Here is a 108525-nt window from a genome sequence, read left to right on the forward strand (position 1 = left end):
GCCGCCCGGAGACGCGGGGGCGCCGGACGGCCCCCGCCCCCGCCCCCGCCCCCGCCCCGCCCGCCCCGCGCCCGCCCGCGCCCGCCCGCGCCCGCGCCCCGAACTGCGGCCACGTCTGGCCGCGCTGCAGCCCGGAGCTCGCCGGGGCTCACCGCAGCCCGGCTCCGACCCCGCGAGCCGCCGGCCCGGGAGGCCCTGGGAGGGCCCCGGAGAGGGCCATGCGGGCGCCCGGCGGCGAGTGAGGCGGCCCGGCCCGGCCCGGCCGGGGCCCCGCGGGCCATGTACGGCGACGTGTTCAACGCCACGGCCGGCCCCGAGGCGGCGGGGGGCGGCGCGCCGGCGCCGGCGCTGGCGGCCACGGTCAAGGCGGAGGGCGCGCTGCCGCTGGAGCTGGCCACGGCGCGCGGCGTGCGGGACGGCGCGGCCGCGAAGCCCGACCTGCCCACCTACCTGCTGCTCTTCTTCCTGCTGCTGCTGTCCGTGGCGCTCGTCGTGCTCTTCATCGGCTGCCAGCTGCGCCACTCGGCCTTCGCCGCGCTGCCCCACGACCGATCGCTGCGCGACGCCCGCGCGCCCTGGAGGTCGCGGCCCGGGTAGCGGCGCGGAGAGCCCGGCGGCAGGCGCGGTGTCCCGGGGTCCGACCTGCCGCGGCGCCCCCGGGAGCCCGCGACCCGGACTAACCGCGGACGGCGGGCGGGCGGGGCGCGGGGCCCTCCGGGACGGGGGCCGGGGCCGGGGCCGGGACGCGGGAGCCCTCCCCGCCGCCGCCGCCGCCGCCGCCGCCGACCGCCCCGCTCCGCGCAAGGACGCGCCGGCCCCGCGCGCTCTTCCCGCCGCCGCTGCCGCCCCCCGCTCGCTCCGGCGCCGAGCACAGCCGCGCACCCCGCAGGAGCCCCAGCGCGGACTCAGCCGGACTTGCAAATGAGGCGCTTGGGCGGCTGCGTCCCCCGGGGGGTGGGGGGCGAGGGGATGCCGCGTTTCGGTCGGTCCCGCCGGGGTCCAAGAGCTCGGGGCCCTCGGCGGGCAGGGGCGGGGGGGCAGCGGGTCTAGGGGCGCAGGGCCGCACCGGCAGCACCCGGCGGCCTGGGTCCGCCCGCGCCCTGCATCTCCAGAGACAGCGTTTCTACAATAAAACCTCACTGAGTTAGACCCAGTGCCGAGAACGCTCTGGTCATTGGTTGTGGCACTTTGCAAGGGGGCTGAGGGCGGGGCGAGCAGGTGACACTCTAGTGCGATCTGCCTCCTACTTCGCCATGACCCGGGTCAGTTTTAATGATCCTTCCTCCTCTCCAGCTTTTCCCCGGCCTCACTTGGTTGTTCTAGGAAGCGTTTTCAGAGCCAGTCTCAAAAGGATCTGCTCCTTCATCAGCTTAAAAAAAAAAAACAACAACCTGGAAAGGCTCCACGGAGACCTTCCTACCCCGCAGTTCTTCCAGCTGGTTTTGTCCTTTGCTCTCAGAGACTCTAGGGCCTGAACCAAGAGCCCAGTCTCCAGCAGAGCCCTCCGGTGATGGAAGGGCCTGAGGGTCCAGCGATGGGATCAGCTGCTCAGCACTTCTTCCCAAAGTAGGCAGAGGCCAGCTCTGGAGAGCACTGGGGGAAGCAGTGAGTGAATAAAGTCAGCTACAAGGGGACGATGATAGAGAACCTGAGAGGGAATAAATAGATTTGTGATAACCTTGACCATTTTCAAAGTTAACCTCATTCTAGGAGTCTACTTTGTGGGGGATTTAAAATAGTTTCAGGAGCTCCGTGACTCAGTAGGGCACTAGAGCTTAGAGAATGTTTGACTAAAAAAAAGATTTGCCAGATTATCTCATTCAGTAGTGCAGAACCATTGGTGGGGTCAGTCAGGTTTTGAGAATCCGAAGAATGCTAGGATGTTGCATCAGGCAAAATGCAGACAGGCACACAGTCCTGCAAATCTGTTGTAAGGGATGCCTAAGGACCCAAGCTGAGCTGGGGGGAAAGATGTGCTAGGGCTGGCTGGTATCCGAGGCCAGGGCTCCCCACCACTGTTTGGCCTCTGCCAGTGAGCGCCCAACAGCCCCTCCTGGCTCCTATGCCAGGAAGCAAGACAGATGAACGGGAGGTAAGGTCCCACCCTGGGCTTGATCAACCAGGTCTCGGAAAGCTAATGCCAGTAGTGTTAATTCTGTGCTAATGGTGCTAATTCTACGAAGACCTCGCACAACATTTTAATAGGATCTTTGGAAGTGCAGTCAAATCTTTCCAGCTTATAGTAATGGTAGCCCAGCTAAGCTGCAGAAGAGATTAAATGGAATATGTGTAAGGAAATATGAGGACCCCGGCTGGTGTAAAGACACAGCACGCTGCTGATAAGGGAGACCCTGTTTTGGCCTTGATCTGGGGGCTGTGAGGAGTAAGAGACTCTAAGGACGCAGAGTACTCCTTCCTTGTCCACATCTCTCAGTGGGTGGATCTGAGGGCAGTATGCAAAGTAGAGCACAAGCTCTGGAGTCTGACCGGCCTTAAATCTCAGAGCCACTGCTCACTGGCTTTGGAAGTCTAGGCATGTTATTTATCTATTTCAGCCTGTTTCCTCATCTGGGAAGTGGGTGCTCCTTCACCCATCTCTACGGGGTTGAACGTGGAATGCGGTAATAAATGTAACAGGCCAGCTAGCTAGCACCCAGTTGTTAGCTCATACCCTCTCTGAGCCTTAGGGGAAGCAGTGCTGAAAGGTGAAGCTGACCCTAAAACAGAAATGTGCTGTCGCTAGGGCTCACTGGTCTACTGTGTCCACAAACCAAAAGCTGGTCCCTGCAGGGGCAATTATGACTGGCTTAGAGGTCACCTGAAGTTCCCGAGCCAGAATCGACTAAAGCCAGAGCGATCTGGGGGGCTCTTGGGATCCTTTGATACAATACTGGCCCTAGGCCTCAAGAGGTAGACACTGAAAAGTGCTAAGGTGGAGAAAGCGTGGAGGGCACCTGTGTGTCTGCAGGCTTGAGGTGGCTTTAGCCACCTAAGCCAAAGGCCTGGCCACTTCAAATACACAGATCTTTTTGAAATAAACTCTTAGGCCTATGCAGAGATGAAATCTAGGAACCAGGCCGGGTCCCTGAGCAGAACTAGACTGGGGCTCTCTGCTTTTGGCAGCACTGTAACCCCGAATACTTGCATTCCCTTCTCTATGCTAGTGTTGGACTCGTTGAGGAGTAACGGGCCTTTCTCAGAGGGGACTTAGCCCCAGATTCTCCCTGGGAAAGGATGGGTGGGGCTGAGTTCACGTCTACCATCTACTGATGGGCCGGGTAAGTGGACTACAATGTGGCAATGGACACGTAGATGGATGTCGGGGAGGTAGGTCCACACACATCCTTCTGCCCTTTGCTCTTCCAACAATCCCATGAAACCTTGGAACCACCTCTGGAGAGCTGGACAGGGCAGGCTAAACCTAAGAACAGGACCCGTGACACAGGCTTTGGGGCTGCTCTGCCATAACCAGCCACTGGGAGCAGGCAAGAGGGCCGAGCGCATGGTCCTGGCGGGGGCTGTGGGGGCCGTAGGGTGGAAATAAGGGAAGGTAGTTGCAGATGCCAGCAACCGGGGGAGAAGCTGCGGTGTATGGCTAAGGGCCTTAGACCTGCAGCTAGGTGGTCACCTGACCTGGGCCACCCATGCGAGGCCTCGATCGTGCTCCTGGATTTCTGGGTGCCTCTCTCTGCTCACCTGGAGAATGGAGATCATAACGGCACCTGGCTCGCAGGGTTTTCAGCACTGCGTGAGACACTGCTTGGCATGTGCTGAGCTCCTGTTTGACACGCACTGAGTGCTCCGAACGTGAGCTATCCCTGTTCTTTGCCGGATGATCTGGTTCAGAGGTGCTCGCCAGAGCGTCAGTGTAACGCTCTCCCGAGGTGACCCCAGCCCTTAAGCTGCCCCCTTTGCAGCAGGCTGCCCAGAGCCCTGGGGCTTTTCTCTCTGTGCACATTCTCCCCGAACTAGCTTATCCACTCTCATGGCTCCGGGGGACTTTTCAAATGACTCACTTTAGACCTCACCCCTTTTGACATCTCCATTTGGACAGCTCATAGGGAACCCCAGACTCTACACGTCTGAGCCTCATCGTCCTCCTGTAAACAGTACATCATCCTCCAGTCTCCTCCATCTCAGGAAATTGCACCGGCATCTGGTGGCCCAAAGTGGAAGCCGCGGAGATCATTCTTGCGCCCACGCTCTCCATCCTCCTACTTGCAATCCATCACCTTTCAGATACCACTCCACTCATCTCCAGCATTGCCGCCCGAATTCAAAGCCTCTCTCCAAGGCAACATCTGAGCCCCCTGCCTGCCTCCAGCCCCAGCTTATACTCCAGTGGCTTCTCCCTGCTCTTGGAATTTAAAACCAAGCCCTAATCTTGGCCTTCAAGACCTAGCACTATCTGGCCCCCACTAACCCCTCCAGCCTCATCTCCTCACACTTCCTTAGTATGTCCAGCTCCTGTCACTCTGGCCTTTCAAGCCCTGAGGTCTCCCTCTCCTCCCTCGGCTCGCTAGTGCCTTCTCCTCCTTCAGGTGTAACCAACAGCTCTCTTCTCCAGAAGGACTTGCCTGCATCCTCAGAGATCGGTCCTCTTCTATCAGAGCCCCGTCAGCTCCCTTATCATTAAATAACTGTGCGATTCGGAGCCGAATGCTGCTCTACCTACCACCACGCAAGTCGTATGAGGTCAGGGCCAACAGCCGCCCTGTTCGCTGCTGCTTTCTCAATGCCTAGCAGAGTATTCAACACAAAATAGACAGTGAGTCTTTGTTGGATGAAATATAGCGGAATGACAGAGCTAGAGGTTTAAGGTGAATTTGCCTGTAGGTTCTTCATCTGGACACTTTCCCTTTGATTCTCTGCCTTAAAGTAAACTGTATCAGATAAAATATTGAGTTGAACTCTCCTTATTGATTGGCCTTTCAAGTGGCCACTTTCCTGGAGGTGGGGATCCACAAAGTTGTTAGCAACCGACATTTCCTGTCTCCATCGATGTAGCGCCTCCGTTATTATTGTGTCTCCTGCGGAGACTAAAGAACATGCAATTTAACTTTGCACACTTAGCCATTTCTGCTTGAATCACTCTTTATCCTGCAGGGGAGCAGAGGTCTTTGTAGTATCATCCATGCTTTGTGGATTGTCTTGACTGAGAATCTGTTAAATCGCTGCTTCACACATTGACTTCCCCACCTCTTCCTGAACTTTGATCCAAGATTTCCTTCTCAATGAGCCCTCCCCTGGATCCTTGATCCAAAACGTCAACTATCTTCCTCCCCCAATCCTGGATGTTCTGAAGCTCCCTCTCCTACATTTTCTCCTTAGAACTTCCCACTACCCTATATATATATATATATTTAATTTTTATTTATTTATGATAGTCACAGAGAGAGAGAGGGAGAGAGGCAGAGACATAGGCAGAGGGAGAAGCTGGCTCCATGCACCGGGAGCCAGACGTGGGATTCAATCCTGGGTCTCCAGGATCACGCCCTGGGCCAAAGGCAGGCACTAAACCGCTGTGCCACCCAGGGATCCCATATTTTATTGTTCTTGTTTAGCGTCTCCATCAACCAGAATGAAGATCCTTGAAGGAAGGAACTTTTTGTTCAGTCTACCCTATGCCTGACATCTAGTATTACTTGAATGAATGAGCAAACCACCTGGGCACTGCTCCATACCAGAAAAACAATATTCAAAAATATAGGAGCAGAGTCTATTCCTTAAAGTCTTCTTCATTCTCCATTTCTGCTTCTCCTCCGTCTTCCAAACCGATCAGATAACCCTAACTAGACAGGGTTCAGAAACACTACACTGTTCCAGCTTTGCTGTCCACAAGGGCAGCTGACACCCCTACTTCAGCTCTACTACACCGCCTCGCACAAAGCTCGACCTGTAATAAGCACCCAGGGAAGAGCGATGTGAGAGGAAGTGAAGGAGCAAGCAGTATTTAGCCTGAACTGTCTTAACAAACACCACTTGCCACTTCCAACTTCCTTTTTTCACACGACCTTCCAGGAGCAGCACAGCTTTTCATCCTCATTCCTGGGCTTCCATGTCCATTTCAAAGTGACTGCCCAGGTTCCTGTCGCCACCGTATCTGCATTGTAGCATTGGGAAGGCGAAAGCAACCGGGAGGACATTCCTCTTTGGAGCATTACACCAAATGGCACATATTTCTGCTCCTCTCCTTCGCCACATGACCATTATCTAGCTGAAACGGAGTCTGGGAAGTGTGGCATGCGGCTGGACATAAGTGTCCTATAATTATGGAAGGGAAGAATGGGTCTTGGTCGACTTCCAGCAGTTTGTCAATTCATCATCTTCACCTTCACTGCTATCTCTAAGGAGGCTGAAGCCAATTCCGTAAAACTTAAAGAATTGTAGTTGAAGAGAAAGCAATCAGAGGATGTCTACTATGAATCTTAAATGTTGGGACAGCAATTCAAACTCCTCTGTGCTTTCTTTACCCCTATAATCCCACACACTCTTCAGCAAAATTAATCTTGTACTGGGAAGGACAAACATGGTCGCTATGCTCTCTCTCTCCAAGGTGTTACTTGGGGTGCCCTACCTGAATGTAATCAAAGGCTTGTCCCTCATGCACAACTGGGGATATTAGGATATCTAAAACCAGGGTGCTAAAATGAAACTACAGGGTTCTTCATACTGCAAGCTATAAAATAAAAAGTACTTTTTGGTTTATTTTTTCAGGTTAAATAAATCAAACTGTGCCCTTTGACTTTCTCCAGGAAAATATTAAACATCAAAAGGGTAAAGCTCCAACTTGACTGTTAATTTTGTAGGTTCTCTAACCAACAATTCCAGGAGCCTGATAACTTTGGGGACAAAGATCTAAAAGTTCAAGGAGAAAGATAGATGCTGCTCTTCTAATTCTTAGTTGAATCTCTTCTTCTCTGATGAGGCATGCAATAAAGAGATCTAATATTTAGAGTGCTGAACTATGAAGCATTCGGCTAAGAACCATTATGTTACATAATTCAAAAAATGAATTCTAGTATAAAATAAATTAGGGCAACCCCGGTGGTACAGCGGTTTGGCACCGCCTGTGGCCTGGGGTGTGATCCCGGAGACCCGGGATCGAGTCCCACGTCGGGCTCCCTGCGTGGAGCCTGCTTCTCCCTCTGTCTGTGTCTCTGCCTCTCTGTGTCTATGAATAAAGTCTTTGAAAAAAAAATTACCTCTGACTTCTGTCTTTCTGTTCATTCCACAAGTATTGGAGTGCTTATAATTTACCAAGAACTGCTCCAGCAGTGGGAATACGCTGGCCTCAGAGACTTTACCTCCCCATGACGTGAGACAGTCAGTAAAGAAATAACACCTATAGGGATCCCTGGGTGGTTCAGCGGTTTGGCACCTGCCTTCGGCCCAGGGCATGATCCTGGAGTCCCGGGATCGAGTCCCGCATTGGGATTCCAGCATGGAGCCTGCTTCTCCCTCTGCCTCTCTGTCTCTCATGAATAAATAATCGTAAAAACAAAAAAAAAAAAAAAAAGAAAGAAAAAAGAAAAAGAAAGACCTATAGTTTGTGAAATGGGGATACTTTCTCAATACCCAAGGTCTTATTTTGTTCTTCCTGAAAGCCTTCTCAGATTAATCCCAATTGGCTTTGTCACTTCAGCAATCTTTTTTTTTTTTTTTAATAGATTTTATTCATCTATTCATGGGAGAGAGAGAGGCAGAGACACAGGCAGAGGGAGAAGAAGGCTCCATGCAGGGAGCCCAACGCGGGACTCGATCCTGGGACTCCAGGATCACGCCCCGGGCCGAAGGCAGATGCCAAATGGCTGAGCCACCCAGGGATCCCCCACTTCAGCAATCTTATTAAAATATCTGGAAAGCTAGGCTTGATGCTGTACACTTCAGAAAGTCTGACATTCAACAAGAAAGGATATTGAAAAGAGGACAATGTTCTCTTGGGTATAGAAATCCAAGAAATACTTTGGAATCTATTTCTCTGAGTACTTTCAAAAAAGGAGCTATAGTTCCACTCCTACTAATCTAATCAGCTACATTTTTGTCAGAGAAAGGAAAGGACCAATGTAGAGCAACTGCCTCAACAGGTTAGAAGGGTACACACACTACACACATGACTGTTTAGTGGTTAGCTAGTGGTTGGGGGTTTTTAGTTTATCCTTTTCTGAACTGTTAAAATTTTCAGCATTTAGCTCAGATAAAAGTATATAAAATGAAAGAACAGGTGAGGCTTTTATCGGATAGGAAAGGGGTAACAGATTAAAACCAAAGTATAAAAGGATGCTTTCAAAATCCATCTTTGAACATCAAAACACTGCCCCCAGGAACTGCCTCTCACAGAAAATTTACAAATATCCACTTGATACGATATGGATAGTAAGAGTCTAAATGCCTCTTTCCCCATCCATTCCACATACTTTAAGACAGGGAATGCTGGAGCACCTGGGTGGCTCAGCAGATGAGCATCTGCCTCCGGCTCAGGTCATGATCCTGGGGTTCCAGATCATGTCCCACATCCAGCTCATGGGGAGCCTGCTTCTCCTTTCACCTATGTCTCTGCCTCTTTCTGGGTGAATCCCATGAATAAATAAAATCTTAAAAAAAGGGGGGGGGGAGTTAAGGAGACCAACAACTTTTCCCTAGAGTCTCAGCCTTTCTTTAAACTACAACCACAAAGTGATTTTGATCAAGAGAACACACAATCTTTTTTTTTATCAAGTCTTTATTAACAATAGGCTTACAAAGTCAACAAAAAAGTGATATTTAACATGTAAAATGAACTTTAGAACTTTAAAAAAAATGCTTCCTTCTTTAAACCGTTATTTACTACAGAGCTCCAAAGAAGTACTTTCTTAAAAGCTTGCCCTAGCCTGCTGACAGCCTTCTTATAAATATGTATAAAATCTGAGCTGCATCAAAACTGCTGTAATGTGGAAGAGCATTAGCTACTGAATCTGTTGTCTGAAGGAAAACTGAAGCAGATGTCACGGCTGATCCCTTCATCACCTAAACTGTTTGGACTACAGCAATCTGAAAACTAATCACCTTAAATCGGAGAGAAGCCAACACCTGTTTACTGAAATCTAGTGCCAGAACAAGTATTTTTTAAAATATACTTTTAAAACAGCCATTTAAGTAACTACTAAATACCTTACACTTAAAAAGGCGTAAGAAGGAACTGATTTGCAGGGATGGATTCTTTTGATGAAGCCTTGTCTCCAAAAAGAATAATAAGAGCTTTTATATTTGTTCTTTTGGGTTAAAATATTTAGTTTGGGTTTTTTTCCTTTTCAGGTGGGGAGCACAAAGACTTACACCATCCCTTCCTAATGAGAAGAAATTTGCATTTCTCCTATATACAACACAGCGGTGGTAAAAGTATGTACTTGTGGGGCTGATAAAACCCATCTGTGATTAAAAAAAAAATTTTTTTTGAAGGAGAAAATGAAGAAAGTTAAGAATGGATCTCCTGAAGTCAAGCAGTATCAGTAATAATTCCTCTCAAAGCAGCAGAAGAAATGCCAATAGACAATAAAAACAAGTTATATGCCAGGCACTGTTCTAGGTAGTTTTTTTGTAGGACTTTATTTAATCTTTCCCAAAATACTATGAAGCAGACTTCCACTCCAACTGGGGTACAGCGGGGTTAAGCAACTTGCTCAAGGGCACAGAGCTAGAAGAGCGATGAGGCGCAGGACTCCCGTGCAGCAGGCCGAATCCAGACGCATTTCTGCTAGGAGCTACTCTATCTCCTAATCATCCGGTTAACACCTCTCATCTACAGATGGGTAAGAGAGAAGGGACATCAGTGTTTAAAACAGCCCAGACTAGATCTAAATACTTTTTCAAAACACAACTAAATTCAACAAAGAAAAACACATCAACTCTCTTACAAACAAAATGGAAAAACACTGATCATTCTGAGCAAATCTCCTGCTGAGTGGAAAGGCATGGAATACCTATTTTCTACTGCTCGTGCACACGCAGATAACAGCCGGTTACAGCAACTGGTCGTCTCATCATTTTAGAACTCCACTCAGTGAAACATGTTAAGTCAAAAGAGAATACCAAAAAACAAAACAAAACAAACAAAAACAAAAACCCACACACATTAAGGTTTTGAGATTTATTAAAATAAAGTATTAGCAAACAATATGCAAAAACAAAGTTCTTAAGAGTTATGGCTTTGAAAAGCACAATATAGTAAAATCTAATACATTTTTATAAGTATCAAAAAGGCAACAGAATTGAAGCATGTTGCTAGAATTTCACTTTCTACAACATACACAGAAGCAGAACAAGTACAAAATAAGCAGATCTATAGCGCAGCCATTGGTTTGGTCTTTATCATCTGCATGTGAAATATCTTTTTAAGAGAAGATGGGTAGATACATACAAACATCCAGTTTTCATGATTACAATCCTATCCAATTTTAAAATAACTGATATTCAAAATGCAATTTTAACCCACCCAATTAAGAAGAAAATCACTTGCCCAACTATTATCTTCAAGAGTCCCTATACATAAAATACTTCATGAATCAAATCAAAGCAATGTCATCTCCAATGACATTAGAAGTGAAAATCTGATTCTAAAAAATTTCTTTTATAAGGAACTTAGGATTGTTTGGCTTCACTGTACTTTTATTATGATTAATACCAGCTAGTATCAAGAAGGCGCTACTTATTAGTGAGGGAAAAGAAAGTATCTGTACACAAAATTCTGAACTTTTTAGGAATAGTATCGTCAAATGGATACTTAAGGGACAATGGTTTATGGTAACTGTAAGAATTTTAAGAATTGAATTATTTGGACAAGAACCACACAGAACTTTTTCACTCTGCCATGAATAACAGAAGAATTCTGCTCTAAGACCCTATCTTTTCACCAAAACATCCCATCGCTTGTTTTACAGCAACTGCTACCAGTGAATATTTTATCATAAGCTCTTAAAAAAAAATTTTTTTTTTTTTGCTATGTAAAATCCCTCTGTTTTTTGTAAACCATCCAATTTCAGGTTAACACTTCAGTCATAATACAGTTGGCTTTTAGAAGGTAAGTTTCTACTATGAATAATCCAATATAACAAAAGCTTGGTAAATACTGTTACCTCTTTTCATTAGGAAATGCTAAACTGTAGTCCAGTGAATTCCAAAGAACTATCCACCAGGCACAACTGTTTATGCAGAAGAAATGCCTTGAATTGTCAGTTTCCATACATGCAACTTCTGTGAGAAGAAAAGCTCCCCCAAATCCCACCTTTTATCATATCATTATCATAGAGGAAAATGGCTGCTGCTCTGGAGGAAACAGGCTCCAAACCTGAGATCTGCCCCCTAAAGCTGCCCTAGTTAGTATCTCAAGAGCCCCTTCATAAACCAATGTTTAGGAAGACTCCCTGCCATTCAGATCACCAAACGTGCCTGAAACCACCATGATATCAACTATGTTAAAAGATCCTTGCTTATCTAGCTCCTGGGAATAATGAGGACACATTTTGTATTCCCATCTGAGTGAGTGAAGACTTAACTAAGAAGACAAAGACGGACTCTGATCCCTTTAAAAAGTTAACAGATCCAAAACTGAAGCCATCACTGGAAGTTGAATTCAAAATTATCAAAAGAATCTTTTTTTTTTCAGTAAGCATAGAAGATATTCATATATTTTAAGTGGGAAAGTGATAATAATCCAAAGTAATACTGAGCAAACAGCTATGAAGAGTATAAAGAAATAGATCGAAGCTGATGTATTAGATGCTCTTCTGTAACAGAAAGTGCTTAAAGAGGTACTATCAGACTTTCTGGAGGTTCTGTGCTACTGGTAGGGTTTCATTTTTCATATAAGCCTTCACTGTTTCCCACCGTTACCCTCAAGGGTTTTACGATGTGAGCCACAGGTCTCATATCTTGACAAGAGATTTCAGATCTGAACACTTATTATTTTACATCTTAAAAGCATATCTTACTCTCCAGTGTCACGGAAAGTATAAAGTAGCTACATCCTCTTTCAGTGCTATGAGGTATGTAGCTCACTGAACTACCCAGTAATCTTACTGTGGATTTCAACTCAGAAACCCAACCAATTCTATGACCACAGTTTCCTTATATAACAATAAAATGTGAAAAATGGCTTATATTCTGATGTATATAACTTGACATTTTGATTGATGTTTTCTTTAATCTCTAAAAAAAAACCGTTAGCTTCAGTAGATCAATAACATGCCCGCTAGTTTACATTCTGTAACTCAAGCCAAGCAATACCAAAAAGACCATAATACTTTATGAGACAGAGATGCTGATCAAACGCAATGCTTTTTTTTTTCTGATCATCTTTCTGTTGTGTTTACTCAGATTAAAGTAGACTCAATTTCTCTTTTTGCATTTACCAAATCGGTTGTCATTTTATTATTCCCAGACACTAGTCTTTTCAGCTCACATATATTAGTATGTTGTACAAGTTATAAAAGGTGATTGTTCCAGTGGTATTGGTATTTTCCATCAACTTTGACTATAAAATAGATTCTAGAGATTAAATAAAAATTTAAAACTGTCATTTTCTGAAAAGGTTTCCTTCAGAAGTGTCTTCTTTTCATTGGTCATAATTTTATTTAGTTTTTTAAATCTCACTGGTGATTTTTATCTCCCATCCATGGATTTGGGGCACCCTCAGGAATTACAGAAGCAGCCACATTGAATACAATTTTCATTTAAAATCCAGGGGTGTGGAGTTAATAACTTTTAGGAAGTATAACAGGCTTATACTTTTCCATGAAAGTCTTGACAGGAGCTTCGTACTGTCCTCCATGAGATAAAATGTCTTAAGGAAAACACAGAAAAGGCCAAACACATAAAACCCTGCCAGTTCTAAAGGTTGTAATGTAACTAAAAACAATTTTTAATTACCTCAATTGAAAACAACAATTCAATAGTTCCACCAGTTCAAATCCACTGATTTTGAATACATGTATGTCATTCAACATGGATGCTTTTTTTCCTACAAATTTGTTCCAAAGATTATGCCATAAGCCTGATAAATAAAAGAATAATGTAAATAGCGAGGTTCTAACACCAAGCAAATAATTCTCTTTTCATGTGGCTGACACAACTCTGGAAGATTAAGAATGCATGTCATGTAAAACTTCTGTCTGAAGCTCGGGTGATGGTCAGAAAGTATCTTTTTACCCAGAAAGGACCGTGAGCTGAAATACATATGGCACTTCACCTGAAAGAACTAAACCCCCGCAGTGGCTGCACTTCGTAAAAGTAATAAATAATGTCATGGAAAACAAAATGAAGTGCATTCTCCTTTCCTTAAAAAAAAAAAAAAAAAAAAAAAAAAAAGGCATTTAAAAAAAATTTTAAAAGCAGAAAGTCAAACCAAACTAACATTTTAAATAGAAGACTGGCTCCATATACTTTCGAAAGGCACCAGAAAATAGCTTTCCCTGGTAGGTAAATTAGGTCTTTTTTTTTTTTTTTTCCGAAACCATGTCTTTGTTCTCATGCCATAACAAATTTGACTGCTCTCAGGAAAAAGAGGTTAAAAGCCCTTGACCCAAAGCCTTCAAGCATGATTGACTGAATGGCTAGAGTTTTCACATCTTTCCTCTCTGAGGACTGTGTTCTGAGAGACTAGTGTCCACAGAGGTCCCCCAAAAATGGAAAACCAGCAGCATGTATGGTAACTGAGAGAATAGTCTGCATTCTTTGATACATGACTATATTAAAGTCAACTATTCTCAACAAACACTGCTTCTTCAAGGACGTACCAGACCAGCAGCCTCAACTTGGGGCTAGACTGAAGAGGCTTCGGGCTACAGTCCCTGGGTCCCTTCCTTACTCAGGGCAACTGATGGCAGTAAAAGCAATGGGATTAAGCACGGGACTCTCCAACAGGAGTAACACCCATAAGGCAGCAGAGAATTAAAAAGGCACCTTCAGGTGGAGCTATAGAGTAACAGTCTTATCATCTAGGTTGAAAATACAACAAAAGCTAGAGAAAGTGTAACTTCTACAACTGTCATCTATAAACCGCAGTGTCTGTTAATACAAAAGGGGTACCAAGGAAGTAAGGATGAGCATCCAAGTCTAAGTCACTTGAGTGTGTTTCACAAAAGGTTACACTAAAAACTGTCACCCATCAAAGTGCAAAATAAAAGATTAATGCATGTCAAAATTAGAGTTCTTGCAACAGTGGCCAAAAGCAGCAAAGCTGAACAAGGCCAGGCGTGCACTGTCACTAGCTATAAAAGTAGTATTTAGGACAGATTCTGAGTAAATGACATATAATGGAGATCTGTTGTTTACAATAATTCTTTTTTTAAAAAAAGGAAATGTTTTACAAAAGATATACCGAGTGAAGTCACAGGAGACTGACTGACAAACATTTAGGTGTATTAAATGCAAATTTTATGACATTGCCTAGAAAACTATGACTTTACTTTTACTGAACACTACTTGTTAGAGCAGTGCATAGTGTTCCTTCAAATAAAAGTTTTGTTTTGTTTTTTATAGTTTCTTTTCAGCCCCTACCATATGCTTTTACGAAACGATGAATTACACTTTCTTAACATTGGTAGGACAAAGAAACTGGTAAAAGTACAGCTTCTGCAGGATGAAGAGTAGAAGGGAAGACTTTTTACTGTATACCTTCTTAAACTATTATAATTTTTCATCATGTGATGTATTACTTTTTCAAAAAACTTGAACAAATAACAAGTTGGTTGGGACAAGGCAGCAAAACTGTGTCCCAGTTTAAGATCAATGTCAAACTTGTGAACTGGGGTACAATACTTACTTTGCATTTCTCACAACACTTTTGATAGTTAATCACATGAACACAAATAACAAACAAATGTAGATTCATCACAAAATACAAATGTATTGGTCACAATTATGTAGAAAAAAAATAAGCTGTAATATCTGTTTTCCACGTAAGCTCACAGTATCTGTACTGAAGGTTTCCCTAAAATTAAAACAAGTCCGCTAATAATATAATTGAAAAGACTACTTCTGCACTATGAGACGGAAGATATGGGGTTCAGAGGGGAGCCCATCTGAGTAAGGACTTTATCCAGCCACTGAAGAGGCCCATGAAGATGAATCTCAATCCAACAGGGGGTGCTGGTAACATCCTGCCGGTGATACTCGGCTCCCCAGCCCTACGAAAATGAAAAGATATCATAGCAAATCCCTCTTGAAACTGTCAACCAGCCTAAACCAATTTTAACTTACTAACAAATAGATACTTTAACAGTGGAGACCACAAAACCAATCTTAGAATTCACCATGGAATTAAAAGCAACAGAGTTGCAGTATCCAAAGAGATAGGATTCCCTTAACAGAAACCCTTGGAGCAAGAAATGTTTCAGAATTCTCTTTCTTTTTGAAGTTTAGAAAGTTAATACAGTACAAACAGCTCATAATTAAAACACTATCATTTCTGCAGTGAGATACATCCTCACTAAATGGAATCAGTAAAACACACCAACAGCCTCATGTAAGTTTACATCAGATTTTGTTATGAAAAAGTTTTAGGTTTTCAGGTTTGGCTTTTTTTTTTTTAACTATCAGATAAGACGCTGTAGATCTGATCAATGTATACAAGTGTAACTAAAGTAGCTGGGATGAATTAAGCTGGAACACTTTAGCCTTAAACTCTAAAGATTAAAACAGAATTTTTTTCACTTTTATTTTCCTAGATTCACCAAGGTCTCTGCTTTACAGCTTAGAATACTGCTGGTATAGGAAAATTAGGCTTGGGAGGGAGATGGGGAAGTAGAAATTAAATACATCACAGTTTTGTTTCGGGGGCACTTGGGTGGCACTGTTGGTTAAGAGTCCTGGGAGTGAGCCCTGAGTCCCTGCCTTGCATCCCGGCATAGTCAGGCTCCCTGCTCAGCAGGGAGTCTGCTTCTCCCTCTCCCTCTGCTCCTCCCCTCCCACACCCATGCATGCATGCACTCTATCAAATAAATAAATAAAATCTCTCTAAAAAAAAAAGTTATGTTTCTATGGAGGAGGAATGCCTTTGGGGCTAATAAACTGATGCACAGAACAGACTTACAGCAAAGCAGCAAGGCAACACTGAACTGTGGGTGTGAATACCAAAAAGAAAAATCCCGCTTGGCGCATTTCACAGTTGGTCTTGTTTGGCTAAATCCTTAAGGACCAATTGGATAGAGTACAGGATGCTTTTATGCATCACTAAAATTCTTTCCTAATTTTACTCATAAGCCATCACCCTTGGAAGGCCAGTAAAATAAGCCCAAGAGCAAATGATAAATTTGAAAAGTTCTTTCAACTTGGCAAATCCTTAATAACAGAGGTTAAGTGCAAGTAAGATAATTTTAGTCTTCTAAAGAATTTTTTAAGTCACTCCAGTGGGATCTAATAATAATTGAAACTGCTGAGGCTAAGGAACTTCAAAAGCAATTTTAGTATTAAATGCTTTCTAGCAATTCAGTCTTTAACTGAAACTCTTTATAAACTCAGCCCCTATTCAATATCAAAATCAGTATCGTGTGTTTTATAACACCTGGATTATAAAATTAAAACTTTGACCTATTGTGTGGCTTTGAAGCTATAAATTCAAGAATGTCATTTAAAAACCTATTAAATCAGGTCAAAAGTAAATACCGATTTTCATTTCAGGAAGACATTTTAAAATCATAACCTACAGAAATATACAAATTTACAGTGACTCAAATTAAGCTACAGGTTATAACCCACTCACCTTGACAAAACTCATTCGGATGGTACACATTTTGGTGAGCTCATACACTGCCTCAAAGCCATGGTTGACAGACTGAGCCAGAAGCTGAGCAAACTCTTGGTTGTTAAAAATTTTGAGGCTGCAACTGCTGGGAATCTTACAGACCGTGGTAGGATGAAAGCCATGATGAAAGTTGCAGTTCCTACTCTGAACAAATATGCTGCTGTCACTGAGGCACTCTGCATACACCTCTCCACCAACATAGTACAGATGAACACCTTAAAAAAACAAGCATTACAAGACTCACCTTAATAAAGGTGAAATAATAAAAATAATAAATTTTTTAATAAAAAAAAATAAGTTTCATTATGCAATGAAACCAAAGAGGTTGTAGAAGGTGCAACCAAGAATACCCACTAACCTATAGCAAAGGCCCAACAGTCTGTAGATATGAAGCTACCACTAGAGGGCCTTAGACTGCCGAAGATAATCAAGAGGTTAATGGCCTCCATCTACAGTGGTCCTTAAATAACTGAGACTTAAATTAAGCTTAAGGTTGGCAGCTTATTAGGTTTAGCAGTTCTTAGGTTCTCTTCTTTTCTTTTCTTTTGGTTCTTTTCTCTTTGCCAACAATCATTTATTATCTCTAGGAGCAAAAAGCAAAGGCAAAAAGACAAAGAAAGCGCAAATGAGGAGTCCTTTCAAAGGAACGCTTGGTGCTAAGTTAATTTATCACAGAGTCAATTGGCAAAGTGTTCTGCACTCTTTTAACTAATGGAGAGTACAGCAGCATTAAAAATTTGGCCCTAAGTCACATATGTAATTGCAGGTCACAGGAAGAGACTTTAATTTTTTTTAAGAAGAGACTTTAAACGGCAGATTTATTTTACTTCCCTTGAAAAGAATGGTTTTGGTATTTAAAAAAAATATATGTAAATAATATGTGAAGTTTCAATATTAAAACTTCAACATCTATAGCTAAAGTTATTTCCAACTTTTTACTTCCACAAAGAGTGTTAAAAAGGCCATCCTTGTATACACATACCTCATACACATGTGAATCACAGATTTGTATTAGGCTATGATACAAAAAACTGTTCTGGGACACCTGGGTGGCTCAGCAGTTGAGTTTCTGCCTTTGATTCAAGGCATGATCCTGGGGTTCCGGTATTGAGTCCTATTATTGGGCTCCCAGCACGGAGCCTGCTTCTCCCTGTCTAGGTCTCTGACTCTGTGTCTCTCGTAAATAAATAAGATCTTTAAAAAACCCAACAACTGTATGTTGTTGTTTCTAAGCAAATAAAATGACTCATGGAGGAAGGGATCCTAGAATTAGATACCGGGAAAAATGGGAAAACAAATTCTAGAATTTAAGAATTCACCTGGTAGATTTCTCTTAAATCATTCTAATGTAGTGGGAAAATCAATACATAGAAGTGAGGCATTACACCAAAAAAAAAAAAAAAAGAAAAAAAAAATCAATGCCAAGTTGGCAACAGAGTCAAAAAAAGAATGGAAACTTCCTTTCAACTTATTTTTGGCCATAGTATTTTGCTGAATCTCTTCTATAAGAAATCACATGACAATTATAATTATGGACCTTTTGTTCTAACTTGGACTAAGACTTTCTCAAGTGAAAGAAGTAGAACAGAGTGAGTGGCAAAAACTAAACTTACAAGACAGGCAATACACTCTACCTGGGAAAGGTTTCCTTTCTGACCACTTGCATGAGACTCTGATATTTCACTGAGGTGGGAAAAGTTACTTGTGTATTGTGGCAACTGTCTTGCTGGATGAAACATAAATAAAACCTGGTTACCTGAATTTAAAAGGCAGGAGGAGTGGTGGAGAGACTTGTCATTCAAACTGGATTTCTCACCTATAACCCAGCTCCTCCCCACATAATAGAAGTTCTTACAAGGCACCTCTTCTCAAAAAACCGTAATTAAAAAATTCTAATCCTACGCCAGCAATCATATATTCCACAAATATCTGTTGTGTACTTACTGTGAGCCAGGAACTATTCTAGCTGCTGAAAATAATGCTATGAACAAGGCAAATTTCTGTAAAGCTTGTATTCCAGTCAAGAAGGCACTCAAAAAATAAATACAGATATAGTATGATTTCAGATCCCAAAGAAAGAAAAACAAAGCAGGATAAGGAAAAGAGAACTGATGAGGTCTTGACCTAATACATTCTGTGGTATCTGCACCTTGAGAGCAGAGCTCATGCTTCAGGCTCACAGTACACTCTATGCCTTATACAGCACACGGTACAGAGCAAGCACAGCAAATGACTGATTTCAACTGAACGCAGGGCAATGACAAAATTACCTTTTCCAATATGTCGTCTAGTGTTCTCAATTGTTGAATTACGATTAACATTTGACAACAACCCCAAGCAGAATCTACTTTTATTATTTGAAGGGTCTGTGAATCCATCTACTAACACACTAGTAGAAGATGCATGAAAAGCCTCCCCAACACGATTGTTTAATTCATAGTAGACAATTGAACACCAATGTTTGGGCTCTTCATAGGCAACAGGCTGAACGTCTGTAAACAAACCAGATTAAAAAGCGATTAATGAGTAAATTAGAAACCCCTGATTCTTTATGTGTTTCCCTTTAAGCCAATCCAAGCACTCAATGAAAAATAGTTTCAGATATTTCACTTAAGTCTCACTGTCCTCCCTGGCTTGGAGTCTGTACTTAAAAAAAGAAATGGCCATGAAAATGATTTTAAAACTTTTCTAAATGCAAATATAAAGACAGGCAATATTACATTTATTTTACTTTTAAATTTTTATCATTTTAGTTGACATATAATACCATAATAGTTTCAGGTATACAACGTAGTGACCAGATACTCCTATACATTATGCACTGCTCACAATGGTAAGTCTAGTAACCATTTGCCACCATATAACACTGTAACAATATTATTATTCCGTATACTATACTTTTTTTCCCTATACTATACTTCTCATCTCCGTAACTTATTTTATAATTGGATTTCTGTACCCTTTAATCCTCTTTTCCTGTTTTATACACCACCCTCCTCTGGAAACCACCAGTTTGTTGTCTGTATTTATGAGTCTGTTTACAGTTTTTTTATTTGTTTATTTGCTGTGTTTTTTAGATTCCACATAGGTATGAAATCATATGGTATTTGTATTTCTCTGATTTATTTCACTTAGCATAACATCTTCTTGGTCCATTCATCTTGTTGCAAAATGGAAAGATCTCATCTTTATGGTTGAGGAATATTGCATATATATCTCCTTTATCCATTTATCTATTGATGGACACTGACATTGCTCCCATATCTCGACTACTGTAAATAATGCTACAATAAACACACATGTATCTTTTCAAATTAGTGTTTAAAAAAAATACTGTTTTCACTTTCTTTAGGTAAATACACAGTAATGGAATTACTGGATAATATGGTATTTCTATTTTTAATTTTCTGAGGAATCTGCACACTGTTTTCTACAGTGGCTGCACCAATATACACTCCCACAACCAGTACACAAGGATTCTCTTTTCTCCATATCCTTGTCAACACTTCTTATTTGTCTTTTCAATACTAGCCATTCAGACTGATGTGAGGTGGTATCTCACTGTGATTTGATTTGCATTTTCCTGATGATTAGTAATGTTGAGTATGTTTTCATGTGTCTGTTTACTATCTGTATGTCTTCTTTGGAAATATGTCTATTCAGGTTCTCTGCTCATTCTTCTAATTTAACTGTTTGGTTTAGGTTGTTTTTTTTTTTTTTTTTTTTTGTTTTTTTTTTGGTGTTGAGTTATGTGAGTTCTTTTTTATTTTGGATAATATCCTTTATCAGATATAACATTTACAAATATCTTCTCACATCCAGCAGACTACACCTTTTCTTTTGTTGATGGTTTCCTTAACTGTACACAGCTTTTTATTTTGGTGTGGTCCTAACAGTTATTTGCCTTTGTTTCCTTTTCCTGAGGAGACATATCCCATAAATATGTTGCTAAGGCCAATATCCAAGTGATCAGTGCCCTATGTTTTTTGAGAAGTTTTATGGTTTCAAGCCTCATGTTTAGGTCATCTATTTTGAGTTTACTTTGGTATATGGTGTAAGAAAATGGTCCAGTTTCATTTTGTCACATGCAGCTGCCCAGTTTTCCCAACACCATTTACTGAAGAGACAGTCTTTTCCCCATTGTATATTCTTTCCTCTTTTGTCACAGCTTAACTGATCATGTAAGTGTGAGCTTATTTCTGGGCTCTCTTTCTTGTTCAATTACTCTAAAGTTGATCCTGCAATTTTACTGATTTCATTTCTTAGTTCTAACAGTTTTTTGTTGTTGTTGAGTCTTCAGGATTTTCTATATTATATATATATATATATATATATATATATATATATATATATATATATATACCATGTAATCTGCAAATAATGATAGTTTTACTTCTTCCTTTCCAATTTGTGTGCCTTTTCTTTCTGTTTCTTGTCTGATTGCTGCAGCTAGGACCTCCAGTACTATGTTGAATACAAGTGGCAAGAGTGGACATCTTTATCTTGTTCCTGATCTTAAAGGAATAGTTTCAGCTTTTCACCATTGAGTATGATGTTAGTTGTGGGTTTGTCCTATGTGGTATCTCCTATATTGTTTCCTTTAAATCCACTTTGTTGAGCGTTTTTATATAAACAGATAATGATTTTTGTCAAATGCTTTTCTGTATCTATTGAGATGATTATATGGTTTTTATCCTTCGTGTTAGTAATGTAATATGTCGCAATGGTTGATTTACAGATCCTGAACCACCATTGCACTCGGGGAATAAATTCCACTTGATTGAGGTAAATGATCCTTTTAATGTACTGTTGAATTTGGTTTGTTGACATTTTGTTGAGGATTTGTGCATCTATAAGTTCATCAGCAATACTGGCCCATAGTTTTTTTTTTTTTTTTTTTGGTAATGTCTTTATCTGGTTTTGGTATAAGGGAAAGGCTGGCCTTGTAGAATTAATCTAGAAACTCTCTTTCCTCTTCTATTTTTGTAATAGTTAGAGAAAACATAGGTATTACCTTTCCTTTAAATGTTTGATAGAATTTACCTCTGAAGCCCATCTGAGCTTTTGTTTGTTGGGAGTTTTTAAATAAAAATTTTATTACTAGTAATCAATTTATTCAGATTTTCTAATTCCTCCTGATTCCGTTTTGGAAAATGGTAAGTTTCTAGGAATTTATCCATTTCTTCTAAGTTGTCCAATTTGTTTGACAGTATTTTTCATAGTAGTCTCTTATATTCCTTTGTATTTCTGTGGTTTCAGCTGTTACCTCTCTCATTTCTGATTTTATTTGGACCTTTTCTCTTTTTTTCTTGAGGAGTCTAAGGGTTTGACAATTTTGCTTATCTTTTCAAAGAAACAACTCTTGGTTCCATTGATCTTTTCTATTGTTTTTTAAGTCTCTATTTCATTTATTTTCACTCTGATCTTTATTATTTCCTTCTTCCTACTAGCTTTGAGCTTTGTTTGTTCTTTTACTAGAACCTTTAGGTGTAAGATTAGATTGTTAACTTCAGATTTTTCTTGTTTCTTGAGGTAGGCCGATACCACTATAAACTTCCCTCTTAGAACTGCTTTGGTTGGGCAGCCCGGGTGGCTCTAGCATTTAGCACGGCCTTCAGCCCAGGGCCTGATCCTGGAGTCCCGGGATAGAGTCCCACATCGGGCTTCCTGCATGGAGCCTGCTTCTCCCTTTGCCTGTGTCTCTGCCTCTCTCTCGCTCTCTCTGTGTCTCTCATGAATAAATAAATAAATAATAAAATCTTAAAAAAAAAAAAAGAAAGAAAGAACTGCTTTGGCTATGTCCCAAAGATCTTCAAAGGGTGTGTTTTACATTTTAAGTTGTTTTCCTAGCACAATCTATTCAAGGTTTAAATGTGTATGACAAACCTCTGTATAAGCAACCTGAAAGACTTAACTATACCAGTATTTGTAAAATTATTCTAAACAAAAATATGAACTAAAAAGGCAAGTGAGAGGGGATCCCTGGGTGGCGCAGCGGTTTGGCGCCTGCCTTTGGCTCAGGGCGCGATCCTGGAAACCCGGGATCGAATCCCATATCGGGCTCCCGGTGCATGGAGCCTGCTTATCCCTCTGCCTGTGTCTCTGCCTCTGTCTCTCTCTCTCTGTGACTATCATAAATAAATAAATTAAAAAAAATTAAAAAAAAAAAATAAAAAATAAAAAGGCAAGTGAGACTCTCAGCAAGCTAGGAATAGAGGATAATTCTAGAATTTGATAAAGAACATTTACAGGGAACTAATACCTAACTTCATACTTAATGGTGAGGAACTAGAAGATTTTCTGCCAAGGCCAGTAATTAGGTAAGGATGTTCTCACCACTCTTTTTTAACATTGTACTGGAAGTCCTAGCTAATGCAGTAACAGAAAGGGAAGTAAAAGGTACGCATGTTGGAAAGGAAGAAATTAACCCATCTTTGTTCACAAATGACATGACTGTCTATACAGAAAGCCTGAAAAAATTTATTAAAGAAAATCCTGGAACTAATTAAGCTGTTACAGTAAAGTTGAAAGATGCAAGGTTACCATGCAAAAATCAATCACTTTGCTATACACCAGCAATGAACACGTGGAATTTAAAATTAAAAATTTTATATTGTATTAGCCACTTATATTAGCATTCTGAAGAAGAAATACTTAGGTAAAAATCAAACAAAATAGGTATAAGGTCTATACAAAGATATACAGCCCTAAAGAGAGACATTCAAGAGGAACTAAATAAATGGAGAGATAGTCCGTGTTCATGGAAAGGAAGCCTCAATTCTGCCAGGAAGTCATTTCTTCCCAACATGTATCAATATAGTTATCAATGCAATCCTAATCAAATTCCTAGCAAAATCATCTTGTGGATATCAACAAAGCAATCCTTAAAGTTTCTTTGGGTCAGCAAAAGATTCCGAATAGCCAACATAATACTGAAGAAGAATAAAATCAGAAGAATGACAATATTCAACTTACCATAAAGCTACAGTTATCAAGGTAGCATGGTACAGGCAAAAAGAATACATATACAGATCAAAGGTACAGAAGAGAGAGCCCAGAAAAGACCCATATAAATACAGGTAACTGATTTCTGATGAAGGCACAAAGGCAATAAAGGAGAAAAGATAGTCTTCTCAACAAATTCTACAAGAACTGACATTCACATGCAAAAAAATTAATCAACACACGTTACACCCTTCGCAAAAACTACCTCAAAGTGAATCACAGACCTAAATGTAAAACACGAAACTGTAAGAGCTCTAGAAGATAACAGCACAAAATCTAGGTGACCCATGAATATGGTAATGAGTTTTTAGATACAATACCAAGGCATGAACCATGAAAGAACTGAGAAGCAAGACTTTACTAAAAATTAAAGACCTCCGCTCTGCAGAAGACACTATCAACAGAATGAGAAGATAAGCTACAGACTGGGAGAAAATATTTATATACACAAAAGACATATCTGGTAAAGGACTAGTTTCCAAAATATACAAAGAATTCTTAAAATTCAACAAAAAAAAAAAATAAGTAACCCAACTTAAAAAATGGGTCAAAGACATAACAAGCCACCTTATCAAAGAAGATATACACATAACAAGCATATAAAACCATGTTCCACATCATGTGTCATCAGTAAATGCAAGTTAAAATAGCAATAAAATACCACTATACATATGTAAGAATGGCCAAAATCCGTAAGAGTGACATCATCAAAAGCTGGTGAGGATGTGAAGCAATAGGAATTCTTGTTCATTGCTAGTGGGAAAGTAAAATGGTACAGCCACTTTGGAAGACAGTTTGGCACTTTCTTACAAAACTAAACATACTTGGGGTACCTGGGTGGCTCAGTGGTTGAACATCTGCCTTTGGCTCAGGTCATGATCCTGGGGTCCTGGGGATTGAGTCCCACATTGGGCTCCCCACAGGGAGCCTGCTTCTCCCTCTGCCTATGTCTCTGCCTCTCTCTGTTTCTCATGAATAAATTAATAAAATCTTTAAAAAAAAAAAAAAAACTAAATATACTCATACCATATAATCCACAAACATGCACCTCAGTATTTACCCAAAGGAGTGAGAAACTTATGTCCACACAAAAACCTACACACAGATGTTTACTGCAGCTTTATCCATGACTGCCAAAACTTGAAAGGAACTAAGATGTCCTTCTGCAAGTGAGTGGATAAATAAACTGTGGTGCATCCAGATGACGGAATATTATTCAGCTCTAAAAAGAAATGAGCTATCAAGGCAGGAAAAGGGATAAGGGAACTTAAAGGCATGTTACTAAGTGAAAGAAACCAATCTGACAAGGCTAAATACTGTATAATTCTAACTAGATAACATTCTGGAAAAGGCAAAACTATGGAGACAGTAAAAATTATCAGTGGCTGCAGATTAGAAGCAAGGGGTGAACAGGCAGTGCAAAGAGGATTTCGAGGGCAGTGAGATTATTCGGTATACCGCAGGTCTACCTCTGTGTGCTACCAGTACTATAATGGTACATACATGCATTATTCATTTGTCACAATCCACAGAATGTACAAGACTGAAAACGAACCCTAATGTAAACCATCGATTTGGGGTGATAATACTGTGTCAAGATAGGTATGACTATAATATATATAATATATGTACCACTCCAGTGAAGGGTTTTGGTAGCTGGCAAGGCTGTGTATATGCGGAGGCAGGGAATGTGTGGGAACTCTGTACTTTCCTCTCTTGTTTGCTGTGAATCTAAAACTCATATAAAAAATGAAGTCTGTTTTAAAAAGGAACGAAAGGAAAAGGAAAAAAACACAACTAAGCATGAACTTTCGGTAAAAGTTAGTATACATTCTAATGTTAAACGCCAGATGCGCCTATGGGAAAAGATTATACACAAAATAAATTACCAGCCAGACTTTTATTATTGTAAAAGTCAACAATTCATAATGGATGTAATAGACGGAAGGACACATATAAACTTTTCACCCAGGGCTGGTAGAGTATCTTGGGGCTGAAATCAGGAAGGAAAGTCATCAACTCTCAAATTTCCTTTCAAAAAAAAAGGCAGAGATTAAAAAATGTCCAAAAAACCCTCAAGAGTGGCTATGTGGCCTAGGTGGGCAGTACAAGGGAATCGGTTAACTTTTAAGACTCAGTTCTGATTATTCAATTGCAAAGAATTCAGATAAGGAGGAACAGAAAAAAATAAACCAATGTGGACCCAGAAAGAGAAGTACTAAGGGCTTGGAATTCTAAAAAGTTTATATAAAAGATGGAACAGGGAGGGGCCCACAATCAAAGACACATACAAATGAGTTGCAGGCAATTATAAGAATAGTGTCAGAAAAGCTAGAGCCAAGAATGAGCAGAAGCTTGTAGGAAAAAAGTGCTAAGCAAAACTAAAAAGGCTCAGAGAAAAGAAGAGAAAGAAGAACTCTGCTGCTGCTCAAAGCTAAGGACATACTGTCAAATGGCAATTTAGGGCGCTACAGTTTAACTCTGATGTCCTTTTGGTCACTTCTGTCAAAGAAAACAGGAAAAAAAAAAAGGATTGAAATGAGGGGAAACATTGGTGAAAAAAGACCAATGAGGGCAAGAAGACTTGAGTGCCAAGTCGCTGCAACAAATGATAGTGCAAGGAGTATCTAACATAAAACTCCACAAAGCTGCACTCCAATCTCTGGACAGCCAGGACAAAGAAGGAAAGGAAGATGACATGGGAGGTAAATCCAGTTCATAGTTTCAGAATGAGAATACCATTTACTGGTTATCACCTGATGCAGTATGCTGTGGCCATTACACATAGTGTCTAATCCAATAACCAGTAATTCCTATGTAAATATTCTGTTTAATGTACAAAGAGGGAAACAGAGCAGAGACATTTAAGAAGCTACATGAGGCTGCAAAAGCAAGTAAGGAGAGGTACAGGAATTCACATCCAGAAAATAATATCCTGAAACATTTGATTCTACACGAAGTTCGATTCTATGAGCTACAAGAAAATCAGTATGACAAAAGTCCTAGATAAATTCTAGACCTTGAAAAAGCAAAGACAGTATTCACACATTAACAAGACTACCAGGGAGGCCTGAAATTTAACTGTTCTTAGAAATGTGGGGCCCTTGGGAAAGCACAGCATGACATACACTCCTTCAATATCATCACAAACCCATACAAAGCACGCAAAAACATCATTCTTTTAAGAAACGTATAAAATGGCAGTACCATTACTTCTAAACTTGTTACAAACTAAGGAGCTTTAAAGTCTCAAAACAAAGTGACTTTAGAACAATAATGAGATTCCACTTAACATATAATAGGATGGCTATTATATTAAAACAAACAAACAGAAATTAACTGTTGGCAGGAATGTAAAGAAATCAGAACACTAAGACACTGCTCAGGGGAAATGTGTAAACAGTATAGCTGCTGTGGAAAAGAGTTTGGCAGTTCCTCAAAAAGTTAAACAGAATGACCATAAAATCCAACAGTTCTACTCATAGGCATAGGATACCAAATGAATTAAAAAGCTGAGAGCCCAAAAAATACCTGTACAACAATATTCATGGTGGCATTATTCACTATTCTACCAAAAGTTAGAAACAACCCAAATGTCCATCAACTGATAAATGGATTAACAAAATGTGATATATGCCTACAGGAGAACACATACAGTCTTGGAAAGAAATGAAATTCTGACACATGCTGTAGCATGGATAAACCTTAAAAATATTAAGCTAAGTGAAAAAGCTAGTCACAAAAGAACAAATATGATATAATTCCACTTAGATAAGGCAAATTCTTAGAGACGGAAAGGAGAATAATGGTTATCAAGGGGCTAAGGGGAGGGGGGGTTACTGTTTAATGGGTAGAGCTCTGTCTGAGATAATGAAAAGTTCTAGAAATAGAGAGTGGTGATGACTGCATGACACTGTGGATGTACTTAATGATACTAAGTTGTTCACTTTACCAACAGAGCCCCAAAGTATACAAAGCGAAAACCAACATGAATGAAAGTAGAAATAAATGATCTAGTAGTAATGGCTGGGGATGCCCCAACTTGCAATCTCATACCCTCAACAACTGACAGAACAATTAGAAAGAAAATAAGCAACAATATAGACTTGGACAACACTATCAACTAACCTGATCTAACTAAAATCCAGAGAACTTATGATACCTTACAGTACCAAAATATACATTTTTTTTTCAAGTGCACATGGACTAGTCTCTAAAACAGACCGATGCTCTGCCAGGGGTTAGAAACCCTTCCTGCCCACCAAACCCAGGAACATATAAAAAGGATTAAATACCATGACCAAGTGGATGCAAATATTTTATTTTATTTTAATTTTTAAAGATTATTTATTTATTTATTCATGAGAAACACAGAGAGAGAAAAAGAGGGAGACACAAGGGCAGAAAGAAAGGCAGGCTCCACGCAGGGAGCCCCACACGGGACTCAATCCCGGGTCTCCAGGATCACATCCTGGGCTGAAGGCGGCGCTAAACCGCTGAGCCACCTGGGCTGCCCATGGATGCAAATATTTTAAGTTTTGCAAGCCATGTGTTATTTTTGTCACAGATTCTTCTTCTCTAATAATCTAAAAGCCATTTCTAGATCACAAGCTGTACAAATATATGCATAAAACAATTCTCAATAAATAATTTTTAAAAGAATTGGAATCCTACAAAGTATGCTTTGCAATCTCATAGTGGAATTAGATTAGGAATCAACAGAAAAAACTGGGGAAATGCCAAAAAATGTGGAAATTGATTACTATGTTACTTAATAATCCAAGGGTCATAGTAAGAAATTACAAGGTAAATTTAAAAGTATTTTGAACTAAATATGTATGAGAACAAAACATACAAAAATTACGAGGCAATTAAAGGAATGGTCTTAAAGAAGAAGCAACTGAAACTAATAATCTAAGATTTCACCTTAAGAAACTATAAAAAAAGCAAACTAAACATGGAATAAGCAGAATAAAGAAAAAGCTAGAGAATGGATTTGGAAATCAATGAAAAATAGAAAAAGCTGGTTCTTTCAAAAGATCAACAAAACTAACAATCCTTTAGCTAAACCAACCAAGCAAAAAAGAATAAGACACATATTACCAAAACCAGGAATGAAGATATTATCACTAACCTCTACAGAAATATTATAAAATATACTATGAAAAACTTTATGCCAACAAGTTAGACAATTTAAACAAAATGGACAAATTCCTAGTAAGACACACATTACCAAAACTGACTCAAGAAAAAAAGAGACCCTGAACAGACTGATCCAATTAAGGAAATTGAATCAGTAATTAAAAATTTCCCCACAAAGTCTAAGCCCCAAATGACTTCATTGGTAAATTTTATCAAATATTTAAAGAAGAAATAATACAAATAAGCTCTTCCAAAAATAGGAGAGAACACTTCCCAACTTACTCCATGAGGTCATTATTACCCCGATACCAATGCTAAATAAAGACATCACAATAAAACTACCACTATCCCTCCCTCATGAATATACAAGCAAAAATATTCAGCAAAATATCAGTAAATCTAATCTAGAAATATATTAAAGGGCAGCCTGGGTAGCTCAGCTGTTTAGCGCCACCTTCAGCCCAGGGCCTGATCCTGGAGACCTGGGATCGAGTCCCAAGTCAGGCTCCCTGCATGGAGCCTGCTTCTCTCTCTGCCTGTGTGTGTCTCTTTCTCTTTCTCTCTCTGTGTCTCTCATGAATAAATAAAGAAAATAACTATCCCTATACATTAAAAAAAAAAAAAAAGAAAGAAATATATTAAAAAGGATTATATACCATGACCATTTGGGAATTATCCCAGGAATAAAAGCCTGCTTTCACATCAGAAAGTAAGTTCATGTAGCACACATTAACTAGAAAAAAGGGAAAATAACTCATCTAATCACCTCAACAGATACAGAAAAAGCTTCTGACAAAAGCAACATCCGTTCACGGTAAAAATTCTTAACAAACTAAGAATAGAAGAGAACTAATAGTTTATGGCTAGTGCTCTAGAAAAATGGTGAACAGAAGTAGTGAGACCAGGCTCTCTTGTTCCCCATTGTAGGGGGGAAAGTAATTCAGTCTTTTGCCATCAAGGATAATGAGAGCTACAGGCTTTTTGTATATGCCCTCTAATAATGAGAGAGAGAGAAAAATATTAAAGGCATCCAGATTGGATAGCAAAAAAAAAAAAATTTTTTTTAAAGCTGTTTAAAAAAAAAAGAGATTTTATTTATTTATTCATGAGAGGCACAGAGAGAGAGAGAGGCAGAGACACAGGCAGAGGGAGAAGCAGGCTCCATGCCGGGAGCCTGGTGCAGGACCCGATCCCAGAACCCCAGGATCATGTCCTGGGCAGAAGGCAGATGCCTAACCACTGAGCTAACCAGGCGTCCCAATTAAATGCTGTTTTTTATTGACATGTTCCTGTATTTAGGAAACCCTAAGGAATCCAGGTACCCACACACATACACACACACACACAAAAACCCTACTAGAACTAATAAATAAGTTCAGTAAGGTTACAGGTTACAAGATTAATATATGAAAATCACTTGTATTTCAATATATTTAGTTAAGTAGAAACCAAATTCTATTCACTTAGGAATACATCTATAAAGAGAAGCAAAAGTAAAAAATTTATACTAGGAAATGGAAGATCTAAATAAATGGAATGACATGCCACACCTGTGGACTGGAAGATGATGGGAAACCTCCCCAAGTGATTTATTTTTTTTTAAAGATTTATTTATTTATGATAGACAGAGAGAGAGAGAGAGAGAGAGAGAGAGAGAGAGAGAGAGAGGCAGAAACACAAGAGGAGGGAGAAGCAGGCTCCATGCCGGGAGCCTGACACGGGACTCGATCCCGGGACTCCAGGATCATGCCCTGGGCCAAAGGCAGGCACTAAACCGCTGAGCCACCCAGGGATCCCTCCCCAAGTGATTTAGAGATTCAATGTGATCTCTACCAAAATCCAAGGAGGGGATTTTGGGGAAGCAGAAATTAACAACTGGTACTAAAATGATACAGAAATGCAAATAATGCTCAAGTGCTGAACAATTCTGAAAAAGAATAAAGTTGAAGGAATCACACTTCTCGTTTTCAAAACTTAGTATGAAGCTTAACTATCTCAAGTACTATGAAGTATACACCTACAAATCAATGAACAAGTTAAGAGTCCTGTAATAAACTCTTAAATTTGTTCAATTGATTTCTGAAAAACATGCCAAGGCATTTCGATGGAGAAATGGTAGATACTTTTTTCAACAAAATAGTGCCAGGACCAAATGGGTATCTATATGCACAAAGATGAATTTACATTTTTTTTTTAATTTTTTATTTATTTATGATAGTCACACAGAGAGGGAGAGAGAGGCAGAGACAAAGGCAGAGGGAGAAGCAGGCTCCATGCACCGGGAGCCCGATGTGGGACCCGATCCCGGGTCTCCAGGATCGCGCCCTGGGCCAAAGGCAGGCACCAAACCGCTGCGCCACCCAGGGATCCCCTGAATTTACATTTTTAACATACAATACGCTTAACTCAAAAGGAATCACAGACCTAAATGTAAAAGCTAAGCCTATAGAATTTCTAGAAGATGACAAAATAGAAAATTTTCATGATTTTGGGAAAAACAAAGATTTCCCAGATTCAACACCAAAAGCAGGAACAAGGAAAGGAAAAACTGGTAACTAGACTCTGCCAAAATTAAAAACTTTCAGCTCTTTCTGTCATCTTGCAGCCTATGGAGGCCTGCTGGAAACAGGACTATTAAAACGACAAATGCATCTGGGAGGCTGTGGTCCAAGGCCATTTTTACTGGCTCTAAGTGAGGTCTATAGAACCATAAGGAGCACACAGCTCTTCTTAAAACTGAAGATATTTATGCTTGAAATGAAACTGAACTCCTATCTAGGCAAGAGATGTGCTTCTGTGTACAAAGCAAAGAACAACACAGTGACTCCTGGAGGCAAACTGAACAAAACCGGAGTTATCTGGGGAAAAGTAACTTGTGCTCATGAATGGAAACAGTAGCATGGTTTGTGTCAAATTCCAAAGTGAAGTTCCTGCTAAAGCCATTTGCCACAGAAGCCATGTTATTGTACTCCTCAACGATTTTAATTTACAGAAAAGAAAATAAAGGTGTAGAAAAAAAAAAACCTTTATGCTTCAAAATGCGAAAATAATGCAGATTGAGAGAGATCTGCAAATCATACATCTAGTAAAGGATTTCTATCCAAAATATATAAAGAACTCTTAACAGCTCAACAATAAAACAAATAGCCCAATTAAACAAATGGGCAAAAGATTTAAGTATTTCATGAAAAAAAGATACATGAATGGCTAATAAGTACATAAAAATGCTCAACATCATTACTAATTACAAAAATGCAAATTAAGACCACAATGAGACCCTTCATACCCACTAAAATGGGTACATTCAAAAAGACAGACAATAACAAGTATCAAAAGCATATGGAGAAACTGGAATGCTCATATGTTACTCATAAAAATATAAAACGGCACTGCTACTCTGAAGAAATTTGGCGGTTTTCCTTAAATAGTTAAATTCATATTGACTCAGAAATTCTATTCTTAGGAATTAATCCAAGAAAAATATAAATAAAGCCCACACAAAGAGTTATATGCAAATATTCCTAACAGTATTGGTCATACTAGCCAAAAATTAAAAATAATTCAAATGTCCACCAACTGGTGAATGGATAAAAAAATGTGGTACATCTCTACACAATGGCAAACTGTTCAGCAATAAAAAGGAAAAAACTACTGATACATGTTTCAACCTAAAAGAACCTTGAAAACATTATGCTAAGTGAAAGAAGTGAGATGCAAAAGATTACACATTATGCAATTCTACTTACATGACAATGTTTTAGAAAAGGTAAATCTATATACAGACAACAGATTAGAAGGTCTCTGGAGCAAGGACAGGAGCAGAGATATACTGCAAATACAGACAAGGTAGCTTTTAAAAGGATGAAAATGTTCTAAAACTAGATTGTGGTGACAGAGCAAAACTATACATTTACTAAAAATTACTGAATCATACACTTGCAATGGATAAATGTTATGGTTGTAAATTATACAATAAAGTTTTTTTTAATAAAGTTTTTAAAAAGTAGTAAGGAGTTAAAAATAAGCAAGGTAAGAGTAACAACAAATTATGATTAGTATTTCTCTTACCTCTGCTGGATATACTGGGCATAATCTGAGGAATCATATTATTGCTTGTATCCATTGGCTGGGAATTATCTTGACCCATTTGATCATCTGGTGGCATATAGGCAGGAGGAGGAGTATCAGCTAAAAAGAAAACAAAACAAGTCCCAAAAGAAGAGTTAGTATCTTCATCCTGCTTTAAAAAGCATTAAAAATTTCCTAAGATTATCAGCACAGTTTGCCAATGACCATTAGAGACAAAAACAATGTAGGATGCTATCTTAGGTCAAGAGAAAAGACAGCACACCCATTAGCCACTGAAAACCTTGCTAAAGGTCCACACGTATTCAGTCCAATCCAGGAAGATCAGTGCTAAAATTCACTGCAACTGAATTGAAGGTCAAGAATGTTGTCTTTATGTTAATTAGAATTACACGGTGGGATAAACTGCAACAACTACAAACCAATCCAAAGGACAAAAATTATTCTCATTTGAGGGTATCTCTACAGAGACACTTTTAAGTTATCAAGATCACATACTGTATGCTGTTAATTAATACTGAAAACCATACTCCTACTAAATGTACCAACACGAACAGCAGCTAGACATCTAATTCTTTTCAACATCCTAAAATGGCCGTCGTGCCCTACTAAATGACTAGCTAATTCTTAGGAAATCTGAATATTAACTAGAAAATCTCTTGAGTTGCAAAAGCTACAGCTAGGGGCGCCTGGGTGACTCTGTTAAGTGTCTGCCCTTGTCTCAGGTCAGGATCAAGCTCCTTGCTCAGTGGGGAGCCTGCTTCTCCCTCTACCTCTGCCTCTCCCCGTCCCATTTGCGCTGTCTCAAATAAATAAATAAAATCTTACCCCAAAAAACAAGAAACAAAAACTACAGGTATTACTTCTTTGTCTCAGTACTATAAATACTTAATATAATCTTTCACCCAAAGGTTTACGTATTTTGACACACAACCGTAACCAAAGTATGAAAGTATGAAAATTAGTTTTGGTACAGATACCTAACAGCAAGTTAAACAGTTGATACTTAATTCCTCTTGAAAAAATAAAAACTAAAAACTGCATCAACTGATGGAGTAAAGAAACCAGAAATAGTATACTTACACATGACTCCACATGCAACCGTAGACATTCAAATACTTCTTGACAGAGTGAAATAATGATGCGTCCATACATGACATGCCATTAATAAAATTTGGGAACTTTATAAAATCTGCTTATGAACTTTTTCTCCAGGCAAACCAGTTCATCAGTTACCCAATCAAAGATAACTGGGTTGCCTTTTAACTTTCCCAAGTCTATAATGATGTGACAAGTAGTAAAGTCAAAAAAGCAGACTTCAGAGTCAGAGAAACCTAGGTCAGAAACCTTAGGCAAGTTACTTAAAATCTTCAAGTGAATATCAATTTCTTTCTCCACCTGTATAATAGGAGCACTATCTATCTCACATGGTTATTCTGAAGATTAAATTTAATGCAATATCTTTCATCACAGTACTGGTTAGACAAAGGCACTCAACAAATGGTATTTCATATTATATAAATTATATGAAACTATGTAAGTCAAATAGGACTACCTTTTTTTTGGTAAAACTTTTATTTTTAATGCCTGATAATATGTAATTTAGTTGTTTGGGCAAATAAATGATCCAATGATATGTAAATAACACTACCAGTTTCCAGATTACCTACTACACATGGTAGTCATCAAACACAGAGCCTCTTTCTGTATTTAGGTTTTTGAAAACCTACTAGAACACTCTAAAAAAACAAAAAAGAACACTCTGCCCTTCATGCATATAGGACTCCCGATGAAACCTTTCAAGTTAGCACCATTTGGCTTTCCTCTTCAGTCATGGTGGCAAGTCACTCTGCACAGCTAGTTATAAACGTATATATGTATTTCTGAAGTTCATCCACTCATGTAACAAATATTTACTGAGGGTCTACTGTACACCAGTCTCTGATACAGAGACTGGGGATGTAGCAGTAAACAAGAGAGGCTAAAATTCCCCTTTCCATGGAGTTTATAGTCAAGGCAAGGAGAAAAGGGCAGAATATAAATAGACAGTCTGTTAGATTGTAACACACACTATGGAGAAAAACCAAGCAGTGAGAGAAAGAAGGTAGGATGAAACGAGAAACTGAAACTTTTTTCATTATTCTTAAAGGATCATCTCTCCAAAATTCTATTTTCTTTCTTTTTTTTTTTTAACAACATACAATTTATTTCAATCAAAAAAACCTAAAACCAGTTCACCCATTTCCCCTACCCCTTGTCTCTGGCAACTACCATCCTGTTCTCAATACCTAGGAACTTGGATTCCTTTTTTTTTTTTTCTTTTTAAGATTCCACATATAATAGAAGAATCATATGGTATTTGTCTTTCCCTGACTTACTTCATTTAGCATAATACCCTCAAGGTCCAGCTATGTTGTCACAAACGACAAGATCTCATTCTTTTTTATGGCTGAATATACCACAATTTCTTTATCCATTCATTCATTGATGAACCCTTAGGTTGTTTCCACATCTTGACTATTATAAATAATACTGCAACAAACCCAAGGGTGTAAACGTTTTGAAATTAGTGTTTTTGTTTTCTTCAGGTTAAGTACCAAGATATTACTGGATTATGTGGCACTTTTATCTTTAATTTTTTTTTTATCTTTAATTTTTTGAGGAAACTCCATACTGTTTTTCACAGTGGCTGTACCAATCTGCATTCCCACCAATAGTGCCTGTTTTCTCCACATCTTTGCCAACGTTTGTTATTTCTTGCCTTCCTGATAATAGCCCCTGTAACAGGTAAACCACTCATTGTGGTTTTGATTTGTATTTCCCTGGTGACTAATGATGTAGAGCACATTTTCATGTACCTGTTGGTCATGTGTATGTCTTCATGGGAAGAAGGGCTATTCAGGTCCTCTACCCATTTCTTAACTGGAATGTTTGTTTTTGTGCTATTGAGTTGAAGGACTTCCTTATACATTTCACATACTATCCTCTCATCAGACAGGATTTTTATATATTTTCTCCATTCAGTAGGTTGCCCTTTCATTTTATTAATGGTTTCCTTTGCTGTGCGTAAGCTTTTTGTTTGATGTAGTCCCATTTGTTTATTTTTTGCTTCTGTTGTTTTTTGCTTTTCTTATCAATTCAAAAACTCAGCACCAAGATCAATGTCAAAGAACTGCCTGCCTAGGTTTTCTTCTAGGAGTTTTATGGTTTTAGGTCACATGTTAAAGTATTTAAATAACTTTTAATTTTTTTTTTTTGCATACAGTATCAGACAGTGGTCCGGTTTCATTCTTTTGCATGTGGCTGTCCATTTTCCCAACATCATTTATTAGATAGACTGTCCTTTCCCCATTGTATATTCTCACCTCCTTTGTCATAAATTAACTGTCTAAGTGTGGGTTTATTTCTGGGCTCTGTCTTCTGCTCTATTGATCTATATGTCTATTTTAATGTTAATACTACACTGTTTTAATTATAGTTATCTTTAAAATTGTAAGTTAATTATATTTCAACTTTTAAAAATTTGTTTAAAAAATTACCATAGCTTTGTAATATAGTTTGAAATCAGGCAGTGTGATACCTCCAGATTGATTCTTCTTTCTCAAGATTGCTCTGGCTATTCTTGGATCTTTTAATGGTTGTATAAAAATTTTAGGACTGTTTTTTCTATTGCTAGGAAAAATAAAGCTACTTCCATTTTTAAAAAACATACAGTACATGGCAAAATAAAATCCAAAACTCTAGAAATCAAGTAATTACCAAAGAACACAGAGTCAAAAACAGCCACCTCTTAGCATATAACAATTCACCCAAACGACCAGCAGTATAAGGACAACTGCTGATTTTCAGGTGTCATTTTTTTTTTTTAATCAATAAAATAAATTCTTACCTGGGAGCTGAAATGGACTTCCTGGTCCAGAACTTGCTGGGGAATTGGGATATGTGCTGCTAGCAGGGGAAGGGGGATAAGGGCTATTTGGAGATAAGGGAAAAGGAGTGTTGTTGGGCTGGTGGAAGGAATCTGGAAACGTTGCATTCTGTGGCATGTGCGGCTCGTTGTGGCTCAGGTTTCTAAACTGAACCAAAAGGCTGTGTTGTGGATTGAATTCATTGTGACGAGGCACTAATACTGGAGGTAAGACTGAAAGAGAAAAACCAAAAGTCATCTGTCAGCAAAGACAAAAGCAAGTACCTCATGCAAATTAAAGGGTAGATGGAAAGGATTCAGTAAAACTGCAAACCCACTGAAACAATTTACTTTCAGGAAGAACTGCTTTGTAGAACCCTGAATGGGTATTTACATAATAACTATACCAAAAGCTAAGGATTTAAGCCTGTATAATGAGCTCAGGAAAAGAGAAAATCGAGAAAAGATACCATTCCTGTTCTATAGGAAAGAAGGCATATTTAAAAACAATCATATGTAGTGAGAGTTCAACAGAGGTGAGCATTTCCAGCTAGCAAGAATCACACAAAATGCTGTGGAAAAGGTAACATCCGATTACCATTAAAGAACAGGGAGTGCCAGGTGCAGGGATAGTAGAGAAGAAACTGGGGACACTCTAGGAGGAAGAGAAGAAAGCATAGTTGCTTGGACTGAGCACTGACCTAGGAGCTAAGATCAAAGTGTGATACTGAGGTCAGCTATAAAGATGCCTGAAGGCCTCTGTGTTTCTAATTTTGAACATTTCACCTTTCTTAGTTTGAGAGATTTCACATTTTATGTTCTTCATAAAGAAGAACAAGTTTTCTTGTTCAAGTTCAGTTTTCCCTAGTGAAAATAGTAACATTTCCTACATAGAAGTCTTCCATTCAAAATCAGTTTTAGGGCAGTCTGGGTGGCTCAGCAGTTTAGCGCCGCCTTCAGCCCAGGGTGTGGTCCTGGAGACCCGGGATCGAGTCCCACATCTGGCTCCCTGCATGGAGCCTGTTTCCCCCTCTGCCTGTGTCTCTGCCTCTCTCTCTCCCTGTGTCTCTCATGAATAAATAAATAAATAAAATCTTTAAAAAACAGTTTTATAAACATGATAATGAAAATGCATCCAACAAAGCCTAAATATTTTGAGATATATTTTTTTAAAAGGTTCTTATTCAACTATTCACGTTCTCTGAAGACCCAAATGACCCATCACAGAAATGTCGGACTACTTTTCCCTATAAAATCCAAACAAACCTGATTTCTTTAAACTCTTACTGTATCAGTTCATTTTTTTCAAAACTTTCCCCTATTTGTCAATTTAATTTTGCTTCCAAAAATCTCATTTTGACATCATTCAGCAGCAACTAAATCAAACTGTTTTTAAGCTAACTAGGTCATACTTCCCCTCCCAGAACTAGGGATATACCTGAGTAATGAGAGGCTCTGTAAAAGTCAGTATTCTTACTGGTTTTTGCCTCTTTCCTCTGTAGTGAATCTGTGTTGTAATTATGTGGTTAACATTTGATTACAATTGTTTCGTTCTACTGTATATTACTAACTGCTGTTCCCTTTACAGAATGATGGGACAGCTGCCATTAGAGAGTAGGACATTAGACAGCAAGAATTTCTATGTTTAGCTGGCTAGCAATCTGAAAGACTTAGTGAAATAACTACTGAGGAATTCAATCCAGTAAGGATTCCTTTACTTTTTAGAAGCAGAGCTAAAATCACTGACTTCCTCTATTGTTTATACTCACTTTAACAATATTTTCCTCCAAAATACAGTTTAAAAAGACATGCTGTAAGAGAGAGCAAATACAGCAATCTAAGGCTCCTCTCATACTGCTTCCAGAAACAACAAATTTAAACTCTTAGCCATCTCTTCGAACATTTACTTTGCGCAATGCTAAATAATATGCTTATGTTGTTGGTATTAATTTGCCAAGGTATCATTTGCCAATTTGCTATTGTGGTAAATGAAGTAATTTTTTCCTTATATCATTCTACCCCACTCCCATTCCCATTCCCCTCAATAAAGCTACATAAAAAATGTTGGCTAAATCAACAGCTGGTGTTTATTATATGTACAAATATTATTCATTCCTGAGCCAAATATGTACTATGATTATATTTTTTTGAACAGTGCTTTAAGTAAAGCTGATTATTGACTTGTTGCTTCATTTGCTTAATCTTAAGTACATACCACTAATATTTCTAGAAGTCTAAAAGATCTGTTAAGTTTCTATCAGTACTATTTTCCAGATGCCACAAATAAACAAATTATCTATTAACTCATTTTCTGACCTCTTCATCCTTCTATGATCTAGACTGGTACTCCTTAAGTCTCCTACGGATCTCAAGTCCTTAGACTTCTCCTGTTGAACCCCATTTCCTTGACCTAATGTGCTATTTCTTTTTTCTTTTTTTTTAATGTGCTATTTCTTAAGAAGGATAAAAGGAAGATAAATTTTTAGTCCTTGCGTATATGAAAATATCTTGTCTTTTGTTTGTCTGCAGACAGATTCCAGCATAAACAACTTTTTCTGAATTTTAGGGGTACTGCTTCATTGTCTTCTAGAATCCAGAACTGCTTTGAGAAAGCCAATGCTCTCACTTCCAGTCCTTTGTATATGTCCTGTTTTTTTTCTCTCTGGGAGCTTTCAGAATCTTTTTTTAACCGTGATATACTAAAATTTCATGCATAGGTCTTTTATCCCTAACAGCGCCATCACTGCTGTTCCCTTACCTAGTTTCCATACCTAATGTTATTTCCAGAGCTTTTTTTTTTTTTTTACCATACCAGGCTTATTATCTCCATGTGAAATCCAGCATGGTAGACATCCTCTGTGGCCACCATCATTCCCAACTCTTGATATTCACCCTTGCATAATCCTCATCCTTTATGTTATTATCTCTGATTTGCTACTAACCAAAAGAATATGGAAAAGTTGATAGGATGTATGTGATGACATGGTAAAAGAATATAATGAATGCCCTTCTGCCAAGACCCTCTCTCTTCTTACTGTCTTTAAAGAAGTAAGCCCGCCATGAATGTGAGCAACTATGAAAAAGGTGTCAAACAAATAAAAGCAGCCATTAGTCAACAACCATCAAGAAGAGTCCAACAGCCCACAAGGAACTGAACTCCATCAATAATCACATGAGGTGGGAAGCAGATCCTTCCTCAGCTGAACCTTATATGAGACCTAAGCCCTGACCAACATCTTAAATATAGCCTAGCAAAGGACTCAAGTTAAGCCATGTCTGGACTCCTGGCTCACAGAAACTGTGAGATAATAAATGTGTATTAAGCCACTTAGTTAACCTGTTATGCAACAAAAGATAGCTAATGAAAAAAACAAACAAAAAAAAGATAGATAATGCATCCAATTAGTATCTCCGCTTATACGATTCATTCATTAAAAAAATATATTTAGGGGGGCAGCCCCGGTGGCGCAGCAGTTTAGCACTGCCTGCAGCCCGGGGCCTGATCCTGGAGTTTTTCCAAAAAAGGCTCAACAACTGAGCACTTAGTATATATCAACCTGGGTGGCTCAGCGGTTGAGTGTCCACCTTTGGCTCAGGGTGTGATCCTGGAGTCCTGAGATCGAGTCCCACATCGGGCTCCCTGCATGGAGCCTGCTTCTCCCTCTGCCTGTGTCTCTGCCTCTCTCTCTCTCATGAATAAATAAATAAAATCTTTAAATATATATATATAGGGGATCCCTGGGTGGCTCAGCGGTTTGGCGCCTGCCTTTGGCCCAGGGCGCAATCCTGGAGTCCCGGGGTTGAGTCCTGCGTCGGGCTCCCGGCAGGGAGCCTGCTTCTCCCTTTGCCTGTGTCTCTGCCTCTCTCTCTCTCTATCATGAATAAATAAATAAATCTTAAAAAAAAAACAAAATTAAATAAAAATTAAAAAATATATTTACTGTGCACCATATACTAAGAGCCAGGTACTACTACTATTCTAGGCACTGGTGATGCAGTACAGAATGAGAGAGTAAGTTTCTGCTTATACCAATTAATAAATAAAATAAATATCTAACACATCATATCTAGCATCAAGTAGATGGGGGTATTTGAGCAAGGACTAAACGGAGTGAGAAAATATGCCATGACAAGATCAGGCAGGAGAGTAAGCAGAATTGAGAGAGAGAAAAAAAAAAAATCTAGATGCAGTAGTAGGGCAAGTCAATGGAAAAGAGGAAGTTTGAAGAGAGGTTATGTAGGGTCTTGTGGAGATCTAAGTGTGACAAATGTTTTGAGCAGGCACAGATGTGATTTGCTATATTCTTTTTTTTTTAGGCTTATTTATTTTGGACAGAGAGAATCTCAAGCAGACTCCCTGCTGAGCATGGAGCCCGATATGGGGGCTCAATTTCACAACCCCAAGACCATGACCTGAGCCGAAACCAAGCACCGGATGTTTAACCAACTAAGCCACCCAGGCGCACCCATGATTTGATATTCTCTAAAGACCACTCTGGCTGCTGTGCAGAAAACAGAATGGGTTGGCGGGAAAGAGAAGAGGCAGAGAGACCAATCAGGGCACTATTTAAGATGAAAGATGATGACGGTCTATACTAGAATAGTTGTGTTAGAGATGGTAAAAGAGGACATCAAGATACATTTTGAAGGTAGAGCAAGCAGCATTTGCTCATAGCTCAAATCAGGACTTCAAAGAGAGAAATAAAAGATGACTTCTAGGTAGCAATTACATGAATGCTGATGCCATTTACTTCAACAGGGAAAACTAGAGGAAAAAAGGACTGGGGGAGGAATCAAAAGTCCTACTTAGACATATTAAATCTGACATGTTTATGAGACATTCAAGTAGAGATGTCATGTGGGCAACTGAATCTGGGAATACAGAAGTCTAAAACTCAAAAGGGAAGTTCACTCTGGAGTTCAAAATGTGAGCACAAGCTTACAGTTTTAGGACATGTGACAGTATGAGCACCCAAGGAGGAAAACTATGGATGTAGAAAAGGTCTAGGGATGGAGTCATGTGAAAACAGAAAAATAAGCCAATAGAGGCTAAACAAAAACAGCCAGAGAAGAAGGAGAACCAGAAGAGTGTTGCGTTTCAGAAGCCAATAAAGAAAAAGTTGTGAGTAGGAGGGAAGGAGAGCAAGTGTCTCAAATGACATTGAGAAGGCAAGTAAGATGAGGGCTGAGAATGACCCCTCCTCTAGAAGGAGGCAGTCATCAGTGACCTTGACAAGTCAAATGCTAGGAGAGAGAAACCAAGTGGAAGGTGTCCAGAAAGAACAGGAGGAAAGTAACGTGAAGATAAAAACAATGGAGTCGAAACTAGAACTCTTTTTTAACTTGTTTTAGGACGGGCAGTAGCATGACATGCTCATGTGCTGACAGAAATAATCGAATAGAGAGGGAAAATGTAATACTGGGGAGAGCGGTGACACCTGTATGAACAGACTTCCTGAGTAGACAAAAAGGAGTGGGATGTAATACACACATGGAGCTTAGGTTTCAGACAAAAGACAGACACGTCATCCACAGGAAGGCAGAGCACATATATGATGGACTCCAACTCATGTACACATGACTGACTGTTTACATCAAACATGAATTAGAACTAACTACTTGGAAGCTATTGTATTTATATATAAAGAGTTAAACTCAAAATCCACTACTTCTTCCAAGATTAAAATCTTGAAGGAAACACAAGGCTAATACAGCCTTTTAATTACTAAGTCCACTGAAATGTAAATCAGAAGGAGACAAGTTTTTGTAATTCTTCTCAAGGTAAAACCTACCTGGACTCTCCACTCTCTTATAGTGGTATGGGTTGATACAAACTTCTTTCTGCTTAGATCCAAAAGGAAATTCACAAATATCCAATGGCTTGAGCTCATGATGACTCTGCAAATCAGGCCAGCGCCAAACACGACAATATATAACATGGGGTAAGCCTTTTCTGTGGGAAACCTGCAAGCGTCCATCTAAAGATCTGGGAATAGTGACACATTTGCTCGGCTGTCCTGGACTGCTCAAGGCTTTCTCCAGTTCTTCCATGGCACCCTTTTTCTTTTTGAGCTTTTTCACCAAAGCATCAACTGCCTTTTCCGCCCATTTCTCCTCTTCATCACCTTGCTTCCAGCCCAACAATCGCTTTACTGCTGGACTAGTAAAGGAAAACAAGCTGGCCATTGACGTCATTTGATATAACTCTTCAGAGACCTTCCTGCAACTCAAAGTCAGTCAGTGGCCACTCAAAGAACAGCTCACGGATGAAAAGTCACATACAGGTTCTAAGCAGAAGTTCCAATTAAAAAGGGAGAAGTGACATTTATCTTCATAAGTGCCATAAGATTCTTTCATTGGTTCAAGTCCTGAAAGAGAAAGAGGGAAAGGGGTAAGATCCCTTATGTCAAGGATTGTAATTAACATAGAGCTAAGTCAATCTAAATGAAAAGTATGTTATTTTTAAATAAGAGCAGAAAAACATTACAAAATAAAACAAAAAAAACCTAAGTCTAGAAAGAGAAATTTTCCCTAAAGTCCTGTGACCACTCACTTCCTTTCTTCATAATAGGAACAAGTATCTCACAGGCAATGCCAAACAATAACCAAAAGCAAAAACAGATTGCTCTACTTCCTATATACTATCCAAACAAATAAACCTCTAGACTTTCATTTCCTTTCCTTAGACCACAAAGCCCCCAAACGCCTTTCTAAGGTTTGATTCTGAAGTACTTCTCTTCACTAAAATCCATGTCACATGCCATGTCAATTTTAAACACAGTGTGTTCTAATGTCAACAAAAGTCTTCAGAAAATCTAACTCTTCCCTAAGGTCACTATCCTCCGTAAAGTGTTTCACAGACTTGTAATGTTTGGTCAAGAGCCATAGTACTATTGAAATCCCATTATTAGATGCAAATTTTATCAAATTTTATATTATTTTTTTCATAAGAGGTAACAAATCCTCAAATAAATTGTAACACACGTAATTGCCAGAAAAACGGAACTATCTATGTTTAAAACTAAGAATGCTGAATAGATTTAAAGAGAATAAATTCAAAGTTTAACCCAGAAAAGGAGTTTATAATTTTATAATTCTTATTGCCTATGCATGTTAAGTTAAGGAATCTTCTCTAGGCAGACCACCCCTCTGCACCGTTGCGAAACTCTTGGAGATGATAAGAGGGAATGATATGCAGTGGCACTGCACTGATAGGAGTGGGTACAATTCCGTGGTCACTACACAGCCAACGATAGACAATAAGCAGCTAGTGAAATATTTAGCAGGAGTAATGTTTGGGAAAAGGATGCCAGTAACAAAAGAGGTTTCCTTTCTTGTGTCTATTGCAAATAATGCTGCAGCTCTGCCTTTGACAAGTTCTAGCAAACTGTAGCATCAAAGACCATCTTCTCAGAAAAGAATGCATGTGTTCAGTTAAAACCCAGGTAAACATAAAATAAAACTGAGTTAAATTCAAGAAATAATAACTGATTGCAAAAAAAAAAATAACTGATTGCTTGTTATGTGCCATACACTGTGAACTGCCATGACAGTGCTTAAAGAAAAGTCACACCAAGTTATGTTTCATCTTAAGAGCCAATTGATTCATTCATTCAATATATATTTAACTGAGCTGTAGTAAGCGCCAAGCATTGTTCTAGATGCTGATCAACCAGCTGTCTATCCAGATTACTATGAACCATGGCTAGAACCTAGAACTATGGGGGCAAAGGTGCACAGAAGTAAAGGAATATTCCTCCTGTGTGGACGGACTTCCTCAATCCTACATGGGATAATTTCTGCCAGGTAGGCAAAATTAGCTACATTAAACTAAAGAAATTCAAGGAAAGACTGAAAGCTTGTAACAGGTCACAAACTATAAAATGTTATGTTATAAACAAACTTTAAGAAGGGCTGAACTCAGCTGTAGCTACATCAAGGGTATAGGATAAAAGCCATCTGGGCCAGCCAGTAAAGGTAACAAAGTAAACCAAAATATCCTCCACTGTCTAAGAGGAGAAATTTCAAAGGCATAGGGACACAAACAAACAAACAATAAAATGTGTGGATAGACATGAACACAGCCATTTCCTAAAATAGAAAGTAGACAGGTCTGGCTAATCCTTACTTAGTAACACTGGAACTGAACGAGGCCAGAGGGGGGTAGTGCAGATATGTGGGAGAGAGAATATATGAATAACAGGGAGATTAAGTTGAGGAAGGAGACATCATGAGGAGAGAAGCCTGAAGACCAAACACTAGACTGTAGTTAACTACTAGACAGTGTTTAATAAATGTTAATTACTAGTCTCACTACCACCATCATCAAGTACTAACCATATTATGTATTAATCAAAAAAAGGGAAAAATTATTTGTGCAAGTAAACAAACAAGGACTAGAAGGGATACCCTAAATTAACCATTGCAGTTACCTTTGGGAAGAGGCATGGAATAGGGAAATGGCAGGAGAAAGGGGTCCTTGTGCTTTCTTTTATATATTTCTGTATTGTTTTAACCTTTTCACAAAGGGAATCTACTAATGCATTACTTGCATAATACAAAATAAAAATAGTAAATCTAAAATTGTGATAAGTAAAACAGACTTACAAGTGCTGGTATGATACAGAGGCAAAACTAACGCATGCTATGTTAGAGGTCAGGATGGTGATTTCCCTTTGAAAGGAAGGATATTAACTAGAAGGAACCCTGAGTTTCTGCCATTCTGGCAAAGTTCTGCTTCTCCTATGGGTGATTATATGGGTGAGCCCAGTTTGTGAAAATTCAGATGGTGGGAAACCTAAGATGTATACACACTTCTGTACGATTTTTAAAAATTTTCTGGACATATAAAGAAGTATAGAATACTCAGTTTCCTTTCCCATTTTTCTACCCATTATCAATCAATTCCCCTTCTCACAGGTAATCTTTTGCAATTGTCTTTCATGTCCTTACAGAGAAATTTAACACAAATATATACGTAAAGATTTTTTTTTTTTTTTTTTACATAAACAGTAGTATTCTAGGGGCTCCTGGGTGACTCAGCAGTCGAGCCCCTGCCTTCAGCCCAGGGCGTGATCCTGGAGTCCCGGGATCGAGTCCCACATCGGGCTCCCTGCATGGAGCCTGCTTCTCCCTCTGCCTGTGTCTCTGCCTCTCTCTGTCTCTCTCATGAATAAATAAATAAAATCTTTAAAAATAAAGAAACAAACAGTGGTATTCTAAAAGAAAAAGGTATTCTAAAAAGAAAAAGGTAGAAACATATAAACAGTGTATCTTCAAGATCTTCCCATTCCAATATAGAAAGTGCTTCCATGGATTCTTTTCTACTGTACAGAATTCTAGTATAAAAGTAATCTTAAAAGTATGTCAAACTATGTCATTCCTCTGCTCAAAAGTTATTCAGTGGCTTCCCAATATACTCGGTATCCAAATTCCTTAACGTCACTTTATAGGGCCTATATGATCTGGTCTTTGGTCTCTCCTCCAAAGTCATTTTTGACCATTCTCCTACCTAACTTTGCACTTAACCAGTCTTGACTTCCTTCCATTTCTCAAGTGCTCCCAGGTCATTTCTACCCCAAGGCCTCTGCACTTGATGTTTCCTTCCCTGATTCTCTCTGATCTTATTTAACATGCTTACTCTTTCAATTAATTCAGCTGCTCAAATGTCACTTCTTGAAAAAGGACTTCCCTGGCCATTTTATCTAAAATAGCATACATCACCATCACACTCCCATCATCATTCTCTACTGCCTGATCCTGTTTACTTTTCTTTCATGGTATTTATCCTAACCTGATCAACCCATCAATGTTATTTACTTATTATATGTCTTCCTCAGTGAAACATTAGTAGGCAGGTAGCTTCATGTTCCTTATCCCTCATCAAATTCCCCTGGACTGAAAACAGTGCCTATTTATTAAGTGAGCAAGCAAGTAGTGAGCTGAAGAAAAACAAGCTAGAAAAATATACATTCCTTTTTATCAGAGCAACTGTATAAAAGTTAAAACAAAATCTTGTACTTACGGGTATGCACAGATTTGGTAAGAGAATAAAAGCATAAATAAAAATGATACACCAATCTCAGGACAATGAATACTAGTTGCCACTGCTAAAAGGAAAGAAGTATGAAGAATGGAAAAGCTTCAGCTGTGTTTCTTTTAAAACCAGATTTTAAAAAAATTTAGCAAGTCATTAGATATTATATTCTCTACTCTGTTAAAATATTTCATTACCCAAAATATTCACAATTTTTAATTTTTAAAAAGTATATGATGAAAACAGAGTATGATCAGATTCTGTCCTTTATAAGACCATGAACCAGGTATCACTGTTTCTAAGTCTACCAACTCTTCCATAAAAAAGGGATGATGGTTCCTAAGTGACTGAAATGTTGAAGTAATAAAATATTTTGGAACACCTGGGTGGCTCAATCGGTTAAGCAATCAACTCTTGGTTTTGGCTCAGGTCATGATCTTAGGATCATGGGACAGATCTCTGTGTTGGGGTCTGCGCTGAGCATGCAGCCTGCTTATTCTCTCTCCCTCTCCCTCTGCACCTCTCCCACTGCTTGCTTGCATGCGTGTGCACTCTCTCTAAAATAAATAAAACCTTTAAAAACAATAAAATATGCATGCACATGTGTACACACACATAATATATGCTTTATACACTAAAAAGTGTTTTTTTTTAAAGATTTTTATTTATTTATTAATGAGAAACAGAGAGAGAGAGGCAGAGACACAGGCAGAGGGAGAAGCAGGCTCCATGCAGGGAGCCCGACATGGGACTCGATCCTGAGTCTCTAGGATCACACCCTGGACTGAAGGCGGTGCTAAACCGCTGAGTCACCCGGGCTGCCCTAAAAAGTGCTATTTGAACATTAATTATGATCATTAATATTGAAGGGAAGAAGAAAAAAAAGAAAAAAATTTTTAAAAAATGAAGGGAAGAAGAATCAAGACTCAAAATATGGCTGGATTAGCACCTAGGTGGGTCAGTTAAACGTCCAATTCTGGACTTTGGCTCACATCCTGATCTCAGGGTTGTGGCATCAAGCCCTACACTGGGCTCTAGGCTGGCCTTGGAACCTACTTAAGATTCTCTCTCTCCTGGGGCAGCCCAGGTGGCTCAGCAGTTTAGCGCCACCCTCAGCCCAGGGCGTGATCCTGGAGACCCGGAATAGAGTCCCACATCAGGCTCCCTGCATGGAGCCTGCTTCTCCCTCTGCCTGGGTCTCTCTCCTCTCTGTGTATGTCTCTCATGAATAAATAAATTAAAAATCTTTAAAAATAAACTTTGAAAAAAAAAAAAAGATTATCTCCCCTACTCCCTCTACTTCCCACCAATCGCTCTCTTAAAAACAAAAACAAAACAAAACAAAAAGGCTGGATCTAGTACCAACCTAACATACCCATCACTATACCACTTATACACACTTTCTGGTCCAACCCAAATTCCTATACTTCTGCCCATCTGGGTCTTCCTAGAGAAATCTCAGTCATCCTTAAGGAAAAGCTCAAGGCCAATTCATTTGGTGAATAATTCCTTCACCACCCAACTCTAAAGAGGCTATGGTCATTGAGTATCATAAAAATTAATAAGACAGTGATAAGAACAGATCTTAACTTCCCAAAAGGAGTACAAAATCCTTCCAGGAGGAAGCCTTCAGCACCTGGCACCACTCCATGCATTCTACCACATACTAAAGGAATGTTTAATGAACAGCCATTGATTTTTCTATCAACTGTACCTTAAAATTAAAGATAACTTCAAATTTTAACCCAGGTGACTAAGATAATGATAACTCCATTAGCAGAATTAAGGTCACTCAGAAAGTAGTTTAGTCAGTAGGGAAAACGGTTAACTCTACTGGAAAAGGGTCATGACTGGAGACACAGGTATTTAGCAAGGAAAAAATGAGAAAGATTTAAGATTTCGCACAAAGAGCTGAAACAGTAATAAAAAATAGGTTTTCAGCAGAAAGAGAAGGGTGGTATGTTAACAGCTGTGCATTAGGGAACACTGGTAGGGAAAAGGAAGAAGTTACCAGTGAAGTATTGTTAAAAGGAGGAGTTTAGGATTAGATGCAATGGTACTGCAGAATTTCAAACACAAAATAAAGTTTAAAAATAATGTGAACAAAGAAAAGGCCAATGACTGGTTAATGAGGATGTCATTAGTCCAACTCCAAGAGACTGGTTTCAGAAAAAAGATTAGGTGTCAGATTCCAAAAACCTAAGAGTCAATATTAAATAGTAGTTAAATCTAGTACTGGGAAAGGAGTAGGGACAAACCACATACTCAACTTTTTAAATATTGAATGATTAGAAACTTTAGAAACCTCTCATGATACTCTCTCCAAAAGTATTTTACAACTTTGCAAACTAAGTTGTATGTGCAAGTAATCTGAGGACTCGTTATCTAAGTCTTACCTTACAAAGTTAAAAAAAGGAGCGAAATTCATTCCAAAAATTTACTGATGAACAAGCATTGATAGAGCATGTCACATAAGAAAATATCACAATGGCCATTAGATGGTAAAATGGCCTCAACATTAGTTATCAGAAAAAAAAATTTTTAAGAAACCAGTGAAATATCACGCCATATTATACATAAATCCCTATGACCCAGCAATTTCATCCCTAGGTATATATCCAACAAAAACAAATGCTATTGCTCCCAAAAGTCAAGTACATGTTCAAAGCAACTTTATTTTTACTAGCCCCAAATATCCACCAACGGTGGAGTGGGCCAATAAATCATAGCAACAAATGCAAATAGAATACTTCACAGCAATGACAAAGAACTAACATATGAAAAACATGGATGAATCACATAGACATGATATCACATAGATATAATGAAGAAGTCAGATATAAAAGATCACACATTATATTTCTTCTCAAAAACAGGCAAAACTAACCTATGTCATCAGAGATAAGAAGGTTACTAAGTGAGGGTAAGAGAGAGAGTTCTGGGGATAAAGAAATATTCTACAACTTGATTTGGATGATGATGACACAGATGCAAACATATGTAAAATTTCACTGAGCTATGCACATAAGATTTACCAAAAAAAGTATTTAAAAAAATTGTTAGTGAACTAATCACTTAGAAAACTGGTTCCCATTCACTACCATCTCCCTCACCATAACGGCTAATAAACCACCAGTGAAAGTGCAAAGTTTGCAAAATGTGAGATTTCAAAAAGTTTGTTAAAATAATGCCCAACAATGTAGGGCGTGGGATTTAATTTTACCCTACCAGCCCCACAACCAAGTAAATTAATGTTAACTGTTTCAGGAAGGCTGACAAAGGCCAGGAAACTCCTGAGCCAGAGACAAAGGACTTTTATCGCTCACGGCACAGCAAGCAGCATAAGCATCAGATGTGCTATTGCCTTTGCCTCCAAGAGACCCATGGGAGTAATGTAATATGGCCAAGAAGGACAGTACTCCTGCGGTGAGTGTGCACTGATGAGGAACAATTAGCCTGGGAAACTGACGATTTTAGTTACATCAAGCAAGCCTCTCTTTGTGGAAAGAGAATAGCTTCACTATCAAAGGATTAAAAATTGTAAATAAAATCAATGTGTATTTTGTTAATGGATATTTTCGTAAAAAAAATGTAAATGCAAAAAAAAATGTAAATGCTCTTTATGTAGCATAAATGACAAATATAAAGAATGCCCTATCACACTAATAAGTTATTGTGAGAAAAATTACACCGAATAGGATGCCTGGGTGGCCCAGGCGGCTGAGCATCTGGCTCTTGATTTTGGCTCAGGTCATAATCTTGAGGTCCTGAGATAGAGCCCCGCATCGGTCTGCACTGTGCATGGAGCCTGCCTGCTTTAGTATTCTCCTTCTGTCTTGCCACCCCCCTCCCCACCATGCTCTCTCTTAAAAAAATAATAATAATAATTTTTTTTTAAAGATTTTATTTATCCATCCATGAAAGACACACAGAGAGAGGCAGAGACACAGGCAGAGGGAGAAGCAGGCTCCATGCAAGGAGCAGTATGAAACTCAATCCCAGGACCCCGGGATCACGACCTGAGCTGAAGGCAGACAGATGCTCAACCACTGAGCCACCCAGAAGTCTCCACCAAAACAATTTTTTTAAATAAACCTATCCATCAAAATTGATTCATGCTTTATTCACTGTAAGAATACATGTTTACAGTTATAACCTAATATTTTTCTAAAATTTTAATCTTTGAAAATAAAGTCCCAATCAGACCTTTTATTCATAGTTCAGTTTAAGATACTGATCAAATTTTAAATAGTTTCATTGTAAATGCGCTTTTTAGAACCAATTATCATTATTTCAGGAAAACCTACACATAACATGAGATTTTCCTGATGACTTAGTTATCCTTATGAACCTCTCTGCTGCTGTACTGTGCTGGAAATTCTCTGTAAAAAGCACAGGACATGGGCTGCGTTGCTACTGACTAAACAGACAAAAGCACATGAATGATCTTAAAAAGTTACTTACAGAGATAGAATTTTGGACATTTGGCTTTCTTAAAAGACTGTAGCTATTTCAAGGATTCCAACAGCTTCCTTTCAAAATCAGCTCCTTTGATGATGATGATGATAATGACAGTAATAATAATAATAAACTACTACCATTTATTGAACACTATGTCAAGCACCGTTAAGGACTTACACTGAGAGACCAAAAATCATTAAAATCTCAAAAGAGTCATATCAGGTAAATTCCATTATTCTCATTTTACAGATGAGAGAACAGGCAAGGGGAAATTAAATATGTCTTATTTCTATAGATAAGAAATAGAGGCAGGAATTGAATCCTAGCAGTCCAGCTCCAGAACCCACACTCCTAAACATTGTACACAGTACCTCCTAGAAAGAAAGCTTCTCAACAAGGAATATCTTTCTCTTAAAGATCTTTTCTATTGTTCTCCATATTTTTTGTTTCAACAAAACATTCAAATCATTGTTATCAAAAGATTATAGTTTCAGAGACTAAGAATAATCCTGTCAATATGCTGATTTTCAAACTGCTTTTTTATACTACTCAACCTACTTATCAACTTCTTCATCTACTTTAACCCTCTCTTCTCTCAACTGAGCTAAGTCAATAGGTATGAAAGATTGTTTACTACTATCATAAAAAAATTTACATTTATTATGGTAGTCTTACTCCAAAGCCTTTCAACGTTCATTAGGACATTTTTGCCACACTAAACACTAGAACACAGTATGTGTGTGTATATGTGTATATGCCACACTAAACACTAGAACACAGTATGTGTGTATGTCTGTATACACATATATGTATACACCACACACAATTACACACGCTCAATTCTATTTCACTCATCCACTTCATAATATGTAATACTTAGATTTCTAAATAAAATTGTTATATTGGGATTAAAACTGTTTTATTATACCCATATGATCAATTTTCTCCTGTAAACTTTCCTGGAGAATATATCAGATTCAAAATAACACCTTGATCCACACTGAAGTAAGGGTATCATAGTGCATGGGACACAGCAATAGATTCATTTCACTATATTCACTTAAGTCCTTGGTCATGAAAGATTTTTCTCAATACGTCCACAAAAAGATAGATTAAAATACTATACTTTTTCTAGTTTGCGTGTATTAGCATGTTACGTGAACTCTAAGAAAACAAGCAATACCTCTGGAAAATCAGTGTATGATTAGGTTTTTTAAGGGACCAAAAGGTTTCATTTTGAATCTCTTATCGAAAAGTTGGTTCAATTTTCATACCCCTTTTGCCTTTTACTATATAAAACAGATTTAGAAACACTAAGACACCCATTCTCAGTTCAGTAAGCTGACTGTGTAACCATTCATAATTCTTTCCCATAGTATCTCTAAACTTATCCCAGTAATAGAAAAAAAGTCCCTAAAGGCTATATTTAGTAACTTTAGTCTTGAGAGGTTATATATTGCTGGGCAGTTTAATCTGGTCCTCTGTGCTCCCTTTCTACAATGCTTTCAGAAACTACTGAGGTACAAATATAACCAGTGCTAAACTTAAATCTCAGAGTCTTACTTATACAACACACATTTACTGAGTGCATCTAAAAAAAAGGGCAAACCACTAAGCCAGAAGCTAAAAGGCTAAAAGATCAATCAGTTTCAGGCCCAAACTAAAAGAATTACAAATTGGTAATTAAAATATGCCCGTATCAGGGCACCTAGGTGGCTCAGTGGTTGAGTGTGTCTGCCTTTGGCTCAGGGGGGATCCCGGGGTTCTGGGATCGAGTCCCCGCATCCGGCTCCCTATAGGGAGCCTGCTTCACCCTCTGCCTATGTCTCTGCCTCTCTGTATCTCATGAATAAATAAATAAAATCTTAAAAATAAATAAATAAAATATGCCCATACCTAGCTACAATACACAATGGAGAATGGCAGATGCCCTAAGGGTGTATAGAGCACTAAAAGAAATTCAGGGGGGAAAAATTTTTTTAATAAAAAGAAATTCAGGGAATGGCCCTTTTTGGAATGGGGGAAGTGGAAAGACACGAAGCATGAAGTAGCTTTATCATAGGCATAAAAGCAATTGTGGGTAAAAATCTACAAAATCTGACTTTTTTATCTATGATGAGTAAATACTAAATACAGTTTGCTAAAACATAGGTGGTAGAATTAAAGAAGTGGCTAGAAATATACAATAAAGTTAATCTGTAATATATGTGTTGGGGGATCACTCGGTGGCTCAGCGGTTTAGCACCTGCCTTCAGCCCAGGGCATGATCCTGGAGGCCTGGGATCGAATTCCACATCAGGCTCCCTGCATGGAGCCTGCTTCTCCCTCTGCCTGTGTCTCTGCCTCTGCACCTCTCTCCCTTTCTCTCTCTCTCATGAATATATAAAATCATTTTTAAAAAAATATATGTGTTGTAAAAACCAAATTTGAATTCTAATCAACTTGGGTTCAAATTCTGCATCTAACATTTACAACTAAACCTCTATTTTTTCTATTTTATTTAAGAAATACCAGTTCTGAGAATTAAATGAGATAAAAATTCAGTGCCTGGCATAGTGCATACTCAGTACTGTACTTACTATTGTTGTAATAATGATGAACACTTTGGTAACAGGCTGAGGATTTTAAAAATATAGCTGAGCTACTTTATTTCAACAAATATACAAAGCCATCTACTTAAAAGGTACCATTACTGTATTAACCTTGACGGAAGAACAAGATGCAAATTAAACTCTCACACAGTGCTTTCATAAGAAATTAAATTAAATTTTTCTTCACACTATCATCCTTCTGCCCTCAAGAATGTAAGTCTGAAGAGTACTCCAGTATTACTCCAGTACTGTCATACAAGCCACTGACACTCATCTGCGCAAGTTCTGAAACTGGTGTTTGCTTCATCTTCCCAAAGGGTGTTAAATGGAAGAAAAGACAACATAAACAGAAAAGCAAAGATTATGCCCACACAATGACAACTACACCACAAGTATCACCTGGCCAAAACCAACATGCAAATACCATCAAATGTTAAGACACATCCCAATTTCAGAGATGTATACTGGGTGAAAAAAAATGTAACTACACATTAGAAGAAATAATGCAGCTTTTTCTTTTTGTCCTCCCAATGTCTCTTCTCATGTTTCCCATCACTTCCCACCAGTATCTGTTGCTCTCCTTTCTCTTTTGTTCTCATTCCTTTGACTCTTCTTTCTTCATTCCTCATAGCTCTTCCCAGATTCCTTACTGCTTACCTCTGTGCTCTCCTCTAAGTAGAAAGGAAAATGCATTTGACAGCCCAGATATGTGAGATGGTACTCTACATGAAAACCTGGCTTCTGAGCAGATTCTATCCATGCCTCTGCCATCCTATCCTCATCCTAGGCTATTTAACCCAGTGAACCTACCCTAAAGTATACCACTGGGAAGAATACATATTTATTATTTTTTAAAGGTGATATATTTACTTCCTAAGAAAACAAGGACGCTTCAAGGAACTTAAATTTTGGCATTATTTTCTTTTGCAATAAACATCCCTACGAAGCAATTTCATTTATAACATATAACATTTATTTAACATTTTAGTATCTATTTACAAATATTAAAGCCTTATTTCAATAGCATAATCAGGGACAGAAGACAAATTCTGTTTTCTTTTTCTCTTACTTCAGCCATACTGAATCAACCTTTTACAATTCTAAGTGTCAAACTGAATCTTTTCCTTAAAAGCCAAGTCTTGCTACAGTAATGCACAGTGAGCTAACCAAGTTAATAAAACAAAAAACACAAACTAAATTGAAAGTGCCTAAGATACCTTTCAGGGAATGTCTATTTCTAGCTTTAAAACCAGAAAATCCCCCACCCAAATCTAAAATCCCATTAGGAAATATACCAGACAACCTGTGTAAGCTGAGCCAGTTAATTCTCATCAATATTACAGTTTGAGTGAATATAATTAAATCTAGTGATCAAACACTTTAAAACTAAGATCTTTTTAGAAGGATCATAAATAAAAATGATAGGAAGAGGAATTATCTCAATATAACTGGAAATGGGGGGCAGTGGTGAAAGGTAAAAAGATCATATACTTCTGAGTAAGACTGAAGAAAAAAATCACTGGGCTGCAAATGGCTAGTGAGAAAGTGGAAGGCTTAGCCAGTGTACAAAAAGCTCTGCCTAGCTCCAGGTCCCTCCCTCACCCCCAATCACACACACTGCACCAAAGTGAAGAAAAGCCTTAAGGATGAGATGTAGATAAATGCACATATTTGCACAAATTTTGGGAATAATTATCACAAGACCAAAATAGGAATATGACAATCTATAATTCTAATATAGTTGGTAATGAAGGACAAAAATAAGGAAAATCAAGTATCATTAAGCCAAATGAGACAGGAAGACGACAACTGCCCAGTTTGTGAAGCAAAAGGGAAAGGCACCACCACAGAATGGATACTAAACAGGGAAGAATGAATATGAGGCTAGAGTCAGGCTGTTGGAAAGAACCCTATGCACAGGGCTGAGTTCTAAGCAGAAAGAAATGTTCGAAAAGTTAAAAATGACCAAGAGACTTAATTAAGGGGGCAGAGAAGGTAGAGAGAAAATATGGTAGAAATTCAACTATGATAGAAAGATACTCCAGCTCAGGGATACACAGACCAGGACAGCAATGGCAGTAGATAGAGACAGAAAAGGAAGATGTGACAGGCATTACAAATAAACAAGAGGACTTGGTGACCACCTATAAAAGAAACAATGGCAAGCAAGAAAGGTGATGGTTTAAAAGCTATAGAGTAAAGAAATCCACTTACCTAAAAAGGGCAATTCTAGTTACAGCCAAGGCGAGGCAACAAAGTATTGGTGGAGGGCTGGCTCTAAGGGAGAAAGCACTGATGTACCTCCAAGCAGATGTGAAATTAGAGCTCAAGAGAGAAGGACTCTGTAGATTTGAAAGATCATATGAATAGAAGTGAGTTGTACCTATGAGAGTAGAGGTTTCATTTATTCACAATTTATTGGGTCTAATAAGCCAGGAACTGAGGTTGAAAAAACACTATCCATAATCTCAAAGATCTTAAAGAGTAATGGAAAAAAGAGAAGATGCTGTGAAGAACTTCCTAAGCTGGTTAGAATACCACTAAATTTCCTTCCAGATTTGTTTCCATAGGATAACCAACAAAGGGCATTAAAATACAGCAAAAAAAGGGGGCACCTGGGTGGCTTAGCCAGTTAAGCATCTGACTCTTGATTCTGGCTCAGGGCGGTGAATTCAAACTCTGTGTTGGGCTCCACGCTGGGCTTCAGATTCTCTCTCCCTCTGCACCACACTGTGCCCTGCCCCCACCCCACTCACACGTGTGCCCTCACTCTCTCATAATAAAAAAAAATAAAATAATTACATAAAATAAAAGAGTAAAATAGATGTACAGCAAGCACAGAAGGTCAGTATCGGAGCAGGCAGGAATGTGTGTTATTTCTTATATCAAAACCTGGAGGTACTTAAGAATGTAACTATGAACAGATTACCTGCTATCACCTTGGCCTTTTATAGTCTACCTCTGGTTTATGAAGATCCGACTATATAACCCTTCCATTAAACTGTTTTGTCATTTCTTGGAGAAATGACTTCCGAGTTAGAAAGAAAACAAGGATAACGATAAGATTAAGAAATTCCTGTGTGTTAAGTTCCCTGAAATTCTTCCATAAAACTGCACACTTGGGTAATAATGCAGAGTACTTCAGAAACACAAAGAAAAGCAGTGGTATCTCAGCTATAAATGAAAACATGGTAAATTTTAAAAACATCATGCATTACAAAAGAATCTAACACGTTACAAAACACACACACACATTAACTCTAGTTCAGCTCCAGCATCCCTTCTTCAGGGAAGCCTCCCTAGACCCTGCTGGGTAGGAGAAATTCCCCTATTATACATTCTCATGGCAAGCATCACATACCTCTACTTTGTAGCAATTAACATACCTGTGTTTTTATGTTTAATTGTCCACCCACAAAACTGTAAACCTGCAAGAATAAAAATGAGAGGAACCATAGCTATTTTCACTCATCACTGTAAGCTCCATGATACATATGCTCAAGAAATATTTGTTTTAATGAGTGAAATGTAATGTGCATAAAAAGCTACTGAAAGGACCTTAGCTAAAGGATTGGGGTATGTCTCACTTTCAGCTGCATACAATTCTGTATCTTTTAAAACAAACATACTTCATATACGGTCAGGGGAAAAAACAAATTTCAAACCAAAGTGCAGCTGCACTTCAGCCATATTAAAATCCATACTAAGGAGAGGATTTACATTTCAAGAGACTTTCATATTTCAAAAGAACTCTTTCCACTGTACCTGATATTACACAAATTTGGAGGCTTGAAATTTAAGAAAAATCAGTGAGAAACCAGGGGCAAATACCTTCTGCTCCCGATAAATATTATTAAGAATTAATCTTTCAAAAGCATTTATCTTCCTATACTGGAATGTCTTTTGTACCTCAGAGATTCTACAAATGCCATTCTCTGCCTGAATCACTTTCCTCAAGCCCCAACCCCTAATTTCCAAGCTCTCTTAGCATTTGGGCTTTGGCTTCAGCTATCATCCCAGAGACCCTCCCTGATCACCCCATAATCCTATATAAAGTAGGTTTCCCCAATCTCTAATCCAATACCATGTTCATTTCCTTCACTCTCTGAACCAACGTGTAATTACTAATGGACTTGATTTTTTTTCTCTCTCCCACTAGAATGTAATCTTTAAGAAAACTGTTAAATTTATTTAAGTAATTCATTCAAAAGTGTATTTTTTGAGGTAGTATTATGGGAATATACACATGAATATAAAGGGGACCAAAACCTTTGTCCTCATGTAGCATTATACTCCAGGGGAGGGAGACAGACAAAAGACAGTAATTAAGTGATCATTATAGTTTGTCAGGTGGAAAGTGCTATGGAGAAAAATTAAGCAGAGGAAGGTAAGAGAGATGTGATTTTAAAGAGAGTGGCTGAGCTGGGCCTCAAGTGAGTAGGCACCAACTGAGTCAAAACTTTAAGCAAATAGGTAGAAGCAAGCCAGGTAGATATCCCGGAAAATCACTGCAGGCAAAGGCAACAGGCAATGTAAAGGTCCCAGGGTGGGAGCATGTCTGGCATACCCTGGGAACTGCAAGACCAGTGTAACCTGAGAATAAAGTGAACAAGGAGGGGGAAATGAGAAATGGAGTTAAACAGGTAAGAGACCTGCAAATAAAGACACTGGCTTTAACTCTTAAGTCCAATGAGGGCACATTTGAGAGCTCTGAGTGGAGACATGACATTTTCTGACCAACATTATTAAAGAATTACTCTGGCTCATGTGTTGAGAATAAACAGCAAGGGTAAAAGTGGGAGACCCAGTTCGGAGTTGCAGTCAGCTAGGTAAGAGATGATAATGGCTTGGACCAGAGTGATAGCAGTTGGATGGTAAGTAGACAACTTCACATACGTATCAGGAACAGTAAGTTTCCTGATGGAAGAGATATGGGGACTGTGAGAAAGAGTCAACAATGATTCCAAGGTGTCAGTCCCAACTACGAGAACAGGATTTCCCATCAACTGATTTGGGGGGAAGGCTGATAGCAAAGCTAAACAAAGATCAGGACTTATATTTTACATACATTAAATGTATGAATGAAATGTGACTAAGCTTCACCAGGCTTCCATTTCAAATAAAATCATATTAATATCAAAAAACCCCAAAGATCCTGTTCTTACCTCAAGCTACTTGAAGTAGGATCTCTTGGCCAACTCCTAGAAAGGCATATGCAAGCCACCCTTCACTCTCATCCCCAGACAAACACACGCACACATGCACACAGCTCATGCCCAGACTTGACAAAACAATTCATAGAAACAGTTCCCTCACTTTCTGTTCCAAAATCTCTGTTTCAATCCAAAATAAAAGGCAAGCAACCAATCCAAAACAGAACATGCTAAGCACATCAACCCATGCAAACAAATGCCCACATGGATCACAACCCACTAAAACCTCAGCCAAACCTGTAGAAAAGAATTACAGATGGGGAAACAAATTTATCATAACCATCAACAAAATTCAGATTCATTAGGTTTGAGATTAGCGCTCTACTTCCCACCATTTTAACAAGAATCCCAGATCTGCAGCAGGTTTGAGAAGCAAGGCCCTTAGGATCACCTACAATGGAAGAAAGTATATGCAAGAGTAACTTTTTTGTGGTACATGCGGGTAAAGCTTTAAAAATATCTTACCCTATGGTTCTAATAGCAATAGTAGTCACCAAGTATCAGCACCACTAGTGTCAAACCAATCCCAGATCCAGATATACAATTACTACAACATACAAGCCATATATCTATGGCAGCAGCAAGGAAGAAAAACAAACCAAGTGTAAGTTTGCCTACAAGCTTTCCTAGATTCAGAAATCCTATTATTTATGGGAACATCTACAAGGAAGAGGGGATACAATCACGTGAGCACCAAAATAACTCTCCTAGAGAAACACTTAAATTACCACTTTTCTGAATTGTAGCTGTCAATTTCCAAAGATATCAAAAGTTTTCATAGTGGATTTCAAAGCCACACATGAGCTGAACTCATGTTCCCTGACACTTCTCACAGAATAATCTTATATAGTCTCTCTCTGTGCCCACACAAGTCTCTACCTTATCTCCCACATCCAGAGTTTTGTTTCCCAGTTTTTAATCACTCTTTAAACTTCACCTGCTCCTCTAAGTCCTCTAATTAAGCAGAGCCTGATCTAGATGTACACTCACCCCCACAGAGAGCCTACAAGATTTCCTATATTACTACCAGATGTGTTCAAGTATACTTGTCCAGGCATGTAGGCACAGGAATAGACACAGAGTTGGTCAATCATTATAGTGCTTTCCTTTAAATTATAAAATCATCAAGGGCAGATACCAAATCATTACATTATAAAATGTCTCAGAAGCACAAAGCACTAACCTATATCCACAATGCTTTAGGAAGATGCTCTCCAGACACCTCATATGCAACCCAGAGTTCAAGTCACATAGAAGAAGAGGGAACAAATATGACTCTGGGTACCTTCTGAGCTCCTGTCGTCATTCATTTAACTTATACTTTCAACCCCAAAGAGTTGGTCAGTGAGTTATGTAGGCACTCGCTTAACAAAGCACAGAAATGTGAATAAAGAGAAAGAAAACAGAAGACTAGCTTTGAAATATTTCAGCAATACCCCCTTTTTCCTGGGAACATACAAACCAGAATAACTAGATCTCAAGTTATACAACCTTCCAGATAGGATGCAAGGCAGATCCTAACACATCATGAAAACAGAACTGAACAAAACAAAACTTGTCTTTAAAGCACCAGCCATATTCTGAGCTCATAGTTAAATTTGAAAAGTGTAAGACACTTCTCAGGACTCCAGGGGCTATGCTCAGAGAAAGGTGGGATGGTGACACCAGTTTTTCTCTTACTGTTATTTTCAGCAATAACAAAATAACATCAAAGTAAACCAAAAGGAAAAATCTAGTTAGAATCTCACAGCACATCTAACCACTGTCAAATTTTCATGCAGTATACTAGTCTATAATTTGTATATATGTTACAGGCAAGACTAGCATACCAAAGAATTTAAGAGCAAAACCCTGTTTACAAAATGTACTTTAACAACTAGCTTCCAAACGTCAATTACAATTATAGGACGGTCCATAGAAAACTCTCTAATACAGAATTCTTTCACCTAAAATAATTATCACAACCAAGTTAGGAATATTACAATAAAAGCAGGAAGAAAAGTCACTGAAACCACCACTCTGCTATGATAGGGCCAAAAACTTCACCTAGCTGCCCAAACTAAAACAAAACATAACAAACCAAAAAACCAGGATCCCTGGGTGGCGCAGCGGTTTGGCGCCTGCCTTTGGCCCAGGGCGCGATCCTGGAGACCAGGGATCGAATCCCACGTCGGGCTCCCGGTGCATGGAGCCTGCTTCTCCCTCTGGCTGTGTCTCTGCCTCTCTCTCTCTCTCACTGTGTGCCTATCATAAATAAATAAAAAATTTAAAAAAAAAAAAAAAAAACCACCAAAACTAAAAAGCTAGGAACTAGATGGTTATTTATGAAAAACCTCTGTCATTATCCCATCTTCTCCAAGTTGTAAAACAATTAAAATGTTAGAACATGAAGGTGACATATGAAAATGGGAAATGTCCTAACAACAATCTAAATCTTAATAATTCTTTAAAAAGAATTGCAACTAAAATAAATAAATAAATAAATAAATAAATAAATAAATAATAAAAAGAATTGCAACTACTAAACAGATCTCTCAGACTCACAGTTCTAGACAACGGCAATAAACTAGATAATCTAGCATTAAAAATTTCAATTCTGCTAGCTTTGGAAGTATAAAAACAAGATGTGAGAAGACATGGATAGGCTTCCTGGGGTTGTGTATCTTTTTTTTTTTTTTTTTTTTTTTTTGGTGGAAAGCACCCTATCTCTGTGCAGCCTTCCTGGGTCCTACTCCTCCAGATTAACTCTCTTCTTCAAAACATTCCAACTGGGAGAGGAAATATTCCAACTGGGAGAGGTAAGAATCATCCCTCAGGCTATGACTGTCCTTTTTATATAAATTATAGGCAATTTTCTTCAATGTCCTTGACCTTATGAGTAGACTGTCAAACCCACTGGATGTAAGGTGCTGGTAACATCTAAAGAAATAAACTATTTTGTCTTCTTCTTTGTGATTAGGTTAGTAGGAAACACACACACACACAAAGAGAGAAGACAGGGAACACGGACCCTCCAGGAGCAAACAGGGAAGAATGATAAACCAAAGGAATAAAGGTGGCTATATCCTAAAGTATACTCAAGCAGGCTCTGAAATTCACCCAAATGTGTGGCTCATTGCCTAAACCAACATATACATCTGGTAATAATAAACACTGATAAGTCATAAACAAAAAGGGCTTTCTTAATTCAAAAACTCTACAAACGACTGGTAACGTTAAAATTTACACAAAACACTATCAAACAATAGGTGTGAGACGGATTTTAGATAGTATTAGTATTTCAATTCAAATTACTAAGAAATGAAAAACTGGTATTTTACTGCCTCGTCTTTAAAACACTAAGAAGCCAGTATCTTTGATTTGACCAAGTTACAAATCTGTTTTCAGTAGACAGAGAAAACATACTGCCTCTGTTTAACGCAAAGGACAAAAAAGATCATCACTGCAAATCATAATGTTTGGGTTCATGATGAAAACAGGAAACAGACTGGCTGCCCAGGTATAATTACGGTTATAGTGTAATGTGCCTTCAGGTTCAGCCAAGAATTAAAACCCAGTGAAGAGTAAGCAGAATTTACTTGCCTCTACCTTGCTGCAGAAGGCAACTTTTAATAATACTTCCAGCAACATGTTACATAACCAACAGTAAACAAGAATCTGATTCAAACCTCATTAGTAACAACATTCTGCCACAGTCTCCCACTGAAATTAATAGCTGACTTTGCCAGAGGGGAAAGAAATGCAACACTTACCAATCTACCCATTTCTGTGGCGCCTACCTAGGACAACCAGACAAGTGGATAATACCACCAAATTTGCACAGAATCTATGAAAAATATTTTATTCTTCTCTTTGCCTCAGTTCACTGCCAGCTTTCCTCCCTTTTACCAGACCGTATCATGTGGGTGCCTTTAAATCTAAGAGGAAAGCAAGTTGAAGAGGTACACCTAACTTTTGCTGCCTATGTTAGCTATTTCAGATATAAAATGGAAGGGTAAATGAGGTGGAAATTTTTTTAACAAAAGATAAACGGGGGGGATCCCTGGGTGGCTCAGCGATTTAGCGCCTGCCTTCGGCCCAGGGCGTGATCCTGGAGTCCCGGGATTGAGTCCCGCATCGGGCTCCCTGCATGGAGCCTGCTTCTCCCTCTGCTTCTCTCTGTCTCTCATAAATAGATGAATGAAATCTTAAAAAAAAAAAAAAAAAAAAAAGATACACAGTAACACTTATGCAATAAAAACAGCCACATGAAAAAGGCACACTTACTGAGGGATCCACAATATAGGCGGAAAGGAGGACTGCAATCATGCAATGGAAACAAAAGTTAAATTTTAAATATCTAAAACGTATTATGTACCGCCTTTGTGAAGGTTAAATTTTGTTAAAGTGTCTCTTATGTTATATATGTTTCGCATTCTTATAATCTCGGGCCTCTCCGCAGAGGGAAAAAAACAGCCACCAAAGAAAGAGTAGAGGAAAAAAACAGCTACCAAAAAAAGAGTAAAAGAAAAAAAGAATGTGTACACATATGTCAATAATCCCTTACAGACTGAATGTGGAACACACTAATTTCCTAACAGTACTCTGCTCAATACACATGAAACTGTCACACTGTGTCAAGGTATTGGTTTTCCTTTCAACGGCCACCAACCACCACGCTGACATCTAGCAGAAATTCTGAACTACTTTGCAATGTCACTAAATCTCCTAAGGTCCTGGAGCCTTACCGGGTTTCAAATTTAAAATCGAAAAAATTCACTCTGGGCAATTCGGGTCCTCGAGGGATATCGAACTACTCTAGTTTTTAAGAACTTAAATAATTCTTAAAACAGCCAGGTCCAGCACCCTCTCCCCTCCGCTTGCGAAGCCAAGCCACGACCTCCACCTATTCAGCCGCGGCTGCTAGATAAGGACACTTTTGGTAGGTGCTAGGCAACGCGCACGATGTGACAAACCCAACCAGACTTCAAAACTTTTTCCACAGAAAGATAAGGTAAACAAGATATACTTAGCACCACACCCACTGAAAGGCACAGGCAGCCAGGAATGTTTCTCCGCCCCCCCCCCCACCCCCACCCCTACCCCCCCTTCTAGACCTCCAGCTGGTCAGGAAACAATGTCTCTGCAATCAAGATAGTGATCTGGCCCAGGGTGTTCGGGCATTCCTCACCTCCAGGATGGCCTACAGCTCCAAGCTCCATCAAAACCAGAATTGGAACATTTTGTTAGGAATCGGGCACGCGTCCAAGATACCCGGACTATCCTCGCCCCAGTTCTTTTTTGCGACCAAAAATCTGCTTTTTTGGCTACTGAGCATGCTCCGATTTAAGACAGGCGCCACATGGGAGTTTTCAACGCTTAGGCTCCAAACTCCACGTAATAACAGCAGCTGAAAGGGGGAAGAGAGGGGAAGGGGGGGGGGGGAGACGGGAATATGAATGTGAGCTCTGATCCTCAAGTGAAAGACCCGGCGGAGACCGACTACGATGAAGGCAAGCGGGCGCCGCCTGGCACTGCTCCTTTTGCACCGATGCAGAAGTTCACACACGAGGGAGAAGAAGAAATGTTTGCAGGGGGGACACCGGCACGGCAAGCGGCAGAAACCAGGTCTAGCGAGCGGCTGAGCGCGGCGGCAGGTCCCCAGTGCGCGGAGCGTGATTCCCACCGATAAGCGCGATCCTCCTCTCTGAAACGCAAGGCGACGGCGAGTCACCGCGCCCGGGAAGACAGCTCCGCGGGCGCGGATCCGACGGCCCCAGCGAGCGCGGCGGCCTGCCGGCCCGGGGACGCCCAACCGCTCCCGCCGACGCCCCGCGCCGGCCCGGGGCTCCCCGCCCCCCGCAGGCCGCCGCGGCCCGGGGCTCCCCACCCCCACCTCCACCCCTCCCCCACCCCCTCCCTCTCCCCCTCCCCCTCCCTCCGCAGGCCGGGGCTCGGCCTACCTCCCCGCCCCGCAGGCCCCGGCGGTTTCCGTTCCGCCCGCGGCCCAACGCCCCCGCCTCGGCCCGACTCCAGCCACCGCGGCCTGATGGGCGAGCCGGGCCCCGGACGGAGCTGCGGCCCCCGGCCCCGCTCACCCGCCGGCTGGACGCGCTCCCCCGGCGCCGTCGCTGCGCTTCCCCTCCGCGCAACTTTATTAGCAGCTCGGCCGCGGGACACGCGCACGGCGCCCGCTCGCCCAGGACCCGGATGAGGGAGGGAAGGAGCCGGGAGGACGCCGCTGGGGCCCGCGCATGCGCGCCAGACGCCGACTGACCGCGGCGGCGCGGGAGGGGGCAGCCCCGGCGCTGGGCTCCGCTGCGGTCCGCGCGCGGCTCGAGCTGCGGCGGGCCCGCCCCGGGGGGGGGGGGGAGTCCTTCGCTCAGCCCCCGCCGCCGCCGCCGCCAGCGGTCCCCTGGCCACAGCAGCCCGAATACAACTAGTGCCCTCGGACTATTGCACATTTTCTCGGGCATGTAAAAACTGCAGAAAATTCTTTAGAGACAAGTTTGCCACATTTACTGATTTTCTTTTTAAAGATTTTATTTATTCACGGGAGAGAGAGAGAGAGAAGCAGAGACACAGGCAGAGGGAGAAGCAGGCTCCATGCAGGGAGCCCGATGCAAGACTCGATCTTGGGTCTCCAGGATCGCGCCCTGGGCCGAAGGCGGCGCTAAACCGCTGAGCCACCCGGGCATCCCCACTTACTCATTTTGTGACTCTATCAATCTATGTGAAGAGAATCCTCTTTCTGTGAAAACTGGCTTCAAAAGAAACCTGTGAGCAGCTGCTTACTAGATGCAACCCTAACCCCCCCTCCGTAGAAATCTTGGGGAGTCTGCAGTTCCCCACATTAGGACTGTCCGTGTATTGGAACGTCAACCCCAATAGTTGAAGATACGCTCGCCCTTCTGCACAGGTGAGGCCACTGCGGTGCCCAGAGGTTGGCATCCCTCCACTCTGCCTCCTGGGGCGAGAACCCTTTAAGGATCTTCCTTAGTGATTGGGGGGCTCTTCTCATTTGCTCTTTCCGTCAAAATTCCCCCAAAGCGTCAGAATTTCCCAGACTAGGATAGTGGCACCACCTGGGGAACCAGTTTAAAAAGTATGCGTGAAGAAAAGCTTTTCAATAATGTTCTTATTTTAAAAGTTCAATACTGGTTTTTCCAGTACTCCACCGTAGGTTTCCTTTTTTAAGTAGATTAATCTAGGTGAAAATAAAAATCGGAGTCATTTCCAGATCTTCTCCCTCATAGCTTAATCCAATCCGTCATGTACTCTTATGAACTCTACCTTCAAAATATATGCCAAATCTGATTTCTCACCGCTTCTATTATCACCTCGGTGGCCTGGGGCAGCATCCTCTCACACACATGGGCAGCTGCTATGTTGCTCAGGGCTCCAGCAGTGTGTTGCTACAGTGAAAAGACAAAGTAAATATTGCAGAAGTCTCTGCGTGAGGGGTGGCCATTGAATGGGACTGGGGCCTGGTGAGGAAGTGCAGTGGGCCAGGGTAGGGAACCAGACAGTGCCTATTCTGATCAAAGGGGCAGCTGCTCCTCCACTCTAGCCAACTGCCACCATGGGGAGATGCAATAAGAGCCAGTGCTGGCAGATCTTCTGATTTTTCAAAAACAGCTGGAAATCTGGATGTTAATGCAAAAAAAAAAAAAAATCTCACTTTTATATGTTTAGCCACTTCTTTCATTCTTTCTCACTTCTTCTCCCTTTCTCAGACATTCAGGAGGCCAATCCTATACAAGCCAAGCAAAACAAATCCGTGGTCCCGATTTAGCCTATTGACCATTGGTTTGCAGTCTCAGGTCTACATCTTAAACCTCTTTACTACATCATAAATTTTGTGAAAGTAAAGTCTGTGTACTTTAACTCTTTGTCACACTCACTGATTATTTGTTGGTAATTCAGAAGTTTCCAGTCCTTGGAAGGCACATATTTCTGGAGCCTGCATGGGTTTACAACTCCCAGAAGTGGCTATAACCCTGCCTTGGAGGGTGCCTTATTTTTTTTTCCAGAACTAATGTTTGCAGAGTTTTTGTTGAGCATTATAAGACATAACAATTTGGTTTAAATATTTTGTACACTAGAGCCATTCCTCACTTCAAACAGCTAGTAAAATCCGCCCCCAAATGTTTGCTATCTTGCAGTCACTGCATATTATGCAAGGAACAATTTGTGATTGCAGGATCCTATGAATGCTCACATTTGTAATCTTAAAGCCAACAGATTTGTTTCCTGAACTATGTGTTCACATACTGATCAAAGCAGCCAGAGACTCCAACCGCTCCAAGTTGCAATGTGGGCTCAGCTTAGGTCTGAAGTTGGAAGAGATGATAACATAGGAGGAGGAATAGAAACTTGAAGAGCACAAGAAATGCCTTCCAAAGGACGGAGAAATTACCCAGACTCCAAGAATATAGAAAATCAGAACACTAAACGTGCAGATAGTTGAAAAGATTATATCAGTGAATGAACAGGTGTGCTAGAGCCATAGGAATGGAGTAAGGAAGTTCCTGATTTTGACAAATAAATTCTAAAAACAAATGTAGAATGGGATGATCTGAACAGGTAGATATAGTCTTGGTGGAGCTTGAAAATAGATAAACTGATTTTTCAGTCTAGCATTCTTCCATGAGGTCAGATAAAACCAGCTTTTATTCAATCTTACTTTATTTGTAGAGAAACCTATTTCTGGGTAATTTAAGTCAGTGCTTCTCAACCAGTGTGACTGTGTCCTCCCCACTCCCACCCCCACCCAGGGAACATTTGGCAATATTTGAAAGAAAAAAAAAATCATGACTCACATCTAGGAGGGTGCTGCTACTAGCATCTACTGGGCAGAGGCCAGAGAAGCTGCTAAATACTCCACAATATACAGGACAGCCTCTTTCTACCAAGATTTATCCAGCCCCAAATGTCAATTGTGCTAAGGCTGAGAAACCCTGTCTTAAGTCCTAAATAGGGGATGCCTGGGTGGCTCAGTGGTTTAGTACCTGCCTTTGGCCTGGGGCGTGATCCAGGTCTCCCACATCTGGCTCCCTGCATGGAGTCTGCTTCTCCCTCTGCCTGTGTCTCTGCCTCTCTCTCTCTCTCTCTCTCTCTCTGTCTCTGGGTCTCTCATGAATAAATAAATAAAATCTTAAAAAAAAAAAAAAAGTCCCAAATAGGTTTTAATTGAGTTGCTGCTTAGGGGGAAAAAATGGGCCTTTTCTTTGAACTTTTCAAAAAATACATAAAAATAACAAATAAGCCTTAATGTTTAGCCCATAACGTACTCCCACCTTGAATTTTTCCAGAACTAAAAAGAAGGTAATTTGCAGGAAAGGTGGGACCATATATGGAACTTGAAAGACTGGAATAATTAACTCAGTCTTTCTATATTTACTTTTTAATTTTAAAACTTAGGGTAATCAAGGCAAATTGGTTTTGGCATCAGTATTCTTAATATGTCAATTCCATCCTTTGCTATAGCTCAGAAGATTCTCTCTTGAGAACCATTGTACACCCAGTAGAACTGGAAGAACATGATGATGTCTGGAGGAGCTACCCACTGTAGAAGGATCGGCAAATGATCACAGAGATCTGCAAATGGTCCTACCTAGTAGCCACCTCAGACTCCCACTTTGTCAGACAGTCGTGGCAAGTGGACACAAGAGGAAGAAATGTCTGAGCTTGAGTGACTCCTCTGGACAGGGTCCTGGAAACAATAAAGCTGCCTTTTCAAGTTCTAAACGTTCTGTGTATGTTCTTCAGTTGACAGACTAGCCCCACCTCCAATCTTTATATTGGAGTACAGGAGGCCAAGCTAAACAAAGAAAAGTGTGACAAGAGTGAGATCCCAAAGAAATGGTCTACAAAAATGCAAGAGGTGCCTGGGTGGCTCAGTCAGTCAAGTATGTGACTCTTGATTTCAGCTCAAGTCATGATCTCATGGGTTGTGGATTGAGCCCCATATGGGGCTCTGCACTCAACGTGGAGTCCCCTATCTCTCTCTCCCTACTCATACTCTCTCTCTCTCTCAAATAAATTAATTAAATCTTTTTTTTTTAAATCCAAGAGAAAATAAAATCATGCTAAAATTATCCAAAGAAACTTCATGTTGCTGTTGAACAGAATAAGCCACATGTTTCTGTGTGAACCAGAGAATACACTAACGTGATTTTATTCAACATTTGAAAGGGGTTTATTCCAGTAAAATTTGAGTGTTCTGGTGTGAAATGATCTCTTAATAGTCCACAGATCCTTTATTTTCATAACTCTAGATGTCGAGAATCTTAATGTATTGAGAAAAAAAAAAAAAGAAAAGGAAAATAAAAGAATGGAAGCCCAGGAATCTCCAGGCCATGGACCCCTTGAAGCTTCAGGGACAGATATGAGAGACTCTGTGATGGCCTCCCCCGCCCCCACCAGAATGAATATGCACTTTTTTGTATATATACCTTTGTACACATTCTCTGCAGAAAAAAAAAATCCATACCTTTCATCAGTGGCTCAAAGGCTTGCCTGACCCCCAAATGTTTGCAGATGCTTAAAGTAGTGGTGACTTACGGGTGGTGTAAATTTAATGTGTCCATTTTAAGTTCTCTTCTCTTTTTCAGAGCAACGTAATTGGGAGATTCCTCTCTAGGGAGGGCTGCTTGATGCAGAGTGTAGGAACCTGGCTTGCCTGTCTCCAGCCATCTGCTACATTAAAGAAGGCCTCCTATGGCTGGAATCCAAAACACAAAATTAAAAGGGTTGCTTGCACCCAGAGTCATAAAACAAAGAGGCTTTCTAAAGCAGGGCTTGGAGTGAACACTCATTTCTTCCTGACTTAAACAGCATCTGTTCCTCCTGACGGCAAACACCCTCCAAGTTAACTCAACTGAACTCCACAGTTCTATATTCTCAATTTTCATGCTCCGAGACATAGTCTCAGATGAGCCAAACCACATGTGCACTCTGCCACAAATCCAGAGCAGCAGGTGAAAATCTGGGAATGCTATGGAACTGGAGAAAGGGGAAGGAGACAGAAGTTCACATTCTCTAGAATGCCTTTTACGTGCAGAAAATCTTGGTCACCAGAACTCTGAAGCCAGTCTTCCTGTTGTGAATGTCAACTGTCTCCCTTGCTCCCTGTGTGACCTTGCACAAGTCCCCTCATCTGTAAAATGGGGATAACAGTAGTATCCAATTAATGGAATTACTGTAAGGCTTAAATAGAAACTTGATAGGCACACAGTAAATACAGTAGAAGGCATGTGTTTTCACCAATACACCAGCAGCCTCTAAAACAGTCTTAGCAAATTCATTTTTGTTATGTAAAATGTACATGCATTGGGGCACCTGAGTGGCTCAGTCAGTTAAGTGTCTGCCTTCGGCTCAGGTCAAGATCTCATGGGGTTGAGCCCCACATTGGGCTCCCTGCTCAGCAAGGAGTCTGCGTCTCTCTCTCTTTCTCTCTCACTCTCCCTCTCTCAAATAAATAAATAAAATCTAAAAAATAAAAATGGTGCATGCATTTTACCTAATATACCCTCTTCTCTTCTTACTTTAATAAGTGAGCTCAATCCCCCTCAAGCCTACAGTGCCATCTATTGCAAACAACTCCCAAATTTCCATTTCCATCTTGGACTTGGCTAACAAACTCCAAGTCCTTGAACTCCCCTCTCTTGTCTCTACTGGATTGTAGTAATTGTGGATTTTGTCTGCCTGCCATACTCCCTAAACCCCCTTTCTCCCGCTTCCTTTGTGGTACCGTTCCTGCTCAGTATTAGCAGACACCCCACCCCAGAGATGCGCACAACACCCAGGAAGGTTATTATAGTTTCCCACTAGCTAGGCCACTATGATTTGTTCATAGATGGGTATATGACCCAAAGAAAGTAACATGTATTATCTCTTACACTGATGTATGGATGTTGAAAGAGAGCGAAATCCTCATCCTTACTGTTGGTACTAAGCTAAGGATGAGTCTGAGGCTGCCACAGCCCATCTAGCCATCATGTAGAAGGAGTTTGCTTGGCCATGAAGCCAAGAGAGTAGACCACAGCTGGAGATACAGAGGAGACGCCATGACAAAAATCCTTTGATCTACCTGTACCTGTTTGCTGTCTTATTCCACTGAGACCTGGGACTGTTTGTTAGGCAGCAATGGCCAACTAAAACATTCTTCACTTACCCTTATCTCTTATCCTCAGTTATTTTTTCATTTATTCTCTTCCTCACTCAATAGTGTGACAAATATTTATGGAGCACCTACTATGTATTAAGCATACTTTGGGCATCAGGGAAAAGACATTAAGCAAAACAGATGAAAACCCGAGCTTTAATGGAATAAACAGGTATTTGTTTAAAGTATAAGAAAGAAAATCGAGTATGTCACCTGGTAATAACTACCTGGTAAAAAAATAAAATCATAAGTGGGAGGACAGAACAGGTTCCAGGAGGAGGAGGGATGATCACTGCTGTGTTGATCACATAGTCAGGGTTAAATAGGGTTGCCCTTCCACTTCCAGTCCAGTGTAAAGTCTTATCATTTCTACCTTCAAATCGTACCTAAAAACTCTCCATTTCTCTCCATGTCTAATATATATATTTTAAAAGATTTTATTTATTTATTCATGAGAGACACACAGAGAGAGGCAGAAGGAGAAGCAGGGAGCCCGATGTGGGACTAGATCCCAGGACTCCGGGATCTCGACCTGAGCTGAAAGCAGATCCCAACCACTGGGCCACCCAGGCATCTCAGAAACTCAGCTCTTAGATTTAACATGTGTCCATTTGCTTCTGCACTTAACTAATATTTATGTAGTACCTACTTTGTGCCTGACAGTGTGTTCAGTACTGGGCTACAAAGATGACTGCCTTGTTGAAGTTCACAGTCTCCTTGGGAGATGTTTGGGAGAAAAGATGCTTCTTTTCTGTCTTTAAAGATCCTTGAACACTTGATGGGAGAGTCAGAAACTAGAAAAGCAAAATCTGTCACTTCAAAGGTGTAAGCCCAAGGATTCTCAGGGGAGGACACTCTTCAGACCTTTGAGGAGTCCTTCGTTTTATAGAAAGCTCCCACACGTAATAGACCAATTATGCCAATGTCAAACAAAGATTATTTTCTGAAAAGGAGTATTTAGCACTAACATTTAAACTATTCAGTATACTCATTGGAAAGGCTGTCACAGGAAGAGCTATGTTCTTTCAGGCTGTATTTCCTGAGATGTTTCATTTCTAAGTATGAATTAAAAAATAGCTTACAGTTTTATAAAAATAAAGCATGTTTATTGGAAAAATTCAAATTATAGAGAAAAGTCCAAAAAAAGAATAAAAAATACTTGAAATCACACAAAGAAAAATAACCATGGTTAATAAGTTGATATAACATCTTGCCAGACAGCTTTCCATGTGTATAATAATAGCTATTATAGATCAAGTATGTACGTTATGCTAGGTACAGAGCAATATACTTTACATAATTCATTTAACACTACAGTAACCTCACAATGGAGTTCCCATTGCTAACTTTATGATCATCTTTTCTATAAATGGAGAAACTAAGGATGTAGGTGCTTGTATTTCTACAGACTGCTTGGGCTTGCAGTGCCCAGAAATGTTCCTAACATTCTAACTGCCTTTATTTAAGAAGCAGTGTTCACAACTGCTTTGCTGATCATGGAAGGATATCACAGAGCATGGTTAAAATATCCTGTACACTCAGCCCATCCCTCACATCATGCATTCCATAAAATCTTGCATTCTCTGCTCTCTACAACCCACTCTCTTCCGTCTTCTCCCACCACCCCCTATATGGCTCTTGTTACCCCTGTCAGTGAATTGGTCTTTTTGCTGTTCCTTCCCAACCTGCCATCACACTCCATCAATACGCCTCTGCTTTCACAGAACCTCTGTAGGAATGTCCCCTCCTGCAGCCTATCCCATCTTTCTTTCCCCAGTCTGCCCAGACTTCAAGGATCTTTCCTGGATGCATGGCATTGTGGAAGGAGCATAAGAAGGAAAAGAGAGGGGTGCCTGGGTGGCTTGGTCGGTTAAGTGTCTCACTTCAGCTTAGGTCATTATCCCGGGGTCCTGGGATCAAGCCACACGTCCCCTTCTCCCTCTCCCTCTGTCTGCCACTCACCTTGCTAGTGCTCTCTCTCTCTCTGACAAATAGATAAATAACATCTTTTAAAAAAGAAGATGGAGAAAAAGAGATATGCAATATAGAGATGGGGAGGGGGAGGGGTTTCACAGGCATTTTAGGGATAAGGAAGTAGAGGCTCAAGAGAAGTGAAATCAGTTCCTGAGAATATACAGACCATTGGTGATGGAACTAGAAGTGAAATCCAGTAAGTTTAGTGCCCAAACTCCTGCTCTAACTACTCTGCACATTGCCCTGAGACAATTCTCAACTCCAGTATCCCAACAAAACAGTTCTCGTGAATCCCATCACAACAGTCAGGGAACCACAACATTCAGCAAACTGAGCTGGAAAAACAATAGATTACTGAGTAGGGGAAGGAACAAGTGAATGAACGCGTCAAGGCACACAAGTGCCATTTCTAAAGCCGACGCGTGTGATTCGGAGATGGTGAAGTCACACAGAGCAAGCAGGCCATAAAACTTTGTATTTATTCTAACAGTCAGGTAAGGACCCTGAGCAAGCTCAAAAGGCCCTGAATGAATGGGGTTACTGTTCCAACATGTTTATCTTGAAGTGTAGTGAAACCTATTCATTCTATTTGTGTAATGACTAATGCCTCTGTGGATGTATCATTTACAATATGATGGCATTACTAATGTGCCACATTAAAGGTGATTTGAACTGATGAATCAAATCAGTTAAGTTCCTCTAAGTCAACTCTGGCTACCCAGGTCAGGCGGTGTGCTGTTTCCATTGGAGAGAGGCAGCCAAGGGTGCTGGCCTCATCTGTATTGCCTCTAGAAGCCTGTTTTCATAAGAGCGGTATCACACGATGCTCCAAAAACCAGAGTTCAAACATTTCAAACACGAAGTAAGAGGTCAACAGAGTCGCCTGCCCCAAATGTGTCCCAGCTGGAGTAGTAGGAGCCCCCCTGCCAGATCAAGCTGTCAGAAATGAGAATTTAGATGAGGTCTGAGCTCCAGCATGAGTTCTAGCTGTGATGTCTCTGAGGTCTTAGCAAAAACCACCCGGGGACTGCTACTGGTTTTCAGGACGACAGGAAAGCACCTCACATAGGTTAAGGTATTTATTTTACTTGCTTATGAATGCTGGCTGAGTTTCTGTTATCAGCCAGGCACCACAACGGTAAGGACATTTCATTTACTCATTTCTAGTTTGCATTCCTTATTTACCCTTGGAGGTGAGGGATACTCAAAGAGACAGATGTCCGTGGAAAAGAACACCCACCTCTCTCCTCGAAACTCTCTCCCCATCTCTTCTTGCAGTAGGGTCTCAATTCCGATCTCTGGCTTTCTGACCAAAGTCCGATTCATTTATTCACTCAGCGACCATTTGTTGAGTGCTTGCTCTGTGTCAGGTCTTGGGCTCCAGGCTGGGAATGCCTAACAATGCAAAACCAGGCAGGCACGCTGCTCACAGGGAGAGCAGTCAAGTCAGGAAGACAGACGTAAATTCTCCAGCTAGAATCGGCATACTTACAGTGATCCCCAAACGCCTGCTTTTTTTCTTTTGATCAGCACTGGCTGAGCTCCACTTTTTAAACTCCACAGCTTTTCCCCCTTCCTCTATTCATCTCATCCGCACATGGCTGGAAATTAGATTTGAGGTCTACAAGCAACCTCGAGGAAAGAGACCTACTCATGCCTCGCTTGCTTTCGTTGTTTTTGCAACATGGACAGAACCAAAAAACAGGGCAGACCCGGTGGCGCGGCGGTTTAGCGCCGCCTGCAGCCCGGGGTGTGATCCTGGAGACCCGGGATCGAGTCCCACATCGGGCTCGCTGCATGGAGCCTGCTTCTCCCTCTGCCGGTGTCTCTGCCTCTCTCTCTGTGTGTCTCTATGAATAAATAAATAAAATCTTAAAAAAAAAAAAAAGAACCAAAAAACAAATTGGAGGTAACCAAAGGCCCCCAGACACCCAAGCAGCCACACCTGCTTTGCCTCCCAAGGGAGTTAGCACCTGGGATGCCAGAAACTACCGCTGATTCACAGACAGGCCAGGTCTTCACTGAGCTGCCGGACTGAATGTAAAGGACCGAACAATTCTGGAGCTGCTAGGGTGCCAGGGACCATTTCGTCAGTAGGTTAATACCCCACAGCTACATGGCCCTATCAGGAAAACAGACACTAGACATAGGTCTTTGTACTGAATGGTTTCTAGCAGCTACCTTTAGAAACTCTTAGCAGCCTTAAGAGAAAATTTTTAAAAGTCAAATTTTTTTTTTCTGTACAACACATCATGAAAACAAACACAGTGACAAACCCATCCCTCATCCTCACACTTGGGTTATTCTTACTCCTTGAAATTGGAAGAAAGAGATGAACAGGAGCTATCGAGTGAGGAGGCAAGCATATCTGGCAAAAGAACGTGGTTTCGTTGGCTAGGAAGTCATGTTGGCCCCAGGGCTACCAAGACTGGGTTGTCCAATAGGCTTCCAGAACAATACTCTGAGTGCAATTAGGGATTCAGTCAGCCCTTGAGTGACCCTCCCCTTTTTTCACTTTTCCAGAATTTGTGCCGATTAGACTTCTCAAGAGACACTTTTGAGTTTGCCACCATCCAAAATGAATGCTACTGAAAAAAAAAAATGAATGCTACTGGACTTCAGTGTCCTCTTTTGGGTAATGGTGACCAGAGCTATAGGGTTGTGTCCTCTCAAACCACAAGGCACTGGTCAAAACCACTTCTCCAGGAATGAGGCCAGTTGGGTGGCATTCCCGAGAAGTTTACTGTGGACATAGTGGATACCCTGTGCTTTCTAGATTCCAGCACTCCAACCCAGCCCACAAAGTGACAGCCTGGGAATCTGCTCAGTACGGATAGTTTCCTCCATGCAAGGCATAAATTGATTTGTTTATCCATCCAAGAATTTGTCATACTTTTACTAATAGCTTACCCCTTGCAGGCTCTGTGACAGATGCCAGACACAACAGAGAGCTGACACAACAGGCCTAGTCCTTTGCCCACACAAATTATACAACCTCATAGGAAAGACAAGTATTAATCAAGCGACTGCACAGTATAAAAAGGAATATGAGTCAGAACCAGGGGGCAGGGAGACCTGCCCTGACAGAGGGGTTTGAGCTTCAACCTGAAGATGCACAGGAGTCCTTCAAGTGGAGGTGAAGTTTGGGTGGGGTGGAGGGTGAGGAAAGCCTTGAAGGCAAGCGGGAAGACCCCAGGGTGGGGAAACCAAGGAGTAAGCAAGCACAGAGGGGCCTGGAGAGAGGACAGGACAACCAAGGGCTTTGTAGGCCACTGCTAGTGTTTGGCATTATCCTAACTGTGCATCACATGTCAGAGCCGGGCCTCAGACTGTCGCTTTCCTGGTAAGGAGGAAGGCTGCTGGTAGCAGGGAAGAGAGAGGGGTACAGAGGAAGACGGGGTTACTCAAAGGACAAGCTCTCTGCCAGCATCTCAGGAGCCTACCACTCATCTCCCCTGTGATTTATATCCAAGGCCAGCCCAGGACCTTGCCGCTCCAGATCCATCTCACACCCCAGGTCTTGTACCACTTGCTTGTTGTACCGTGGCTCTATGACTATAGGGACCAGGTCACCCAGCTGCCTTTCTGCTGCTGGGGAGGGAAGAGCAGGAGTGAACCGGAAAGTTGGAGTAGCTGAGAAGGCATGTCTGGGGCAAACAGGCTCCATGGGGGACTGAGCCCCCATGTTACTTTCACCCTTCCAGGAGATGGGAAAAGACCCTTCCTCCTAGGGGAGAGCAGGGGGCATGCTTCCATGACTCCTAGATGACACAACATCCTGGATGGAGTGACTGTGGGAAGACTCATCACACCCAGACTTATTTCTGTGAGGTAGGGAAGCAGTAGGGACATGTCTGTCAAGTTCTTGGCTGTCATGCATGATACATAGTGGTCCATGGCAGATCCACAGTAAATGTTTGCTACCTAAATTCCAGTGCAAAACATACAAAAGCTAATTTTATTTTTTCCCTTATTACCTTGAGGGGGAAAATCTAGGACACCCCAAATTAATAGGAAAAACGATCCCATTTCCTGTCCTTTGAAGTGGGTAAGCATGTTATAAATGTTTTAAATGGGTGAAGAAGTCTTCAATCAAACCAGGGCTTCTGTAGACTTTGCTCTCATTATCTTATAAGACACTGATTTTGTTTAATTGTGGAGACTTCATTTATTTATGCCCAGGTCAGTGTTCCAGCAAAGGTTGGAGCCCAGACAAATTTTCACTCTAGAGACAGGTCTCCTGGCCTTCCTGTGCATGTGTGTTTATGTGTGTGTGTGTGCACGCACTTAGGGGTCCTCTCCTCTGCAGTGACCTAGGAAGGAAGGTCCTGCATCTGGCTGACCAGCCAGGAGTCAGCAGATTATTTCAAGGCCATGTGGTGAATTCGGTAGACTTTCCCTTATGAAAGCACTAGGAATAGTATTATGCTTACCTCCAGACCTGGAAAAATCTTGCTCAGGAGTCCTACTTTAAATGACAGTAGAGAGGAGGGGCCCACTGTACTGAGGCTATCCCTAAGAGAGAGAGAGAAAAAAAAAAAAAGATGGTCATTCGTTCACTCTTTCCCTGTAGTCAGGATCTAGGGACTGGACCCCAGATGAGGTTAGGTTTCCCTCACGCTCTCTGGTGTGGGGAAGTGGGATTTGGGTATCTCTTGCAGAAACCCAGATGACCCTGGCCTCATTCTCGTCTGATCATCTCAGAAGCCCTCCAAGGACAGGTGACACATAGTGGCCCAGTGCATCCATGAAAAAAGGTGACAGGAAACTTCCTGTGGGACTGGAAGGTGGAGCTCCCCAGAGGATGTTTGTTCCTTTGAAGTTGAACTCACTGTGAGGTGCTTTCTAGCTCCCACACCAGGCCTTCTGCCTTGTGCTTCTCCTTGGGCCACACAGCATCAAGATTCTAGTTCCAGAGAGTTCTTCAGATCCTAGCAGCACCTTTGCCTGCCCCAGGTGACCCTTCGGATCTTGTTCCGATTGGAGCTTAGCTACTGAGAAAGAGGTGAAGAGAAAGGAGGAAGATGTGGGTGGGTAGTGGAGAGCCTGGGGTCCTGAGAGGGCCCTTCCCTTTTGCCTCCATTACTCCCAGCCTCTGGCCTCGGAAGTCTGGTCAGGCGGACCTTCAAGTTTGATCTGGGACGGAGAAAATAAAATCGAGTAAGCACTGAGCCAGGAAGGGGTAAGGGGAGAGGAGGTAGGGGTTCATAAGACCAGAGTGTCAGGAGGAGTGTGTGCAGCACAGAGGAGGCTGGAGGTCGATAGGACTTCTGAGTGAGGAAAAGGAACCGAGTCTGCCAGGGAGAGAGTAGGGCTGGGTTCCCTGGCATGGAAAGAAATGTCTAGGCTGTGGGTTGGGAGCTCTTTGGGCCAGAGAGGGAAGCGGACCGGGAGTCCGTGCCTGCAGGTGATGGCCTGGGTTTCCTGAGGAAGGAAGAAGGCCCAGGAGTCCGGACGAGGAGCGCATGGTGTTGAACCAGACAGTCTGGCATTTTTGATTCCTGTCCAGTAAAAGAAAGACAAAGAATAAAACTATACAGTTGAGTGTTTGCTTTCATCATGCTCATTTCAGATCCTCTCCATCCTCATCATTTCTTGATTAGCAGGTAGTTGAGTCAATTTCGTCCTTTGCGACTCTCAGTAAAGGAATGAGCGGTCAGTAAACACAGGGATCCAGGCCTGTGAGGAATCCTTCGGTTTTGGTGAGTTCAACCTCCATCTGTTTCCCAGTAAGAGAGTTCAAGGCTCTGTGTGTGCGTGTGGAGAGAGGAGTGGTGGCTGCGGTCATGTCTATCTCTAGCTCCATGAAAACCATCGTTGCACCTGTCTCCTTCACTGGCCCCTTGTCATCCCTGTCCACTCTCTCCATGTCCTCCGCTGCCCCTCCAGCTCACAGCCATTCTCTGTGTGGAGGGTCCATGAAGGTGATTGCTCTCCACCCCCTCTACCCCTGTCCACATCTCACCTCTCAGATCTCAGCATTGTTCCCTCAGACAACCTTCCTCAAGCTCCCAGTCTAGAGTGGTTCCTTCATTCTAGGTTTTTGTGGAAACTTGCTTGATTTTTTGAGCACAATGTTCCTTTGTTATTATATACTAGGATGGTGATTATTTGATTGAAGGTCACCTCTCTCACTAGACTGTAATCTCTATGAAGTTAGACATGTCTGTTGATGTTTACCCCTGGAAGCTCACCAGCATCCACAGCAGGTGTCCCCCCACTTCTCTTCCTCCATAACTCCCACCCACTATTGATAGGGAAGTAAGCGCTCTGGAAACCCATAGAATGGGTCAGATGTCTTTTTCCATGGGGTGACTTTGCTAATAAAAGGGAGTTCACATGATTCCCCTGTAAACCTTCTAAATGGCAAAAAGGCTCAAAAGGGGGTTCTGGCCTTTGTGCATGAATAACATTAAAAGGGTAGAAGCTCTCAGATGAGGCAAAATTAAGGGGACCAAAGACTCCCCACTCCACATCTGCTTTTCAATAGGTCTGGTTGATTTTACCAAATCAGGAGAGGCATGTGTTCTGTTCCTCCAACCCAGGAAGCTGTGGTTCTAGAGCTGTCCACAGTGGCTTGCTGGGGAGGATTAGATCAGTGATTAGAATGAGCAGATCTTGAGAAGCTACACAGAGAGGCTGCCCAGCCACCTTGTGCCCAGGATGGACAGTCTCCTGTGTGTGGTCAGATTTTTCTTGTCTAGCTCACCTGGAACCAAAATTTTAAGAATGACAGGGTCATGAGGGAAAACATGAAGGTTTTTCTGGGCCTCTGGGAGGAAAGGGAGAGGGAAGACCTGCTGTGTGGAGTTCCCAGCCTGTGGGATGGATAGGGCCTAAGGAAACCCTTCTTCTGGGTCTGACTCAGACCTGGATCTGCTCCCAAGAGGGAACCAGCTCTGACCATAGTTTCTCTGTGTCCCAGCTCCACAGGAGCATCTGGGCAGCAAGACCACTGCTCCTCTGCTCTGAAGCCAGTTGGCATTTGCTGCCCTCAGTAGGGAAACAGATCCTTGAGTTGCCTGTGCTCCCGGTCCAACTTGACCGCTGCCTACCAAAGATCTCACAAAAGAGCCCAAATTGAACCACTTCTCTGGATCCTTGAAAGTGTTCTCCTACTTACTGAAATGCCCTGAAGGACAAGCATGTAGTTCAGCCCTTTAGGCTAAATTAACTTCATGTTTGTTTACATGCATTTTCTTAATCATCTTTACTGCCTTAAAAAAAAATGATTGTATTTATTTATTTGAGACAGAAAGAAAGAGAGAGAGCAAGTGAACCCAAGCAGGGGGGCGGGGCAGAGGGCGAGGGGGAAGGAGAAGCAGGCTCCCCACTGAGCAAGGAGTCCAAAGTGGGACTTGATCCCAGGACCCTGAGATCATGACCTGAGCCAAAGGCCGACGCTTAACCGACTGAACCACCTGGGTGCCCCTTTACTGCTTGCCTTTTTTTTTTTTTTTTTTTTTTTTTTTACAGACTTGATACACCTTCCTTGTGAAGAAGTCCAGCACTATAGAAATAAAAAATGTAGAAAGTGCAAGTCTCCTGTGTTATCCCCACCCCCACACTGACCCCCGACCCCAATCAAGGTAACAATTAGGTCAACAGTCCTGTCTCTTCATCTGGATCTTGTTTCTGTACACACGCTGATGAAAAGGATTTCACTACATTTAATATTTTGCAATCTGCCTTTTCTGTTTAAATATTTGGAAACTTTCCATGTCACTGTAGTCCCCTCAATATTTTAAACACTTCATATAAATGGAATTTTTATGGTCTCTCTCTTTTTTCCCTTGGGATTAGAGGCTTGGTGCAGTGAGCATCTTTGCATCTTTGTGCATTTAGACAGGCACCTGGGTACTGGCCTGTCACAGTAAATAGGTTTGTGCCTCTACCTCTGTGCATGCATGTTTTTGTGGGACAGATTTCTCGAAGTCAAAGCTGGGTGAAAGGGTAGTTTTGAGAAAGAGTGCCAAACTGTGCTCTAAAAAGATTGTGCCAATTTTTGCTCCTATTGGTAATGTGTGAGTCACTTGGTTGTGTGTTAACGCTGTCCTTTAAGGAAGAACGTACTAAGGCACGGCCACATGGATTGTGTTCCTGCACTTGCCATGGGATTCACGCTCAGTATCGTATGGGTGGCAACCACTCAACCTGCCATAAAATTCCACTTGAGGCAGCATGTGAGTAATAAGAAGGTGTAAGGAAACTTCTGAGAAGGTCTGAGATAGAAAGAGGCAGAAGGGGGGTGCAAAGATAGCTAGGGAGATGCCCATGTCTCCATTCTTATCCAAGAAGCCCATAATTTTTTCTTACAGGAAGCTCTGCAGCTCCCCCCACCCACAGACATACACAATCATGTTTCCCAGTTTCCTGTATCCTGGACTCCATCAATTGTCTAGTTAAATGGTACAAGGCTCACTGAAGATTTCATTACATCCCTGCCTGACTGGGCAGGTGGACAGGCATGCAATGAGCTCACAGTGCAGTGGGATTGTGAGGCTCTGGGAAGAAATGGCATTTCAACTGGTTGGATCTCAGCTGTGTTATGAATCATCTTGTCTTTCCAATTTCCCATTGCTCTGTCTACTCAGTCTGCTCCTCTTTGTATGATGCAGGGCTGCTGGGGGAGGAAGGGGCATTGGATCTTTGTGACCAGAAATGGTTGGAGAAAGAAGCAAAGTACAAGCCCAAATGGAATCTCTGGCCATAAGCTTGGATTAGTCACTACAAGACAAGGCAGCCCTGAAAACAACTCACCAGAAGTAATAGTTGACATTTATTCAGTGCTTACCATATACCCGCCATCATTCCAAATAGTGTCTAGTATTATATGTCATATATATCTTTCTCTCATCAATCTTATGATGCAAGTAATTATTTTTGGAGTCTAACCCGAATTAAGTAGGCAGCCTGACCCCTCAGCTTGATGCAGATCTTTTCTATCCACACATGTATGTGTCTTATTTTATAGAGCATTCCAGACCTATCTCATCTCATGTTCAGTATATGTGCTGCCAAAGCAAGTATCATCTGATATTCAAAAAAGCAGTGCTGAGAGGCTGGGGTTGGGGGGCAGTATTAATGTACTCATTTGACAGGTGGGAAAACTGAGGCCTGGAAATGTGCTTTGTGTCAGAGCCCACCCCCATGCTGGAATGTGAACCAAGTACCTTGATGTTACAATGTCTCACGAGACACCTCAGTTGAGCGTCTGTCCTTGGATTCCAGGTATTTCTTCAAAGCACAGGGTGTTCTCAGGGCTCAAAGCACTGGGCACTAAGCCAGCCCAGGTGGCTCCCAGCCAGGTGACAGGATCTGCAGACAAGCTCAGTTCCTGCCTGTAGCCTGGTATTCCTCGGGCAATTATTTTCAGAAGCCATTGACATCGTGGTTGGCTCGCGAGCCGGCTCTCACTTGCTGCCCAGGAATTGAACTGCTCATTGGCCCATGGGTTTATGAGTGTCAGCTGCTTTTTCTCATTACCACTTTCAATTAACTCATTGTTCTGAGTCCAAGCTAACGGCCCCCCTTGGGATTCATTTACATTAATGTTGGGGCCCTGGTTTCTTTCTTTTTTTTTTTTTTAGAAGAAAAATTCAGGTTTTGTGAAGTGAACAATTAGAAACATCAGGGGTAGAGGCCCTGGTTGTGGGTCTGGGACACAAGAGGCACACATTTCCCACAGTGGCACTGCCAGGCTGAGGTGCCCTGGTCACTTAGATGAGACAAATTGGACATATCTTTCAAGCCCAGGATCAGTCTTTCTTCTTGGAGGCAGGTGAGGCTTCAGGAGGAAGATGGAGGTGGGTGAGGAGTCAAAGGGCTATGGAGTTTGAGGAATGCACTCTTCCACCCTGTGAGGCGTTCACATCTTCCACTGCAGAAGAACATTGAAGAGAACAGAAGGTGATTAAACACCTACAACATGCAAAGTATGATTGCCTTCATTTCACATAATCCCCAAATGAGAACTGGTAACCTCCTTTTATAGGTAAAGAACCTAGGGTCCAGAGAGGGATGGTGACCTGACCAAAGCCATACATCTAGGAGTGGGAGAGCTGGGTTTATACCAGCAAACAGGGGCAAGTGTGGAGAAAGTGAGTGTGGGGGATGGGAGGGGTACAAGACTATGCAAATAAGTGATGTGTCTTTAAAATCCCTTTAAAAAAGTTTCCTGTGATGACCCACCTACTTTCCACTCGATTCTTTGGGAATCTCTTGGTCCTTATTGCCCTCCAGATAGACCAAGAGGGGTGACTGGAAAACCAGGGTCTTTTGGGGGTGTTTCCTCTTAAGTTTTTTTTTAAAAAGACTTCTGCTTCTCCTCCCCAGTGATTACTAGTCCCTGCTATCCAGGACTTGTAGATCAGAGTGGCCCGTAAGAAGGAGACCTAGCCCACCGTTCCGAGAGCAGAAAGATGGGAGGCAGAGCAAGTAGGCAGGCCATGTGAACACCTGGGACTGCCACCCTGCTTTCCCAGAACCATCTCAGGGGAGGTTGTAAGTACACCCGAGAGTGGGCCCCGGAGCTGGGAAGCCTCACTGTGCTATCAACCAAGGGAACCGGGATGAGTCCTTCCCATCTATGCAGAGCCTCAGTTTCTCCCCCTGGAAAGCTAAGGAACAGGATGACATGCCTTCTGAGGCGATCCCTAGTTCTGGAGTCCTCTGCTGCCCCTCGGAGAGGATCCAGGTCTCACTACTCCAAAAGCTGACAAAGCTGCCTTACCTATTATTTTTTCAGACCCAGTTTACTTTACTGGCAACAGACTTTGCATTTGGGCCCCTTTGTGTGTCCTTTTAAGTTGTGAGCTTGTTTATCTCTATCTTTGATTGAGGACACCTATTCTGAAGTTATGGGATCTGAATTTAGCAACAGAGCGGTGGATCCGAGAGCTGAACAGCTCCTGTCCCCACCCCCACCCGCTCCACTCACTGAGAGGGGATAGAAATCCCCGCACGTCTGCAGCAGTTTGCAGGCCACCTTTTGTTTCTCCTCTGGAGGGTGTTCATGTGTATGAGCTGGAGGAGATGGAGCGTGAAGAAGCTGAAAGATCTAAGGGAGAGGAAAGGCCGGAAGTTTACAGGGAAGATGGCTAAACCTTGCCAAGGGGGTGAAAAAGTCAGACATCTGGTTGCTGGTTGTGTTTCCTGCTGAAAATCAGGGCAAAAGGTCCCTTACAAGTTTGGATCTGGGTGGGAGGAGAAGAAAAGGAGTAGGAGGGTAGACGTGAGACAGAAATCCCGGAGCCGGGGGAGGGGGAAGAGGCACACAAAAACAACTGATCCTGTGTTCTTGCCGCTCGGATCTTCTTCCAAGAGTGGGAAGGAGATTTGGCAAAAGATTCAAAGCAATCCAGCTTCCTGGGAGTGAGCAGTATCTAAGAAGCCCTTACAGGTTCGCCCTTGGCTCAGCTACATGTTTTCAGGAAGAGCCGCACGACTGTGATCCAAAGTCCTGCCAGATAACAGAGGCTGGGAGGCAACCTGGAATTCTTCATTAACAGAGCAAATTAATGAGACGGAGAATAAACAGATACCCGGATGCTCTGTGTATGCCCTTGGCTGCAATCAGCCCTTATATTTAGACAGCACTTTGTACTTTGTATTTTTACAAGGGACAGTGGCCTACATCTGATTCCCATCATCCCATCCTGGTGAGCCATGAGGGGGTCAGGCCTGGGATATTAATCCCCGTTTCATAGAAGAAGAAATCAGATGAGAAAGGAGAGCTAATGTGACCCACACCACAAAGTCTCAGGAGGCCTTGATGAGACCCTTCAGGCCCAGATGTGTCCGTGTCCCCCCAACACCCTATGTCATGGGGCACCGTGAGGAAACCTCTGCTCTGCATGTGGGTACCTGTAGCTTTTTGTTCAAGGTGCTGCTTCTGGGCCATGGAGTGTAGAATGGGTTCTTGATAACTGAGAACTCCCAGAGCAGTTGGCAGTGAGTACTGGTCCAATGCCTCGTATGTCACAACCAACCAACCCAACTTTAAATTCAGTTTTCCTTCACACGAATTTCCATCGGTAGATCTTAATTGACATTAGCAATTGTTGAATCAATACTACACAACTCTTTCACCTTTCTAGATGTTTCAACATTTTTGTGATAGAGTATCAGGGAAAAGAGTTTTTATTTTATGTGTGACCCTTCAAATAAACGTGATGAGTTGGCCTGCTTGCCTTCCCTCCATCATTCCACAGATATTTAATGAGTACCACGCCAGTGTTGAGAATATCGCAGAGAACTGGGCAGGCACTGACTTTGACTTCATCGTGGGGAGGATTGACAATACACAAATTAACATGTTTGAGGGGCGCCTGGGTGGCTCAGTGGTTGAGCATCTGCCTTCAGCTCAGGGCGTGATCCCGGAGTCCTGGGATCCAGTCCTACATCAGGCTCCCTGCGAGAACCCTGCTCCTCCCTCTGCCTATGTCTCTGCCTCTCTCTCGATGTGTCTCTCATGAATAAATAAAATCTTTAGAAAAAGAAAAACATGCTTGAAAATATGAGGATATCTCTTCATACGTGCCTAGAAGGTAAGGAGGTACTATGGTAAAGAAAAATGAACAGGAGGATGTGTATTTAAGATGGGAAAGGAGAAAAAAAAAAAAAAAGATGGGAAAGGAGGCCGAAGACCAGGAGGGAGAGCAGGATGGGCAAAGGGAGGGCATAAAAGGGCCCCCAGATGGCCTGGGGCATGAAGGGCTGATGAACTTGAGAAGAAACCCAGTATTGGGGATCCCTGGGTGGCGCAGCGGTTTAGCGCCTGCCTTTGGCCCAGGGCGCGATCCTGGAGACCCTGGATCAAATCCCACGTCAGGCTCCCGGTGTATGGAGCCTGCTTCTCCCTCTGCCTATGTCTCTGCCTCTCTCTCTCTCACTGTGTGCCTATCATAAATAAATAAAACAAAAAAAAAAATTTAAAAAAAAAAAAAAAAAAGAAACCCAGTATGGCCTAAGCTTCTGGGGGAGCTTCAGAGGCAGCTGCTCATCCAAGAAGTCGATTCAGCAACATACTGGGGAGCATATTTTCACTGAGAACCTCAGTTTTCTCATTTGTAAAGTACAGGAAGTGAGACCAGCCTCAATGGGTGTTTGAGACAAAGATGAAAATTCTCAACCGAGACATACAAATGTGTCTTTAACACATTACCAGATCAGCTTAATCGTGATGTCTCACAGGTCTTCCTTGCTTTGACTTTCTCCCACCAGGGGAGTATTAAATGATCTGGAAACACACACTTAAGAGTTTGGGACTGCAAAAGGATGCTGCAGAGCTTTGGTCCAGCACCACTTCACCCTCCCATGTATCGTTCCAGTGCTAATGGCAGAGTCTAGCCTAAGTAATAGACAAGGATGGCCTTTGTATCTAAAAAAGAGATTCCTTCCTATTCTCTTATCCCTGCCACATATTTGAGAAACTTTTAAAACTTAGGGAACAGGTGGAAATAAATACAGACAACTCTTCAACTTACTGTCAAGCAGTATTTCTCAACTTTTGGCTATCTGGATGCCTCCTCTCTGTGGGGCCCCCACCACATCTTTGAGAATCACAGAATCTTGGGTGTTTGGTATTAAAATCTATGGGTGTTTTCTTAGAATTGTATTTTGTATCATCATGTTTTATAGTTTACAAAACCCTTTGATGAAACTTAATTGAAGGCCTGGCAACCTATCGTGTTCAATCGTACTACCACCCCGCTTGATTGTCATCATGGCACTTTCTGGGAGCACTATCATCTGATAGAGGATATTAGCTAGTGAGTGTATTTTCTCATCTCTTTTCCCACTTCTAGAAATGGGATATTCCCGCTTGAGGATACCTGTCTTTTTTTTTTTTTAATTTTTATTTATTTATGATAGTCACAGAGAGAGAGAAAGAGAGGCAGAGACACAGGCAGAGGGAGAAGCAGGCTCCATGCACCGGGAGCCCGACGTGGGATTCGATCCCGGGTCTCCAGGATCGTGCCCTAGGCCAAAGGCAGGCGCTAAACCGCTGCGCCACCCAGGGATCCCGAGGATACCTGTCTTGTTCACTGTTATGTGCAGAGCATCTAGAAATATGCCTGGCCCATAAGAAGCACTGAGTAAGTAGGAATCTGATAAATTAATTAATGGGTCTCATTTTACAGATGGGGCAACTGAAGCTTAGCAAGCCTCAGTGACTTTTCCAGGTTCATGCAGGTATTAAATGGTAGGGCCAGCACGAGAAATCAGATCTTTGGATTTCTTATCTGGGACTCTTTCTGAGATACCTTTCCCTCTTTCTATGGTATAACCATAAGCTCAGAAATATATGAAATATATATTTCTGACCTATCTGAGATCCTAAGAGCTGACTCTTATAATTAACTTGGTGTTTTGTTTCTTCAACGAAGGAGACTAGAAACTCCAACTGACATGGGAAGAAGCAGGAGGGAAGGCCAGCATCTGACATCAAGGGAGAGGTAGAAAGACTGAGGAGCAGGCTGGGAGCTCCAAGGCATTGGGGCCTGGGGTCATTTACCCTAAGGACAAAATGCACCAAAATGCACCACAAGTAGCTCTAGATGACAGCATCCTGGCATTACAGCATTTACTGACACTTTAGGGGAAATTCCAAGTCGGGAAGAGCATGCCATGAACTCTAACAGTGGTTACCTAGAGAATAGGAGCACACTGGGCAGACTTCCAGTTTTGACTTTTATAGACCCCTTCACTGTTTATGTTTGTTTAGCGAGGTGTATAAAGCATAACAAAAGCCCAGCAAAAGCAAAGAAATTCACTGTTCTTAGAATATTCTATTTAGTAAGCCTGGAGAATATGCACTTCAATGTAGAATGCTTCCATAAAAAATAATGAAAGTCTAAAGAAAAATAGTTAAGATACAAAGGACGGGATCATTTTCACTGGCAGGTCGAGTTGCCGCTATGAAGGAATAATGCTTAACAGACACTGAAAGCAGTAACATGACAGGTTCTATGCTGAGCATCTTGCTTACTCATCTCATGTAGCTCTTGTTACAACCCTCCTATTATCCCAAATTTATGGGAGAGTTGGGCTCATAAGATTAAGAAACTTAGACGCAGGCAAGCTACAGGGCGCAGACTCAGAGGCAGTCCCGTCTAACACCCAAGTTCAGGTTCTGAAGCCAGTGCCCTGAGCTGCCTGGTTTTTGGTGTGAATCCTGCACTAAGGGGGCTGTGGCAGATTAGAGGTTCATAGAAGTGTCTCCATTCTACAAATCAGCATGCCTTCAACAATTCTTTCCTGCTCCCTGCTGGTTACAGATGTTAATTAGCAAACCTCCTCTCTCCACCAGCCCCCCTCCTCTGCCCTAGACCTGAAGCTCTTAGCACCAGCTCACCCTGCCCAAGAACTCATGGGCCTACTCCTTGCAAACAAAGGGCCATAACCCTCTGTTCTTGATTTAATAATCCCTATGTGTCCTGTATCCTCGAAAAAGGTTGTTTATCTTGCTATCTCTTTGACATTTACAAAGGAGCATATGAAAGTGAAAAGATATTTTCCTTTGGATCCAAGAAAGGATTTGGACACTTGAGTTGTGAATTCCTCAAGGGCTCCAGTTTTGCTTTGTATCTTTATGGTGAAATGTGACATTTTGAAATATGGAGATGTTTGTTATGGGTAAAAGTTTTGCTTACTGAGGCAAAAAAAAAAAAAAAAAAAGAAGGTGAATTTTTAGTATTTTCTAATAAAAACACTTGCTTTGTATCTGAAATGTAGCCTTGCTCTGCTGGTGTCCTCTCAGAAGAGGTGCTGTAGTGCTGCCTGAGGCTCAGAAGATCAAAGTCCTAGTTCCTTCCTGGAGGAAGGGAGACAGGGAGAAAGAGATGAAGGGAAGGAGGGAGCATGGCCTCTGGATAATCCATCTGCATAGAAGAGAAGCCTGCAACTCATAGACCAGGGGCAGTATATAGCCAGTGCGGGCAGGTACCCGCCCCAACATGCAGGACCAGATGTTAAACCTCTCAACTTCATTGGCTTCCTGTATAAAATAAGCACAATTAGGGTGCCTGGATGGCTCGGTCCATCCATTAAGCATCTGCCTTTCGGGTCCTGGGATCCCAAAGCCTACTTTGCTTTTTTTAGCCTACTTCTCCACCCCCCCACACACTCATGCTCTCTCTCCTCTCTCTCTCTCTCTCTCTTACAAACACACACACACAAATAAAATCTTTAAAAAAGAAAACAAGCACAATTTAAAAACTCTGTCTCATAAGGTTATTGGGAGGATCAAATGAAATAAAAGATGTAAAAGCACTTAAACATTTCATAGCACAAAGTAAATTCTCCATAGAAACCTCGGTTATCACTGTAGTCTCAGCGAGGTGCCAAGTACTGAGTCAACAAATCACACAAATTGTCACAACATGGTTGAGATGAGTGCCCCAAAGCACAAGGTGAAATGGAAATGATAATGACAGGCCATAACCTAACTTGGGGGGACAAGTCAGGAAGAATTTGGATGGAGAAGAGGTGAAACTGAAACCTAAAGGCTAGGAGGAATCCTTCAAGTGGAATAAAGCCAGGGCTATTCCAATGGTGCTTTTCAAAACCAACTACAGTGTATATGGTAACTTTCAAAGACTACAAACGTGAAAAGCATTTATACCTTAGTACTGTTTTTATTTGCCTACCTTTGATTATTAATGATGTTGAATGTTTTCAAATATTTATTGGTCATTTGAGTCTTTTTTTTAATGACCTTTGCCTAAGTTTGTTATTGAAGGGGAACTGTATTTAAGATTTTATTTATTTATTTCAGACAAAGAGTGAGAGAGCAGGAGCGGCTGGGGGGAAGGGGTTGGGAGCAGAGGGAGAAGCAAACTCCCGCCGAGCAGGGAACCGGATGTGGGGCTTGATCCCAGGACTCTGGGATCAGGACCTGAGCTGAAGGCAGACACTTAATGAACCGAGCCACCTGGGTGCCCCTTTTTACTTGTTTTTAAAGGTTCTTTACATATTAAGTATATTAATATTTATCATAGACAGTTTTCCAAATCTGTAATTTATCCCAATTGTGTGATAATCTTCAAACTTCAAGTATATATGCAGGTGCATTAGTATTTTGAGAAATATATTTGCTGTTGTGTTCTTTGTCTGTTAAGAGTTCTTGCCCCCCCCCAACATCAGATACTCACCTATATTGTCTTCCTTTTTGATGGTTTTATTTTTGATTTATATACTCGTAAGATATTTTAAATTCCCTGCAATGTTTCAGTTATGTTTTATTGGTTCTACACCTACTCATTTTGATTCTTGTTAGAATTAATCTCTATTATTTATTCTTCATGTAGATCATTTCCTTTTTCATCATCTTTATTGCTTTTCCCATTTCCTCTGCATCTTGTAAAGACTGCTGAAGTTCAAACTCTGTGTTAGTGATTTAATTTTCTGTGCATTTAGTTCTTAAGAGCCTCCTATCCTGATAATTTTAATCTTACCACTAATACATGAGTTTCCTTGCCTTCTTGATATCTTTTTTCATCTTGTTTTTTTTTCTTCATCATTTTCTACTTGTATTAATGGAAGCTATATTTATCAAAGAGGCCCAAAAGTTTTTTAAACTCTTCTTCTGGATGCTGCCGTACATTATTTCCATCATTACATTCTTCCTGTAAGTTCGTGAGATGTTATCTCTACTCTGGTATTCTTCATGAGGGTTTGAGTTGTCCCTTGTCAGGTTCCTTCTTCTTGACTTGGTTCTGCACAAAGGGGGAACTAGCTACAAGGCAGTTGTGTGGGTGTTTTGCCTAACTCCACTTCTCGCGAATTCAGAAGTACAGCAGGTGGCTGTGACAGCTCATGACCCAATTCCCAACGTCCAATACGAGTAATTACTATGGTTTTCAGCAGAACCCTTTTTCAGTAAAAATCCTCACTTGGAATTCCAATATAAAAACTCTCAAATCGGGATCCCTGGGTGGCGCAGCGGTTTGGCGCCTGCCTTTGGCCCAGGGCGTGATCCTGGAGACCCAGGATCGAATCCCACGTCGGGCTCCCAGTGCATGGGGCCTGCTTCTCCCTCTGCCTGTGTCTCTGCCTCTCTCTCTCTCTCTGTGTGTGACTATCATAAATAAATAAAAATTAAAAGAAAACAAACAAAAACTCTCAAATCATAAAAAGCTTGACTGAAGCAAAGGATAAAGGCCCAGACTGCTATTCTGTCGAAGGTCTCCCTCAACCTCAGATGGATTTTCTCCTCCTTCCCAGGATCTGATGCATTGAATTGATGGAATAAACGAGAAACACAAACCCTCATCAGGTGCAATTTATAAAGATCTCTTCTCTCTTCCTTATTGTCCAAGGATTGACCTTGGGTCCTCAGCACTTTGAAACACTCCATTTCATCTATTTTTCTCTTGCCTACCCCCAAACTCCCTGCCTCCTCTGTTCTGTGATTCCAAGTCTTTTAATGGATATAGAACATGTGGTACTAGGGGCGGGTGGAAAATCCTCTGGCACCTCTAGCCCAAGAGGTTTAAGTGCTACCCTCCGGCCCTCCTTCATCCTTCCCTCTGGGCCCAGACCCCAGGAGAGGGGGAGGAGGCCACCTGGGCAGCATGCCCCTTCCCCACCCAGGGCTCAGGCGCAGGTGTGAGGGTCCCCTTTCTTTCCAGTTTGCTACAGCTTTGACCTTGCTTTAGGATATCTTACTCTGTTCCAGAGCCCAACAAAGTCGGCATTTAGCTAATGAGCACCATATTACTGAGAATGTAAAAGACCCCATTGTTTCCCCCTCCCCTTTATGGAGTGATGTGGCTTCCTGAGGTCAATTAATTTGCGGAAGGAGTCAGAATAACCAATTGCTTTACAATGAGCAATGCTTTAAGCCACTCATGCACAGGGTGGGGCTCAGGGAAAATATTACACAGTATTACTTTTCTTCACCTAAGTCTTCTGTGAAAAAAAGACTTCTTAAAACTTTTACTAAGGTATTCAAACTATGAACTCTGAGTGGTTCTAAAACACTCCCTTGCATTCTTCCCCATCTTCTGTGAATACCTTTAGAAAAGACCTGAGTGTTAAGTTGCTGGAAAAAGGAAACAGGTACAGCAGGACGATTGAATATGGCCCTCTGCCCCAGAATATGGCCCTCTGTCTTCATAGAGACAGAGAGAGAGAGAGAGAGAGAGAGAGAGAAGCAGGGTCCATGCATGGAGCCTGACATGGGACTCGATCCCAGGTCCCCAGGATCACACCCCAGGATGCAGGCAGTGCTGAACCACTGTGCCACCAAGGCTGCCACCACTTTTTCATGTTCTAAAAGTAATTCACCTTCAGAGTAACAATTCAAACAGTGCAGAAGGGAAGAGGTGATCCTGGTTTTTTTAAGGGTCAGAATACCACATAACACGCACACAAGCACACTTGCATGTTCATGTATAATGTTCTTCCAATGAGTTCTTCCATGAAAATAAATGGGAGAAGGTGCGTCTGTAAGTTATTCAAACTATTATCTCTAAGCAGTTTTCAAAAGCCACTCTGAATCCTACTTTTTTCACTTCCTTTTGAGTACTTTTAGAAGAGAAGTCATTTCTCAAGTAAAACGCGATTGGGGGATCCCTGGGTGGTGCAGCAGTTTAGCGCCTGCCTTTGGCCCAGGGCGCGATCCTGGAGACCCGGGATCGAATCCCACGTCGGGCTCATGGTGCATGGAGGCTCTTCACCCTCTGCCTAAGTCTCTGCCTCTCTCTCTCTCTCCCACTGTGTGCCTATCATAAATAAAAATTAAAAAAAAAAAAACGCGATTGGTAGAAATGTCATCTGTTGGATTTCCCAGTAGGACAATGAAAGCCCAGCAGGTAGTACACATTCACTAAATAGTTACCGAAATAGCGGTTTGTGAAATGAAACTATGACCCTCCTTTGCAATTTGATTTTTACTCTCAGCACATTTTGGGCATTTTTCACGTGGGTCCGTGGAAATGGGTAGCAGTACTGCTAAGTGCTGCGTTGTGTTATGTTGTAGGGATGCACTGTCATTTGACCAAATGGATATTTCAGTGGGATACGCGGTGGGACTTCAGGATAGAGCTTGAGTCCAACATCTGTAAGTAAAAAAGCAAGAAATAGATCAGGGCCCCCTCAATCCTGTCCCTTCATTCCAGATACACTTGGAGTGTTTTAACATTTATGTCTGGACCTAAATCCAATGACAAGAATGTGCCAGGGACGCTGACATCAGTGTCTCATATTAAGAAAGAGGTGAAGGAGCAAAGAGAAGTTCAGAGAAGCATTAACACAAGTTTCATTTGGGACATCACTGATCAGAGGAATAAAGATTTCTGTTTCTTTGGAAAAAATTTAAAATACTATTGGAGTTAAATTCCTCTACCAAATGACTACCCAAAAAAAAAAAAACCCTACAAAATACATATCTATGTGTGTATAAGTGTGTGTATGATTAACAGGTTATGCAGTGAACAACACTACAATGATAGCCTTATGAATAACTTTTTTTAATTCATAAAAACAATGGAGCAATAAAGTTCTACGTGTGGAAGTGGGATAAGTTTGATACCCCAGAGGTATTAGGGGTCTGTTCTGGTATGTCAGTAGCCCTCTGGGGAGTGACCCCTCCGGAATTCCCTGCTCTCCTGTCCGATGGCTTGCCCTCCTGGCTATCTGCTCGCAGGTGGGTGTAGGATACAAAGTGAGACTCAGACTTGAGATAACAATCTCGCCCTTTCATCTAAAATAGCATGGCGTCATCTTTGCCTGTCCCAGAATGAAGCCACATCAGAGTAAGTCAATACAGAGAAGGAAACAGAGAACAGAGCTGGAAAGACCAAAAGAGAGAGACAAGAGATGACAAGTTGGAGCCTCTCCTCCCTGCCAGTTGACACCTTATTGTTTGAATCAATACACATCTTGTCCTCACCTAAGCTGATTTGAGTTGGTTTCTGTCCCTGATAACAATGAGAATCCTAAGGCAACATCTCGGCCCCCAAGAGTTCAGGACACATTTATGAACACAGGCTGTCTGGGCTTACTTTCATCAAGAATGCTTTCCTCCACCAGTAGGACGTGATTTTAACCCAGGATAAATTTTTCTGTGAAAGCCACTGCCTCACAAATAAAGAGAGCATTGGGGGCCTTCTCTCGCTATTATCAAGTGATCTGTCTGTTCTTCCAAAGGGTATTGTTTTAGTATGGTTATTAGCCCTCCCTCTGCCCTAGACCCTTATCTACCTTTGCTGAATAGAGACCCTCATTCCTACAAAATTTGGCTCACTCCCACCATCCAGCCTTATCCCCTTTCACCCTCCCTCTTTTCACTAAATTCCAGACAAGGTGTTTTCTTTCTTTCATGACCTCAAAAATGCGAAGCGATCACCCAACCCTAGGCCTGTCCCTGTGTCATCCCCTCCCACCCGCAACTTTCTGCTGAGACCCTCTCCTTCCTTCACTTGGCTGCCTCTTCGTGAGTCAGCAGGGATAGTACTTATTCCTTTTTTTTTTTTTTTTAAGATTTTACTTATTTGTCAGAGAGCGAGAGAAAACACAAGCAGGGGGAATGACAGACAGAGTGAGAAGCAGAATCCTGCTGAGCTGGGAAGCGGATGCAGGGCTTGATCCAAGGACCCTGAGATCATGACCTGAGTTGAATGCAGACACTTAACCGACTGAGCCGCCTGGGAGTCCTCATCCTTAATCCTTCTTCCTACTTCTTTGACAGTCACATCTAAGATCTGATATCAGCTTTCGCTTTAGTCTTTGCTGTTCTTTCTTGGCATTTATCACAAAGCATAATTACACAGTTGGCTGCGTCATTTCTCCAGCTGGGTGTCAAATATCCTAGACGACCAGCCCCACGAAGGCAGGGTCAGGGTCCATTTTATCCACGACTTCCTCCTCAGTATCTAGAAGAGTGCAGAGTGCCTGACCCATGGATGGCCCTCCTTAGATAGTTGCTGAGTGTGAGTGCATGTTCTCAGCCAGCCTTGCAGACACTGGACAGTTTCTGGAACACAGTCAGAAGGAGGCCTGACTGTGGAGGAAATATCATCATATTTTTAAATTTTATGAGCACTTTTGTATTATTCGGTCTTATTCCTCACAGTATAGAGCAACACCAGGCAAAGGCTTTGGAGTTAGCAAGACCTAGGTTTTATTTTTTATTTTTTATTTTTTTTTAAAGAAGGACTCGAAGTTTTTTTTTTTAATTTTTATTTATTATTATTTATGATAGTCACAGAGAGAGAAAGAGAGAGAGGCAGAGACACAGGCAGAGGGAGAAGCAGGCTCCATGCACCGGGAGCCCGACGTGGGATTCGATCCCGGGTCTCCAGGATCGCGCCCTGGGCCAAAGGCAGGCGCCAAACCGCTGCTCCACCCAGGGATCCCAAGACCTAGGTTTTAATCGTGCCCTGCTACTTTACTAGCTGTGCAACCCAAAGCAAGTTGCTTAACCTCTCTGGGCTCTGGAGTTTTTTCTTCTGAAAATGGAGGATAATATCAGAACCTCCCACATAGGGTTCTAGAGAGCGGGTGGGCATGAAGGTGGTATAATCAATGCAAAGCACTCAGCACCATGCTTGGTACCTTGTGAGCTACTGCTCTTAGCTACTGTTGTCTGGTTGATATTGTTATTGTCATAGATACAAGCAAAGCATCTAGAATGGGGGTGACTGGCACATAGCAAATATCAATGAGCTAGTGCTACTCTTTGGGTCCAGCATAGGTGATGTTCCAATATTTACTGATTGTGGCACAAGCCAGTTAGAGGGAAGATAGGCATTGACCTTTGGGTGGTTGGATTTCTGCTGAGGAGTGGGTACAATGGGACCCAGGAAGGAGGGATTGCAGGGATGGCTGTGATAGGGAAGAGTCATTTTGGGGGTCTGGGCAAGGGCTACTTACCAGCCAGGGTGGAAGTGGTTCTGCAGTGACCCCCCACCCCCTGGGGTGGCCGCACCAGGTCATGTCGGCCTGGAGCAGGTGCTGAGTTAGAGCATGCACAGGATCTGAACACAGGGGCACGGCTGGCTCCCACCCAGTTAGAAAATCACCTCTCAGAGCTCACACATGCCAACGGGGCATTGTTAGGCCTCAGCTGCCTCTTTGGATCGTTCTTCTTCAGTGACTTCCTGCACAGGAACTGTGACCTCTGTCCATGCCCACAGACTTGCAGCCTCAACACCTCCCAGGCTGCACTTTGCAAGGATCGGCCTCAACCCACGGTCCCCTTGCCTCCCATCCCCTGAACCTTTGCTGCCTTTTCTGCTCTCCAGCAGGACTGCCAGACCCTCCAATGGTCAGACACTCAAGGGCTGGGTGGGCCTTCCCACGCCCAGCTGACTCCCACTCAGGAAATGGCCAGTCTCTATTTTGAGCAGAGGAACGTGTCACACCTCCCTGGGCCAGGACACCTCCTCCCTTGCCAAGAAACCACACTCCTACTGTGCTTCGCCAACGACATTTCAGTCCTGGTCTGCAAAGGCCTTTGGGACCTTTCACGTTGCTTTGCTCCTCTGAGCCTCCAAAGAGTCCATCTTATTTTCTCTTTCTTTCCTAAAGTCATCTATATATAGCTCCATGCACAACAGCTAACCTTGGAGGGCTGGACACTTGGACAGGGTGGACCTATTGTTTCAACACCCGCCCACGTGCAGCCAAAGGCCCACACCCAGCTGGGAGCCGTGTGCAGGGAGGTGTCCACAACCAGGGACCGAGTGCAGCTACCGCAGGCCATGCACATCCAGGCCCTCCCATTTCTCCGCTGTGCACTTCTGGATAGCTGATTGTCTGATGCCTCTGAGACTCCTTTTTGAAACTGTCACAATACTATGAATCTGTTGGAAGAGTCACAAGGATTAGTGCATATACATATATAATCAAGAATCTGACTCATGGAGGGGGTCAGCTTGGTTGGTAAATAAATACTTGCTGTTAATCATACTATGCGGTGCTTTTTTGAAAGCTCCAGATATTTGGGAATTTGACAAACAGATCTTCTCTTTTTGGATCTCACAAACAACACATTCATGCATATACTCAGAAGGGTCTGTTTGCTTTTTCTTAATGTTTGACTCTTACTAATGTCCCATCACTGCGCATGTTCCTAACATCTGTGGAACTGAATAGCCGGGAGGCTGACCTACTGGGAGACTACATGCTCAACAACTTTACTGAGGTGTGACTGACACATGGTAAATTGTACACGACAGGTGCTACACGGGTATACACCCAGGAAACAATCACTGCAAGCAGATAGTGAACATGTGTAACACTCCCCAAAGACCCCTCCCCCTGGTGTAATTCCACCCTGCCTTACCTCCCACCCCACCTCTACCACCACCCAGCAATCACTGTTCTGATTTCTGTCAAAAGGAATCAATCTGCATGTTTTAGAATTTTATGTGACTGGATCCGTTGAGTATGTATTCCTTTCATTTGGCTTCTGCATCTCAGCATCATTATTTTGAGACTCACCCATGTTGATGCAGATACCAATATTTCACTCTGCTTTATTGCTGGGTAGCATTCCATTGCATAGATGTATCACAGACTATTTATCCAATGACTAGTTTTTGACTATTTGTGTCCTGTTTGGGGCTATCACAAATAAGGTGCTAGGAATATTCATGTACAAGATTTGGCTTCTGTATATGCTTTCTTTTCTCCTGAGGGAATACCTAGTAGTGGAGTGGCTGGGTATGTTATGTGCTTTTTAAGGAACTAACATTTCCTTATGTGGGGCTGTACCCTTTCCACTCCCACCAGCAGTGCATGAAAGCATTCCACTTCCTTCCCACCCTTGGGCGTGACTGACACTTGGAATGGTCTTTTCCATTCTAGCCATTCTGACAAATGTGCAGTGGAAATCTTATTGCGATTTTAATTTGCATTTCCCTCAAGAATAATGATGCTGAGAACTTTTTATCATGTGATTATTTGTCATCCATGTATCTGCTTTGGTGATATGTCTGTTCAAACCTTTGGTCCTTTACTGAAAAATGAGCTCTTTGTTTTCTTGATAAGGAGTTTTGAGAGTTTTTCTAGTCTGTATATTCTGGACACTTTATCAGGTATATGATTTGCAAAGATTTTTCTCTCAGTCCGTGGCTTGTCTATTTATTCTCTTAACAGGATTTTTCAAAGAGCAGAGTTTTAAACCCCAATGCAATTCAAATAATTTTTTTTTCTTTTATGAAACATGCTTTTTGATCTGGTACCTAAGAAATTTTTGCCTAACTCAAGGTCAAAAAGATTTTCTCCGAGAAGCTTTATGGGTTTTGGGTTTCACATTTAGGTCTATGATCTGTTAGCTTTTTTCCCTTATTTTTAAAGATTTTATTTATTTTATTTATCCATTTGAGGGAGAGAGAGAGCACAAGCAGGGGGAGGAGCAGAGAGAGAAGGACAAGCAGACTCCATGTGCAGCACTGAGCCTGACATGGGGCTTGATCCCATGACCCTGAAGATCATGACCTGAACTGAAATCAAGAGTTGGAGGCTCAACCAACTGAGCCACCCAGGTGCCCTTCTATTGTTTCTTTAAAAAAAATTTTTTTTATGATTCCATTTTTTATATGGTGGGAAGTATGGCTTAAACTTCTTTCTGCATATGGATTACCAATTGTGTCAGCCCAATTTGTAGAAAAGAATAGGCTTCTTCACCAAATTGCCTTTGCAAATTTGTCAAGAATCAATGTCTATTTTTGTAATCTCCATTGTTTTCCATTGATCTATTTGTCTAACTCTAGGCCAGTATCACTGTCTTGATTAGTGTAGTCTTCCATTCAGGTAGTATTAGCCTTCCTATTTTATTCTTCTTTTTCAAAGTTGTTTGGGCTAATACAGGTCTATTATTATTAATATGAATATGAATATTTATTATTTTATTATTTTAATATGAATTTTAGAAAAAAAAATAATATGAATTTTAGCATGACTCATCAGTATTGAACTTAAAAGAAAGCCAGATGGGATTTTTATAGGCTGTATAATAAATTATAGAATTTGATGAGAACTGACAACAATACTGAGTCTTCTGACCCATGAACACACTATGTTTTCTCTATTTATTTAGGTTTTTAAAATGTGTCTCAGCAAAGTATAGTTGTCAGTCTATGGATCTTGCACATCATTTGTCACTTTCATCCCTAAGTATTTGATAATTTCTGGTGCTATAGTAAACAGTATTTTTTTCTTAAAGGGCGAGAAACCAGGGATTGATTGATTGGTTTTTAAAGATTTTATTATTTATTCAAGAGACACATACAGAGAGAGGCAGAGACACAGGCAGAGGGAGGAGGAGGCACCTCAAGGGAAAACCGATGGGGGACTTGATTCTGGGACCCCGAGATCACAACCTGAGCCGATGGCAGATGCTCAGCCGTGATCCACACAATCTGCTTTAGGCTCAGGTCATGATCCCGGGGTCCTGGAATCGAGTCCTGCATTGGGCTTCCTGCAGGGAGCCTGTTTCTTCCTCTGCCTGTGTCTCTGCCTTTCTCTCTCTGTGTCTCTCATGAATAAATTAAAAAAATAAATTTCATTTTCAGATTTTATTGCTATAAATGGAAATACAATTGGTTTTTGGATGCTGATCTTGTATCCCTCAACCTTGCTAAAGTTGTTTATTAGCCCAGGTAATTTTTCCTAGATCCCATTAGATTTCCTGCATAAATGATTATGTCATTGGCTAGTAACAACATTTTTACTTCTCTCTTTCTGGTTTGGGTAACTCATTCCTTTTTCTTGATTTATTACACTGATGACAACCTTCAGCAAAATGTTAAATGAAAACGCTAAGAGCAGACACCACTGTTTGATCTTATAGGGGAAAGTCCACTAGTCTTTTATACTTAGTTAAGATGTTAGATGTAGACGTCTTATCGATGCCCACTATCAGCTTGAGGAAGTTCTCCACATTCCTGGGTTGCTGATAGCTGTTTTTTTGGGGTTTTATCAGGAGTGGGTACTGGATTCTTAAGTGTCTTTTCTGCATCTAGGATATGTTTTGGTGCTTGTTAATATAGTGAACTATGTTGATTTTCAAATATTAAACCGACCTTCCATTTCTGTGATAAACCCTACTTGGTCATAATATAGTGCCTTTTTATGGATTGTTGGATTTCTACTCACTAAAATTTTGTTTAGAATTTTTGCATCTACATTTACAAAGGGTATCAGTTTGTTGTCTTCTTCCAAAGAGTTTTTCTGGTGTGGAATTAGAGTAATGTTAACCTCATCAAATGAGTTGGCATCCCCCTGGGTATGGTCTATTCTTGGGAGGATACCCCGAGGAAAAAGCTTATAGAGACCCCGGAAGACCCTCAGGGCCATTCTGGCAGGTGACTTCAGTGTTACCTGGAATATGATCTAGAAGAGTTCTGCATATGGTTCACCTGCTATTTCCTTACTGTACTGTGGAGAGCACTGCAGGCAATGCTCTTTAAAACACCAGACATAAGGTGGGGCCCCTGGTGTCCAGAACTAAGGCACACTACCACACAGACGGCCTTCTGGAATCCTGCCTAGCCATCGTCTGCAGTCTTTGCTCAGTATGAAGCTAACCTCTTTCCCTTCTAGAAGCCTGCTGTGTGAATCATCCTGGTGAAAACACTCTCTAGTGAGTTTTTAACTTCTTTGGCTACTACCACCTTCCCAACAGCTTTTAGACAGGGTCAAGCCTCTCCTCTTAAAACCAATAAAAAACCAAAGCTCTCTCCAGCCCTGAAGACCCTCACTACCCTTGCTCTTTCTCTTTCACAGCCCAACTTTCAGGAAGAACAGAACACCCTCACTCTGTCCCCACATCCCATTCCACAAACAGAAATGTGACTCTCATCCTTACCACTCTTGCCAAGGTCACCAACAAACTTCTTGTTGCCAATCACTTGGGAGCCCTTCTCTGCTTCACCATTCACACCCTCGGGCACTGCTGGCTGTATCTGTGCCTTGGTTCATCTTCTGTTGACTTCTGTAACAGCCAGTCCTTCTCCTCTATCACTGGCTTTGTGTCTTTTGCAGACATCAAACATACTGATGTTCCCCTGATATCTCTTCTTTCTCCTATTCTTACTCCTTAGACTGATGCCCTAATTCCAGGTGACGTACCCCATCTTCACACGTTTGTTCAGATAGTGCACAGGCTGACTAAAGACAGCACTGTTTGCACTGGGTTCATTCTGCAGGGCAGAGCCCAGATTTGAATTATGTACAACCTGGCCATTCTGTGACTTTCCTGCTTCTACACACTCCAAACATACCACTTGACACCCTTCACAGCAATGGTCTCTAGGTTGTAAAGTATGTATGTATGTATGTACGTACGTATTTATTTATAAAAGATTTTATTTATTTATTAATGAGAGAGAGAGAGAGAGAGAGAGAGGCAGAGGGAGAAGCAGGCCCCATGCAGGAAGCCTGATGTGAGACTCAATCCCAGACCTCCAGGATCATGCCCTGGGCCGAAGGCAGGCGCCAAACCACTGAGTCACCTAGGGATCCCCCTGTAAAGCTTTTAAATGCTGAATTCACCTCTTCATCATCTTTGACAGGCCTGGCACACAGATGATCTTTAGGGTGTGCTGTCTGGATAAGTCCACTCCCCAGTCATGGCCAGTGTAGATTTCTCCCCTGAGGAAGGCCACCACATGCCAAGTGTGAGGTGGTCCTCGTTTGGGGCTGTGTGTTCTTTTGTGCAAGAGAAAGGTATTGAGCCTGATGCGAGTTGTGCCTCGTACTCTACCTCTTTGACCTGAGTTTGCTCAACCAGCAAAAAATATGGTCAACCTTACAGACAAGGGGGAGGATTACTGAGGCTGAGGGGTGGAAATGTCCCCTGCCTTCTATCCCCCTCTGTGTTCCCTAGGGCACTCAGAACAATACGTCTGATCAAAAGATATCTCGGGGAAAAATTTCTTAACCCAGGGAGGGAAAAGGAGCCAAAATTTTGGAAGGTATGTCCTGCCTGCCCCCTGCTTGTGTTTCTAATTGTGCCATTTATGTATTCATCCATCCACTCACGGAACAGATGCTTGCTGTTGCCAGGTGCCGTGGCAGCCGAGAGACCAGGACCATACGTAAGACAGAGTGTCTGCCCTCCTGACGCTGCACCCCCAAGCACTGGGAAATGTCTGAGTTGATCTAGGCGTATGCTTGCTAAGGGAAGAAAAACACTGGCTTCTGAGACAAAGAAGTGAGGTGGATCGTAGAGACGAGGCCCTTCAGACAGAGTATTCAAGGAGGGGCCCTCAAAGGGGCTGAGCAGTAAACAATGAGATCAGAGGGTAGGGAGATTTCTGAGAAGCGGGGAGTAGCTAGAAGGGGCATGCTAGAGGGATGGGGATGGCGATGCGGTAGCAATCAAACCAGGGCAGGAGAGAGGGACATCCAGTACCATTGGAAAGGTAGGGAAGCACCAAATCATTCAGGGATCAGAGTTCCACCTGGACTCTAAGAACCAGGCCTTCCCTCAGGGTTCTGAGTAGGAAGGGATAGGATTTGCTTTAGGGTGTTTCCAGGTCGGGGATTTCCTCACTATCAAGGGACAGCTGCCCACCAGGGGGAGCACCTGGTTCGATCGGGCTGAGTCACCCCTTTCCACTAGGCCTGTTTGCTTATTCCTACACCTAGGCCCCAGGCCCCAAAGCACCAGCTTCCTTAGACCAGGAGCTGGGAACCGATAGGAGAGAAAAGGTTGTTGGCAGTATAGTGGGCTCATCGCTTATGGAGTCCTGCACACCTGGCCTGAACGAGGCACGCTGTCCCCCACACAACCTCCCAGGTCTCTATCAGACACAATACTACCCATAGCTCCATTTTTGGGCGGCCATTTGGCAATTACAATTTCAAATGTGTGTGTTACTGCTGAGCAATCCCACTGCTGGGATTCATCCTCGAGAAATACTTGTCTAGTTCCATGAAGAGGCTTATGCGAAGATATTCACGGGAGCGCTATTTGTAAACTGGTTAAAAAACGAAACAAAACAGAACTGCCCAGAAATGACTTCAGGGTCCAGTCCTACCAGGGGAATGGCAAAATAAATCATGGTTCATGTACTCTTGGGGAGCTATTATAAATAATGAGAGATCTCCAGACACTGCTGTGGGATCATTTCCCAGACACAATGGAGTTTCCCACAAAACTGGTGCACGGCAGCCCCATCCTATCAAACGAAACATAGACATTAGGAAAATAAAGCTATTTTTATTTACTTTACTATGTCAATTTATAGAAAGAGGACGAGGAGGGAGGCACAACAACCTTTTAAAAAATAGCTCTTTTCTCTGGGGAAGGGTTAGGATGAGCCACACAAATTAGGTCAAGGGTGGCTTTCCTTATGTGTACCGGCTTTAAGTGGTCATGTGTTTTTTGTTTCATACAAAATAAAAAACAAACATTTGAGCTTGAAGTTACAGAGCTGGGAAGTGGGGGAGCTGGCATTCAACGCAGGTCGGAGGGGCATGCGCAGTTGCTGGCACAAAGCAGGCCCACTTTTCCTAGTCACCCACTCACTCATGATCATTGGCTGTCTACTGTGCAGCATGCACTGTGCTGGATCTCTGGCCAGTGGAACTTACTAGTTGTCTGAGACATTTTAAAGCAAGACAGGCACACAGACCCTACAGGTAACTCTTCCCCTTCCCTGAGGGTTCAAACTTTGGTTGAGCCACTGAATCATGGCACCACTTTTTCAATTTTTACCATTTCAGTTACTTCATGTCTGAGTCTCTGTAGATTCATCTACAAAATGGGGCAAAACTACTAACAAGTTTATAAATGAGACAGAAGCTGAACCCTGGGCTTGGCAGGGTGATGTGTGCTCAGTTGACGGGGACATTATGATCCTTGAGGTTCCAGTACCTTTGTTAGCAATTGTACACATCAGATCTCTATCCAGCTCTTGAATGATCCAAGGGGAAAGACGCATAGACAAGAGGGTGCTTTTGGGGGAAAAGGCAGGACAATTCACTCTCCTTTATCCTTCGGAGAGATTTTTTTTTTTTTTTTTAATAAGTCCCGAGGCTTTAAAGTTTTCGCCTTCCAAGTTCAATCCTCGGCTTTATGTTGAGGCTCAGTACCGGGAAAACCCATCACTCATTCACTCGCCCCCCCCCCCCCATCCCAAAAGCACTTGCACATCACCAACTTTGTCACCCAGGGGCCCGCTCAGGGCCTGGCACGGGGATGAAAGGAGCGGTTCTCAGCCCTGGGTGACATCACAGGCTGGAGTGGGAGATTTTCACGGAGACGTGGGCCGCTGGGTCTGCTCAGGGACACCTTGAAAGCTTTCTAGGCAAGGACTTCTCGGAAGCCTGGCGGCTAGATCCAGCCCGTGGGTGGCTCCCCCGCCCTCCCCGCTGCCGGGCACTCTCCTCGGGTCCTCTGCTCTGCGGGAGGAGGGCCCGGAGGCCGGGGGCGGGCTCAGCGACGCGGGGAGCGCGCGGACCGGGCGGGGGCCGCCCCGGGGGCGGGGAGAGCGCGCAGCCCCGCCCCCCGCGTCACTGCCCTGCTGCTTAGAAGCTGAAATGACACCGGCCGCTCCCGGGTCAGCTTTAGCTCGAGCGGTTGCTTCGCGACTTGTCTTCGGACTACCAACCCCCTTGCGGGGGTTCGAGACCCGCGGGCGCTTTCTGACCCTTTTGTCCTCCGATCTTCTAGAATTCTCTCTCTTTGAGATTTTTAAACTTCCGTCCTCTGCCACTCTTCATTTGCCCCATTATTTACCGGTTGCTACTACACTGTGGTATCTTTAAGGGCTTGTGGGAGAATACGAAGGGCGTCACTCCTGAGCCCAGAGTCAGACTTACCCTGCACGACGGGCTGATTAGCCTTAGCGCCCGCTACTTAGTCGGATACCTGGGGGAGGGGTAGCCCTTGAACGGGAAGCCCCCCCCAGGGAATCCCCGTCGAGGTCAAGATCAGAACGCTGCGGTGTGGATTACGGATTCCAAGTACGAGAGCGCCTCCCAACCCTCAGTAAGGATCAGCGCCATTTATTGTTATTTTACCCTTACAGACTATTTTGTTTGCATATACGAAGCTTTACAAGGACCTGCTGGATAAAGCCCAGCTAGTGAGACCTCCCCCTCCTCGCTCGCCCCGGATTTTTCCTCAAGGCCTGAGACACCCCAGAGGTCTTCCCTCACGGGCTGTGGCTGCACCGCCCCAAGCCTGCCTCCCAACCACGAGGCAATCTCTCCTTTTACCTCCCCCCACCCCTCCCCGGCCTCGCTCCCGGCGGCGCGTGCACACGTCCTAGACACCGTCGGGCGCTTGGTGTAACTGGAGGCTCGCTCTAGACTGTAAACGGCACGAGGGCGGGGGTTGGGCCCGCCGCACCCGGCCCCTAGCGCGTTCTAGGTGCCACCGTGGTCCTCCGGGGTCGGAGCCCGCTCGCAGCCCGCTCGCAGCCCCGCGGCCGCTCCTTGCCGCCCACACCGCCCGCCGATCACGCCTCGGTGGCGCCTGCTTCCAAGCCTCTCCCGGGGGCTGTTCCACCGCGGGCCCGCGCAGGCTCCGCCTACGGCCTCTGCACCCCGCCTCCGGGGGCGGGGGGGCACGGCGCCTTCCGACCGCACCGCGGCGGGGCTCCCCGGGACCAGGCCTCCGCGCAGCCTCTCTGCTCCCCGCACCTGCCCCGGACCCGCGCGGGTCCTGAAGGGGCCCGGGCGAGGCCGACGGCCCACGACGAGCACCCCCAGGCGGTGGCACGCGGGGTGGCAAGCCCCGGCGCAGCAGGAGGAGCCGGGTGGACCCGGGATCCCCCTACCAGCTGGCCTGGGCCCGGTCCACCACGTCCAAAAACAAAAACAAACAAATATACCCCAACAAAAGGGTTCCCCCTAACCCAGGTCCTCTCCTGACGACATTCCCTGTTTCTGCCCCTCCTTGGCCAAGCACCTTCGTCCCTGTCCTCTCCAACTCACCCCCTAAGGGCTTTCCCTCCACCAGGCACGGGCTTTCATCCAAGAGTCTTTGGGCCAAACTCAACCTCCATTCTCCTTCCTCACCTGTTCCACTCCCTCAATTTCAGTGACTTCCTCCTCCAAGCCGCCTGACACAGGGCTCCTCTCTGTCCCCCTGCCAGGGGTGTGGTCGGAAGGGACAGGAGAAGGGACCGCAACCCCATCCTCCACCCCGGGGAGGCGGGGTGCAGAGACCACTGGCCTTCCCTGGTCTCCTTTGCTGGCTCCTGCCTGCTCTGTGGACCCCGAGGCTTAGAGGTCCCAGGACTCCACCACTTTTTCTGACTCTCCTTTCCCTCTCCTCTCCCTGTCACCTCAGTCGGCCTCCAGCCATTCACCTGACGGTCTGCAGATGATCTCCGAACACAGATCCCTCAAGCCTAGGTCCTTTTTGACCTTCCAATTTTAATATTCAATTGCTTCCCTGATGTACCTCTGCCATTTCAAACTTGAACCCACACTCTCCATCCCCTCTCTGCTCCCACCTCAGCAGGTTCCCTGACCCCATCCTACCAGGAATGGCAGCTCTATCCACTTGGTTGCTTCAATCAGAAATTTTGATGCTATTTTGATTTTCCTCATTCTCCCCCAGTTCAATCCGTGAACAGTCCTTGTGATTTTACTTCTAAAATCCTTAACTCTCTAACTTCTCATCTCTGCTGCTTCAAGGGTCCTGACTCTACCATGGTCCACCTCAACTCCTTGACAGCAGCCACCTGGGCTCCCTGCTTTGTTTCAGCACCTTCCATTTGATCCTCCACTGGGCAGACTCACCTGGTAATTTATCATGAAAAAAAAAATCAAGGAAATGCTCAAAGCTACCAGGGTTCTTCTTCTTTTTTTTTTTTAAATAATAAGATATATCTTTATTATACCACTTGCATTTTCAAGAACATGGTTTAGTAACAATGGTATGATCAAGTATCCTTCGTGTATTTCTGATTAAGAAAGCCAATTGTGTTTCACTATTAAATACGTTGATAATTATTTTTTTGATTAATTTTTTAATTGGAGTTCAATTTGCCAACATATAGCATATCACCCAGTGCTTATCTCGTCAAGTGCCCCCCTCAGTGCCCGTCACCCCCACCCCCTGCCCACCTCCCCTTCCACCACACCTTGTTCATTTCCCAGAGTAGGAGTTTCTCATGTTCTGTCTCCCTCACTGATGTTTTCACTCATTTTCTCTCCTTTCCCCTTTATTCCATTTCACTATTTTTTATATTCCCCAAATGAATGAGACCATATAATGTTTGTCCTTCTCCGATTGACTTACTTCACTCAGCATAATACCCTCCAGTTCCATCCACGTTGAAGCAAATGGTGGGTATTTATCATTTCTTTTTTTTTTAATTTTTTTTTTAATTTTTATTCATTTATGATAGTCACAGAGAGAGAGAGAGGCAGAGACAAAGGCAGAGGGAGAAGCAGGCTCCATGCACCGGGAGCCCGACGTGGGATTCGATCCCGGGTCTCCAGGATCGCGCCCTGGGCCAAAGGCAGGCGCCAAACCGCTGCGCCACCCAGGGATCCCGTATTTATCATTTCTAATGGCTGAGTAATATTCCATTGTATACATAAACCACATCTTCTTTATCCATTCATCTTTAGATGGACACCGAGGCTCCTTCCACTGTTTGGCTATTGTGGACATTGCTGCTATAAACGTTGGGGTTTCACTGCATCTGTATCTTTGGGGTAAATCCCCACCAGGATTCTTTTACTTTTTTTTTTTTTTTAAGATGTTATTTATTTATTCATGAGAGACACACAGAGAGGCAGAGACACAGGCAAGGGAAAAGCAGGCTCCCCATGGGGAAGCCCCATATAGGACTTGATCCCAGGACCCCGGGATCACGCCCTGAGCCAAAGGCAGCTGCTTAACCACTGACCCACCCAGGTGTTCCTACTGGGGTCCTTTTAGAAGGCTATAGAAGCTAGCTGCTCCAGAAGGGCAGAGAGATGTGACATGACCCCATTGGGATCCCTGAAACTGAATCTGGAAGGATAGCTGGAGACACCCTCCCATCCTTAATGCAAAAGCTGGGGTGGGGTAGGAGGCACATAGGATGGTAAAAAATCCATGGCTTTGGTCGAGGGTCAAGTGCAGACAACGTGCTCCTCTGCTCTGCCCTCCACGCTCCCTTTATCTCAGACCTGAAATTGCATCACGGGAACGCGGCTTCTCTTCTCTGAGAGCATCTCTCATCCCTCAGCTCTCCGGAAACCTACAAGTAGGGCT

The 108525-nt window shown here is 42.0% G+C and overlaps 2 protein-coding genes across 7 annotated transcripts; one reads left to right on the forward strand and one right to left on the reverse strand.

The window, feature by feature from the left end:
- Positions 1-203: 203 nt before the first annotated feature.
- SMIM32 (small integral membrane protein 32) lies at positions 204-686 on the forward strand. The gene has a single exon (XM_055301365.1). The coding sequence runs from the start codon at positions 280-282 to the stop codon at positions 595-597; it is 318 nt and encodes a 105-aa protein (XP_055157340.1). The 5' UTR covers positions 204-279; the 3' UTR covers positions 598-686.
- A 10371-nt stretch (positions 687-11057) lies between these two features.
- SMAD5 (SMAD family member 5) lies at positions 11058-65457 on the reverse strand. 6 transcript variants are annotated; one of them, XM_055302181.1, is made up of 8 exons: positions 65296-65457; positions 64389-64607; positions 42710-43285; positions 36900-37151; positions 32993-33112; positions 19048-19269; positions 16736-16992; positions 11058-15161 (listed from the first exon to the last, which is right to left on the reverse strand). In XM_055302181.1, the coding sequence occupies exons 3-8, from the start codon at positions 43110-43112 to the stop codon at positions 15018-15020; spliced, it is 1398 nt and encodes a 465-aa protein (XP_055158156.1). In that variant the 5' UTR covers positions 43113-43285; positions 64389-64607; positions 65296-65457; the 3' UTR covers positions 11058-15017. The 6 variants fall into 6 exon arrangements, with proteins under 6 accessions (XP_055158156.1, XP_055158155.1, XP_055158159.1 ...); XM_055302180.1 differs by having other exon boundaries at positions 64389-64904; XM_055302184.1 differs by lacking the exon at positions 65296-65457 and adding an exon at positions 65161-65262 and having other exon boundaries at positions 64389-64904.
- Positions 65458-108525: the final 43068 nt, after the last annotated feature.

Source organism: Nyctereutes procyonoides, unplaced genomic scaffold (genome assembly GCF_905146905.1).
Source record: "Nyctereutes procyonoides isolate TBG_1078 unplaced genomic scaffold, NYPRO_anot_genome, whole genome shotgun sequence".
Taxonomy (NCBI): Eukaryota; Metazoa; Chordata; class Mammalia; order Carnivora; family Canidae; genus Nyctereutes; species Nyctereutes procyonoides.

Coding starts and splice junctions, on each gene's coding strand:
- SMIM32 (XM_055301365.1), top strand. CDS start 280: ATGTACGGCGACGTGTTCAACGCCACGGCCGGCCCCGAGGCGGCGGGG.
- SMAD5 (XM_055302185.1), bottom strand. CDS start 43,112: ATGACGTCAATGGCCAGCTTGTTTTCCTTTACTAGTCCAGCAGTAAAG. Junction 37,152..42,709: donor TAAGAGAGTGGAGAGTCCAG/GTAGGTTTTACC, acceptor TTTCTCTTTCAG/TCTTACCTCCAGTATTAGTG. Junction 19,270..32,992: donor GCCCAGTATATCCAGCAGAG/GTAAGAGAAATA, acceptor GTTTGTTTACAG/ACGTTCAGCCTGTTGCCTAT.